Below are 121,896 nucleotides of genomic sequence, written 5' to 3' on the forward strand. Positions count from 1 at the left end.
TTTTCAAAAGGACCTAAGTAACATTTATTTCATGAATTAATTTGAATAGCGCAATCAACAGAAAAACATGAAAGCTTTCGATTGCAGTACTCAAATTAATTAATGAAAAAATGTTACTTAGGTCCTTTTGAAAAGTTAAGCGAGATTTCCTGCTTATACTTTTCATACTGGCAATCTCAAACCTTTCGTGACAGATCGTAGGGTTCTCTAATTCCATGAAATAACCATATCTCCCTTTTTGGTGATTAACTTATAATTAATATTAAAAAAATCATAAGGGTTGTGTACAAGACACGACCGCCCGACGTAAACTACGTAAAGCCGTTTGGTGAAATGAAGAACCTAGCAAGACCCATAATTCATGAATATTACAAAATTGTTCTTTTGATTACTTTTGAGACAACACTGGTGTCGAGCAATATTAAAAACATAAAATTTGTTGGATACGACAATTACATTTTGAAAGTAGCTGATATATTCATGTAATTAAGTCAAAAATTTTTAATTCTCGAGTTTTATATAATATGAGAAGTTTAGTTTTGTTTGTTTAATTTGTTAGGGGTTTCACTTGAAAAAAATCAATTTCATTGTTGTTTTTTCTTATTTTTCGAAAAATATTCTGAATGAGCTTAATTTAATTTGGGTATTTCTATTGCAAATAATAATTTGCATAAAATTAGTTTCGGTTAATATTCTTTTGTATAAAATTTTGGTTCTAAAAAGAACCGATTAACCTTCGATAATGTGCAATTTCAATCCCTAACAGCAAAAATGAAAATTTTAGCTGACTGCTACTGATATCATCCTTGCATTTAAATTTCCTAACTAACCGAAGTTCTGCGTAACTAACCGAAGTTTGTCTCCAATTGACCAATTTTATATTGTTATTTTTCTCAATGGTACGCATTGGAAATCACTGACAGCACATAACCAAATTCAGAATCTTGCCGTTGTCACTGGGACCGCTTCTGGACGCCCTGGTCTGCTCGCCGTGAGGCCGTGACATCCAGAATGAAAATGACGCGAGCACGCGAAACACGGGGCTTTTTATACATAGGGAAAACGAAGTAGTGTATCAAAAGGCCCGTACCTTACTGCAATCTGATGTCCGTGTTGGGGATTTATGAACGGAATTGAATTTTTCACCCGGTTTGGAAAGAAATAACATTTTCAATAGTTTAACGTTGATAATCAATAGTATCAATAGAATTGGCAAATTGCTGGAGAGTTTCTGAATCGATTGATAAGCAAATGTCGAAAATCCATCGAAAGATAAAGACGCTATTAGCGTTTGAAATCTATCCTAATTTCGTGACGGTCTCGAATTTGGAAATTTCGGTTTTGCACCCTGTATCTGAGTATTCCCCTTAGACGTAGTTTACGTCAAAATTTCATCCGCATCATCACTCATAAATCTCAATCAACGAGCCCTCCTGTGCGAACGAAATCGTCTGCGATTTTAAATGAATGCATTACGCTTGAATTTTTAATGCTAAAACGCATCATTCCACTCATTTACCAAATCATCATTTTGCTGTCTCGAACTGGGGGAGCGTGAATGCTGCAACGCGCGCGCGGGGGAGAGCAGTTTTCTTATAACCAATAAAGATGGCTCATTAGTCCCTCCTCTTTGTTGTCCGGTATGACTGCAAATATTGTGTAACCGTCAAACACTCACCAAAGGGGCGTGGCTACAGGTTCAACTTTATTGATTACAAGAAAGCAGCTCTTCCGCGCGCGCGAGCCTTTTCGATCAAGATGTCGCGGAGACCAGACCTTCGGCATCGGCGGAGCTCCTACCAGAAATTTTATTCCCGGCGATGGTGTGGGTTGCGCGGTCGTCGTCGTCAGCATCAACAGCACTCAGATGGAATTTTCTTGCGTGTCTACGATGGCGGCTATGGTGGTGTTTATTTCTGCAACGGTTGCGTCTGAAGTGTCATCAGTGAAAGCAGCTCTTAAGGCATAATTTGAGGCGAGACGAATTTCGATCAAAGTTCATATTAATCGCTTGGTGATGGCTGTTAGTTTCCGTCGGTGGCGAAATCACGACCGTGTGTTAGGAACACTACACAAATTTATTCGCATGAATAGCATGAATACCAGTGAAATTTCCCCTCAAGATTATTATTTTAGTACATAGACTGCTACTTGTTTTAGGTTTAATTTCCATCCATGCGAATACATTTTTGCAGCTTCTCCTTCTGACGCACGCTCTTCGTTCCCACCGATGGCGTAGGTAGCGCTCGTAACAGGATCGTTGCGACAGAGAATCCAACGATGGCAATCTGTTGCAGTGTAGCGGTAAAACCATAGAGCCAGCATCTGCATTTGAGTGAAATACTCTTGTGATATTCTGACTATCGAATGGTTGCTGTTGTGTTGGTGATTAGAAATCCGCATGATCTGAAATCTGTCCTTTTCAGGGCATTAAATTTTTCATTGGAGGAATTTGGTTTGACTGAGAGTAAATTCATGAGATTGTTGCAAAAAGTCGCCAGCAGTAACGCAAAAATTCATAAGATTCAATCCATCATTCGACTTCTGCAGAGTAAGTGATTAAAAATCCATCGAAAGATAAAGACGCTATTAGCGTTTGAAATCTTACATGATTTCGTGACGGTCCCCAATTTGGAAATTTTCATTTTGCACCCTGTATCCGAGGCTTCCCCTTAGACGTAGTTTACGTCAAAATTATTTCATCTTAACCTTCCTCTCAAACATAATGGTGGTCCTGAAAAGAACCGATTCATTTCCACTTGTGGCTTATCAACAGTACGGAGTTGACTGCCAGATTCAAAGATGCTGTTGGGAACACGGATGTAAAGATGTACTGCTGTTGCCACGACCGCCACCACGAACGAAAAATTTCATCCGCATCATCACTCATTATTCTCAATCAACGAGCCCTCCTGTGCGAACGAAATCGTCTGCGATTTTAAATGAATGCATTACGCTTGAATTTTTAATGCTAAAACGCATCATTCCACTCATTTGCCAAATCATCATTTTGCTGTCTCGAACTGGGGGAGCGTGAATGCTGCCACGCGCGCGCGGGGGAAAGCAGTTTTCTTATAACCAATAAAGATGGCTCATTAGTCCCTCCTCTTTGTTGTCCGCAAATATTGTGTAACCGTCAAACACTCACCATAGGGGCGTGGCTACAGGTTCAACTTTATTGATTACAAGAAAGGAGCTCTTCCGCGCGCGCGTGCCTTTTCGTTCGAGATGTCGCGGAGACCAGACCTTCGGCATCAGCGGAGCTCCTACCGGAAATTTTATTCCCGGCGATGGTGTGGGTTGCGCGGTCGTCGTCGTCAGCATCAACAGCACTCAGATGGAATTTTCTTGCGTGTCTACGATGGCGGCTATGGTGGTGTTTATTTCTGCAACGGTTGCGTCTGAAGTGTCATCAGTGAAAGCAGCTCTTAAGGCATAATTTGAGGCGAGACGAATTTCGATCAAAGTTCATATTAATCGCTTGGTGATGGCTGATAGTTTCCGTCGGTGGCGGAATCACGACCGTGCGTTAGGAACGCTACAAAAATTTATTCGCATGGATAGCATCAATACCAGTGAAATTTCCCCTCAAGATTATTATTTTGGTAGATAGACTGCTACTTGTTTCAGGTTTAATTTCCATCCATGCGAATACATTTTTGCAGCTTCTCCTTCTGACGCACGCTCTTCGTTCCCACCGATGGCGTAGGTAGTGCAATCTGTTGCAGTGTAGCGGTAAAACCATAGAGCCAGCATCTGCATTTGAGTGAAATACTCTTGTGATATTCTGACTATCGAATGGTTGCTGTTGTGTTGGTGATTAGAAATCCGCATGATCTGAAATCTGTCCTTTTCAGGGCATTAAATTGTTCATTGGAGGAATTTGGTTTGACTGAGAGTAAATTCATGAGATTGTTACAATAAATCGGCAGCAGTAACGCAACAACTCATAAGATTCAACCCATCATTCGACTTCTGCAGAGTAAGTGATTCAAAATCCATCGAAAGATAAATACGCTATTAAAGTTTGAAATCTATCCTAATTTCGCGACGGTCTCGAATTTGGAAATTTCCGTTTTACACCCTGTATCTGAGTATTCCCCTTAGACGTAGTTTACGTCAAAAAATTATTTCATCTTAACCTTCCTCCCAAACATAATGGTGGTCCTGAAAAGAACCGATTCATTTCCACTTATGTGCCTCATCAACAGCACGGAGTTGACTGCCAGATTCAAAGATGCTGTTAGGAACACGGATGTAAAGATGTACTGCTGTTGCCACGACCGCCACCACCACCTGACGAAAAATTTCATCCGCATCATAACTCATAAATCTCAATCAACGAGTCCTCCCATGCGAACGAAATCATCCGTTCTCCGTGACATGCAGAATGAAAATGACGCGCGCACGCGAAACGCGGGGCTTTTTATACATAGGGAAAACGAAGCAGTGGATCTAAAGGCCCGTACGTTACTGCAATCTGATGTCCGTGTTGGGGATTTATGAACGGGATTGAATTTTTCCCCCGGTTTGGAAAGAAATAACATTTTCAATAGTTTAACGTTGATAATCAATAGTATCAATAAAATTGGCAAATTGCTGGAGAGTTTCCGAATCGATTGATAAGCAAATGTCGAAAATCCATCGAAAGATAAAGACGCTATTACCGTTTGAAATCTTACATGATTTCGTGACGGTCCTAAATTTGGAAATTTTCATTTTGCACCCTGTATCCGAGGCTTCCCCTTAGACGTAGTTTACGTCAAAAAAAACGTTCGGCCATACAGGCAAATCTGTCTTGGTACAGTGATCACCACGTCTTGGTACGGTGTGCCACTATCCAAGCCGTTCCTGGGTGGACGTTAGGCAGAGTAACAGCGATTTCAACAATGGCCCTCTGCTAATCTTCAGTTTCTATTCAATTCACACACTGTTCAAAACATCTCTCGCATTCCTTAGCGATCGCAAGGACATAGTCGGAACAGATGTCGACGAGTTTGAAAATGCTTTGCTCCCAGGGAGGAGTTAGTCTCACATCATTAACTAGGGGAATTGTTCCGATCTCCATCTCACTTATATTTATCTCATCGCGAAATAAAGATATGTAGCACCAATTTCGTAACTTCTTTTTGCCAAGCACGCATTCACTGCTGAAAAAAAAAATCACAAAAATAAGAAACAAATCAAATTGCTTTCCATTGCTTTGTTTTTAATGGGATGAATATCGGAGCCATGAGATGAATTCCAGGATCAGTTCCCCTATTTAATTTAAATTTAAGTGTTGCTCCAATAGTTACACCTTGTACTACCTACGAGTTTGTGCGAATCTCTCCACGGTCTATTTGCACTATTTTTGCAAAACACTCATCATATCCCTAAAAAAAAGTGGAAATGAGATTTCAATTAAGCCCAATTCGATATGAGTGCAATTGCGTGCTCATAGCTAAAAATCATTTAACATCATTATGTTTTCGCCATGCAATCTGCATGAAAATTGTTTCGAAGGCGCGCTTGTTTCACTGCATTGCTCATTACTTACTCACTATTTGCGCTTCGGGGTTGCAGCATAAGTCAAGACCGGACCACGTGTTCCATAAAAATGCCTAAATGAATAATCATTTGAAAGTTTTCGTTGAATATTTGAATGGAACCGGATCGTCAAAAAGATGAACTTCTTGTTTACCATCATCATTATCTTTTTTATAGACATCATTCGTGCATCGTAGAAGAGAAACATTCTTGTGCATATGACTGTATGATACCGATTGTCTTATTCTTGATGATCATAGCAAAGCAAATCATCATTATTATCGCTAGCAGACTAATATTTATTGACGGAGAAAATTTATTGAGTATATCTAAATCATCACATTTTTCTTTTATCTACTTACAGACATTTATAGTTCTTCTTTTTCTAACAATGCTCCTTATTACGAACGTCAGTGCAAGAGCAGTGCGCAGATCATGCGGGAAGTACTTAGCGGATCGAATCTCCGATCTTTGCAAAGTTCGTGGTGGATATTCCCAGCTAGGCTCTGTTGACGGCGGAATGCAGCCCTACCGCCGCAGGAAGCGAGGAATAGTCGACGAGTGCTGCAAACAGAGCTGTACAGACGCTGCTCTTATGCAGTATTGCATGGAACAAGTGGAAGAACCGGAGGAGGTCGTGACGTCCAACGAGGAGAGCAAGCCCACGACTCCGGCAACAACGGAAAAGATCGTCAAACAACCCGTAAGAGTTCTCCAGCGAATAGTTTGGAAACCCAATAATATTTTATTAAATTACTTGCAGCTATTTACGACGAAATTTCCCTTCAATACGCTGCCTATGGAGTTCGGAACGGTGCGACCGGAGTTCTACAGGATAAATGCCAAATACATGGGTAGCAAGCGAAAACAGTACTACCACATCTACTAGAATGTAATGAGACTCGGGCGAATGTGATATTTGTAAATAGTGAACGCTCATAAAGAACTGAATCAAAGGGTGAGATCCTTATAGACTGTGATTTAAATGTTAGAGCATAAATAAAAAAGTTCTAGTCAACTACGATGAAATATAAAATAAGAATGAAAACAACTCGAGCCTGTTCATTGTGTGACAGAACAAATGTATAATAAGAATGTATTCATAGGGGTATTTTCTCGGTGGTATTTGTTCTATTGCATCCTAGTAATAATAGTGAAAAAGGTGGCTATATGAACACGTTGAGGATCGCCACACATAATCCATGCCACATCTTCCCTCCTCTCTAAAACAAAAAAGGAAAAAATAACACTTCCGACATTTTATGTATAATGGGGTTACTCTATCAATATGATCAAAGGGCACCTTGCAGCTAACGATTACTCCCGGAATATTATTTTTCTGCGAGCGTCTCATTTCGTAACTAATTTCGGGGTACCTCCACGCAGAATTGTGATTCATCCTATTCATAATAACTCCATTCTTCATGTGTGCGTCCCACCAACGCAGAAGAAGGAACTTTTGAATGCAGACGTTCCACCACGTGAATCTGTGGTGATTCTGGTCCACAATAACCCCATGCTTATTGTGGTGTCCCACCAAAGCAGAGGGAGGAACCACAATCAATATGAAACTGGTGATGTTTTTGTGGTTCCAGTTTCACATGCTATGAACGATCCTCGGTGCCCAGAAATAATATCATTGCAGTATGTAGTATGTTAGCTATGGATGGCCTTTGGAACAAGATTTAGCACTGCTGGCATAGCAACACTTCGTTGAGTTGTTTTGCAGCAAATACAAACAATCTACGAAAATTGAAGTTGGATAGTTTTTTATGCAAATGATTAGAATACCTATTCATTTTTTTTTATAATTTTGTATTTCAGCTGTATTTGCGGTATATGCATGTACCCCCGTATGGTTACAAATTGAAATGATGTGACCCCGAGGGTTCTTGCGCATAAATGAATGAATGACTCCGAGGGTTCTTGCGCAGTCCCAGAAGAAAACCGGTATGTACATCAAGCTGCCGGTCTGACCAACAGCAGCTTCCGGGATAGACGCAGAAGGCCACTTGTCTCTCTGGTCTCACGGCGTGTGAGCGAGGGGAGTTGATCCTAAACAAATGTATTCTCACTTTTATTACTGGCGGAGCAAGACGCACAATTAAGTGTTATTGATGTCAGAAATCACCGCTGGTAATTCGGCGTCGAATCCCACGAGGATATCGATGGGAAGAAATTGTCAGAAAGCATACACCCAGGTTTTTTTTACACGGTTGTAATTCATTAATTTCTCGGTTACCCCGAACTTTCACAGCTTTTTAAATATCACCTGAATTGTCTTTGATTTTTTGTGAATTTTTTTCGTGGGGTTAGCTCATTGTTTCATTGACGCTGAAGGTCTTAAACGACTAAAACCAAACCGTGTAAAAAAAACCTGGGTGTAATGGAGCCCGGTTGCAGTGGTCGGCTAACGATATGTAGTTTGCTTTGGTCTTCGGCAATCACGGATTCTTCAGAGAGAGTAATGCCCAGAACGAAATGCAACGGAACGGCGACGGTAACGACAGAAAATACGTTGGCATACTGTTAAGTCCTGCGTTACCGTCGCCGTTCCGTTGCATTGGTTAAATAATTGACGAAAAAGCCTGTGCTAATAGTCAAGTGGCAAGACAGCGCTCACTCGGTAGGTAGCGCTGTGAGCCAACGCGCATAAGTAGGGCCGAATTTAGTCTGTAGGGGGTAGTAGATCTTTTCGTGAGTTTTCCCAAACACTTTCTATTACTGGATGGGGGACATTGCGTGTTTTCAGCGCGTTTTATTCAACATGTTTTGCATCTTCTAAAATGGCGGGCTTGGTAGTCATATGGCTACTGCTTCTGCTTCATACGCAGGAGGTCGTGGGTTAAATTTTAGGTCCGTTCCATTCTCCTACTTTGTATCTTTCTCTATATTTCTCATGTTCTAGCAATCGCTAGAACTGGAAATGAACTTCCATAGCGTTTCCATTTCTATACCTTCAACTTGACTATTCTATTAGAAACTGCTAGAATTGGAAATGAACGAAAAAGCTCGTTTCCTACATCCAATAAGAAATTCTATCAGTTGCTTTCTCCTATCTGTCACGTTAGCAGCTCGTTAAACAAGACGAACCTCTTCCTCTCGAATCTAACCCAAACATTCCAACAAATTCCGCATGAACTCGTGGAAAGTGCAGAGGTATATTCGGGTTGCAGTGGGTGAGTCATCATTTCCTCCCCTCCCCTACATTGACTTGCATTCTGACGTGGGAGGTGCTAGTATGAACTAACAAATGAGAACATCAGTACTTGTACATTGAAGATGAGTGCTTGTTCCAAGCAAACATCTGTTGGTTCTCTGTGCAAGAACAGCTGATCTGGTCATAATGGAGTAGCAACTACGGGCAGTCAATCAAGCTCAAGCTACATTTTTTGCATGTTCCAAAATGTTCTACATAATATAAAAATATGTAAAAAAGTTGTTACGGTTTTTTACTTATATTTTATATAAATAGAACTTAACAATAGCGAATAGAGGTAGAGAACATCATACGCATATCAAAATATAATCAATTAACTTTAATTCAGGACTGTCGAGTTGTAAGCGAATGTTAGGTATGTTTAATCAAAAACCTTTTGCTACTAGACAAAGCGTATTTTATCATTACCCCTGTAAAACATCAAGTATTGTTGGGCATCGGAATCCGTACATCTAAAATACAAAATGATCTCCAGCTGAATTGATATCCGTCCACTGTGAACGGATTTGGAATCAAACGATTAAAATCAATATAGCTATTTTTTGACAAAATATTTAAATTGTAGCTGATCGATTAACTAGTCTACAACTATAAATAGTTGAATACGCACTTTGATTAGCGATCCTCACAATTCATTTCCATTGATCTTGCTTTATTCATTGAGATTTGCAGTTTGAATAGAGTCGCTTTGGGAGAATTATAGGGTGGGTGTACCAATCGTCGCCATACATAAGAACAATTATTTTTTGACGTAAACAACGTCTAAGGGGAAGACTCGAATACAGGGTGTAAATTGAAAATTTCCAAATTGAGGACCGTCACGAAATTATGTAAGATTTGTGACATTCATCTTTCAATGGATTTTATAGATTTATATATCAATCGATTCGCAAACACTCCACTAATTTGCCAGTAGTATTGAAACTTTTGATTATCAACGCTAATGGCCCGTTTACATATTCGCTAGTTCTACCAGACAATGCACTATCCGACAATACTAGCGCGATATGAGCACAATGAAAACAGGGACTGTCTTCGCTAATAAGCGTTAGTGCATTGTCCGCTAGAACTAGCGAATATGTAAACGGGCCATAAACTATTGAAAATTTTAGTTCTTTCATGAATCATGCATCCCCTATGCAGCGTGTTCCAATCCTTGGTAATTGCCTACTTTTAGGGTATTATCAATTATTGAAGTGGGGTGTATGGGGTGGTCCAGCTGCTAGACTGTGTAGTCCCTATTCCCTCGCAGAAAGAAAGGGGCTGCTATAACTAAGTAGTAGTGTCGGTGGTATGGTTCCATCTCTTCTATATAGAGCGGAATGATTTGTTCAGTTTACTGTATTTGGTTTTAAGTAGTTTGCGTCGAGCGGTTTTGTATACAACCCCAAGATTTTTTTTTTAAATAAATGAAAGGCATGTGGGTGGATTTTTAATATCAAGCGAATAGTTTTACTTCCTGCTCCTTAGAACAGCTGAGAAAACCACAATAAAATTTGTTATAATCCTTAAAATTGATTAATCCATAATAGGAACGCATGCACCAGTTGTGGCACCATTCTTAATTTTGATTTCTTATTTGGCAAATCCCATTGTTTTCTAATGGAATTGGCCATATGAATTATTGGCAGTGGCTGATTTTCTACCCGCCGCTGTCACATCCAGGCGCCATAGTATATGCGCAAAATAGCCAGCAAGAGTTAACCGCCAGAAATTTGTATGGCGAAAGGCATCTAACGCGGGTTTTCTCAAAATAAGAAACTTTTCATGAAAAACTATTTGGTACCGATTATGTAGGGAGGTGTCCTCTACCATGAATAGCCAAATATTTTTTTGATAAAAGTGCTTAATTTTGAGAAATTGAACCTTAGATGCCTTTCGACATACTGATTTCAGAAAGTTAACTCCTAGTGTGCCCCTTGTTTTGGAGGAGATCAAAGGTGTTATCGTATCATATTGATATGAACTAGGTTTGCGGTGATTTGATTGGCTATTTGGCATGTAAAGCACTAGTGCGACAACTGGTGCTATAGCCACGACCAGTACTGGAAAAGGTCGTCATCGTCATAAAACAGAAAGAAAAGCGCCTTTTTCTGTTTCAGACGACGAAATGAAAGAATCGTGGGTTTTTTGATTAATTTCGTCATGAAAGAATGTTGTGTTTTATTTTGAAAACAAAATTTCTTAGTTATTCTAATAGATATATGCGAAGAAGTGGGGCCCTCTTTAGCCGTGCGGTAAGACGCTCGGCTACAAAGTAAGACCATGCTGAGGGTGGCTGGGTTCGATTCCCGGTGCCGGTCTAGGCAATTTTCGGATTGGAAATTGTCTCGACTTCCCTGGGCATAAAATTATCATCGTGTTAACCTAATGATATACGAATGCAAAAATGGTAATTTGCAAGGGCGTAGCCAGAGGGGGGCAGGGGGGATGGCGTTGCCCCCCCTAAATTGTGGAAAGATTGAACGGGTACTGAAATGAATTCCCTCAAACATAAGCACTTTACGATCCAATCATATACAGAAATAGGTGGTTGAAATTCAAAAGATTCTCAAAACTTATTAGGGCATCCAGGATCTATAATATATGAAAGTTCAAAACAACTCGAAACATTTCGGGCTCAAAAATTCTCCTTGAAATCCTTCTAGAAGCTCCCCTGGGAACTTCTGAATTCCTCCGGAAAATTATCCACAAATTTATCTGAAAATCGTTCGAAAATCCTACTCATGTAATTGTAATTCCTCCTTATCTAGAACATCCCACTAAATTTTAGGAAATTCACGAGGCAGTTCCTTGAAGACTTCTTTTCTTTTCTCCAAGATTTACTTCTAGATATTTCTTCGGCTATTCTCTCTTCAGGAAGAATCCGGCATTTCCTTCAGGCATGCATTCGAGAGCTCCGTCAAGAATAGATACGGAATTTCTTCCCAAAATTCTACCAGAAGTTCTTCAAAAATTGATGACGGAAATCCTGTGATTTAGCTCCATAATTTCACTTGTAAATCTATAAGAAATTCCTGAAATTCTTTTAGCAACTTCTCCGGGCATTCCTCTCAGAACTCTTCCTTTAATTCCTCCGGGATTACTTCCAGGAAATTTTCCGAGAATACCTCCAAACATTCAATAGCGGAATCATCTAGCATTCCAATCAGGAATTCTTTTCTCAATTACACTGGATTCTGTTTTTACACGATTTGGTCCTGGTCCCCTCCAGACCTACTTGTGCCCCCCCCCCCCCAGAAAATATTGAAATTTTTTTTTGATTTATTGTTGCGTTATCACATCTATGACCATTTGTTCAGCAAAGCATCGAAATATTTAAGTTGGACCCCCGGAAACATTTTCTCGATTTTTAAGCTAAAATCAATGCCGCTTCTAATTCAGTTGCTAGCTTAAAATAATAAATTTGTTCTGCATTTGTTTGACTAGTATCCTGGTCGCAGAAACATAGAAACATAATTGTATTAAGATATAAATATTTCTGTTCTATTAAACTACCATCCGCTTCAAAAAAGACTGAAGCAACTACATCAAAATGAGCACATGTACACAAATCCGGTCAATGAAATTTCGAACGACCATTCTTTCGAAAATCTTCGAGTTAATCGCAAGGTATGCCGCAAAACAGTTGATCAAATTCCTATGAAGCTTTTTGCTCTCGCTATATAATTCTGGCACAGAAAGATATAAAATTATAAAACTTAAGAATCTTTGTTACAATGACAGAAAAATCAACAACGCATTCCATTGAAAGTATTAGGACAAAACTTAGGCAACCTTCGCACTCATAACAGAGATTGCATTAAAGAAATATTTTTATAATCCTCAAAAGACCTTGTTCCGTTTAATTTTTTGACGATTTCATAAGGATCATCGGAAAACTCTTTTGTGCCTGCTTTAGTTAGAATTTGTTTTTTAGGATAAAAAAAAATGATTTAGAAACCAGTTCGTATCAGAAAACTTTTCTTTTGCAGCACAATTCAGATCGATTTGGTTGCTTCTCAAGTCTCTTTGATTTTTGCAGAGAAATCTCTCACCCATTCAGAAAACCATAATAAAGCCTCTTCCTAACGTCAGTAACTACAAAAACCCTATGTTATTCTGGAATTTGATTTATGACTCATAATTTTATGACTCATAATTTTATGACTCATGGAATTTATGACTCATAAAAAACACTTTAGGATTCCAAATTTGTGTTCATCGGTACTTAACTATTTCAGCACATAGCATACATTTTGGAATTACATGAATACTTATATTGATTATGACAAAATCTCGTGGAATTTATTCCACATCTAAAGAGTTTCAAAAATTTAAAGTTTCAAAAAATTCGATATCTTTATGCATTAAGTAATCATGGAAAAGCTTGAAAACTTTCAGAAATATACTGATATCGAATTTCATTTATAGATAATTCGGAGAAGATTCCTGAATCTTAGATTACACACTTATCCACATTTAGTAACATGGAGAAGACAAGTTTACACAGACACAGCGCTTTGAAGCAATCACAGCATCATTGGAAATCAATTGTATTATTCGCGATTTTTGTTATGTTAGTTCTAGGACGAATGAGTGATAAACTTAGTCAAACAATTTCTATTGCAATCCATGCGCACAGTGCTTTAAATCGCCATTGAAAATTACATCCCACCAGCTGGTGCCATGGCCCCCCCTAGACCGAGACTCTAGTTACGCCTATGATTTTTTGAAACATGTTGCGAAGAGTTTGGTGGCAAATTGAAGTCAAACGATCAAAAATACGAGCGAAAAAAAAAATCGTGTAAAAACAAAATCCTGTGTACTTCAGAATATCCTTCAAGAAATCCTCTAGAAATATCTTCATGAATTTCTCCTGGAATTCGTCCAAGTATTTCCCCAGAAATTCTTATGGGTATTTTTTCGGGAGTTTCTTCAGGTACTTCTCCAGGAATTTCTTCAGGAATTTCTCCGGGAGATTTTCCGCGGAAGTGTACTAGAATTCCTACCGGACTTCACTCGGATATCTGCCAAGAGTTCTTCCAGAAATTTCTTCGGAACAATCCGCAGGGATATTCTTCAGCAATTTATCTGGGATTACTTTCAGGATTTCATCTGGGAATTTCTGCATTAATTCCTGCTGGTATTTTTCTGGGAATTCCTTCAGGTATTTTTTCGGAAATTCCTTTAGGAACTTCTTTTTTTTTAAACTATCATTTATTTGGAAGGCTCATTTGCCGTTAAGCGTTACGGAGCCGAAATCATGTTTTAAGTACAGTTTTTCATGATTCTTATACACTAATATTAGTTTTGGGGATCCGAAAGACTCGTGGTTTGGTCGAGGTTAGGGAATACAATTATACAATAGGAAAGGAAGGGAATTTAGGGTGCTTAATTAATTACAATGCTGATGTTTACACAGTTGAAATCTTTGGCAATGTTTCAAATCTGTAACGAGACAAACTTTTTTTTGGGAGACAACGATGAGAGGAAGACATACGGGTGGGATTTATTTATTTATTTATTTATTTCGTCAAACATAATGTAGACTACATTAAAAAACTTATAACTATGTTCTATTGTAACTAATGTTCCTAAAATATTTTCTTAGGCTCATACGAGGCATGGCTAAATCAATTGCTTCATAATACTGATTGTAAACAGACATCATTTGATTCATTGGACTAAATTTTGCATAATTTGTTCGATGATGACAGGTGGCAAACAAGTTTCGATTTCTCAATTGCCGAGTAGGAGTGTAAAAATTTAAACAAGACAATAGTTTGGTGGAATCAATGCGGTGCGAAACAATATCATTCACAAATGAGATCATGGCAAATTCACGACGCTTTTTTAATGATTGGATATCTATAAGCATACATCGCGCCTCGTACGACGGAAGTGGGAATGTTGTCCACCCTAATTTGCGTAAGGCATATAAAAGGAATTGCTTTTGAATTGATTCTATTCGATCATCATGTGATTTCATATACGGAGACCATACAATGCTACAATATTCTATAATTGATCTGACATACGCAACGTACAAAGTTTTAATTGTATAAGGATCTTGAAAGTTATAACTAAATCTTTTAATAAAACTGAGCATATTTGTTGCTCTATGGATAATAGTGTTGTAGTGGTCAGTAAAGGTTAGCTTAGCATCTAAGATTACACCCAAATCTCTAACCCTTTCACCATTTCGTACTGGTTGATTTCCTAGAGTTACAGTTATCGATGGTGTGCTCCGTTTTCTACTGAAAGTGATCAAATTACATTTCTTGACATTAAGTTGTAGTAAGCTTTTGTTACACCAGTTATCAAATATGCGTATTTCGTTCAAGTAGATGTCATTGTCAACAGTATTTTTGATTTCCATAAATAGTTTCATATCGTCCGCATAAATAAGGATTTTAAGATGCTTAAGAATGAGTGATATATCGTTTACAAACAATATGAATAGAAGAGGTCCTATATGCGAGCCTTGGGGAACTCCAGATGTTACATTGACTGGAAGCGACTGTTTCCCTTCAAATCGTACTATTTGTTGGCGGTCAGTTAAATACGATTTAATCCATTTAAGGAGTCTCATCTCAATTCCCAATTTCTCAAGCTTGAAGATCATCATAGGAATATCGAGTCTATCAAATGCTTTGCTAAAGTCTGTGTAAAGCGCCTCAACATGACTACCTTTGTCCATAGCATTCAATGAGTAATTTACAAATTCTAAAAGATTGGTTGTAGTCGAACGTCCTTTAAAGAACCCGTGTTGTGCATCTGTAATTATATGTTTTATTTGGTTGAACATCCTTCTATTGATGATTGATTCAAAAAGTTTAGGAATACATGAAATAATGGCCACTCCACGATAATTTCTAATATCAGATTTTTTCCCTGATTTAAAAATTGGTATTAGAAAAGACTTCTTCCATTCTTTTGGAAAGCTACTGGTTTCTAAAGATAACTTGAATAACCAAAATAAAGGTGTCGTAAATTCGCTTGCCAACTTTTTCAAAAACATAGGTGGAATTCCATCTGGTCCGGATCCTTTTGAGACATCTAAATTCTGTAGAGCTGCCAAAATCTCCGTTGCATTAATTTGGTTTACACCAACACTGCTTAAATAGTCAGGAAAATGTGCAAATATTCATAATCACGATCACTTTCGGAAAATTCGGTATATGTCTCTTGAAAAAAGGTTGCAAAAAGAGTACAAATTTCATCAGCATTATCTCCTAATTTTTCATCTAAAGTCATTTTCGATGGAAAATTGCTGGATTTTAGCTTGGTTTTGGCATACTTGAAAAAGTTTTTTGGACATGATTTGATTTCATTTTCGGTTTTAGCATTATACTCCTTAAGAGCCGAAGACATGGCTAAACTAAGTTGATCGCAAATATTCAAATAGTTTTCTAAATTTTCTTGACTTGTGTATTGTTTATAAAGTTTATGAGCCTTTTGCTTTCGGTTTTTCAAATTTTTGATTTGTTTGTTGAACCATATTGGGTTTTTGAGTTATAATTGCGACGTTTCCTCACGAATGGTACTTCATTCCGAACAATGTCTAATAAAATTGCATAAAAGTCTGTAACAGCACATTCAATGTCAGTTTGATTTTGTAAAATTTGTTGCCAATTAGCTCTGTTCAATTTTTGTTTAATGTTGTCAAAATTTGCATTTTTATAATCGAGAATATTTTCGAAATCATAGCCATAAGGATCATGGTTCCGATGCACAAATACAGAGTATTCTATTGCTGTGTGAAATGCTTCATTTTTCCATAACGGCGATAGAGACTCATTTACACAGAAATCATCGAGAGTGTTTGTGAATAAAAAGTCCAAATAGCAATTTTGTCGATTTTTCACATGATTGATTTGATTCAAGCCTAAACATGCAGTTTATTCAAAAATAAATTGTAAAGTCTCATTTTCACCGACAACTGGCAGCAAAATACTTTCATTCTCAGAATCTGGAATGAAGTCTGCATTACGTTGGTTGAAATCGCCGTAAATGTGAACTTTGAATTCAGGAGGAAAATGGGAAATAATTTCATCGGCATTATGGAAGAACTTTTCATACGAGGATTTACAAGCTTGATCTGGAGGAAAGTACACTGTTGCAAAAATGTGAGTTTCACCATCAATATGCGTTTTTACCCACACATGCTCAAATTCATTAAATTTGGTAGAATCAATGAGCTCCGAATTATGTTTTGAGGAAATTGCGATGAGAACACCTCCGCCAGACATTCTTTGCGCTAAGACGAGATCTCGGTCATCTCTAAAAACATTATAATCACTACCAAAAACTTCCTCGCTTTTAACGCTTTCTGACCAACTTGTTTCAGTTCCTAAAATAACCGAGAAAGAGGAACTCAAAATTTGTTTGTGTATTTCGTTCATTTTGATAGCACTTTTCATACGATTGAAGTTCTGACAGTATACAAGTAGTTCTGTTGCCTGTGCGTTTGATGAAGTTTTGGTAGTTCGTCAATACCATTACAATTTTCTACGACTTCCTCCAATGAGTGCGTTAAGTTGATCGGAAGTACTATTTGTTGGTCACATTCTGCATCTCCCGACTGCGTCAATTCCTTTAAAACCCGTCTGTTGGCAGGAGCATGAAGAACCATTGCTTTCCTCTAAGGAGTTCGTCAATTCTGGCAAAAACACTGACAGACACAGGGCCTCGGCGATGGAGATATTGCGTTGGTTGTTCTTGAATGGTTAGCAGCAAAGTATGGATTTAACACCTCTCCTCTCCGAAAAGCGATGGTTGGGCGGTACGGGTGTTGGCTTGATGGTGGTGGCGGTCGCGAAAAGTGTTCCTTAGCCGCCGCGAGCAGCTCTCTATCGCGCGGAAGTATAGGTGTATGGCTGTTTTGTTTGTCACTGCGCCACGGTGGGTAGTATGGTGGTGTTGATCAGTCTTATTGTTACAATAATTCCGTTTATGTTTCTGCTTATCACGCGATCTGTCTGTTTTTTCTGCTTCTGTCGACGAATGCATGCATCAAACTCCGACCAGTCCGTTTCCATATCCACCTCCCTTTCCAGCGCCATAGTGGGTCATAATCGCGCGGTTCCTTGTACTTTGCGTGGAAATTTAATTCGTCACGTGTCTTTTCTGGAATGGGGCGAGGCAGATTCAAATCAGGTTGATTATTTGATTCGAGGGACTGTAGACCATTAGTGTTTTTAGGTTCGGCAGCCAATTCCGTTTCGAGCGATTGCAGTGGGCTCTCGTTGTGGCATCCCATGATGTTGGTTGAAAGCGTTTTCAATTCATCTAGAATGTCAGTCCCCAGCCACGGGTTGGAGCACATGGTTACTGTAGAAGATAAATCCAGGGTGAGGCTACTAATTCGCCTCATTTCTTCGTTTAAAATTTTCATTTCTTTGGAAATGTCAGTTCTCATCGACTCCACTGAATTTGTTATAGTCACTTGTGCCATGGACATATCCAACGATTGATTAATTACAGAATTTCCAATAGAATCGTTGATCTTCTTGGATGTCAGCAATTTTTATTTCGCCCAGGTGAGCTTCGAGTCGATCAATGGCTTCATGAATTATGCCATCGCTTGTATTATTTACCGCTGCGCGATGAATCACTTCAGCGTTCTTACTACTTTGGTCTGCCAATTGCTCCTGTTGTTGCACTAGTGCATTGAATTCAAAGCTACCAGTAACAAGATTTTGGCATGGGGCACAACACGGCAACACATATGAAGATGTATCCGTCACCCTTTTATCTTTCCTCCGTAACGAACTACGCTGGACAGCTACTCCCACGCAGGCGGCATGGAAATTACGAGGACATCCAACACAAGTCCACATTACTGAATCCTCGGACGAATCTAGCGAGCAAATTTCGCAACTCATTATCACTATACGACACCGACGCGCGACAATCAAAACGTATGCAAAAAGTAATAAAAACAAAAAAAAAACAAAAAACGACTTCGGTCGCTAGCAATTAAAAATACGTCCGACCCGATTGACGATCAATATGTATATATGATTAACGACAGATATTGAGATGTACAACAAGAGGAAGACATTCTTAAGGAATTACGACAGCAAAGGGATGGATGGACGACAATTATAATCTAACATCAGCAACTTTCAAAAATTGGTGGACAAGGGACATGTATTCGAGATCAAGATCCGCCAACACTTCCCTAATAGGCTTTGGCTGCTTTCCTCGGACCCGAAGATGTTCAGTTAGCGCGGATCTGGGGCCACGATGCTCCTCGCACGCCCACACGACATGGTCGATATCCTGATAATCTGCGCCGCAAGCACAGAGATTTCCTTCCGAGAGCCCCACTCTGAAAAGATGTGCATTTAAAGTGTAGTGATTGGACATTAGACAACACATGGTTCGAATGAAGTCTCGTCCCATATTCAATTTTTTGAACCATGGACGCTTCGACACCTGCAGGCGAATTGAATACAGCCATCTACCCATCTCCCAATTTGTCCATTTTTGTTGCCAGCTGATCAAGGTTTCCTGACGAACTAATGAGAAAAATTCATCGAAGGTGATTTGCCGATCGTAAATATCACCTTCCATAGCGCCCACCTTAGCCAGAGAGTCCGCTTTCTCATTTCCCGGGATCGAGCAATGAGAAGGGTCCCAAGCCATGGTGAATGTATAAGACCGTTGTGATAAAGCACTCAAAGCTTTCCGTATCCCATTCATGAGATACGCTGAGTGCTTAACCGGTTTCACTGACCGAACAGCCTCCAAGGAACTTAGACTGTCGGTGAAGATGAAAAAGTGGTCAGGAGGTAGGGATGCGATCTGCTCGAGAGAATAGTGTATAGCTGCTAGCTCAGCAGTATACACGGAGCTAGGCTCTTTGAGCTTAAAGTAGGCGCTATGAAAAACGTTAAAAACACCGAAACAGTGGAGTCATCCATTTTTGACCCGTCTGTGAAAATGTTTCTCTCCTCGCTGGCGTGCCCGTATTTGCTTGCAAATAATGGAGGTATGACCTCCGGACGAAGGAAGTCTGGTATTCCATGAACCTCCTGTTTCATGGACAGATCAAAAATTACAGAGGAACTGAAGGAGTCTAAGAAGTTAGCACGATTGGTATCTACCGAAGAAGGGCTTACCTCCAGCGTTATGTACCAGTGGTAAATACTCATGAATCGAGTTTGAGGGTTTTGTTCGAGTAGCTTCTCGAAGTTGTCAATGACCAATGGATTGAGAACCTCACAACAGATGAGGAACCGGAGCGATAATTCCGCGAAACGATCTGTCAGAGGCAGTACTCCCGCAAGTACTTCCAAGCTTATCGTATGAGTCGAATTCATGCAACCCAACGCGATACGGAGACAGCGGTACTTCTCTAAGAATTATTTCAGGACTTCCATGGGGGAATTCCTCCGGAAGTGCTTGTGGGAGGTCCTCCGGGAGTTCTTCCAGAAGTTTTTTCCAAGAAATTCTCCGGTAATACCTCCAGGAACTTCACAGGGAATTCCTGGAGGATATTTGACAGGAATTTCACGGGAAATGGGATTTCGGAAATTCCTTCAGAGATATTTTTTCTCTTCCTCTAGGGTATTCCACCGGATGTTCATCTGAAGTCCACCAGTAGTTCCTTCGGGAATTCAATCAGGCTTACTTCCAGGAATTCATTTAGCATTACTTTGGGCATTTATCTACAAATTCCTCCAGAAGTTCCTCGGAGAATTTCTCTGGGAGTTCTTACGGGAATTCCTCCGGGAGGTTCTTTTAAGAATTCTTCCAGGAGTTCTTACGGAAGTTCCTTTGGGAGTTCATCCTAGAATTCTTACGAGAGTTCCCGTTTCTTCTCGTTCCTCCGGAAATTCTTCCTGTAGTTCTTCAATAAATTCCTCCAGAAATTCCACCGGCAGTTCCTCCGAGAATTCCTCTGATAATTTCTCCGGAAATTCCTGTAGAAAATCCAAGGAGAGTTCCTCCGGAAATTACTCTGGGAGTTCCTCCGGGAGTTCCTTTTCAGAGAAACACCCGGAGAAACTGCCGGTGAAACTTCCGGAGGGATTCTCGTAGAAACTGCTGGTGGACCTCCCGGAGGAATTCCCGAAGGAACTGCCGGAGGAGCTCCCGTAAGACCTCTCGTAAGAACTCCCGGAGGAATTTCAAGAGGAACTCCAAGAAGAATTCCTAGAGGACCTCCCGGATGAGCTACCAGAGAAACTATCGGAAGAACTTCGGGAGGAATTTCCAGCTTAATTTCTGAAGAAAGCCTAAATGATTTCCTAGAAAAAGCCTGAATAGTTTCCTGGAATAGCTTCTGATGGAACTCCAGGAGGAATTTCCGGAGAAACTCCCGGATGAATTGCTGGTGGAATTCCCGGAAGAACTCTCGAAGGAATTTTCTGGAAGAATTTCTGAAGAAACTCCCTGGAGAATTTTCAAAGGAACCCCGGGGAAACTACCAGAAGCATTCTCGGAAACAAGAGAATTCATCTTATAGACAAATCTTGTCTAGCTGAAACCTTTGTTGGGGTTTGTAGCTGGACCATCATCATCATCAGAGGACCTCCCGGAGAATTCCCTGAGGAGCTCGCAGAGAAATTTTCGGAGGAGCTTCTGGTGGAAAATCTATATAAATTCCTGAATAAGCCTAAATAAATTCCAATTCTGCCGAAATTCCCAGGAGAATTTTCAGAGGAACTGTTGATAGAACTACCGGAATAATTCTCGAAGGAAATCCTAGAGAAATTCTTGGTGGAAATGCCGGTGGAACACCTGGAAGAATTCCAGGAGTAATTTTCGGAGAAACTCCTGGAGGATCTCCCAATGGAAATCTTGAAGTTTCCACCGGAATTCTTTCAGGATTTTATTGCGAATTAATCCAGGAATTCCTCCGAAAATTTCATTGTTGATTTCATTTTCGGTATAATTTCTGTATAAATTTCCGGTGGAATTGCTGGAGAAATTCTTTGAAATTTTCACAAGATTTTATTCGAAACAATTCACGGAAAATTTTATGGAATTTACACAAGAAATTCGAAGATTTTTCGTGAAATTCTCAGGAATGCTGGGAATTACCCTTGATTCCAATCTAAGATAAAAATTGCATAAGCATGAGGATTACTACTCCCGGCCACGCCCATCTTTACCGTAACTAGGGATAGGAAAGGAAATGTTGATGTAGAACTTACTTAACGAGAGGCTTGGCGACCCCCTCATAAGTTCTACGGAGCTGGTGGTTGGATAGGGTAAGGTAGGTCATGGAGGTTTGCCTCAAGCTGGCAATTCGACCCACAGACTATGTTGTTTACCTGTTTTTATTTAAACTCTTGCCAACCGGCTGTCGAAAGAGTATGCTAATATCGATTTTATTTACAGTTTATTCTTTAAATAATTTACAGGCGATTTCTTAACCTTAATCTATCAACAACTATCCGTTGAACAAATCTAAATTTACCAAATTTGTACTTTCTGCTCAGTGAGCAAAACGATTCCTCTAGGTTCATCGAATACAAAAATCAACCATGCATTTTAAAGATAATTATACTAAACATTTTACAAAGTTTTATTTGAAGTATTTGACGAAGAAAACGACCTAAAAGGCTCAAAAACCAAATATAGAAAAATGTTTGCCCAAACTCCTCCGTAATTAAAAATTTACGATGCAGCTAGTTGAAATTGAACTCAAAGATGCAATTGCTGCTTTAAAAATGTATGCCGAAGCGCAATAGCTATAGTCGCTCAAAGGGGGGTTGCCTCAAGTGTAACGACCCATACAAACCTTGCGGATAGTTCACACGAATGTGACATAGAGGGGTAGGGGGATTGAAAATAGCCAATTTTTGCGTTAGGTTATTAATGGATCTTCTCTTACAGGAGGAAAATAATATGAAATGTTACTTGTATGAGTCATGTTACTCAGTACAATAAATTTACGATGGACCTACATTAGAGCAGGGCGCAACCGAAAAAAACCATTCAATTCATCTAATCAAGTAAAATCAAGATTCTGGGATCCCGACCATGCGGAACTGGCCGTGTGGAAAACTATGCATTTCTGAAATTTTGCTCTTGGAGGTTAGGGCTGTTCGGGACCCCGAAATGCTTTGAAAAGACATTGATTTGAAAAAAAAATAACCCTACTCTTATATAGGTGTATTTGAAATAACTGCAAAAAACACATTATTAGGTTGATCTCACCAAAATTTGATTCCTTTCCAAAATCAGTCATTTTATGGTCCGACCACCAAGATCCAGGAAACTTATAGTAGTATACACTTCACAGTAGCAGCACATACATTTCTTCTTATCTGAATCTAATCGTCAAAACGCACGACACTTGAACACTATATGGTTTATCGGAATAATCGCAATCATAAACGACAAAATATTTGCAAAACACAAATAAATGAAAAATGTAGGATTCTGAGACAGCCGAATGTTCCGAAACCACGGATGAGCGGAGAAAAAAAAACACGGACGCAGAAAATTTTGAACGTCTTCATTCGCGCGCGGCACACTACGATCTCCTAGTCAGTACGCGAACAAATAGTACCTGAAACTACGAGTTTTCTATGGGTTGTGATTTGTTTTCGATTTTATTTCGATCTGTGATTTGTTTTCGAGAGTAGGCTTTGAAACTAAACCAACAAATTTAGTTTCAAAGCCTACTCTCCTACTCAAAGCCTACTACCAAAAAGCTCACTGTCCCCGAACCCTCTTAGATTTATTGATTTCTCCTGAAGTGGATGGATAGACGTTGACCTCTTCCATGTATTTTTTTTATCGTAGCTTGAAGCAAATGGCTCTCACTGGTATGCAAAATATTATAAACCATTAGCAGAAGGACATAACTTTGCTGCTCTTCGATGAAGATGGAATCACATTTGGGAAAATAATAAAAGTTTGATTCAAATATCTCATTATTTTATTGATTTATTTTTACAATGTTTTACTTATAAATATTTTAAACTAAATTAGATTATCACATTTATTAAATTGTCATACATTACCAGTCTCATTATTCCATAGAATTGTACATTGGCATGTACTAATATATTGTCCAACTATCGACTAATTTTCTAGTCATAGAGCACATGAATACTTCAAGTTGGATGCTTCTTCGACACACCAGTGATTGCTGCCAAAACCTCTTCGTCGTCGATTCTATAAATAAAAAACAAGAATATCTTAGATTTTGAAACAGTGTATTTAAAATATACTTACGGTAGTACATCATCGGCATCTTCTAGAATTTCATCTGATGTGAAAACACTAGAACAAATGGCAACATTTCCATTTGAAGAAACATCGCTCGCCAACTTGTGGAAATCCTCATCAGTGCAAAAACTGGCCTCATTTTGGCAGCTTGCAACCAAAGCAAAACAATCGTCGTCGATGTAGATTTCCTCGTATTGATGAAATAACTCCTCTTCCATTTCCTCTTCGTCGGACTGATCACAAAGCGGAGCATCCCAGTCTATCTCCGATTGTTCGAAAAATGGTTCTAAGGGGTCTTTAGCTGCAATGCGTTGTACGTTGTAGATGTTTTCATGGTCGTTTTCCTTGCTGTCGTCTGTGCTCTCCAAGTAAAAAACAATATTTTCTTCTGTTCTGCTGCTCAATGAACTGAAATAGACATTTTGTAGAATAATTAGAATGTTTATTATTTTTCAATATTCTACGGTTAAGTATTAAATTGCAATGTAATTCCCAATTGATAAGATACTCACGATATATCGTTATTGTCCTCTCCAACATACCAAGAGTTGTTGTGTATTATTTCCTGAAATGAAATAAAAAAAATCATAAGATGTTGATTTCTATCTAATTTTATAAATGTTTTCAATGTGATAGCACAAAGTGGGAAAGAATGGAGATGGAGAAGCATGGTACGTTTAACTGAAAATATGTTGCTTCAGGTTTAGGGAATAAGTAATAATTCCAAAAAGATTGAACAAAGTTTATTGCCTAATATTCGGGTATTGAACACCCCCGGAGTTGAAATTAATTATTATGTTTAAAAACTAGACGAAAAATATATTCGAGACAACCACTTTCTTCCGTGGGGTTTGAAGTCCCGACCCGCAGCTTAGCGGGTACTAATAAGCCCAAATTCTCAACACTAGACACACAGTTCAACACTCGCAATTCATTTTCCGAAAGTCGATGCAACGATATTCAATATAAAGGGTTCCTTCCAATCCATACCAAAACTATAAGATTTCCAGATAATGGATTTCAAGCTTCTGAGTAGCTGGTGACTTTGAACAACGTTATGCCGACTTTGTTTTGAATAGGGAAAATTAATGTATCTTGCTACTAGTTATGCTTCTTCTAGGCTGTGCAAGCTTGAAGCCCGTTTTCTACATATTTTTCCTGAATGTTTTGAATGATTGACATCGTCGATCGTTTCAAATTAGCAGTACTTGGTCTCATTTTTTGAAGTGATAGCGAATTGCGTTGTCTTCGAAGATCATATTTTAGCGTACTGGTCGCGAGATAAGGAGAGATCGAGGAATGAAAGGGAAATCGAAATGGGTAAGGTTAAGTGAGGCATTTTCGTCTTTTCACCATAGTCTCGAAAACCAATAGAAGAGACACTTTTTTGCCAACCTCATCCGAATCAAATGGTAAACTCAGGAGACACGTTCTACTATAGTGGAGTTCTAGGACGATGGATGGAAATACCTACCGTGTCCCTACTAGATGAAAAAAGCTGGTTGCTATGGAAAACCACAACAAATCAAATGTCATCTCTTGTTTTTGATGTGTTATTATTACTAGCCTAGAAATTTTAATATATCGACAAGGAAAAGAATCCTTAAGCAAATTATGACCAGAACATATCGAGATTCTCGATATGTTCTGGTCATAATTTGCTCAGGTCGAGATAAAGAGATATTGAGATATGAAGGATACCTAAATGTAGAAAGCCCAAATATATGTATATTAAAGGGATCAAGAGAATAATCGACAAATGTAGGAAGAGATTTCGAGATATAGTACGTCAAAATGTAGAGAGTCGTTTGTAGTAAAGACGTAAATGTGCTCGACTGAGTATAAGAAGGGATTCAAATGACAAGCATTAAAGAAGGAAATTTTTCCTTTGTTTTAGAATCAAAATTTCAGAATACTAATGTTTTAGAACCTACGCAAAAATCAATTACTAGTCGATTACATTTCTAGTTGATCACATTTCATCAAATCACAGAGTTGTTACTGGTAGTAAAAACAAAAATTTAGCAGATATAGCACACTTTCATACCTTCTCATGAAACAAAAATTGATTAGATTAATTGTTCATGTTTCTAAGAGGAGTAAAATAGACATAGGGGAAACCGCCAAATGTTGAACGGCTAATTTCTTCGCCTATTGTTGAACTCCCATAAGAAATGCACGTGCGTTCAACAATAGGCGAAGAAATTAGCCGTTCAACATTTGGCGAATTACCCTATATGTAAGCAAAGTGTGATTTTTCTAATTGAAATTTAAAAAATCTTGCGCTTGACAGGACTCACAATTCACTTTTTTTTTTTTTACCCTTCTTACATCCTAAGAAGGGTATAAAGATCGCTTGAAAAACCGACTTTTTATCCGAGGCTCGGAGACCGAAGTCGTATATACCAATCAACTCAGCTCGACGAACTGAGCATATGTATGTATGTGTGTGTGTGTGCGTGTGTGCGTGTGTGCGTATGTGTGTGCGTTACAAAAATCTCACATCAAGATCTCAGCCGTCCGTGGACCGATTTGCACGATTTTAACACTAAACGAAAGCTATGACTTTGTCATTGTACGAGTTCAATTTTTTTTGCAATCGGACATTTGGTTCCAGAGATATGTGAGAAATACGAACATGAAGTGTATTTTCAGAAAACTAACAAAATAATGTCACATAAATATCTCAGCCGTCTGTAAACCAATTTGCATGATTTTATCTTTAAACGAAAGCTATGACTTTGCCATTGAACCCATTTGTTTTTGCAATTAGACATTGGGTTCCGGAGATATCTCTGAAATACGAACATAAAGCATTAGACGTATCAACTTCACACATTGGTAAAATATGTCCCAACAAGATCTCAGTCGTCCTTAGACCGATTTGTGCGATTTTATCTTTAAACGAAAGCTATGTTTTTGTCATTGGACCCATTAATTTTTTTCTGCAATCGGAAATTCGGTTTCAGAGATATCTGTGAAATACGAATATGAGACATATTTTCAGACTACTAATGAAAAATTGTCACACCAATATCTCAGCCGTCTATGACCCGATTTGAACTCTTTTGGGCTTAAACAGAAGCTGTAATATTGCCATTTAAGGCGGCAAATCAAATCTGCAGTGTTTTTGTATTTTTTCAAAATTGTTAAATTTCCAGAAATATCCTTTTTACCCTTCTTACATCCTAAGAAGGGTATAAAGATCGCTTGAAAACCGACTTTTATCCGAGGCTCGGAGACCGAAGTCGTATATACCAATCAACTCAGCTCGACGAACTGAGCATATGTATGTATGTGTGTGTGTGTGCGTGTGTGCGTGTGTGCGTATGTGTGTGCGTTACAAAAATCTCACATCAAGATCTCAGCCGTCCGTGGACCGATTTGCACGATTTTAACACTAAACGAAAGCTATGACTTTGTCATTGTACGAGTTCAATTTGCAATCGGACATTTGGTTCCAGAGATATGTGAGAAATACGAACATGAAGTGTATTTTCAGAAAACTAACAAAATAATGTCACATAAATATCTCAGCCGTCTGTAAACCAATTTGCATGATTTTATCTTTAAACGAAAGCTATGACTTTGCCATTGAACCCATTGTATTTTGTTTTTGCAATTAGACATTGGGTTCCGGAGATATCTCTGAAATACGAACATAAAGCATTAGACGTATCAACTTCACACATTGGTAAAATATGTCCCATCTAGATCTCAGTCGTCCTTGGACCGAATTGTGCGATTTTATCTTTAAACGAAAGCTATGTTTTTGTCATTGGACCCATTCATTTTTTTCTGCAATTGGAAATTCGTTTTCAGAGATATCTGTGAAATACGAATATGAGACATATTTTCAGACTACTAATGAAGAATTGTCACACCAATATCTCAGCCGTCTATGACCCGATTTGAACTCTTTTGGGCTTAAACAGAAGCTGTAATATTGCCATTTAAGGCGGCAAATCAAATCTGCAGTCTCTTTGTATTTTTTAAAAATTGTTAAATTTCCAGAAATATCCCTTTTTACCCTTCTTACACCCTAAGAAGGGTATAAAGATCGCTTGAAAAACCGACTTTTTATCCGAGGCCCGGAGACCCAAGTCGTATATACCAATCAACTCAGCTCGACGAACTGAGCACATGTATGTATGTGTGTGTGTGTGCGTGTGTGCGTGTGTGCGTATGTGTGTGCGTTACAAAAATCTCACATCAAGATCTCAGCCGTCCGTGGACCGATTTGCACGATTTTAACACTAAACGAAAGCTATGACTTTGTCATTGTACGAGTTCAATTTTTTTTTGCAATCGGACATTTGGTTCCAGAGATATGTGAGAAATACGAACATGAAGTGCATTTTCAGAAAACTAACATAATAATGTCACATGAATATCTCAGCCGTCTGTAAACCAATTTGCATGATTTTATCTTTAAACGAAAGCTATGACTTTGCCATTGAACCCATTGTATTTTGTTTTTGCAATTAGACATTGGGTTCCGGAGATATCTCTGAAATACGAACATAAAGCATTAGACGTATCAACTTCACACATTGGTAAAATATGTCCCATCAAAATCTCAGTCGTCCTTGGACCGAATTGTGCGATTTTATCTTTAAACGAAAGCTATGTTTTTGTCATTGGACCCATTCATTTTTTTCTGCAATTGGAAATTCGGTTTCAGAGATATCTGTGAAATACGAATATGAGACATATTTTCAGACTACTAATGAAGAATTGTCACACCAATATCTCAGCCGTCTATGACCCGATTTGAACTCTTTTGGGCTTAAACAGAAGCTGTAATATTGCCATTTAAGGCGGCAAATCAAATCTGCAGTCTCTTTGTATTTTTTAAAATTGTTAAATTTCCAGAAATATCCCTTTTTACCCTTCTTACACCCTAAGAAGGGTATAAAGATCGCTTGAAAAACCGACTTTTTATCCGAGGCCCGGAGACCCAAGTCGTATATACCAATCAACTCAGCTCGACGAACTGAGCACATGTATGTATGTGTGTGTGTGTGCGTGTGTGCGTGTGTGCGTATGTGTGCGTTACAAAATCTCACATCAAGATCTCAGCCGTCCGTGGACCGATTTGCACGATTTTAACACTAAACGAAAGCTATGACTTTGTCATTGTACGAGTTCAATTTTTTTTGCAATCGGACATTTGGTTCCAGAGATATGTGAGAAATATGAACATGAAGTGTATTTTCAGAAAACTAACAAAATAATGTCACATAAATATCTCAGCCGTCTGTAAACCAATTTGCATGATTTTATCTTTGAACGAAAGCTATGACTTTGCCATTGAACCCATTGTATTTTGTTTTTGCAATTAGACATTGGGTTCCGGAGATATCTCTGAAATACGAACATAAAGCATTAGACGTATCAACTTCACACATTGGTAAAATATGTCCCATCAAGATCTCAGTCGTCCTTGGACCGATTTGTGCGATTTTATCTTTAAACGAAAGCTATGTTTTTGTCATTGGACCCATTCATTTTTTTCTGCAATTGGAAATTCGGTTTCAGAGATATCTGTGAAATACGAATATGAGACATATTTTCAGACTACTAATGAAGAATTGTCACACCAATATCTCAGCCGTCTATGACCCGATTTGAACTCTTTTGGGCTTAAACAGAAGCTGTAATATTGCCATTTAAGGCGGCAAATCAAATCTGCAGTATTTTTGTATTTTTTAAAAAATTGTTAAATTTCCAGAAATATCCCTTTTTACCCTTCTTACACCCTAAGAAGGGTATAAAGATCGCTTGAAAAACCGACTTTTTATCCGAGGCTCGGAGACCCAAATCGTATATACCAACCAACTCAGCTCGACGAACTGAGCACATGTATGTATGTGTGTGTGTGTGAGTGTGTGTGTGTGTGTGTGCGTGTGTGCGTGTGTGCGTGTGTGCGTATGTGTGTGCGTTACAAAAATCTCACATCAAGATCTCAGCCGTCCGTGGACCGATTTACACGATTTTAACACTAAACGAAAGCTATGACTTTGTCATTGTACGAGTTTATTTTTTTTTGCAATCGAACATTTGGTTCCAGAGATATGTGAGAAATACGAACATGAAGTGTATTTTCAGAAAGATAACAAAATAATGTCACATAAATATCTCAGCCGTCTGTAAACCAATTTGCATGATTTTATCTTTAAACGAAAGCTATGACTTTGCCATTGAACCCATTGTATTTTGATTTTGCAATTAGACATTGGGTTCCGGAGATATCTCTGAAATACGAACATAAAGCATTAGACGTATCAACTTCACACATTGGTAAAATATGTCCCATCAAGATACAAGTCGTCCTTGGACCGATTTGTGCGATTTTATCTTTAAACGAAAGCTATGTTTTTGTCATTGGACCCATTAATTTTTTTCTGCAATCGGAAATTCGGTTTCAGAGATATCTGTGAAATACGAATATGAGACATATTTTCAGACTACTAATGAAGAATTGTCACACCAATATCTCAGCCGTCTATGACCCGATTTGAACTCTTTTGGGCTTAAATAGAAGCTGTAATATTGCCATTTAAGGCGGCAAATCAAATCTGCAGTCTTTTTGTATTTTTTTAAAAATTGTTAAATTTCCAGAAATATCCCTTTTTGCCTTTCTCGTATACAAAGTATACGTAAAGGCTATAGGATCACTCCAAAACCGAACTTTTGATAGAAGGCTCGGAGACCCATAGTATTATATACCAATCGACTCTGCTCGACGAATTGAGGTGATGTCTGTATGTGTGTATGTATGTGTGTGTGTGTTTGTGTGTACAAAAATGTGAGATTCACTTTTTGGTACTTAGCATTATTCGCTCGCAACAAGTTGCAGTCATTGCGGTCATTGCGTTCCAAAGTTATTAAAAAAAACATTGTTTTTCTGCCAAGGGTACCCCCTTGGGAAAAAAATTTCAAAAACGATTTTTTTTTTTTTACAGATTGCAGCAATGGATTCAAATGACCGCAAATGCATATGAATTGATGGAAAAAGTAAAATCTATCCCCCTAATATGCTATTTTGACCTCTCTTATGTGTTTATCTTATTTTTTAATGCGCGAGAAAGGCACCACCAACGCTAGGTGGATTGATTTGGGTTTTTTATTTTGAAATCGTTAAAAGCATGATAATATCAGTTATTTAACATTCAATTGAAGGTCATATGCATAGAAATTGTAATATGCACTGGGCACACACAACCATTCAAAAGTGTAAGAAGGGTTGCGTTCACTGTAGGTGGATTAAGTCGGGTTTTTATTTTGAAATCGATAAAAGCATGATAATATCAGTTATTTTATATTCAATTGAAGGTCATATGCATAGAAATTGTAATATGCACTGGGCACACACAACCATTCAAAAGTGTAAGAAGGGTTGCGTTCACTGTAGGTGGATTAAGTCGGGTTTTTTAATATATGGATCAATTATATAAAATCAATCCGCGAAATGGAAATTATAAAAATATTTTTTTATTCACGTTGGCTTTCTCAGTCTAAATTAATTAAGACAGCTAATTTGGCATTGGACCTATTTAAAAAAAAAAGTCCGATACACGGGATCGCAACGTCGGGCTATGCCAAATTAGATGTCTTAATTAATTTTGACTGAGAAAACCAACGTCAAAACATCTATTCTACCAGTCGCAATATCCTAGAATTTTTTTGTTCATTTTATCAAGATACCAATCTTTGCACGGCCTTGCAGTTGCTACACAAATATTTTTTTTCACAGATCATGGCTGTGCAAATGGTGTTCTGGAATATCGATTGAATCTGTATCACTTACCCACTCGCTGGAAGAATCATCATAGAATCCACCGTCCACCTCAATCCATGAATTGTCATAACACAGATCGTCCGAATCCTGAAAATGTGAAAAAATGGAACCTGATTTACTACAGTTTATTAATCTTACCTAGCAAAAGAATGTATTTTTAAAAGAATTAGTGGATAGAAAAATAGCATGGCGAAATCAAGAATTACGTTATAAGAAATAAATCAGAAAGTCAGAGTTCATTACGGATTATTCTGCTTTTCTTAAAATAATAATAATGAATTACGTCGATCGAGTGCATGAAACAGCTACATTCACGCAGTTTCGCGTAGACAGATCTCGTCTATTTCAGAGGTGAGCCAGCCTAGGGCTGCAAGCCTCTTTAATAAAGAAATAAAAAAAAAAAAGATCTCGTCAACCTGAAGGACCAACAGGTCATTACCCGGCATCGAACTGGACACACGCGGCTCTCACATAATTTCGGTGAGAGCCCTTCCGAACAATCAGTGATGTTTGCCTTGTCCACAAATCTATGGAACACAATTTGTGTCAATGCCCCAAATTTGAGGTTCCCAAAGATGCTTACAGAATATCTACTAGCATTAGGAACGGCATCTCTGATGATGCAGCCAGCATTATGGCCCTCATCTGCTTTCTTAAGGATTAGGGTCTTCTGAGCCTAAGCCCGGAGATAAGGTCCACAGTACAAGGTGCCCGAGCGTTCCTTTAGATTGTTCCAAGATCATAAATAAGCCTGGGTTCTAAGACCCCTTTTCAACTCAAGCTACAAATCCCATCAAGGTCAGCTAAGGGGGTCTCACTCCACAATAACATTGTTATTTGTTCCTGGTCATTTTTCAATAGCCTTACTAAATCGAAAAAAAAACTGTCATCGAAACGTTTATGAAGTTCTCTTGTTGACCCGACTCACAGCGTTCTGATTTTCTCATATCATAATTATAGTCGGTAAAGCCGGCGTTCTGATTAAAATCAATTACCATAATTGCTGTCGGTCAACCCAGCGTTCAGATTAATTTCAGCCAACGGAAATTTTTCCCTTCGAAATTTTCATTGACTAGAGGAAAAAAGGGTTAGATTCACGACATTTGTGGTACAACTTATTCTAAATATCCGCCTATCAAACTCACACCAGTGGTTTACGACCATCAGCTGATATACAGATTTGAACTGATCTACTGGTCCTATAAACTGACTCAGCCTCCACATTACAACTTTACTTCTCTACGTTTCTTTTATTGTCCAACTTTGAGTTCCAAACAAAATTTTAATCTAATTTTGGAGTGTTTTAAGTTCCTTTTTCAATGTAAATGTCAAGACCAATTTTTTTGTAGTTTATCCAGAAATTTCAATTCTTGCCTACGGAAGGTCCAAAGGATGGACCTGAGGGTGGCTTCTCAAGCCCCCTCCCCTACCAAGAGCCACTCCGGCCTTGGTTCAATAGGAAAGGTAACGTAACAAGTGGAACTGAGTAGCTTTAAATGTAGATCAAAACTTGTCTTGGAATGCATTCTTTCATTGCGAAAGGTGTGCCACGAGAACTCCGTAAATTTGTACTGGGTTCCAGGGCACTGTGGCATTGAAGGTAATGAAAGGGCAGACGAGCTTGCAAAACAAGGCTCAAGCACACAGCTCATTGGCCCAGAACCTTTCTACGGTATATCATACTGTACCATAAAATGGAATTGAAAAGGTTTATTTTTTTTGGTATGATTCATAGCGCTTGGTCTGACTCCCAGCCCCAATTTTGACATCACATTACTTTTTCCGTTCAATTCGTGGCTAAAGCGGTGTACATACTCTGCTTGTAAAACGTGGTTTTAAAAAGCAGTCAGTGTCTAAATTATGCTCGTTTTGTTTGTTACCGTATTTTTAAATATTGGAACAATAAACATTCATTGAGCCTTTACTGCGTAGAATAATAACAAGACAAGGAAAAACAAGTATTTGAAGTTAATAAAAATGCTTAATCCTGCAAGTAATTTAGAACTTCTTGAAAAAAACTATGCAATTGACACACCGTTTACACTAAAGTTACCAAAAGATGATATGAATAAATGTGTTACCGAAAATAGATAATTTGGATCAACCGCACCACCGGATTTGGGAGAGAGAAGGGTGTAGAAAGCAATGGAGATGGAAGGAGAGACTGTTGATAGAGCTGATGGAGATTTTGTATAATGGGGCTGGCTTTGGGGAATACGTTCTTGACCACGAAAGAAGCAACATCTAGTTGCCCTTTTAAAAAATAGTGTACATACAAGTGGCATTTAAACGGCACAAAACGTGGTAAAACGTAGCGTCGAAGACCGATCCCAAATGGCTCACCGACACGCCGTAGATATCGGATTGCAGAGAAGCTGACTATCACGATCTGGCTATTCGCAATCGACTTGTCACAACCAATCCGACATTGTAAAATATTCACCACGCGGCTATTTTGGTCGAAAGCAACCTACCGTACAGGTCCAAGTCCTATTTCCGCGTACCTGATTAGACGAACCACTGTCCGAGGACCCATTGATCTACAAGCTTAAGCTGCGCGCATCACTGTCAACATCCCGCTATCGCATGTAAGTCACGATCCGTCTCTATCACTTCTTTCCATCACATCCCGAAGGGCCCCACTGTCATCAGTGCTGCAATGAAACAACATCCCTCTTCAAAAAACACCAATAAAAATCCCATATGTTAAGCTAAATCTCTCTCTTCTGAAAGTAGCATGTCATAAAGAAAGAATCGGTGGATGTGGCCTTGTTCTAAGTAATGATAGATGAAATCGGTAAGTGATAGTGTTGACCATTTTCCCGAGGTCGGTGGCCAACTCTGAGTAATAATATTAACACGTGCTAGCCAATATAGACGTACACACTTAAAATAAATCGCCGAATTCGGTAAAATTTTACCGAAATCTCAACAGCAGAACTGTTCGGTAAATAATTTAACTGATTTTCGGTGATTTTGACAGTTGAGCAATGGAGAAAATTACAAAAAATCTGTAAAATAAATTACCGAACGGTTCAGCTGTTGAGATTTCGGTAAAATTTACCAAATACGGTGAAATGAGGTATGTGTGTACGGACGTCTCCAAAGTTTTCCTTTCATGTTATAATAAATCATATGTAAAAGTGCTAATGTACAGTCAACCATGCAAAGTGATCTTAGCAGGCTAAACAAGATTATATGGTTTCCATAGTTACTACCCAAGTAACCATTTGCGCTATATTACGCCAAAACGCCATTTAGAGTCAATATACGGCTATTTTAGCATTACAGTAGCACTATATGGCCGATTAGATGGAATATACGGCTTATTGGTTACTTGTGTAGTGTGTGCTGTATTTTTGACCTAAACATATTTTTCAAAATTTATTCATATATTTAACAAAACTATGAAACCAGCCGGTTGAACCGAAATACGGAAGCCGTTAAACAAAAGGTAAATATAGGTAAGAAAAATCCAACAGAATTACAAACTATAATTAATTCTATCAATAATTGGATCTACTCCGCCTTTTACGATATCGCAACTACATGAGAAGTTCGCAATATTTAATAAAATTTAAGAGAACCGGGATTTAGCTTGCTTGTTGGAATGCCATACTCCGTTTTGACTGGTTGAATGTTATTTCCATGCATTATGTATGCCAATCATACTTAAGATATCATATAAAACGAAATCAATACATTTAAGTTTCAAGTTCTATAAGCTTGGTCTCATATCCTTTTATATGATGTCAAAAACGTCAAAATTGTTGAAATAACCATCAAAATATTGTTGAATTTTAATAGATCATAGAAAATGTTCATGGTTTAAAAGGTTTACTAAAATTTCAATATCTCAACGCCGTATTTTTTTTATCTGTTTGCACACAAACTTCCCTAATAATAGTAGTTTGTGCAACTAGTCGTAAAAAGATGATTTTTTCAGCATAAGTTGTAAGTACGAGTGCTGAAAAAATCGAGTTGCACACGTTTTTTATTGCAATGATGAAAAATGGGCTTTAATGTGATAAATCTGTACCAAAATTAAACAGTCTAATTTATTCCACATGGCCATTCTTGCCTTTAAATTATGTTGCTGCAGAGAACAATCAGATTCCACGTTACCGTGCTACATTGCATAGTTCGACAGGCCGTGAAGCGATAGATGAATTTGCCTTTGGAAATTATCAAACTATTTTATTTTTTATTTGTTTAGCGACGCAGAGAATACACTATTTGATCACTTACCCAAGCTAATTCAGTGAAACGTAGTCATACAACTACTGTACTGATGTGGGTTTTCCATTATAGCACCCAAATGAGTATTATAATGAATATTATACAAGCCATTTGAGTTGCATAATGTTCATTAAAGCACCCATTTCGTTGATATGGAAAAGTAGGCCGTTTAAGCTTGATCTTATATCTATTATGATCATAATACCTGCTTTACATTTCGTCTTTGAGTGATAAAACGGCCTACTTTTCCATGCCAACGAAATGGGGGATTTTGAACATAATGCAACTCAAATGAGTTGTATAAAATCCATTATAACACTCATATAACTATAATGAAAAATCAACATCAGAACAGTAGTTCCATTACTATCCAGTTTTCGGTAATGGTCAGCTTGCCTGTGGGTTAGTCTCAGAATTGACGTTTGTGGAGGTGATCAATAAATAAGAATCATGAATCCACTTTTTTTTTATCTTTTTGGAACTAGTTGCAACTACTATTTGAATAATGGTTGACAATTCAAAAGAAAAAAAAAGTTTCACGGATACGAGATGATTTTTACGAAAATTTTAAAAAATGTTGCATTTTTATGATACTTAATTGGTCCTACATTAACACGTAAAAGAATAACATCAATATCAATAATGATCATTTCTGTTTTCTTTATAATTTTGCTCACAAAAGTCAGATTGCTTCGCAACAACAACTGACTTTCAGCTTAGGATCTATGATGACGATGCATTAAATATATTCAAATATATTCTGGGCTGCTTCACGAAACGATCCTTAACATAAGTGGCAATTCTCATAGTAATTTTCATATAACCTTCAAACGGCACGTGCACAACCAAATTACATCCAAATCAGCTAAAAATTTGGGAGGACTATTAAAATAGCAAAAACAATCATTTAAGCATAGGGGAGCGAAAAAGTCAAAATTTCAATCACTCTAATGCTCATACGACAGAGGCCGAGGTTTCGGGATCGTTCGTGATGAGATTTAAATGTAATATACCTAAAGCAATGCGATAGCGTTCTTTCTATTCTGGCCGTTGAAGAAGACAATCCAACGTTACAAAAAGTGATTGTGTGCAGTTCGTTAGGCGATTGTTCGGGAATGTGAATACCGAACTGAGAAAAGTATGTCAAAAGAATGTGTTAAAACTATTCCTAGTACTCAAAATTACTTTATTTAGGCTAGATAGACATCGCCAAGAATTACAGTGAACTGAATAGGCTAAACTCCAAAAAGCTATTATAAATTGTGAGTACTGCCAAAGAATGTGCTAATGTATATTATAGTACTGAAATATTTGCGCAGATAAAAATTCATCCCCACCAGTACACGATTCATCGTGGTATTAGACCAGAATAGACTCCACCGTGGAAACAAACTCGGGGTAGAAGGTAATAATCATTTTTTCTCTGATGAATTATAATTCTAATTTTGAATTTATAAACCGATTGAAGCAACCTTCAAACGAAGGTGCCACCCTAGGGTGTTGAAGCCGGACCGTGCATAATGACATTACCCGTGGAAGCTATCGTGCGACATCGTTTTGCCACGAAAGAAAGACTTCAGGTCGGTCGGACGTGCTACTTAATTTTTTTCGCCGAGATCTCAGCATTTTTTGTTTATTTTCCCGAGATGGGCATCGCCGAGTTTCAGCAAACATTATTATCGTCTTTATTAAAGAGGTTTTCAGCCCTTGGCTGGCTCACCTCTATCAGCAAACATTATTTTTGCCGAGATCTCAGTAAAAGTGACGTTTTGGTTGCTGTGAATCAGTAATAAATGAAATTTTCTGCCGAGGTTCAGTTTTGAAATTTGCTGAGCTACAGCAGTGCCCGATTTTGCCGAGCTTGAAAAAGCTAGTGTGTACACACGTCAAAACACACCACAGCGACGACTCGTCACCACCAGAGTGTATGTAATTAAGAGTGGCGACACTGTCAGAATTGGAACAAAATTCATCTGTCATTCCCATACAAAATCGTGTTCCAAACGAGCAGGAGACCTGTCAAATGCGGCACATGTCGCCACTCTTAATTACATACACTCTGGTCACCACGTAGTGTTAAACCTCTCGATACGTTCCGTATCCCGCCACTAGGTCGCGCGTGGCGTGGGCAAACACTGAAGCGTTCGCAGAGCCTCAAATATTCATCTTCATGAAGCAACTTCGGTCCGAATTTTGATAAACATCGCATGAATATTCAAAACATAGAATGACATAGTCAGACGCAGAGTGTAAAATAATCGAAAATTTTTAGTGAAGACAATTTTTCTTCATTTGTCAGTTCACTTCCGACACATTCATAGTCGGCTCTGGACAGTCAATATTCAGTTGAATATTAGTCATTGAATATTTATGCACATTTTACAAATTGATAAATTATCTGAAATCTGAACACGTTTCAAATGAGTAAAGTGATTTATCACACAGGACTGAATCCGATTTTCATCCGCGAGGCACTTTCAGTGATAAACACCAACATAAACAATGCTAATTATGTTTTTTTCTGCATATAGTAAACACATTCAGTGACAGTCGAATGAATGAGTTCGTGGAGTAGTCGTCTGACTATGTCATTCTATGTTTTGAATATTCATGCGATGTTTATCAAAATTCGGACCGAAGTTGCTTCATGAAGATGAATATTTGAGGCTCTGGTCAGACGACTACTCCACGAACTCATTCATCGGTTTCTCAAATGCTGACATTTTTCGATTACGAGAGAAATTAACCGAATGTGTTTCGCATTCGCATTCACGAGAAGACCATAAGTAAAGAGTTGAAGCCTGGGCACTCATTATCACACCACAAGGATCCTCCCTATCCGTGACACTATTTCTAGTGGCTTTGCTAACAGTATTCTGCAAGATTCCAGACGGTGTTAACATAATTTTGTACGCCGACGACGTAATCCTTATAGTCAAGGGCAAGCAACACAGAACAGTGCGTAAAATTCTATGATAAGCAGTCTCCGCTGTACACGATTGGGCCGCCAACGTCGGATTCTCCATTGCACCTTTCAAATCAAAGCTACTTCATGTCTGTGACGTGCAGCACCGAAAACGAGGTCGAGCTATCAGGCTCAATAACAGAGTTAGAAGTTAGAGTTAGAAAAATGAAAATTCTTGGAGTAATATTGGACTCAAAGCTCAATTTTTTTGCAGCATTTTATGGGCGTCAAGAGAAGTTGTAGCAGCAGAATTCGTATTCTATAAATTTTGGGCTCTCGGTTGAAATGAAGCAGCCGAGATACACTTTTGAAAGTAGGATCTGCTTTGGTAATCTCGAAATTATTTTTTTGGCATGGGACTCACCAGCATCAGCATATATAGACAATATGGAACGAATATTATATATGTTATATGAATATGTTGGACTACAATGATGTAGTGCGCCGAGCATCCGGTGCATTTACAACTAGCCCCATATCTTCAATAATGGCCGAGGCTGGATGTCTACCCCTCCGTTTTGCTTCAATTCAGCGACTAGTACAATTAGCTATAAGACTTGTGGAAAAGGATCCCAGAGCAACGGACTTCCCAGTCGTAAGAAGAGTAAATCAACTGCTTCAACAGATATCAGGATTCATACTCCCAGAGGTTCAGGATTCATACTCTCGAGGACACGTGACAGAGATTGGTACACAAAAGCACCACACGTGGACTATGAGTTGCGGAAAAACATACAAGTAGGTACCAACAAAAGAGTTGTACTTCCACATTTCCAAGAACTGGTCACTAACAAGTACGACTCCTACGAACAAATCTATACCGATGGTTCAAAAGATGGAAACTATTGTGGAGCCGGAGTAATCATGGCTGATGAGAATGTGTTCCACTGCCTACCAAGCATGTGCAGCGTATTTTCTGCTGAAGCTTATGCTATTAAAAGCGCCATATCAAATTTAGAAGGAATTCGAAATGCAATCATATTCTCCGATTCTGCAAGCTGTATGGATGCGCCACAAAGTGGTAGATCCAGACATCCATGGATTCAAAGTATCGATGAAAAAATTAAAGGCAGAAACATAATATTCAGCTGGATACCGGGCCACTCCGGTATTATTGGTAACGAACAAGCCGACAGATTAGCAAAAGACAGTAAAAATCAACCTCTACACAATATCCCCATACCAGAGCAAGATATCGTGCGCACAATTAGAAACGACGTATGGAATACGTGGCAAACAGAATGGTATCAAAGTCAAGAACTATTTAGGCGAGTCAAACAATCTTCCGCAAAGTTTCCAGATCGTGCTAAGTAATGCTTCCGAGCAACGGGATCTTACACGATTAAGGATAGGACATACTCGGCTAACCTACTCGTATATCCTAAGCCAAAACAGCCCACCAATATGCAACTGGTGTGGAGTTCAAATAACGATTCATCGCACATATTAGTCGAATGCAGAGGATCCATCCAACAGAGGTCTGGTATCAACGGATCAATGGCTGACATACTACAAAACAGCACAGAAAAGGAATCTACCGTTATAAAAATTGTAACAGCATGTAAATTGTTTAACGAAATTTGAAATTTGTAAAACTAACTTAACACTATGATATGAATGCCAGAGGACTGGTGGTTTTAAACTCAAATGTATTTCAACTTTGACATTGAATAAAATGTAGTAAAGCATCCAGATATAAATTCAAAACAACAAGTTAAATAAACTGGTTTTTAGGATATGATACAAAATCAAAAAGAAGATTTGTCTCAAACCACACTTACCTTATCTTCTATATCTTCTTCATCGGGGAGTTCAATCGCTTTATCACATGAACTGATTTGCGGAATTCCTTGTTCCTGATGGTTGCTTGTTGGGCAACAACGTCTCATAGCTTCTAGCATAATAAAATACTGCCACTGTGCACTCCGAAACAAATTGAAGCATACATAACGGATAAATCGATAGATCAACAGCAACAGATCTATCTGTTTCAAGCACTTGCAAACATGATCACTACCGCCACTATTAACCGTCGATTCAGCTTTGAGGATGGTCACATTCATAATATTCACGATCGTTCTGCTGGAAACCATTGTTGCTCGAGTTTCGCCCATCGTGTGCGATCTATTTTCCTTGCGAAACAGTATTAAAAAAAAACTCTTGAACTGTTGTTATCTGATGGAAGGTCTACTCAACACTGGTCCCTTAAGAGGCTGTGATGTTTCTATAATAGACCCGATGTTTATTGTCCGGGTAATATTCTGTTGCAGATTATTTGGCCACTTTGCTTTAGAGCCATTCGTTTTGCAGGTAATGTAGGCAAATTCTTATTAGGAAGAGGAAGACACTTTTTGAATAATGAACGTTAGGCTCTCTACAATACAAAGCTGTAGATGGAAAACTAATTTATTGCAAAATATTTATCGCAGATTTGGAAGGGTGATTGTATTAGTACGAAAACGAGTCTGTGTTCTTCAGCTTCTCTAATTGAATTGAACCAGATGTATATCTTTTTAGGATTGCAATTGTTTGCGACTTTCCTATGCATAAGAGTATTATCGCTTTAGCCGGTTTAGTTTCTACGCATAATTGTCCCATGTTACCTTTGATGAAAAATTCAAACCCGAGTCGATTTGTCCCGTTGAAAAAAATGAAGTAGTCGTTTGATGATAATGGAGACTGAAAACGTTTGCATGAGTAGTGATCTGTTTTATGTTCTGGAAAAGTGCATTAAATTCCAAAAGTGTTAGATAAATTTTTAGAGCTAATCGATTCTGAAATTAGTGGGGCGCTAGTTGAATTTTTTTTATCATAGGTAACAAGGGACAGTTATGCGTAGAACGTCAGTATTCGAATGCAAACATCGTAAGTTGGCTTAGAAGCCTAGAAGTAAAGAATTGAGAATAGGGGAAATGTCTCTGTGTGGGAAATTTTTAACATTGTTTCATCGAAATACATACACTTCAAAAAGGGTCTTACTTACAGGCCTTTTTTATGCAATTTTAGTCGTGTGGTTTTATCGAGCCTGTGATAAGCGCGGTGTCATCATCATCAATAGACATAGCCCGCTGTCATCATTGAAAAGCAATATGAAAAAAATTAAAATCCTGGCTACGATCTACCGATGGACTAAACAATAGGATGTCAGGGGTCTGGGTTTTATCTTTCGTTTATATGAAAGGCTCATTTGCCATTGGGCGGAACACAGCCGGTAGCTTTTGGTAGTTTTTGAAGGAAACATCAGACAAGAAGAAAACAAACAAAAAATAACTTTGACATTGATCTTTCCCAAATACAGATAAATGAAGCTCATGTTCTCTAAATCAAATCCTAACAAGTTTCAGTCAACTCAGATCAGGCACGATATATCAGGGGTATTACTGTCTCAGATACGGAATCCTTTGTGCATTTAGCGAGTACTATTGCGTGTACATTAGACAATACATGGTTCGAATGAAATCACGTCCCACAATCATTTCTATGGATCACGCTTTCTTCGATGTTTTCGGGAGAGTAGAATTCAGCCGGCTACCCATCTCACCTTTTTTTTCCATCTCTTTACCAACTGAAATAGTCTGTTGACGAATTTGCGATAAATTTACCCCTTAGCAAGGGAGTCCGCATTCTCATTATCCAGAATTGAGTCATGAGAAGGGACCTATGGCACTTTTGTCTGGTGGTTGGGTACCACGAAGCCAAAAACTACCAGTCATTGTTTTTAGCACGGCGGAATTACAGTTTAGAATAGATCGAGAAAGTTGAAATTCAGTGAAGTTTCGTATGCCATAATTTTTAGAAAAAAACGCAGCCGATATGAATCACTATATTGAAGTGTAAGAATGTTCTTCTGTGCAATCAATTACATACTACGTATATGTATTTGTCATTATGTACCGAGGAATTTATTCGAATTCTGGATGAATATCAATCACAATCTTACATTTACATACATTCAAACTACTATCTAGATCTAAATTAAAGTTAAACTCGAGGAACTCGAAGGCGTGATCACAAATTAACCATAACACAAATACCTGGCAAGTTAAGTGTAATGACTTTCACAGGAATCATTCCAATCAGAATGTTCACCTCTCTTTCTCTCTAATTGATGCGTGCGTGTGATGCTTCGGAGGAGCAAGACGAATCACCACTAGTGCAGCGTTTTCTGATGTTCGATAAGCTTCTTGATGTACAGCTCGTGTACGCCCCCGACGGCCGTTGCCAGCAGACCATGCTCGTTCACGTACGAGTCCTTGTCGCTGTAGGAAATGTCCTGATTCTGCTGGGTAGTCATCCTCCCTCCGATCGCAGCGAGTATTGCATTGCCAGCGCAAATGTCCCACTTTTTTATGGCCGTCGAGTGGAGGTACGCCGTTGCATTGTTGTGCAGTACCTGTAGGACTTTATACCCTAGGGATGAGAAAAGAAGATAATCAAATCGGATGTGAAGAATGAGGCACAAAAGGTTCGATAGTCAATACAATGAAACAAATCAAAACGAAGTCGTTTCTAAGTAATGGGGTACATACTTTTGTTGTATTTTTAATCTAGTGTTATAATAAATCTATATGTCGTTCATTGTCAGTTTTAGTCTATGTTATAATAAATTCCAGTATTTTATTGTAAGGATAAAATATTACTGGAGAACTACTGAACTAACCTGCTCCTCCTGCTGGGATTATGTGCGAGTTTTTACCAAACACATCCTTGGCCAGGATATTTACGTTGCCGCTATGTGATCGGGAAACAATAACAACAGGATGCTTGACGTCCTCATCCTGCAGGCAGCAATAGCAAAAAAAACGAGATCGATAAAACAGTTGAGCGCCCGTTTTATAAATATTTGGCATTCCGCCCTAATTACTTCGGATACCTACCCTCTTTATGACGTTTAGTGGTTCCGACACTGTCTTGTCCGCCCAGGCCCAAACGGTTTTCTTCGTGAATGGGTTGTGAATTACTCCAATCGTCGGAACGCCCTTTATTGCCACGCATACCATAGTTGTAACATACATGAACAGGTTCTCTGCGGATCGGAGAAAGGTGACAAAGTTGAGATGAATGCCCTAATGGGAGTTTACCTGGCCAGAAGCGAGAACTATCATGATCGAGCACGAAAGGCAATCGAAAAGTTGCCTGATCGGATCGAATCTTTTAACATATAGAAAAAGTCCACACCATAGTTTTACCGAACAGGCAAAGCAAGGTGAAAATTAAGTAATACATCATGAGTTAGTTGCAGTTGCAGAAATTGCAACTCGAAGACTCGTTGCATGTCATTAATATATACATGCTAAATAAAACGGTTTTATTTGCCACAATCTAACGAAACATAAGCAATATGGTGCACAAGAATCGACAGTTTTACACTGATTAGAATCCGAAGAGTTCAAGAGGCTTTGTATCTAATTTTCAGGCGGATTATCACCGACGTTAACTAATGTTGATTTAACAAATCTTATGGGTGCCTGCAATAGCTTTCAAATCCGATGTGAAAAATTATGCTAATCTTAGGTCAAGGGTAAAACTATAGCAGCTTTTTTAATAATGTATTAATATTAAAGATGCATTATATAAAACATATTTGAAGATGTCCTATATAGAAGATAGCTGAATTTAAGATTTTCATATAGGCTCGGAAGTAATTTTTTCAATACACAAGCTAAACATTGCCCATATAATGCCTTTTTTTCTTAAAATATGGTTCATATTACAGAAGGTAGCAAATGTGGTTCTATACTATTCCCCAGAAAACCGTTCCCCAGAAAACCAAAGCCCAGAATTCCATTCCCCAGAATGTACCATTCCCCAGAAAACCATTCCCCAGAATGTACCGTTCCCCAGAAAACAGAATATATAAATAAACATGATTTCTTGTTTTCTTACAAACATCATCGCAAGACCATAATTAAAATTTGTCTTGATGAGTTGGATGTGCAAGGGCCATTGTAGTAATTATTAGAAACTATAGTTTCAAATAAAATGTGCCTTTTGGCATGATGACCATAAGGGGCCCGCCAGAGTAAGGTGCCTGCCAGAGTATACGCGCCTACGCGACGTCGCGCGAGAATTGCACGCAAAGCAATAACAATCAATAATAAGGAGCTGTCAAATCGTATGGACGCTTCGCTTATGGTCACGTCTATTCTAGCTTCACCCCAAAACAGAAAAAAAAATCTTATTTTGAAGCACGCCTTGATTGAGGAAACAAATAGGGACCCACGCATTTGCCCGAAGTAAGGCAATTAAGTCAATTATTCCTTCTTTTAAAACGCGCATTTTCCTGTATAGGGAGTCTTTAATATGTTTGTGCTGCACGCGTTTGTCCATAATAAGGCACAAGATTATAAAAATGAGTAAATAATTCCTTCTTGAAAGGCACGAATTTTCCCGAAATAATGTTAACGAATGATTCCTTCTTTTAAAATACGCATTTGCTCGGAAAAAGGCAAATAAGTGATATATTCTTTTGACTCACACATTTTCAGACAAATACGCCTTCTTTCAAATCACGTGTTTGCCCGGAGTATAGCAAACAAGTGGATGATGCCTTCTTTTGACATATGAATTTACCCGCACTGATAAAAATCTACTTTTTCATTGAATAAAATTTTAAAAAATGTACAAACACCGCCGTTACACTGTCATAACTGTCCGCATAACTGCTCCATGTACATAGGAATCCCAGGTTACTGTAAGCATTTTCCGAGAATAAGGTGAACCATAACGCTTCTAGAAAAGCACACATTCTCAATGACTGATTTAGGCTAATAACGGGTGTCAACTAAAACATTGGAATGACTTCAATACTTTTCTATTCACAATAATAATGCTTTCACAGAAATATGACTTTATGTGAATGAATCCTTACAATATGCCGCCGAAACAGGAAGTATTGCGGCGCGCATTGTACACTTTATCAAGCGAATCTAGACCATGGGAAAAATACACGGTCGAACATTTTAAGCGTTAAAATGTTTCGAAAACTGTCATACCATTTTTTGGTCAACTAAGCTCCATTGTATGCAAAGGTGATTGTTAGGCCAAAATCACGAAACAATTCAGAATCAGGAGCAGTATTCCGAAAATCGATGTGGCAGAGCCTTCCAGCGGTCATGTCATACCAGCAAGACTATGCTGCGCCGCGCTTCGAACCATGGACCATTAGGGCAGTTCAAATTTCAAAAATGTTTGAAAATTACAACTCCCATATGTCTATTAGTATCATTTTGATAATATAGGAGTCCTGGCAAAATTTCAGGCCATTCGGTGTCCATTTAGGGGTGGCGCGAAGTCAATTTATGTTTATATGGAAACTTGTATGGGAAAAACTCAAAATTTATTCAAGTTTCCCTACAACTGTCAAATCGTGATGAATTCAAATAAACATTCCCAACCTCCCTTTTTGGAATCTATATAAATGAGACCCCCGGATAACACATTAGTTATGAGTGGATTTAGTGGTTCTATTGACAGTGTGAATATGAGATAAATGGCAAAAAAGGTGTAATTAGCCTTAACGTAGCAGTGGAAATATAAATCAAAATTAATGAGTTACCCACTGGTTGAGCTCAAATGAATTCCAAAAATGGAGGTTAGGGATATTTATTTAAATTCATCACGATTTGACAGTTGTAGGGAGACTTGAATGAATTTTAAGTTTTTCCCATACAAATTTCCATATAAACATAAATTGACTTCGCGCCACCCCTAAATGGCTACCGAATTGCCTGAAATTTTGCCTATATTATCAAAATGATGCTAATAGACATATGGGAGTTGGAATTTTCGAACATTTTTGAAATTTGAACTGCCCTAATGGACCATATGCTAATATTCATTAGTGTAAGTTTGAAGACTAAGGGCAACTCTTTGTATAAAATAATATATTATATCAGATTTAACTGTACTTCTTTGTAGTTTTGACGTAGGACTTACGTCTCTCTTTACTATAACGGGTGTCATTCCAAAATATTCAAATCGACCGCGTTACGCTGTGTTGAAAGATTTTAAACGTTAATATAGTTCGTCTCAATGTACGAATTTCTGCGGTAAGACAGATTTCAAGTATGCCTTTCATGTCCATGCTTGATAAGACCCGAAAAACTTGTTTCAATAGGCATGAAACTGTTTTCAATGAAAAACATTGAGATCAAGGGAACCTATAAATATGGGTACCGCATAATTCTTGCATTATTCCATTACCACGTTCTCATTGGTGCAGACACCAGCGAATGAGCAGCCGCTGGGTCTGCCGAGAAGCCATAAAATAGCGCAACGCGATTTTTTCCTTTCATTCTGACCGGGACAAGCGAAGCAACCACATCATCGATTGAACAGCACTCACACCTCTTAGCAGGGAATGAAGTCTGCACCGACCGCTTTTTCGGCTCGACACCATCGAAGCCACCATCATCAGCCGAAACCTAGCCAGTACAGCAGCAGTCCACCCTACAGACCCGACAAAGCAGCAATGCTGAGCAGATACCGGCAGCAGCAGCAGAGTCGAGCCGAGACCGGCCGGCATCGGTGATGAGCCGAGACAGGCTGAAGAAAAGCCACATGATGCAGCATGTATGTCCAAAAACAAACGGTTCTTCAGAGAGCCAATAATAGAGATCAATATCAAAGCTTTCAATACCCTTCGGGATAGAAATTGTACTTGGGTGCCAAATCCAATATTCTAGTGATAAAAATTTATGCGTGATTTTCATAAATAGCGTCAAAACTAACAATGGATAATTTTTCTGATTCAACCGCGAAGTGCACGAAGGACTTCGCTTGACCATGCCTAAAAAACATAAGATGTCCAAATCTCTCACATAATATTTGGATATTTGGATTAAAAAAACACCGATAACAGCTCAAACATTAATAAACTATCAATCGATTTTTCATCAAATGTTGGATTTTTTGGCATTGATCAAGAAATATCTAGATAAACATTGTTTGATACTGACCGCACACAAAGCGAACGTGACTGAATGATCGTCCCATGTTACCAATTCTAAATCTTATCACCCGAAATCCCATGTCCGGGTGTTTCCTTCCATCTACTACTAACAATGTTGTCTCAGAAAAGAACACGTACTTCTCACCTGAACTGCAGTTCTAAGCTCGCTTGCCCGGCTTATTGGCCTGTATCAAGCGAAAAGTCCCGTTAGGAAATAGACGCCAGCAGCGAGCAACAAGCGTAAAAAAGAAGAAGCCCTTCTCGAACGCGTTGATGATGATGACGCTTTGGCTGACAAAGAAGCGGGATACAAGACACTGGCTGATTGGCCCACCAATTGGGAAGCAGAGAAGATTCAAAATAAGGTATAAAAGAAAAGTGCATTCGCTCGCAGAGCATTCAGTCTTTTTTATATCACCACTAGAAATTCGCGGTTATTTGAAAAGATAGTTTTCTTACTTTTTGGACTTAGCCTAAGCAAACAGCCTTTCTCAAGGCTCTAAGAGTTAAAAATAATGTTCTCCTTCAGTCGCTATCGCACGGATTAGGAGGCCCTACATCCCCTGCTGGGCCAACTTGTGGCTTATTTCAGGCAGTCCTTCAGTGGGAAGGTTGCCACTGTCGAGACTAATTATCCGTGACCGGACAGATACTTCCTGAATTGTTTTTGATGATTCTTGTTCGAGGTAGATTTGATTTCTGTGTCGGTTTGATGGGAAGATTTTGCCAAGGAATGGTATGCAACGCCGATTATTTATCCAAAATAGTTGATGTGAGAAATTTGGACATATTATGTATCTTAAAGGCATGGTCAAGTCAAGTCCTACGTCCACTTAGCGGTTATGTCACAGACATTACCCACTGTTCGTTTTTTTTATTGCAAATTGAGGACACACACACTCCTTCTAACGATACGCTGATCTCTAAGATTGGTTGAGAAATATGACAGTTTTGCAGAGTCAAGAATTGACAAAAATCGAGGGGTCCATAACAGTGATTTCGTGTATAACTAACGAGGGGTCCATCTTTCTGAAGAATTCAACACGGATCCTTAATATACTCGCCGAAAGCTTTCGAATAAACACAAATTTAGGCATTTTTAAACAACTCGTGCAAATAGTGGCCCGGTCTAAGCGAGAATTACTCATATTTAGTTTGGTTCAAATGATCACTAAGAGCATGATTAAATTATAAAAAAAAGCAAACAGATCTTTCGTTATGCTTTCTGACCCTAAGGCCTGAAGTCCCATTCTGGAAATTCTTGGATGGCCTTGAATGGAACACACATTCAAGTCATATCCAATTTGGTTCAAATGATCACTAAGAGCATGTTGCATTTCTATGTTGATCTTTCGTTATGCATATTGACCTAAAGGCCTGTACTCCAATTCTTGGAATTCTTGGATGGCCTAGAAATAAACATGCATTAAATTTTTATCCAATTTGGTTCAAATGATCACAAAGAGCATGTTGCATTTCTTAAAGGAGCAAACAGATCTTTCATTACACTTATTGATCACAGTTGGATTCTTGAATGCTTGCATATTTCCATAACAGCAGAAACTACAATGGCATAAAACCTAAATTTTCTGTAGAGATATTGCAAAATAACAGTATGAAAAGTTAGTAACAAAATTGTCTTCTTTTTGGTGACGAAATTTCCTGCGGATGACTAAAACTAGTTTATGAAACATTCTCTAGAATAATAAGCTAATCCGTGAATACTTCTTTGCATGCCTGTTTGACACATTTTGAGCTAATTGCTATTGTTGGTAAACATAAACATATAACTTCATATTTTTTGTGCATCAATAATACGAATACATTGTTAACTTTGAACTGAGGGAGGAAAATATATGTTTTAGTGAAAAGAAATTGAGGTCTTGCGGGTTTTGTTCATGAACCTCTTAACCACAAATACTTCTTTCCGTCACTATAAATCAATCGATCAATCGATTGATGATTTTATAGCACGAAGAATAGAAGTAAAATATTGGTAATTACCGAAACTACTCTAACGCCAATAGCAGCCTACCTGTGTACTCCTGTGTGGCATCAAGAGGATCGATCCAAACTGTAACATCTTCGATCCCCACGATCTCATCCGGTACGTTGGAACTTTCGTGTATTACCGTAGGGTCCAGATCGAACAGCTTCACATCTGGACAGGATTTACCCTCGCCATCCTCCTCGGAGATTATTTTCAGCTTCGGGAAAATCCGATGCAGTCCGCTTGCCATAACGCAATGCGAACGAAAGTCCGCATCCGTCACCGGATCATTTGCCCCTTCTTTGGTTTTGCCCTTGCTTTGCACATTGAAATCGGGGCTCTTTGAAACTTCCACCACCTCCAGACCACCACGTTGGGCGGCTTGTATGGATCCGATCAATAACTTCCGCAGGTTCACTTCGTTTGGGTTTTTGTTCAATGCGTAGTTGGAGTTTCGTGACTTTCCGGTCGATATGTAGTATACCAAGAAAACCAACAATATTGTGATTATGAGAACGCCAAATTTATTAATTCGAATCGAGCCTCCCAGATTCATCTTGGACTTAAGTTATTTGCTGCTTTACTATTTAGTGTTGTATCATTTCATTGAAGACTAATGATATTAGTTGTCCGCCCGATAGATAGAATATTTCACTGATCGCAACTTAAAAGTAAATTACTTCAACGTAGACATTTTTCACAAGGATTGTTTTTATTGATTCTATCTTTCGGCTGACATTCGTACATACAACAGTCAAAACATTAAAAACATATACATATCACCGCCATCACCGCAGGCAACTGACTGTATTGGAATAGATACAGATGCATAAATCCTATTGGAATACCCAATGTATTTGATACGGTGATGCGACAATACATTTTCATTGTCTTTGTCACGTGATGTAATCAACCGTCATGTCATACTGCTCCGTTTGGATGAAATTGGTTAGAAATTTTATAGCCGATCTGATTTTATATCGCTGATTGGTTTAAGAGATCCATCCGAAAATGTTACGTGAACCATATCGAGAGGCATATTATAGAATTATCACGAATACAGTTCGGAGACGAGCCAGCCGCGGGCTGAAAGTCTAGGGTGATATATTGATGTAAATGTAACATGACTACTTGTAAGATGAAATTTTACTTACTTGGTTTTGTTATCCAACCATATTCTTATTTGCGAACGTGTGTTCGTAAGAATCGTTTCCCCACTGAAGGTGAATCCCTTTCTAAAGCCGAATGAGAAGAGTTTCTAATTAACTATTATCTAATTCTTGTTCAAAAGCGAGTATAGTAACGTGAAGGTGCGATATAAAACTCGCTGACGGTTGAAACGTGACATGTTTTGTTGCACTCCTCCTCAGTTGCGATACTGTAGCAAAAACACGCAACATATTCCTTCCGCACCTAGCGTGCCTGCTCAACATATGTTTTTGACGTTCTTCTTTCTATGCTTTTATGCTACCACCCCAACCACACCACATTCGGAAGTGGGTGGCAGTACACTCAATGCCATGTAAGGCCCAGACCTTTCCGAGCATTCATTCAGTTACATTCCACCCACGGGTAACAGCAATTCGGTGATTAATTAAATATCGGCTAAGTGCGAGGAACCGGCCTGTAATACTCATAGAAAAGTTCGAAGTCTGACGAAAATGTGCAACTTAAGCCATTCCATCGAGTCGATCAACGTTACGGACAACGAAAAGTTCACTTATCCAATTATTTTACTGAAGGGTGTGATAGTCAATCGTTGCCAGGCAGGTGAGCTAAAATTGCAAATCGATAATTGCGATTGGCCAGCATCCAAAGATGTAAGATTCGTCAATGACAAACGAGGTCAATTTAAAGTGATATTTCGGCTTAAACAGGGAGAGAACAGAGTTTCTCTTGCGTACTGTCATCATGAAATTGATTTCAACTTATTCTACGAAAAGGCCGGGAACCCCTATTCCATCACACCGCTCTACATAATTTGCAGTGGCCATGATGGGCGGTACCAATCGGACACGCAAGAAAATGACGTCGATAGCGCGTGCCGCAAGATTACCCTGGGGATTGAAATGGTGCAAAGTCTCTATGCGGAGAAGCTCTTGGAAAAGGGTTGGGGTCGAAAAACGTTTACAATCAGTGGGGCCTGTTTACCCTTTCATAGCTCTCTGCCGGTGGAAGACTCGAAACGCATGTCAGACCAACAATTATGGAACTACTTTGCGAAAGAGGTTCTACAGTCGGATTTGCTTCTATCGGAGAAGCAGAAGTTCATAGGTTTTATCAGTAGCACCTACTACGAAGGGATTTCGGATAACGACTTTTCGTACGAGAACATCAAACGAAGAACCACGGGAAATGCTGCTCTCGGTGGAGGGGGATTGGCGCTCTTCGGAACAGGGTGCCTCTACACATGGCCGAGCAGATTAGACGAGATTGTACCTGCTTTTTTGAACACCAAGCAAGTCGACCGCACTTTGATGATGGACGATAGTAATTACCGACACACGTAAGTAATTTATAATTATGAAACTCAAAATTGCATTAAAGAGATAGGACATTTCTTTCAATAATAATAATGCTACAACATTTATACATATTTCAGACGATTTTTATTCAATTTAACGTTCAGTATGCAATAATTTTTAAAAGCAAAAAATTGACACTTTTTGAATGATTAGATTTGAAAGCAATCTAAGGACAATTTATGATGACGGTATCAATCGAAGTGATCACTCCTTTTGCCAAATCTGCTCGATTCGGAAGAAAAATCGGATCCATCTTCTCTGGCAAAAGAAAGGTCGCATGGATCGCGTATAAGAATACCATTCGATGAAGACATCTCATTGACATAAGGTAGCAATTGTTGAACAGCTTTATGTCTCGTAGATACATAATTATATACATGCTACAGTGTTTCTAGACAGTGGCGTTTCCAGAAAATTGGCTACGCCACTGTTCCTAGATTATACTCCAAACTGTCTCAAAGTTTAGGTGGAGAAGTTAATCTAAGAAGTTTACGATATCCCGACCATATTAGTTTTATGAGTGGTAAAAGCTGAAGAATATTTTGCCCAGAGTATCAACAGTACTTGCCCGTAAAGTTGGGTAGATCACTTTTACTGCAGTCTCTGAAGTAAGGTGGGTCCCATAGCGTAGTTGAATACACGTTCGCCTTATAAGCGGACGGTTATGGGTTTGATTCTCAGCCCCTCCATCAAGCCCTAACGGCGACGCTTTGTATTGTACGTCTTACCGACACGGCTGCCCGATTATGACTGACAAGTTAGTGCTGTCCAATGAGAGCTTGAAGTAACTCGAAGTTTCTCCCTGTCCTGCTATTGCCCATTTGTTGACAAAAAAGAACGAACACGACGGGAACAACTTCGAGCTACTCCAAGCTGCTCTTTGGACAGCACTATTGTTTTTCTCGGAGGTATTCCTCTAACGTACCCGCATGAATGGCAACCGAATAATGCAACGAGCAATTATGGATTCACGATATGGGCAAATGGACACAATGGATTCACGATGAGGTGGATCCCGGCAATTATAAACATAACGAATATCTAAAAATAGATTCTGAAGAATACCACAGTAGATCACGACATAGTAGCGGTAAAGAAACACAGAGTACCTACTAAATAAAGCAAGGAATAAAAAAAAGTGCCTGAATTGGATCGAAATGGTTGGTTTTGCTTTGTGCGGGTAAGTAAGTTAATTTGAAAGTGGAGACTTCAGTGCTCGTTTAATCGTGTTTCCTTTCGGACGCAGAACGATCACACGATAATCGGAAAGATTGGTTCTGCTTTGTGTTGTACATTGGAACGGGCTATCGTTTATCAAGCGACTATATGAATTATGCAAGCATTGAACCATAATGCCTCCGGAACTACCTTTCAGTTAGAGGTGTGCGCCGGTCCAAAAATCGTCGGCGTTTGTCAAAATATTGGTCGGTGGCGCCTTTTTTGACATCACGCTGAAGATCTTTTTAACTGGCAGCGGCTGCGTGAATCAGCGTGGTGATTTTTTCCTATTGCGTTCGCTTCTCATTTTTTTCTTTCTGAATTCGGCATGACATTTCCAGAGAATCTTATGAATTTCGCGAACAAAAAACTAATGAAATTTCTCAGGATATTCTCAAAGTTTACCCAAATTATTATTTTTTTCAGGTATTCTAAGGAATACATTGGAATTTCCAAGGGAAGCTCTTTAGAATTCCCATAAAAAATGTTTGGAATTTTCAAATGAAAATGATCGAAATTTCAAAGCTAAATTATTTGGAATTTCCGCGGAAGTTGTTCCAAGTTATAACAGAAAATTGTTCATAATATCCGCAGGAACTTCATTGGTTTCGCCTGAAAATTCTTCGGATTACCCACGGGAAACTCTGTGCAATTTATATGCGATTTTTTTTAGAATTTCTATGGAAAATTCTTCGGAGTTTCCGAGGGATTTTCCTCAAAATGTAGATTTCAATGGATTTTTTTTTCAGAATTTCCAGGGAAAAATCTTCCGAAGTTCCACAGGAGATTGTTAGAAATTTCTATAGAAAAATCTAGTTTCTACGCGATTTTTTTAAATTTCAATGGAAAGTGTTCTATATTTCAATTGAAAAATTTAAGGAGTTTTGAAAGAATTCCTTTGGATTTCTCCGACAACACTACGAAGAGCACCTGAATGGCGATTTGGCAGACAACGGTGAACGCTCTACCACAGATCAGGTGTTCGCCGTACGTCAGGTATTGCAGAAATGCCGCGAATACAACGTGCCCACACATCATCTATTTATCGACTTTAAAGCCGCATATTTTTTATTTATTTATTTATTTATTTCGTCAAGCATTGTAGACTACAAACACATTGTTTCACTTAAACACTATCTGTTTTAATCACTAGACAACTATTATGCTATACTATTCATTGTTTTCCTCACTAGCGTGTTAGACATTGATATGTCGATGACCTCACAATATTTATTATATATGTTCATCATAGAGTTGAGCGGTCCATTTTTAGCATAGGATGTGCGTTGCAGATTTAGTTGAAATAAGTCACGATTTCTCAAGGTACGCGTAGGTGCATAAAAGTTCAAGCCTGACAGAAGGCTTTATGCTTTTATCTGATGTGAGATTAAACCATTAACGAATGTTACACAACCAACTTCTCTTCTTTTCTTAAGTGTTTCGATATTAATTAGTAGGCACCGAGATTCATATGACGGAAGCGGTAGGGTTGACCAACCTAACTTTCTAAGAGCAAAAAGCAAAAACTGTTTTTGCACTGATTCGATTCGATTTGAGTGGACTTCTTGATAGGGTGACCAGACAATGCTACAGTATTCTAATATTGATCTGACGTAGGACACATAGAGTGTTTTTATCGTGTAAGGGTCATTGAAATGATAACTGAAACGTTTAATGAATCCAAGCATGTTATGTGCTTTATGAATAATGACGTTATAATGTTCTACAAAGGTCAATTAGACTCTAATAATAGCCCTAAGTCTCTCACTTTTGTGCATCGTATAATTCGTTCCTGGCCTAGCTTACAGGTAATGTTTTGTAATATCTGCTTTCTAGTAAATGAAATTATGCTACATTTTTTCACGTTTATATCGAGAAGGTTTTTTGAGCTCCAGTTATGAAAATCGTCAATTTCTTGTTGAAATACGGCTAAGTCAGCATCATCACAAATTTCCATGTACAATTTCATGTCATCGGCATAAATAAGGACCTTAAGGCGTTTTAATATGAGTGTTATATCATTAACAAAAGAATGAACAATAATGGACCTAAGTGTGATCCTTGTGGTACACCAGAAGTAACTTTAATTGGCGAAGACAATTTATTATGGAAGCGCACTAACTGTGTTCTATCTCTAAGATATGATTCAATCCATCTAACCAAATATTCCGAAAAACCAAATCGCTGAAGCTTAAAGAGTAATAAAGAGATGTCAACTCTATCGAAAGCCTTACTGAAATCCGTGTACAAAGTTTCAACAGAATTACCTCTATCCATTGCAGCAAGTGAAAATGTACACTTTAATAAAGAATTAAAAAAAAAAAAAAAAAAAAAAAAAAAAAAAGTGAAAATGTCACGAAGTCTAAGAGATTAGTGGCAGTGGATCTGCCTTTAAAGAAACCATGTTGGCGATTTGTGATCAAGTGCTTAACCTGTTCAAAGAGTTTCATGTTCACAATAGATTCAAACAATTTCGGTATATGTACATGATATAATTGCAATGCCCCGATAATTTTGTACGTCTGAGCGTTTGCCTGATTTGAAAATTGGAAGAAGATAAGATTTTTTCCATAAATGTGGGAATACTCCATGAGCTAATGATTTATTATAAAGCTAAAATAATGGTTTTACAAATGAAGTAGCTAATTGTTTTAGTAATAAAGGGGGAATTCCAACGGGTCCAGGACCCTTGGACGCATCTAATGCTTCTAATGCTGTTACAATTTCATGTACAGTAATACCGGATATTGAAATATCATTTGTCTGATCAGGTAAATAATGAAAATAATCACGATCATAAACAGCACCAAGAGGTTTGTAAGTGCTTTGGAAAAAAATCGCGAAATAATTGCAAATTTCCTGGCTATCATGGCTAACCAATTCTTTAAATTTCATGCATGATGGAAAAGTATCCGATTTCTTTTTCTCTTTGACAAAGTTAAAGAAGGTTTTAGGATCCTTTTTTATATTATTTTCTAAAATCCTATTATAATTTTCGTATGCTTCTGATATTTGATCGTCAAGCTCCCTGCATATTTCAATATATTGTTTCAGATTATCAGAAGTTCGATTTTTCCTATATGTTTTATGCATTTTTTGTTTACGATTGATACAATCGATCGGGACCAGCTATGGCAGCTAATGCACGAAAACGGATTTCCGGATAAACTGATACGGTCGATCAAGGCGACAATGGATCGGGTGATGTGCGTAGTTCGAGTATCAGGGGCATTCTCGAGTCCCTTCGAAACGCACAGAGGGTAACGGCAAGGTGATGGTCTTTCGTGTCTGCTATTAAACATCGCTTTGGATGGAGTAATACGAAGGGCAGGGATTGACACGAGTGGTACGATTTTCACGAAGTCCGTCCAGTTATTTGGTTTCGCCGACGACATTGATATCATGGCACGTAACTTTAAGAGGATGGAGGAAGCCTACATCAGACTGAAAAGCGAAGCTAAACGGATTAGACTAGTTAAAAACACGTCAAAGACGAAGTGCATGATAGGAAGAGGCTCAAGAGAGGTCAATGGTAGCCACTCACCACGAGTTTGTATCGGTGGTGATGAAATCGAGGTGGTTTAAGAATTCGTGTACTTGGGCTCACTGGTGACCGCCGATAACGATACCAGTTGAGAAATTCGGAGACGCATCATGGCAGGAAATCGTACCTACTTTGGACTCCGCAAAATGCTCCGATCGACTAGAGTTCGCCGCCGTACCAAACTGACTGTCTACAGAACGCTTATTAGACCGGTAGTTCTCTACGGACACGAGACCTGGACGATGCTCGTGGATAACAACGCGCACTTGGAGTTTTCGAAAGGAAAGTGCTGCGTACCATCTATGGTGGGGTGTAGATGACGGACGGTACGTGGAGGAGGCAAATGAACCACAAACTGACTGTCTACAGATCGCTTATTAGACCGGTAGTTCTCTACGGACACGAGACCTGGACGATGCTCGTGGATAACAACGCGCACTTGGTGTTTTCGAAAGGAAAGTGCTGCCAGTGAGCCCAAGTACACGAATTCTTCAACCACCTCGATTTCATCACCACCGATACAAGCGTACGTGGAGGAGGCGAATGAACCACGAGTTGCATCAGCTGTTGGGAGAACCATCCATCGTTCACCTTGCGAGAATCGGAAGACTGCGGTGGGCCAGTCACGTAGCCAGAATTTCGGACAGTAAACCGGTAAAAATGGTTCTCGACAACGATCCGACGGTATCAAGAAGGCGAGGTGCGCAGCGAGCAAGGTAGATCGATCAGGTGCAGGACGATGTGCGGACCCTCCGAAGACTGCGTGGTTGGAGAAGTGCAGCCATGGACCGAGCTGAATGAAGAATACTTTTATGTATTACACAGCAGCAGCAAGTTATGACTCGGCCTCTCCTTGTCAGATCTCCGTAGCGTGCACGCGGACCCACGGACAGCTGCTGTCATCGCAATTCGGTTCAGCTATTTGGGGCCACACATTTTGGCGATCCTGCCAGGTTATTTTTTGGACACTGACACTGATTTCAAAAGGTAAGTTGTATTCAATTGACTAACGTGTAAATTAAAAAAAAATATGGTTTAAAAACATAACAAGGCAAGGTGGTTTGTATTACTACAAAGCGCGTCGGAAAGTCCGCCAAAAATTGATTGTGGTTTGGATAACCACCAAGCGCGTCGGGACGACCGCTGGAAAACGGATTGTGGTTTGAAAAATCACAAAGCGCGTCTGGAAGACCACTGGAAAATTAGTTGTGGTTTGGAGAATCACAAAGCTCGTTTGGAAGACCGCTGGATTTTTTTTTATGGTTTGTGGTGTGGAAAATCACAAAGCGCGTTTGGAAGACCGCTGAAAATTAGTTGGAATAACACAAGACGCGTCTGGGAGACTGCCGAGGATAGGGTTGACGATCTAGAAAATCCCAAGGTGAGCCCTGAATTTGGTTAAAATAAATTTAGTTTGATATTTATACACTAGGCGGCTTTAGTGTAGAGTGCGTGTTTTCTCTTGTTTCGGACAGCAGAACGATCGCGCGATCTGCCGAAATATTGTGTTCTGCATTGCGCGGCCGGTAATAAAGTTAATCAGTTCAGTGCGTGTTTTTTCTCGGAGTAGCTCGAAGAGTAGTAGTTTTCCTCCGGAGTAGAGGTGTGCGCCGCCGCGCCACGCCGCCGCCGCCGGCAATTTTTGGCACACCGCCGCCGCCGACAATTTTGCATCGGCGCGCCGCCGTTTAAAATTTGCCACGCCGCTGATCTATAATTTTCCACGCCGATTGGAATTTTCAGTGGAAACTCCTAAGATTCATTGGATTTTCCGTATAATTTGATGATAGATCTCTACAACATTACGTTGAAACTTCAGAGAATTTTTCGTGAGGATACCAATTATTTCCATGAAAATTCCATACAATATCTTGTTAAAACTTCGAAGAGCACTCCGTGTAGCAGAATATTAGCTTACCGTGACATCAAATTAAAAACTATTCTACTGTCGATGAGAGCAAATCGAAAACTAAATTTGATATTGGTTTCCGATAACAAAATAAGTACACAGTTTGATGTCATATCATTCAATTTAGTAATCTACAGCAACATGAGATCAAAATATGTAATCAATCATGATGATTTATACATATTTGAAAACAAATTTTGAATCATTTTGTTGTCAAAATCAAAATATTCAACATGCTCTCATTATGTTTTCAGACTTTGATAGGATATGTAGCCTATAGATATTTGGCCGAGAATCTCATTTGGTCGAACAGTTCCTTTGGCTAAAAAAATCGTGAACTTGTCCTTCGGCTGAAATAGTCGTTTGGTAGAAAGGGCAATTTGGTCAAAATGGACATTCGGTCGAAAGTGTCGTTCGGCTGAATTGGTCATTTTCACGACAATAACGGGAGAATCTTTTGAATTTCGCCTCAAAAAATGGATGAACTTCCCCAGAAATTCTTCATCCATTTTTTCATATTCATTTGAAAATTATTTTTAGATTTTCCACGGGAACTACTTTCACGTTTCGAGAACTCTTTGTAGTAACCAAGGGAAATTGTTTGGGATTTACATGAGAATCTCTACAGAGTTTTTACGGGAAGTTGTTCCAAATTTCTATATGAAAATATTCGGAATATTCACGGAAAGTTCCTATTGAGTCTCTGTTGAGTATTCTTTAAAATTCACACAAAAAATTTTGACTAGTGAAAGAAATGCTTTAACGTTGACTTCCCCAATCCTAATTAATCAAGCCGGTTAGATTTTTATCCTTTATGAGATTGATTTTTTTTTCGCAGGGAGAGGTTCATCATTAAACGGCTAGTTTGACATAGCCAACTTTAAAACATCGGAAAAATGCTCGGAGTTTGTTTTTGGTTTCTTCAGAAAATTCTTTCTACTTTCGATTAAAAATTCTTGGTAAGTTTCATTTTATTCCAATAAGACCGAAAGTGACAGACTGGTCTGGCCGAAACCATCGTTGCCCAAAAATGCCATTTAGCAGAAATTGTTTTTTGACAGAATGGGTCATTTGGCCAAAAATGTCATTTGGTCAAACGGGGTCATACGGCCAAATTTCAATGACTGAACCTCGTACTGAACGGGTAATATGGTCAGAAATGGCCACTTGTTTGGCGAAATGGTCTTTTTGACAATTGACCATTTCGACAAAATTTCGTGGCCTCTCTATTTATTTCTAGCCAGGTACCATTTAGCAAAACGGAAACTGTTATCAGATCAAAACTGGCTTGACCGAAAATGTAGTTTGGCCGAAAGCGATGTACAGCCAAAAGGAAAAGTTGAACGGACTTGTAAAAAGTTGTTTACCCTAACAGGTCATTTAGATGAGAATGCCGTTCGGGTGAAAAAGTCGTTTGACCGAATCATTTGACCAAAAATGCCGTTTGGTAAAAAATGGCATTTGGCAGAAAGAGCCATTTGGCCTTTAAATGTCCTTTCTGCAACCTTCTTTGAAAAGTGTCGTTCGGCTGAATTGGTCATTTTGCCAAAGAAGACGTTTATCCGAATTGGTCATTTGACAGAAAATGCTGGTCGGCCAGAAGGGATGTTTTGCAGAAAGAACATTTTCGGGCCAAATTACCATTCCTACCAAACACCATTTTCGGTCAAATGATCTATTTGGTAGAACGATTTTTCGGCCAAATTACCAGTTCGGCTGAATGTCCATTTAGGCTGTATGTCGTTTTCGGTAAAAATACATTTTTGGTCAAACCATTTTTGACATGAAATAATTAATATTGAGCGTCTTAGGGGAAAATGTTACAAGGTTAAAATATTTCAAGTTTCTATTTACTTCCGCTATATTATATAGCGCTATATTATATACTAGTCGACCCGGCAGACGTTGTCCTGCATAGTAGGCGAAAATGCGCGTTCTGAGCTGCCCATGCGAAATTTCCATACGATTCATAATTTTAGTTTTTTGCGATTTACTCAACTTAACTAATAATTTTCGAATGAGGAAATATCATATAAACCCGTCGGAAACTGTAACGAAATTAACTGCTGAAGGAATGAAGAAAATCCATCCAGCCGTTTTTGAGTTATGCGGATACGAACACAGACCATTTCATTTTTATTATATAGAAGATAGAATATAACGGAAGTAAATGGAAACTTGAAATATTTTAACATTTTTGACATGATAAAAGTTTCGGATAAACGTTCAATTCGGCTTAATGGGATTTGGTTAGATGGCTTTTGGCTTAAATGTTAGTATCTTTGAGCTTTGAGCTTGATTGACTGCTCGTAGTTGCTACTCCATTATGACCAGATCAGCTGTTCTTGCACAGGGAACCAACAGATGTTTGCTAGGAACTAGCACACATCTTCAATGTACAAGTAATGGTGATCTCATTTGTTAGGTCATACTGGCGCCTGCCACGTCAGAATGCAAGTCAATGTAGGGAAGGAAGGAAGGAAGGGGAGGAAATGACGCCCACTGCAAGCCGAATATACCTCTACACTTGCCACGAGTTCATGCGGAATTTGTTGGAATTTTTGGGTTAGATTCGAGAGGCAGAGGTCCGTCTTGGTTAACGAGCTGCCAATGTGATAGATAGAAGAAGGCAACTGAATTGGATGTAGGAAACGAGCTCTATAGTTCATTTCCAATTCTGGCAGATTACTGTTAGAATAGTAAAGTTGAAGGTATAGGAATAGTAATCTCTTATATTGTTCGTAATGATTGGTTTTCTAGGCGGCTTATTGGGCCAGCGCAAACCTCCTGTCTCGTCGGAGGGCCGTCGTGTCAGGGCTGTTTAGCGTCCCACCTAACACCAGGACTTTGGCTTGTGCGCTTTGAGCGGCACACGGTCGCTTTGGTGGGGCCTACTTGCGGATACATGCAGCTTTTTATAGAGGTTTAACAGGGCCCACTGTCAAACCCCACCACATCCTAGGCAAGCCCCACAACTCGCAGATGGCCGGATCGTCAAGCCCTTGGACATAGTCCCTGCTGCCCGATAAACTGACACGGTTGATCAAAGCGACGATGGATCGGGTGATGTGCGTAGTTCGAGTTTCAGGGGCATTCTCGAGTCCCTTCGAAACCCGCAGAGGGTTACGGCAAGGTGATGGTCTTTCGTGTTTGCTATTCAACATCGCTTTGGAAGGGGTAATACGAAGAGCAGGGATTTACACGAGTGGTACAATTTTCAATAAGTCCGTCCAGCTATTTGGTTTCGCCGACGACATAGATATTATGGCACGTAACTTTGAGAAGATGGAGGAAGCCTACATCAGACTGAAGAGGGAAGCTAAGCGGATCGGACTAGTCATCAACACGTCGAAGACGAAGTACATGATAGGAAGAGGTTCAAGAGAAGACAATGTGAGCCACCCACCGCGAGTTTGCATCGGTGGTGACGAAATCGAGGTGGTAGAAGAATTTGTGTACTTGGGCTCACTGGTGACTGCCGAAAATGACACCAGCAGAGAAATTCGGAGACGCATAGTGGCTGGAAATCGTACGTACTTTGGACTCCGCAAGACGCTCCGATCGAATAGAGTTCGCCGCCGTACCAAACTGACAATCTACAAAACGCTAATTAGACCGGTAGTCCTCTACGGACACGAGACCTGGACGATGCTCGTGGAGGACCAATGCGCACTTGGAGTTTTCGAAAGGAAAGTGCTGCGTACCATCTATGGTGGGGTGCAGATGGCGGACGGTACGTGGAGGAGGCGAATGAACCACGAATTGCATCAGCTGTTGGGAGAACCATCCATCGTTCACACCGCGAAAATCGGACGACTGCGATGGGCCGGGCACGTAGCCAGAATGTCGGACAGTAACCCGGTGAAAATGGTTCTCGACAACGATCCGACGGGCACAAGAAGGCGAGGTGCGCAGCGGGCAAGGTGGATCGATCAGGTGGAAGATGACTTGCGGACCCTCCGTAGACTGCGTGGTTGGCGACGTGTAGCCATGGACCGAGTCGAATGGAGAAGACTCTTATATACCGCACAGGCCATTTCGGCCTTAGTCTGATTAAATAATAGTAATAGGAATAGTAATGGAAACGGTATGGAAGTCCATTTCCAGTTCTAGCGATTGCTAGACCATGAGAAATATAGAGAAAGATACAAAGTAGGAGAATGGAACGGACCTGGGATTGAACCCACGACCTCCTGCGTATGAGGCAGAAGCAGTAGCCATATGACTACCAAGCCCGCTAAATTTGGCTTAAATGTTAGTAGGTTACGAAATTTCGTTCAACAGTCTTTTCAACGTAAATGTCATTAGGCCAAACGGATGGATATTGTGGACTAAATTACCCATTCAGTTATTGACATTTGGCCGTAAGACCTGTTGGCCTAAATGATATTTTCGGACAAATGACCCATTCTGTCAAACGACCATATCGGCCAATCGGCATTTTTGGGCTGATGACCTATTCGGCAAAACGACCTGTTAGGGAAAACGATTTTTTCGGTCAAATTACCAGTTCGGACATACGACTTTCGGCCAATGGAATTTCCCAAGAATTTCTTACGGACAATACACTAGTCGTTCGATAACTGTAACATGACGCATTCTAGACGTCAAACAATTGTCAGACGTCGTCAAAATAGAAGTGCATCTGATTGTTCACCGCTATGCAGTGATCATCGACTTTGACATAGTTTTGAAGCTCAGCTGTTCGATAACTGCAAAACTGATGTAACTTTCGAAATGCAGTTAAAAGCATTGCAGTTAAATGACTTGCAGTTATCGAACGTCTACTGTACAAAGAATTTCCCGTAGAATTCCAAGAATTTCGAACAATTTTTCGTTGAATCGTTTTGAACAATCCTCCGCGGAAATTCTAAAGAAGTTTCCGTTAAACTTACGGAGAATTTCTCCTGAACATTCCAGAGAATTTTTCTCGAAAACTCCTTAGAGTCTCCCGCGGAAATTCTTAAGAATTGACTGTTTTATCGTTGGCCATGCCAAACAAGCCGTCTTTATTATTCTAGACTGAGAAAGCCAACGGTAAAACACCCATTCAACCAGCTGCACTCTACTACAATTATCAATAATGTTCTGTACAAATTTGGAAGAATACTCAACAGAAACTCAACAAGACCTTTTCATAAATTTCCGAATTTTTTTCCTGTAGAAGTTAAGAACATTTTTTTTGTAAAAAATTTGAAGTTTCTCATGTAAATTGCGACAAATTTTCTGCTGAAATTCCAAACAATTTTATTTGGAAATTCAAAAGAGCTTCTCTTGGTAATTCCAAAGATTTCTCGTAACTTAAAAAAAATCCGAAAATATTTTCCATATTTTGGTTTTTCTCCAGATTTTTCTTTAAATGAGGGAATAAGATAATTAGATTATTGCTGCAATCTATTTGTTTCTTGTTTCTTGCTCTAATAGTTCAATTCCCATGTTTGTCTTTCATTCCAGCTATGGAGGATGTTACGCCACCACCATCGGATCAGTTTGCCACGAGATGGGACACATTTTCGATCTTGGCCACACAAAGGACGGCATCATGGGCGCCGGCTTAGATCACATCAATCGCGTTTTCACGCTAATTACCAACACCGAGGATCTGCCGGAACGCATTGTCGGTCGCCAGGCGCCAGCTAGGAAGCCGCTGAACAGCAAACTAACGCAGATCAAGCGTCCCGGGGATTTTCTACGAAAGTACCAGCAGCAGAAAGAAAGCGATGTAACCTTTTTCGCAGATAATTGTGCAGTTACTTTACAGTTGCATAAGTGGTTCAACAATGGTCTCAGCACAAATGATAACAATTGTGATACTAGACTAAGCTTTAATTTCGTTACAAGACACGTGACCAGTGTTAATTCCACATTGAAACTGATTGAATTGCGTGATAGGGAGGATGGAATGCTGAAGACGTATTGGTCATTCCTAGACAGTGATACTGATTGTTTTCAGGTTCCAGTAGAGATCCATTTGGATGGACTGACCTTGTTTGTGATTGATAACTTTGGTAATATTTTAAAGCAAGATTTATAAGAGCAACCACGAGAGCTAGAGAAAATACAAACCAGTTGTCGGTATCAGAATCTCTTAGAGATTAGTTTTAGAAAAGCCCGACCAAATATAGAATAGATTAAGTCAATATTTACTGTCGGAGGAAATACAAAAGAAAATGATATTATACATATATTTAGAACCCTCTTTAGAGAAAATTAGGCATTTCATTCCAAATTAAATGTGTTCCACTGGATGCTCCGAACTTTTGACCCTAGTCATAATACGAAATTCGTACATTTAGTTCGATTACATCGAATATCGACTTTCTTGCATGGTTAATAAATATGTAAAACTGCAACATTAAAACTGTGATATTTTATTTTAATCCGAAAGTGGAACATTTATTCTTTTTACTCCACCGCCTTATCTATTCTAGTGCGATTGTACATATACCTAATATCTATAATCTATATACTTAAAAATGAATTTCTGTCTGTCTGAACCTCATAGACCTTGAAACTACTGAACCGATCGGCGTAAAAATTTGTATGCAGAGGTTTTTGGGGCCAGGGAAGGTTCTTAAGATGGATCGAGACCCCTTGGGAAGGGAGGCCCTCATACAAATTAAACATAAAACAGAAATTTCTGCATAACTTGAGAACTAATCAGAGAATAAATCAATTTTAGGCGATACGACGTTCATCGGGTCTGCTAGTGATATATAATACAATATAATATAATATAATATAATATAATATAATATAATATAATATAATATAATATAATATAATATAATATAATATAATATAATATAATATAATATTATTATATATAAAATATAAAATAATATAATATAATATAATATAATCTTTGTTCATTCCAGTGGTGTCCTGTGGTGTACAATTATATTTGTTTTGAACTGTTTTTTGTCGGTGTGGTTAACTTTAATTTCAAAATTGTATGATACTCACATTGGTACAACAATACAGACAAACGGAAGATACCCGAGCGAAGTCGGTTAACAAATGTATATCTAACGATGAACCCGTTTCCATGTATCGTAATAATTGAAATCAATTGCTGAGTGTACTTTATTCTGATGAAGAAGATAAGCACGTAGTTCCTCTTTCGTAGTCTTGTTACTGCTGGGTTCAGTTGGCCAGTCTTTCGTATCATGGTACAGAAAATCTGGTCCGTTAAACCATCTGCTGTCGTGGGCCAGATTCGGTTGTTTGTTCCACTTTGTGGCTTCATCGGCGACATTATCCTTGGACGATAACCAGCGCCAGTTAGCAATACTAGTTGTTTCCAGGAGCTCACTTACGCGAAACGCAACGAACTGCGAATAGCGTCTACCCAAGTAACCAAAAGTTCCTTCAAGAGTACGTTTTTAGCTTAAGCAGCTCTGTGAAGCTGAGCGAAAAATGTACTCTTAAAGGACCTTTTGGTTACTTGGTTGTGGTCTGATCGGATCCAGCACAGAACGTCACGTGAATCCGTTCAGTAGATGCCTTCGTTAACTTTATACGATAGTGAACTCGTGATTGTTTCAGCCAACCTGGATCAAATTACTGCTGCTGTAGTCGAGGAATAGAGATAAACCGCAGGGGAACGACACTTGCCTCGGCTACAAAGATTGCACATTCTACCTTTGCATCTCTGACGAAACGTAGGTAGATAACAGCTGAGTATCCAAACTGGCTAGCGTCAACAAAAGTGTGTAGTTGAACGATAGTATTTTCCCCTAAGTTAATAGCAATCCGATAACAACGTGGTATGTTCACGTGCTGCACCATCGGAAGAACGCGTAGCCACATTTCCCATTTGTCATTAAGCGCATCCGGAATTTCGTCATCCCAATCGATGTTGGATCGCCAGACCTCTAGGAGAAGTATTTTCAAAAGAATGAGAAGATTTGAAATTAGTCCCTAAGGATCGAATATCGCCATAAAAGTACGAAGCATTTTCCGTTTTGTGGGTTTGCGATTTCCAGCGAGTAGCTCGCCATCGTGCTTTGAGGACAGTTTATAGGTAAATGTGTCGCTCGTCGTACACCACTCACTACATACCCAATATTTTCTCTGTTGCCACTTTCGATGTCAAGTTTAAGTTCTTGTCACGCTCTCTGTCTACGCCAAGAGCTTCGATGACGGTTGACGAGTTTGATAGCCAGTTCCGCATTTCATAGCCTGCTTGAGCATGCACATGCCGGACATCCAATGCCAATTTGATTGCCTCCTCTTCTGTTTCCGTGCTGGCTAACATATCATCCACGTAGTGCTTCCGCGTGATCGCCTCAGTTGCTTCAGGAAATTCCCCTTCGTATTCTTTTGCGTTCAAGTTCTTCGCGAACTGATCACAGCTAGGTGAACAGGACGCTCCAAAAGTTATGACCTGCATAACGAATATGCTGGGATCCTGCTCATTAGGATGTGCTTGCCACAAAACCGTTGGCAGTTTTGATCTTCTTTGTCTATGAGCGTTTGGTGGAACATCTCCTTGATGTCTCCGCAGATGGCCACCTCATTTTCCCTGAACTGGTAAAGAACGGAATTTAAGGAAATTAGTTGGTCCGGACCCTTGAGAAGCAGTGTGTTGAGCGATACGCCACGAGATGTAGCAGCTGCTTCTCAGACGATTCTTAATTGTCCGGGTTTGTTCGGGTTGAACTGAACTCTAGGCACCTTAAGGCGCTGAAGTGCTACGGGCTTACTGTTTGGAAGGCGAAATTCATCGAATTTCCAAAGTAGACGTGTTACGAAACGTCCCCTCTTGTTTCGATACATTGTTTGTAGAATTGATAGGGCTCGTTGGTCTACTGTTGATATTGTGAGATGATTTGGCTTTGCAATTCCCAAACTATCTAATGAAAAGTATTCTTGCATATCCCGGTGTAGACGTTCGTTACTGCCTTCACTACAGTCACATACACTCCAGCTGTAATGTCCGGTAAACTCGTTCCCATCTGAGCCTCCATGAATGATCCATCCAAGACGAGTTTTCGTGGCAAGCGGTTCGTACATTCCTCCTTCTTTTCCTTTTTGTGGATGCCCAAGGTTGGCATTATTTACACCGATAAGGAGACGTGGCTGAATATCTTTGTATGATTCTGCATCCATACAAAGCGATTGATGGAAAAGACCGAGGTTTGGAATGGTATGTACTTCTCGTAGAGGGTACTTTTTCGAGTTTTCTCCTGTTCCGGAAATATTGACGAGCACCACTTTTGAATTGTTCTCGTAGCGCTGCTTGTTCTCAGTCCATCTCAAGCATATTGGTGCAGGTTTACCTTCCAAGTTTAAATCTGCTGCGATTCCAGCGTCCATCAGAGTCCACGAGAACCCATCGTCCAAAAAAGCGTAAGTTTTGACGACCTTGTCACGACCATATAGCATAACTGGTACGACGCGAAACAGCGTCCTTGTAACAGAGCTGTGGTGAGCGTTGCAATCACGTTCATTGGAAGGATTTGGATGCGAGAGTTCCATGTTTGGTTTACAATCATTGGTTTACAATAAAACACTGTAACCACGAGTTGACCTTTTCGTTAGACAGCTCCTCTTCGTCCGGAATATCAGATGACGATGACGTTTCATTAGCGATCTCTTGTAGCAGTTCGTACCGCTTCCTGGTATATGCCCTTTGCTAGCTTCTTCAATCTCCTGCAACTTTCTTTCCTCCTCTAGCAATTGTAGCTCCAACTGCTTCTGCTTCTTTTTAGTGGATAATCTGGAACTCGTAGCCTTCGAGGCTTGACTTCTGGCTTCTGCTTGAATGTGATGTTCATTGTTCCGCGGATCGACCGGAGGCATAGCCGAAGATAATTGGATTTGTTCCCTAGCGGTAACTAATGATTGAATTTGCATCGGTTGTCCCTGGAGGCTGTTCGGGGGCAGCGCGAGCGGGACTGATTAATACTCGATAATCGACGAACCATGAGCCGGTGTGGTTACCTGCGACATAAGCGCTGGTTGACTTACCACCGAGGGTAGCGACGAGATGGAATATGACGGTAACGCGTGAGCTAGATTTGATAGTGATGAGAATGTATTCTGAGGTGCGTAGTTTGTTGTGACGCACGAAAATGATGGAACGAATGGAAGTCTAGGCATTATACGGGGGTATCCGATTGTGGACGGTATTGACGAAGCAGCAGTGATCGGGGATATTTGTGACCACGACATGTTCACGTATTCGAGGGGCACCGTACTTACAGGAGCAGTAGAGGGCCAGCAGCATCGTATCCGACCATGGGTTGTTTTGCAGTTGGTTTAGCAGTTACGGCACGTCCAAGCAGCACAACTTGTTTCACTAATGAACATTTCACTGTATTGCAACTATTCGGAAAGTAACAATCTTTGCGTATGTGTCATCAGATATAACTCTCTTGCAATCTAAAAAGCGCAAGGGTGGAGCCTACGGAAACATCCTTCGATTGCAGTAATATTGCAATAATGTTGTAAAATACTTCAGCGGAAAAAATAAAATAAAAATATAAAACTGGATTTGATATATGGATTTTGTGATTGATAGTCCTTCACTTTACCACAGCACCATTCAACACTTTGAAGGAACTGCATGTTGACTCACCATAAAAACCATACCAAACCACCATTTCATTATTCCGGGTAAACGACTACTTTTAAAGAAAAGATGTAATAAATGTCTTATTCCGGGCAAATAAAACATTCAAAGAAGGGATCACATTCACCATTGCCTTAATCCAAGTAAACGCCTACTTTTAAAGAAGGCATCACGCTTACCATTGCCTTATTCAGGGCAACCGCCTACTTTCAAAGACAGGATAACATCCACCATTGCCTTAACCCAAGCGAACGCATTCCGATTGATTTATTTAATTATTACGCATTGCAAGAAAAATTTGGAATCCTGGAAAATTCAAAGCGCCTCCAATGAATATTTTCCGGGCTAATGATCAAAGACAGTTAATGCAAAGTTTTCGACATTTTATTTATATTTATATTTATGACATTTCTATATTTAGGGTAAGACGGTATAATATGCCCCCCCTAAGGCAACTTCTTGATAACTTTTTACTTTTCAACGCAATTTATGCAAACTTTGTGTTATTTGGTGGTCCAGGAAGACGCAAATGCATTGCCCGTGAGTAGTCATATAAAAATATTACAGATAACACGTAATAAAGCTTTTTTGAAAAGTCGTAAGAAAATGAATTTCAACAAGTGCCTGGGCAATACGCCCCAGCTTAACCAATGACTTTTCATAGCCCTTCAATCATATTTTATCAATCCCATAATAAAAAGGATACAAATCCTTATGCGCTTGACATTGAAAAACCAACATAGGTCTACTTAAGCAGGTGTGAATTACATTTCAATATTTTCCATACAAATTGGAAGCAACTGCTGCAAGCTCGCTGCGCTTGTGTTCAGTTAGTAAGGGCATATCGCCCTGCCCACACTGGGGCGTTTTGGCCAGTGATACATGTTTCCGAAAATCGTTACATTTTTGAAGATGGAAGCAGTTTTATATCGAATTAACCACATAGAAAAGATATTTTGTTGCCCAACTGAGTATTCCAGTGCAAGTTTTGCGGACAGTATGCTAGAGTCGCTCCAGAATGTTGAGCAAACAAACATGAAAAGTTACATCAAAACTGTAGCTTTTTGTATTTTGCTATTATTTTCATTGCGTAATACAAAAATACTTCCACATTCACATAGTATGATGGGTTTACAAATACTTATAGGTAGCAACTGATTAGGACCCTTAGTTAGTTATAGTTTTCTAGAAATCAAAGGGGGGCGTTTTGGCCAGGTGGGGCGCATTATACCGTCTTACCCTAATTCAATCTGAAGAGAAATAAGGACAACAAGGCTATGCCTAAGAGTATCTGCCTAAGGGACACACGACACCTTCCATCCACTCCTGCGGCAAAACTTCCTCCTCCCAAATCTTGGTAATTACTCAGTGCAGCGCTCTAGCCAGTGCCTCACCACCGTGTTTAAATAGCTCTCCTGGTAGTTGGTCAACCCCAGGGGCTTTGTTGTTCTTCAGCCGGCCAATCTCCTCCATGTAATATACTGCTAATAGCAGCAGGACGTACCTGAGCGATCGTTTGCCGCTCGAAGCACACTGACCCAAAAAATCGTGGAGTCTTAACAGACCCGTCACGACGGCCTCCCGGCGAGACAAGAAGTATACTCAGACTAAATAATCCACCGATAACACCATTATCAACAAAATGAGTGTTTCAGGACGTGAAACTGCATGACATTCTTCTCAATTTGATAGATATTTCTTCGATTAATTGACTTTAGTACTGAGCCACTACATATTAGGAACCAGTCCTACATTTCGGGCTTATTCTCATTGAAGTAAACTCATTAGGTAATCATTGCTTTTCATTGGACAAACCATGAATCCAATGGAGGGATAACAATTATCATTGTTTTATACTCGGCGAATGCATGATTTCTATGAAAGAATTATATCGTTATAAAATTATTATCAACCTGGGTTATAATTACTAATTTAGTTTTTTTTTTCAGCAGCACCAAATCAAGCATATGTCCGTGGCATATGTGGCATATGTCCGTTATGCCAAACAGTGGCATATGTCCGTTATGCCAAATTACTTTCACTTTTGACGTTGTTCACAATTATGCCAAATGTCCGTTATGTCAAATGGCGTTATACTAGAAAGACAGGAACACCGTCTTCGACCAGAGGTCGTACACGGAAGAAATAAACTACCCAATAGTGAGTTCAACTCACCCAGCCTCGAACATCCGTACGGGAAGCCAAAATTGAGTAAATGGGGTCGAAGTAGTTTGCCCTTACTCCCATGTTAAAAAAGTACCCAACGGAAAGTTTATTTACCCAACTGGAGGTTTAATTCACTCAATTTTGAGTTCAGGCAATAAAATCAGAAGAATAGATAGAAAAGAAGTACTCCTGATGATAATTAGAAAAAAACTATGAATAGCGGAGTAATATTCTCAAATACATGAAATTCTTCACAAAAAGGAACAACAAAGTGTTACGACGTCGAAATATCGATATAATAAATATTTCCTTCAGATGAAAAAAAACCTCATGGCAAATCAATTTATGTACAAAACATTGAATACTTAACAAACTACAGCATCACATTTGTCCCATAGGGATTAGACTAGATTTTCACTGACAAGAAATGCTACGTTTACTTTTGCAATACATCACTAATCCAGCTGGTGTATTCACTTACTCTCGTATAAATTCCCGGAAAGCCAGGCCTTGCGCAGCCTATTCCGGTGGAAACAATACCTATAAGCACGTCGTCCCGGGTCACCAACGGACCTCCAGAATCTGCCCAGCACGAATCGACTCCACCGGACCTCTTACCTGCGCATAGCTGCGTTCTGGCAATGGCTCGCGGTCGATTACCATCTCGATAGAATCCCTCGCAGTCTTCATTACGAAATACATCCACAATGGCACGTTGTAGCGTATCAGGCTTATCACCGTCCCGCTGACTTTCCTGGTTCCAACCCCAGCCAGACACGATAGCAGATTTGCCTTCCACGAATGCCGAAGCATCGTGTTTGCTAGCAATGCATATAGGACGGATATGCTGATCAAAGTACATAAATTTTGAAGCCTCCATCAGGGCGATATCGTTGTATGGCTGACTACATGAGTACTCCGGATGGAAGATTATGGCTTGAATACTTACTTCATACGAGCTACCTATATTGTTATCTATTTGATTTCTTTGAAATTCGGAAAGCTTATACAAACCTACTATTGCTTTTATCTGACTGGGGCGAACTGGCTTGTTTAGACCGCTATGGAAATAGTGAAAGTAATTACTAATAAAACATGTATCGGACACAAATGACGTTATTTTAGAAAGAAAAAAAAATCAATTATATTTGGGCTACGATTGGTTCAAGCTATAAAAATTTCTATATGTACGACAATATATTACTCAAAAACTCGTGTTACAAAACCTAACCAACATTTAAATGTGAAAGGCAGCATATGTATAGGCAAGTTGGTGTCATAAAAGTGAAATGAACATTTTTTCAAGCGATTTTCATAGTATCCTAATTCTATGTCTCAGAGGGTCGAATGGTAACACATGTTTAGAAAATAAGTGTTATAAATAAATTATAATAAATAAATAAATAAATTATAAATAAAATTGCATCCTGGATGTTGTTGTTCTTCCCAGCTGCAGCTCAATTAAGGAGAGACAATCCGTGGTGTCTGTTCGCCATGGAGCAACGGCTTAAACATCGACAGTTTACTTCTAGAGTTTAGATATAGGGCACTGCACGGACTGCTTTGTCTCTTTGTCGCTGCAAAGAAATTATAAAACAAGAAGGCCAGTAAACGTTAAAATTTATAAGGAACGAAAAAGATAGAGATGTTTCCGTGCAGTGCCCTATAGAATGATTTTAGTCAAATTGCTAAATCATAGTCGCCAGGGTAATGAATACAGTGATAAAAAAATACAACATGAGACCTGTATAGGAATATAGATCGTTTTTATCCTCGCAAACTGGCACAACCTTATTTCAGTATGAAACAGCAACAAGTTCGGTTCGGCGAGTTACCACGGAGGCCACCGAGGCAACCTCATATCCGGTGGCGAAGAAGAGGAGAAAAGGAAGAAACAAAGGAAAATTGTTGGAATGTGCCACATTGACGCTATTCAGACTAACCACGTGAATCGCAGAAAACCTTTACTCAAGCTCGTTTGGTGGACAATATTTACGAAGAAAGAAGGGACAAGTCAGAAGAAGACTCCCTCGGGAATTGATCCGTCGTTCATTACAAGCCACCGTCATTGAGGGCGCCGTAACTGTAACTAAGGCATTGTTTGATTGCCATGTGGATGCCGCTCGTTAACTGCTGTTCCGAAGAGGCTAGCCCCGAAACGTCCACGGTTGTGGTTGTGGTTGTCGCAATCGGAAGCCCCCGCTCATCGCCCATCCGCCGAACCGTCGATTACTGAGAAAGTCCCGTCCGGCGCGTCAGACCGTACATCCGACGAAATTCCGCAGAATATATCCTTAAGAATGTTGCTCGCTTTGGAAGGCGGCCACCATTTTCTTAGAACTGCTGGGTGCGCTCGGAATCTACAGTCTGCGAAAGAAGCAAGCGCCACAAGTCCATTTCGCCTCCGGTCGGTCAACGTATACAAGAACAAGTGTGCACGATAGCATTGGATTTTCTCCGTACTTTATTAATTTTGGGAGGAATATGATTAGCCACGGCCAGGAGTACGACAGTCTACGTCACCTTACACACGAGAATGATCGAGATGACCATGAAACCAAACTGGAAACACAACGGTTATACGAAATTGTACGCGAAAACTTACACAAGGCTTATGAAAAATATTCCAAACCGTATAATTTGCGCGCAAATCTTCGACATCACTTCCAGGAAGGAGATATAGTTTACAAAAAGAATATCCATCTTTCCGATAAATCAAAAAACTTTGTTGGTAAATTCGGAAACAAGTTCTCAAAAGCACAAGTCGTTCAAAAAATCGGAACTAACACTTATATTCTAAATGATATGCAGGGTCGTAGGATTCCTGGAACTTTTCACGGTTCCTTTTTGAAAAAAGCATAATTTCTAACTTCAGCTATGACTGCATTCTCACCGAGGAATGCATACACAATTGGAACTACAAACCAAATCAAAAACACATAGTGGTGCATCGGCTTCGTCACGGCTTGAGAAGTCCATTGGTTACCTCAGTCGTTGACTCAGTCAGCCTACAGTTCATTGACCCTCACGCAGTAATGCAGTGTCATTGCAATGAACACTCTGATAGTAGCAAAATTGCTACAGCTATGAACGTGCCCCTCAGGCACCAACCTTTGATGTGCACCATCTAATCACGTCAGCACCATGTCGATCTAGTGGACCGCAATAACAGCCTAGCACATAATAGACACCATCATTGTTCCAAGTTCTGGAACAGTCTTCATATTAAAATATTTGTCTGGTCGGCCAAGTCACTTTGTTCACATTTAGTATCATCTCATATCACTAATTAGCACCAAATCCATATACACTCAAAGTTCATCGATTTTATACCTACCAAAAACAAGCCATAGCAGTTCTTTTTCCCAATCAAATAATTTTTTGATCTGCCACATGCTCTTAAAGCACCCGTATAGCTCCATTCCTTTTTGATCTGTTGAATTGTCGCTACCTACATCAGTGACAGGTTGCTTGACAGTGCGATGTTACTTTCGTGGAGTTTAGAGTGACGATTAACCGTGACAAAGGTTAGAATTAATAGATAGGACTTTTTAAATTCGGATGAGCAAGAAAAGTATCAAGGAACGAAATGTTTTGTTAATTCTCCAAATGCATTTGAATAATTCTCAGAGCTGTCTGAGGTAACTGAGTTTAGAATAAAAGAAATAGGTTTTCCAAATATTTTTGGAGTTATTTGGTAATTTTGGTTGGTAGTTGTAAGAATATTTTCCAAAGTTTCTTTGGAGTAAAATCGGAACCAATTGTTAGTTAGTAAATTTAATGGAAGTTAGCAAAACATCGGAATGAGAAAAGTAATTACAGTTGGCAGTAAATTAAAAGCATAGATCTTGTTTGCAGATATGAGACACAGAACAAAATTGTTCAAGAACAAAATAATAGATAAAACAAAACTAAACTTTTTATATTGATATTGTAGTAGAAAAAAAAAGAGATTAAATTCAAATTTAAAAACAAATTACCTAGTAAAGACATACAATAAAAATTTTGAAATTAAAATTTCAAAATTTTTATTTCGTTTGGAATAGGCGAGAATGTAACGCCAGATTGTAATACCTTCCAATTTGTGGATGAATTCACTAAACTTCTCCTCGACTATTAATTCGATCTCCATTTTGAATATCGATATGAAATAGCTATAAAAGCTCAGCATGGACACAGACCAATTTCGCCCTTCTTTGATAACAGGGATATTTCTGAGTGTACGCGGTTAAATTATAATTTGAATTTTGGCTCCGCTCTCTCAATCTCTTGAATCCGATACGAAAGAGTGAGCTCCCTGGTTTTAATATGATAATATGTACACACGTGCATATTGCAGTGTGGTAGGATTAAATAGTTAAACCGAGAAGGGATTCTTTGTTCTATTATCTAACGCGCAATTGTAGTTTAAACAATAACTAGAGGCAGCTTGGCCATCGCGATTTCTCATTTGAATAGTGATTCTTTGCCAGTGCGGATGTGCTACTAAACGCCAGTTTAAACGTAGAGACGCCAACCGACGCCATAGTGCGAAAGATTCGTTAAAAGTTTAAATAGTTGAAAAGTGTGATTAGTGCCTAGAGAAATAAGCTAATCTTGAATTGGTAAGAACCAATAACCCAAAAGTAAAATTCTCCCTATAAGTAAGAACTGTTTAATTAGTTTATTAACAGTAGTTAGCTTCGAGGCATCACATGTGCAACTATTAGTACTCTTGAATGAGTTAGAACCCGAAGCAAGGTAAGCCGCTCTACATCGCTTCAAAATAGGATCGTTTCTAATAAAACCGAACTGCGTTGTAGAAATCCCCTACAACGTAGGGTGCTTGCGTAGGATTGGGCCACCCGTCAAATTACCACCCACGTGCTCTGCCGACTTGATGCGTATGCACTTGCGCCGAGGACACTCGTGAGCACGTTTTCGTCCCGTACGATTCATCTCGTTTCTCAACCACACGAAATCCGCCTACTGAAGCGCAACATCATCGAATCACGCCTAACCGATCCGACAAGAGCGACGGTTGGAAGGATCGCTCGATAACACGCAGTCGTTGCGTCGAATTTGTTTCCGAGGCGTATGGTGAGACGAAGAATGGACTTTTCGCGCGGTGCTGGTTTTGAACGTCAAGCTTGGTAAGGTGTGTCCAACCTGGTTCGAAGCGTAGAAAACGGAGAGAGCGAACGTGAGAGTCAGATGAATTAGATCCTTGTCGGGGCCCCGATCAACGCGTCGTTGGACCTTCAGCGCCGGCAAGTACTCATAAGACACATAGTTAGGTTGAGAGAAGGTCAGGGTAGCTAGGAGAGAATTTGTGCACACTGAAATTGGACCAATAAAGTTAATTATCTCCATTCGTGCATTGGTCCCAAGTAGATACCCATATGAGCTTATTCTGCATTGGTTAACATCTCAATTGAAATGAATTCGATACTTATTTTTATTCTCTTTCTCATTTAGCCAATTTGACTTTATGATTCACATAGACTGAAGAGTTCTCTCGGTTTGCACGGTGGGTCTGAACAGGTAAGTTTATTCTCCGTTCGGGTGCAAGATTTGGCGTAGTGTTTGAGCCATTGAAAGACTCGCCCTAGAAGAGGGTCTCATAGCCGGGATCCCAAAAGAGCATCAGCAGTCTTCCTTATTTGAGGAAGTGGCGCATAAGCTGCTGTTTGTACTGAGCTCTAGATAATACGTTACAAAGTATAAACAAAACTTTGCCAAATATAGCAAACAACTGGTCTAGAAGTAGGTGGTTCAACATTATAAAGTTAAACAATCATAAAATTGTTCTGTTTAGAGAGAGAGCAGAATGTCGCATTAGAGTTATTGTAGGTAACATACAACATTCTTCATTAGAGTATGCAACATTATTGGACACGAGAGAAAATTTGTAAACAATAGCAAGTAGATATAAATAGCATTCTAATAGATAAAGGGAAAGCCGTTGGAGTTACCAAGTAAAAAGTGAATTGTTCGTGTGTTTTATTTCCAAAAGTGATGAATATTTTCAGAACCTAACCGCTCGGTTCAGTGCACTGCAACGAGTGCGCCAAATCAACACTGCCAACAAGAACCAACATAAATCACTTGCGATTTGCGAAGTTCCTTGAGGTTAACAAGTGCTTCAAGAAGCGGCTCAAGTATAATTATTGGTTTTCTTGATTACGTCTTTTCATTCAAAAACCCAGATTAATCCACCTAGCAGTGATAATGCCTTTCTCGATACAATCGTTCCACTACGCCTTAGTGTGATACATACCAACAATATTTTACTATAAACGATCTCAGCCATCTCTGAACCGAGTTAAGCGAATTCATCTTTAATACCTTTTTACCACAGCAATGTAAACATCTGAAACTTGACTATTCTTATTTCGAGGAAAACTAAAGGTTCCTGAACGCTGACCTACTTTGTACAACGTTCCTGAAGGGCTCAAAAAATTCATACTCGGATTTGGCAATATATAGCATTATCTCAGGCCTCGATCTCGATCTCGATACAAAGCCAATAGCAACCCATGGTGTTCATACAGGCCCATAAAAGCCATGCTAATGATTTACGATTGAGATATTTCCAAATCGTATTTTCTAAGTGTTCTAACTCCCTTGGCACTGGCATGGTAGATCACTTTGACGTAGTGTGTTACTGTGTAATTCAACCAACCAGAGCTCTAGCTTAATCCATTATTGTTCGAGCTTAGGCAATAAGTTGTGGTAATTAAGGATTCGTCAACAGTAGTTTCAGAAATAAAACATAATTAATGTTACCTTGTAGATGGCTGAAAGACTCGAATTTCTAACTACGTTTGAGGCTTAACTGTATGGAGCGGAAACAACTTAGCAATTAGTTGAAAAAACCTAGGCTGAACTGACCGCTGATAAAAATTTAGTTCGGGGTTTAAATACAGACTAACACTTCATGAACTGGTGAAATGTAGTGAGACGAAAACATAGATGTTATTGATCCTTGACAAATTCTTTAGCTTAGAATGGTTTTGTAGATAGAGCTAAATCCCGGGTTTGGAGCTTTACTGGTGCTATTCTGGAAGCAAGACAAGGATGTGGGTAGGGCTCCAATGCATGGTTAAATAAAAGTATTACTGATCTGTTTTCTCAAGAGAGGATTAATTTCCTATTGATAATGAGCGAGCCTTCAATGAGATTACTCCCTCTGAAGGGTCTAAAAAACGGGACCCTGTCATTATGCGCTTTAGAAAACAAAACAAGAACTTTCTCGAAACCGATATTTGCATGGCCTATAGAAAAAGTGCTGTTTTTTATCCCTAACAGCACCCCTCCATATCGTTTTGCCAGATCAAGCCGGATTATGTTGAAATCAGGAAAATGAAGGTTCACAACTGGAGTTAGCCATGTTTCACATAAAACAAGAACATCGCATTGTAAATTGTAATTAAAAATTTAAAAATATTTAGTTTTGGAAGAATCCATCGACAGTTTCGCCGTAGAACAGAAATCATCCACGAAGTTACCCACGAAGAATACGAATGACTCAAGGAGGGGCATTTTTGAAGCCAGATTGTTCTTTACTGAGTCGGAGGCATAAAAAAGGTTTAGAATGAGCTCCGCGATGCCAATAGCGTGAACATTGGAAAGTAGTTTCTTTTTTTCTCTGTGCTTTCTTTCAGGCTAAGAAATCAAAAAAACTTGGAACATCTGGGATTTTAGATGTTTTCGCAAGTCGAGAAAACTTTCGTTCATACTAATGTGAAACCCCCAGTAGTGGTGCGAATTCTCAGTCTCAGTGAATAACATTTATAGGATATTGGATATAGGATATTGCCTGTTTACACTCACTTCCTAGCAATGAAAGCTGAAAATGGTTAGCAGCAATAATCAAGGATAAACAAGGCCGCACACTCAGCCCACAGTCCAATCAGTACACTCGCTGGTGCGTGAATGTGAGGGCCATATGTAAATACATGGTGGATACTATCACTTGAAAGATAAAAGATAGGAAATTTGTGCCGAATGATTATGAGCTTCAGCCCGCTGTTGACAAACCGAGTTTGCTAACCTATCCCTGTTTTGTCTATTTGACTGAGAGGCAATGACGGGAAATATCATTTCGATGTCATGGGACTAATTTGTTTATAACTTTTTTCAGAAGTTATTTACAATAATTGTGTTTGCTCTAAATCTGAAGTCAGCGGCATGAGAGCCGAATTAGTGTCAAATGACATTAACGTCATGGCATTCCGTGACATTTTTTTATTTCGTTCGCATGCCTCACATTTTATATTTAGGCCAATGATCTGTTTGAAAAAGTTCTATGATTCTTTAAGCATTACATGTTAAAGAAAATTCGAATTGTAAATTACTTTTAAAAACAATTATAAGCAAATTAGTAATCACAATCCCATGACATATTTAAAGCTAAGCAAGAAGTAATCACATGACATGTATTTAGTTGTTAAAGCAAGTGGCCCCTGGGAGCTGGTTCCTGGCTCAGCCTGGCCCCAGCCCGAGTGAGCCTGGGCTCCAGCCTGGCTCAGCTCCGGGCCCGCCCCAGTGGAGCCCTGGCCCCAGCCCGGGGCTGGAGCTGGCCCAGCCTGCTCCCAGCTGGAGCTCCTGGGTAGCCCGCCCCAGCCTGGCTCCAGCCTGGGGTGTGCCCAGCCCCAGCCCCAGCCCCCAGCCTCAGCCCCAGCCAGCCTGGCCCAGCCCCAGCCTCCACCAGTGCAGCCTGGCTCAGCCCGCCAGCCTGCCCCAGCCTCCGCCTGCCCAGCCTGGTCTGCCCAGCCCGCCTCAGGTGGGCTCAGCCTGGCTCAGGTCACAGCCTCGCGCCTCCAGCCTCAGTGCCTGGGCTCAGCCTCAACAGCCCGGCAGCCCACTGGCCCCCAGTGAACCCAGGCTCAGCCTGGTGAGCAGTCAGCTCAGCCCGCTCAGCCCTGGGAGCCTGCCTGCTCAAAGCCTGGGTCAGCCTGCCCAGCCTGGCTCAGCCCGCTCAGCCCGGCTCAGCCTGCGCTGCTCAGCCCCAGGTCACAGCCCCGCCCCGTCAGTGCCAGCCCCAGCCTCCTGAACAGGAACAGCCCGGCCCGAACAGCCTGCTCAGCCTGGGCCCCCAGCCCTGGCCCCAGTCGTGCCCTGGAACAGCCTGCCCCGCCCAGCCCCGCCCCACAGCCTGCCCCAGCCTGGAACAGCCTGGGTGGGGTGCCCAGCCCCAGCCCACAGCCTGCCCCAGCCCGTCTCAGCCTGGGCTCCAGCCCGCCTGAGCCTGGGCTCACCAGCCCTGCTCAGCTCGGCCCAGGCTCCAGCCTGCCCAGCCTGCCCAGCCCGCCCAGCTGGCTCAGCTCCGCCTGCGCCCAGGCTCCAGCCTGCCCCAGCCTGGAGCGCCTGCCCAGTGGGGGTGCTCCAGCAGGTGGCTCCGCCCTGCCTCAGCCCCTGGCCTCAGCCCGCCCAGCCTGGCCCAGCCCGTCTGCCTGGCCAGCCTGGCTCAGCCCGCCTCAGCCTGCCTGTGGGCTCAGGTGCCTCCCAGCCCGCCCAGCCTCCTGCCTGGCTCAGCCTGGCTCAGCCTCAGCTCAGCCTGCCTGGCCCGCCCCTGGGAGCCCCAGCCTGCCCCAGCCCGCCTGGGAACAGTCCTGCAGCCTGGGCTCAGCCCCTCAGCCCCAGCCCCAGCCTGCCCAGCCTGCCTGGTGCCTGGCTCAGCTGCCCAGCCTGGCTCAGCCCTGCCTGCAGCCTGAACCCAGCCTGGGCACCAGCCTGCCCCTGCTTGGTGCAGCCTGCTCAGCCTGCCCTGGGAGTGCTGCTCAGCCCCAGCTGCCAGCTAAAGCTTCCGTTTAAGCTGCTGGCCTGCTCACCAGCCTGGGCCAGCTGGCTCAAAGCCTGCCTGCCTGCTCAGCCTGCCTCAGCCTGCTCAGCTCACCAGCTTCGCTGTCAAAGCCTGCCAGCCTGCTTTCAGCCTGCTCAGCTAAGCTAAGCTCAGTTGCTTCTGCTCAAAGCCTGCTAAAGCTAAGCTCAGCTGCTTTCAAAGCTAAAGCTAAGCTAAAGCTAAGCTTGTTAAGCTAGCTTAAAGCTGGTTAAAGTTAAGCCAGCTGCTAAAGCTGCTGTAAAGCTATTAAAGCTAGCTAAAGCTAAGCTAAAGCTAAGCTAATGCTAAGCTTAAGCTTGTTTCAACTTCAGTGTCAGGGCTACCTTGATCATCCAGAGGAGGAGACGAGAAAGAAAAAAACGTAGCTTCGTCGAGACCGTTCCTGGTGAATTCGCCATTGTATGCACGTCGGGCAGACTTCGAGAGCATGCGGTGGACCTTCGTTGCAATACTGGACCTGGTCATGTCAATGGTCGTGATAGAAGAAAATCGTTCTTTTAGATCTTTGCTCGATCGTTTACCTTTCGGTCGAAAGAAAATAACATATGGCCCATTAGTGTTGGGAGAGTAGACCTTGAGACAAGGGGTTGTAAGGAGAGATGGTGATGGTGTTGCTGATTTTCATTCTACTCATGAAAACAAAAGTTCCTCCGTAGAATATTATTCAACAACGTCTTTACGCTTGCTGATCTTGCCACATCAAAAGAAAAAGCACCCCTTCGCCTTCTTCTTATTTAGGTCAAGGTCAAGCAAAATTATTTGACAGTAACTAAGTAAACGACCGTTTCCTCCTAAGTTTCAGCTTAGTTTTGGCTTAGCTTTAGCTTAGCTTTGGCTTAGCTTTAGCTTAACTTTGGCTTAGCTTTAGCTTTAGCTTAGCTTTAGCTTAGCTTTAGCTTAGCTTTAGCTTAGCTTTAGCTTAGCTTTAGCTTAGCTTTAGCTTAGCTTTAGCTTAGCTTTAGCTTAGCTTTAGCTTAGCTTTAGCTTAGCTTTAGCTTAGCTTTAGCTTAGCTTTTAGCTTAGCTTAGCTAGCTTTTATTAGCTTTATTTAGCTTTAGCTTAGCTGAGCTTAGCTTTTAGCAAGCTTTAGCTTAGCTTTAGCTTAGCTTTAGCTTAGCTTTTAGCTTAGCTTTAGCTTAGCTTTAGCTTAGCTTTAGCTTAGCTTTAGCTTAGCTTTAGCTTAGCTTTAGCTTAGCTTTAGCTTAGCTTTAGCTTAGCTTTAGCTTAGCTTTAGCTTAGCTTTAGCTTAGCTTTAGCTTAGCTTTAGCTTAGCGATAATGGTCCCTTTCACACATGTTATAAAACAATGTTTCGGCCTTTCGGTCCATGGCTGCACGTCGCCAACCACGCAGTGTGCGGAGGGTTCGCAAATCGTTCGTCCTCCATCTGATCGATCCATGGCTACGTGCTCGGCCCACCACAGGCTCTCGATTTTCGCGGTGTGAACGATGGATGGTTCTCCCAACAGCAACACCCCACCATACATGGTAAGCAGCACATTCCTTTCGAAAACCTCCACGAGCATCGTCCAGGTCTCGTGTCCTTAGAGAACTACTGGTCTAATAAGTGTTTTGTAGAGAGTCAGTTTGCTATGGCGGCGAACTCTATACGATCGGAGAGTTTTGCGGAGTCCAAAGTACGTACGATTTCCTGCCATGATGCGTCTTCTCTGCAGGTATCGTTATCGGAGGTCAACAGTGAGCCCAAGTACACGAATTCTTCAACCACCTCGATTTCGTTACCACCAATACAAACTCGTGGTGGGTGGCTTACGTTATCCTCTCTTGAGCCTCTTTTTATCATATACTTCGTCTTCGACGTGTTGGTGACTAGTCCAATCTGTTTAGCTTCGCTTTTCAGTATGATATAGGCTTCATCCATCCTTTCAAAGTTACGTGCCATAATATCAATGTCGTCGGCGAAATCAAATAACTGGAGGAACTTCGTGAAAGTCGTACCACTCATGTCAATCCCTGCCCTTCGTATTACTCCCTCCAAAGCGATGATGAATAGCAGACACGAAAGACCATCACCTTGCCGTGACTCTCTGCGCATTTCGAAGGGACTCGAGAATTCCCCTGAAACTCAAACTATGCACGTCACCCGATCCATCATCGCCTTGATCAACCGTATCAGTTTATCCGGAAATCCGTTTTCGTGCATTAGCTGCCTCAGCTGGTCCCGATCGATTGTATAATATTCGGCTTTGAAGTCGATAAATAGATGATCCCGAACAGGAGAAATTGGCTCAATAATACTTAATTCTGTTATTGATACCATCCTCTGTTATGAACTAGCCCTGCATAAGAGGTAAAATACCAAAGGAATAATACCAAAAAACTAATATGTACAATACTTAAGCCATAACAAACTCAGTTATTAAATTGAATTTCAATACCAAATTCATAACCAATTATTATTCGTTTGGTATTGAAATACTTAAGCATGGTATGTCCCAAGTATTCTGCATATAAGGCTTTGGTATTTTACCTTTTATGCAAAGCTAAATCATACCAATTTCTGTTATGGAGGTCGTCGCTCCTGCTCGGGACGTGTGAGCACGTTGTATTTGCGGCATTTCTGCAATACCTGACGTACGGCGAACACCTGATCTGTGGTAGAGTGTTCACCCATAAATTCCGCCTGGTACTGCCTTACGAATTGCCATACGATTGCGCGGTAGTTGCTACAATCCAGCTTATCGCCCTTTTTGTAGATGGGACACACGAGACCTTCCTTCCACTCCTGCGGCAGAACCTAATCCTCCCAAACCTTGGTAATTACCCAGTGCAGCGTGTTTGAACAGCTCAGCTGGTAGTTGGTCAAGTCCAGGAGCTTTGTTGTTTTTCAGCCGGCCGATCTCCTCCTTGATTTCCTGGAGATTCGGAGACGGAAGTCACATGTCCTGCGCGCGTGCTCTTAGGTTCTTTTCCGTACCGTCACCGTTGTCTGCCACATCGCCATTCAGGTGCTCTTCGTAGTGCTGCCGCCACCTTTGGATCACCTCACGCTCGTTTGTAAGAAGGTTCCCGTTTATGTCCTAACACATATCGGGGTGTGGCACGTGGCCTCTACGAGAACGGTTTAACTTCTCATAGAACTTTCGTGCGATATTAGCGCGGTGCAATTCCTCCGAAAAATCGAGTTTTGTCTGTTCCGTGCCCGTTTGTATCGTGCCTCTTTCGCCCTCATGCAGGGCTGGCAATAGTCATCGTCATAGTACGAAATGCCACAGTAGCGACGAATTGCAGTGTCTTCATTGCTACTCTACACATCGTCAATGACGCGCACGAAGTTAGCTTTCCTCGTGTAACCAAATCGTCATGACGACATCGAAGAACAAAGACTTCATACCGTTATTCTTCAAGCGGCAGCTGCCATGCGAAGATTTTTACTAATCCTTTTTAATAATTAATTTGAAGCAACGTATGAAAGCGTTATGAATGTTATCGATACATGTATGTTACCAAAGTTCCTACTATTTGTTTATTTGAGACGCTATTATGTTTTTAACCAGTCCGTCTATAATGACGGGTAATCAATTGTGTGAAGAAGTGACGACGAAAATCGTCATAACTTTTGATTGCGCGACTATCGTCGTGGTGCGCATGCGGCGCGAAGAAAACGAATAGGTGTTGCGTCGTGCAATGTTATGATGAAGACTAATTTTTTTTCGCTTTCTTCATACGACGAGAATGACTATTGTCAGCCCTGCCCTCATGCGGTGTTGCAGCAATCTCGCCCATGCTGCATGCTTCTCCTCAACTAACTGCTCACATACGCCGTCATATACCAGTCGTTTCTCTGATCCGGGGCACCGTGCCTAGGGGAGCGTTTGCGGTGATTCCAATGGGGATCGAATATCTCTCCAGCCATCTTCGAGAGAAGCTGCGCTTAGCTGCTCTTCCGTTAGGAATGGCATTTCCAGCTCCTGCGCGTAGTCTTGGGATAGTCTACCGTCTTGTAGCCGCACAATGTTTAGCCGCGGCGGACGACTCCGACGCTTGTTTTACACCGTCGAGAGTTTTGAGCGCCCAGTCAACACAAAATCGCATATGCTAGCGAATAAGTGTACATGGTGGAGGCGATATAGGCGCATTCCTCCATTTGACTGCGTGGAAAATGTGCGTATATGGCCTCCACTTTGTACACTTATTCGCTATGATATACGATCTTGTGTTTGCTGGGCGTAGACATACTGCAACGAGGTAGTGGTCGGATTCAATATTCGCACTGCGGTAAGTGCGTACGTTCGTGATGTCGGAGAAGAATTTACCGTCGATTAGAACGTGGTCGATTTGATTTTCCGTTTCTTGATTAGGTGATTTCCATGAGGTCTTGTGGATATTCTTGCGGGGGAAGAAAGTGGCTAAATTTTTCAATTGGAAACAATGGGATAGGATTTCCTGTCGAATGCTATTTGTGGAGAGGAAATCGGTTAAGAGTAAGTGCCAAATAAAATAGCCGAGTTTTTCTTACGCGCATACATACATACATACACAAGCACACACAGACATCAGATCAATTTGTTGTGTTGAGAATTTCAGAATTTCTAATAATTGAATATCATGTAAACGAAATACCATTCCATAATAAAATACAAATAATATATTATATTGAAAAACTAGCCGAAGAGTGGGTTTCCTATTCATATGGGACAAATATGCGATTCACGGCAGTATAGGTCCCCAGGCCGCCAACAAAAAGTTCAGTTTGGGAGTGATCCTATAGCTTTCATGTACACTTAAGATAAGAGAAAGACAAAAATAAAATATCAGCTTAAACAGGAACAGATTAAACTTTTGTATAAATATAACGTCATTTAGTCCGATATTCTTATAAAATACTTACTTGCATCCACAGTGTCCAGCGGTGAGGAACCACTTCTCATTAATTACGGATGCACCGCAAAAGTGAGCTCCTCGCTTCATGAGGCTAGCGATGTAGGTAATTTGACCACGGGCGGTATCTTGACCACCAACAATACGTTGTTGTCTGCTGTTGCTAGTGCAAGAAACGGACGACACTAAAAAAAGGTGAAAAATGTAGGAAATAGCGGGTAAGTAATGATTGCTAAAAAGTATAATCAACTATTTGAAGGATGTACATTCTTTCTGCAGAAAATTTCGAATACACTAGAGTCGCATTTTACGCGGTTTGTTTTTGCCAATTTCTCCAATATTTGAATTCAATGAAATCCATTCTGTGAATTAGGAGAATTTATTTTCAAGTTCGTTTATTTGGTAATCTCAGGCGTGTATAACACTTTACGGAGCCACGGTTCTTTGTGGTATGTACAATCGATACAATTTGAAGAATCTGTGTATTAGGGTGGTTCAAAAAATCGATTTTGCTCCACAACGCTCATCTGATTTTGTATCATACTCTGAGTGTCCTGCGAAAATTTGAGCTCATTTGGATTAAAATTGATTTAGCACAAGCCGTTTCAAGTTTGCATGCAAATTAGTATGGGGAAATTTATTTTTCCATTATACTGATTATGGCGCTTCCTCATTAATCGCAGGTTAAAAGAAAACCTACATAGCTAGAAGGAATACTCAAGAGCTTTCACTCAGCGAAAACCGCGTCTTAATCGTTCTAATAATTAGTAATCGAATCTATACCGTAGTTTTCTGAAGCTAATTGCGTAATTCTTAAACAGGCAACATTGTTGCTCGTGGAGCGAAAGATAGCACACACAAATTCAGGCTACTATGTTGCACTGCGCGTTTCAGTGATGCCCCCAAAGAAGTTTAACGATCATTACTAAAGATTCGCAACCTGTATTAAAATCGATTACTAATTCTTGGGGCGATCAATCTAGACGTGGTTTTCGCTGAGTAAAAGCTCTTAAACATTTAATTTAGCTATGTAGGTTTTCTTTTCGCATGCGCATAATGAAGAAGTGCCATATTCATTATAATGAAAAAATAAATTTCCTCATACTAATTTCCATGTGAACTTGAAACGGCTTGTGCTAAATCAGTTTTAATCCAAATGAGCTCAAATTTTCGGAGGACACTCAGAACATAATACACAATCAAATGAGCGCAGTGGAGCAAAATCGATTTTTTGAACCACCCTACTGTGTATGCCACGATTACGTAAGTCATAAGAAGTGTAAGATTTGTTTTGAGATTATGCTTATTTTACTGTCGTAAATTAGATAGAAAACTAATTATTCTGCTTTAAAAATAGAAAATTAATTATTCTGCTTTCACAACTATCAACTGCAAAGTTTTTAGTCCAAATAACCATTTTTACATGCCAAGTGAAGACATTCCATTAAAAAAAATTCTAAATAATTTTATAATTAGCAGTAAAATATAAACTTGGATTTACTAAGTTCTCTTAAAGTGTTTTTATTTAGTTAACGACAGGGATATTTGCCCATAACCTTAATTTATGATTCTCTATTAATTTCTAAAGAAACAAGCCCGATGTGACATTGTGAATAAAATTGACTTAATAATGCACATTGTCATATAAGATTTGTCTCCAATTGATATGCACAATCTTTTCGTTTAGGGAAGATTTCGGTTCTAATTCACTTGGTAGCACACACTGCTGACGTAAAATTTGACACCGCACCGGACTCAAGACTGAGGCCACCCAGTAAACCACATATTGTATAACAAACAGCAAATAAAGTCGCATTTGCGTCCATAAAAAAAATCTAAATCGTACTGCATATCAAACTTTGTCAGATTATTGTCGAAAAATGTTGTATTGAATGTATCGTATATGATAATTTTTACCATAGTGAAAATCAATCGTAATTGTGTGAATAAAATCACGTAATGACTTATATTTCTTGCAATATTCTATATCAGTGCGAATAAATGTCTGTGTTATGTTAAATCGTAATACAATCGAAGCTACTTTAGTCCAATTTAGCAGTTGTAAGATTATAAATTGTGTAGTTTATGTTGGACAAAAATCCAATTGCCTTCAAGATGTGCAGTATGGTGGGATGGTAGAGTATCCGCCTGCAGATCCAAAGATAGCATGTTCGAGGCTTGGAGCTGGTAAGATTTTGTTTTATTTTTAATATTTTAATGTTTATTTGTTGCTCGCATGATGTCAGGAAAAATCGTGAAATAAAACTCGTATGAACCTAAGGACTGTTCATTAAAGTAAGTGGACACCTGTTTATGAATGGTTTGAGGCAGTGGCGTAGCCAGAAAATTGGTCTGGGGGGGGTTTTCTGAACATTTTTTTTTCGAAAAAAAAAAATTTCTTCTAAAAATTTTGTCTCTGGGGGGGGTTTTATACCCAAAACCACCCCCCTGGCTACGCCACTGGTTTGAGGTTAAAACTTAACGAAAAATTGGTAATTTTCGCTCTGTGTGTAAAGAAATTGCTTACTTTTGCAGCACACCTGAACAATTTAGAAAAACCTTAGAAATTCCGAACGATAGGTCGGATCAGTTTATCAACTCGCAGATTAATTCTACCAAATTGGTACAGTGCATTTTGATGGACGACGAGATATACGTCAAATTGGACACCAGTACACTTCCAGGGCCACATTTTTTCAACGCTGAACAGAGGACAGATGTGCCTGATGACGTATGATATATCCGAACACAAAAAAAATGGGAAAATGTTTTGGTATGGCAAGCAATTTGCTAATGTGACTCCGTATTTCACAAACAACGGTGAAAATTGAAGAAAATAATGTATCAAAAAACGACTTCAAACCATCTACCGAAAGCATACGGATCCTCTATTGTTTTGGCCGGATCTGGCATCGGCTCACTACGTTTCTGCTGCGTTGGAGATGCTGAAGAAGGAAAAAGTCGATCTTGTCGAAAAATGCCTGAATCCACCAAACTGCCCTGAACTGCGTCGTATCGAAAAATACAGGGCAATAATTACGCGGCATCTTAAGGTAGATGGGAGAGAAGCAAGCTCTGTTGACTGCTTCAAGAAAATTTGGTCTGCCGCACAATGAAAAGTTACGGAAGAAGTTGTGCAGAATCTAATGGGAACTGTCAAGAGAAAAGTCCGAGCATTATTTAGAAAAGAGAAGTAAATATTCAAAATCATGTGGATTCGTTCATATGCTTGTTGATTGTTATTTATATAAAGCAACCTTATGAATTTGTTCCAAGATAAACATGTTCCTTTGAAAACCCGGTGTCCACTTTCTTTAATGAACAGTCCTTATATCGCCTCCACTTTGGTACGTATATAGCCAATCTGTGCATTATATTTCTAGACCAACATTTGAAAAGGGCGTAACAGCCAAAATTTGATCTCTCCAGTATTTTGTCTATGTATATAGTTATGTATGTAGATAAAGAATTCGAAGGAATAAATAATGGCTGTTACGCCCTTTTCAAATGTTGGTCTAGATTTAATCCTATATATTGGTTCTTAGGGGCCATCCAGAAACCAGAAACCATGTGGTTATATTTTCGAAGATTTTCAACCTCCCTCTCTCCATGTGGTTCATTGTGGTCATTTGGCAGACCACCCCTCCCCCCTATGACCAATGGTTTTTTTTTCAAGTACAAAAAAATAAAAAAAACGTTATACAACTTAAAACATATGGTTAACACGCTGAATTTTTAAGGCGGAGAAAAACAGGAATTTCAACTGATTCAAAATCAATTTAAACGCATCATGGAAATTTTAATTTGAATTCGAATATCTTGATGATGTAATCTTTTTGTAATGTGTATCAGGATATCTAGAACTCGAACACCCCTTCGATGCATCAGGATACAAAAAATGTGAACTCGCGAATATAAGAATTTCTAGAAAAATTTTTTGGTTTATATATTTTCCGAAATATCCCTATAGATTCCTAAGAGTATTTGGGACCTTCCGTAGCTCTGAAAGTACTGGAAATTCTTACAATATATTATCCTAACCCTAAGTAAAGCATCTGAATTGGAAGCTGACAACAAAAAGTTTGTCAGAGTGCAGTTCAGGAATCACAAAGTTGATATGTAATCTTAGAGATGCAAAAAAACCTCCTGCTGTTGTTTTTGTTGAGTAGCATTCCTGTAGAAATTCCAGTTTTGTTTTCAGAATCATCAAATTAGTTTACCTTCCAATATTAATAGGTTTTTCTAAGGGCATACAAGCTTTATTCAAAATGTCAAGACTCTCTTCATTATGCCATGATTCTATTATTCTAATCAGAGCCGTAACACAATGTCCTTTATTTTTCTTTGCCTGAATTATACATTTTATACTTAAAATGGTAATTTTCATTTTAAATCTTCAGTTTTCAATATCTTCCTTTTGGTACTCTTGAATTTTTGTTATATTTTGGTTTTTAACCCTTTCATGACGACTTTTTTTACATGGATTTCATGTGTCCTAGGCCAAACTGTTATAAAGTACATATCCTCAAATGTTTCAGAAATTATTCAAGAAACAAAATGTCCTGAACTGAGAATATGTCCAAAAATATCTATGTGATCATAAGACATGAAATTATCAAGTTTTGAATAAACGTAAACTATTTCAGAATCTCCAAAACGTCCTGGAGTTTAGAACATATGATATCGATCAATCAAGTCCTGAACAATGTATCCGTGCATCGCTAAGCATCCAAGCGGATCCATTGAGCCGATGCGATTTCATTTATTACTTTCACAAGCTACAATAGACCTTCCATGAGTCGATGTTCTAAGATTCAATATTGACTAAAATAATAATTCAGCCTAAAAAAATTGGGAATTTTCAATCAAGAAATCATGGTATGAGGAATAAATAAATATAAAATTTCTACAAATAATGCTAAATTTCCATAAACAATTAAGAATTTTCCACAAAACAAAAATAAATTAACACTTTTAAACCATAAATATTTATTTTGTGGAAAATTTTGAATTGTTTATTGCTAATATTGATTTATTCATAGAGATTTTGTACTTTTCCGTAGAACATTTTTTTTCTTAATGGATAATTTTTATTTTATAATTGTAATTTTTGCTTTTTTAAGTGCTATTTTTTTTTGCTTTTGCAAGTGCTAATTTATTATGACCCGTAACGCTGGGTAGACACCTTTACGTGGTGTGTTACGGGGTAAGATCTACCACTACTCATCTACTCATTATCCAACTCCATGGTACTTATGAGGGTGTCGCTAAGTCGGTGGCCTCTCGTTAAGTAAGTACCACATCAACACTTCCTTCCTCTCCCTAGTTACGGTGAAGATGGGCGTGGCCAGGAGTAGTAATCCTCATGCTTTTGTTATTTTTGTTTAAGACTGGAATCAAGGACCACTTCCCTTCTTGATTTCTGATAGCATTCTAGATAAGGATCTCAAAAGTAAAACATGAGTATCACTAGTGTCCAATCTACGAATTACACCCTAACAATGCTAATGCAAGTGCTAATTTATTATTGTTTTGTGGAAAACTTCAATTGTTTATGGAAATTTTGCATTATTTGTGGAAATTCTATATTTATTAAATTGCTTATACCCTGATTTGTTTATTGGCAATTTCTAAATTTTTATGGAAAAAAATATTTTGCTGGCTTCTATATCGACTGGTGGAAGCAAATGATGCAATACAAACAATTTTCCAAGGAACTGTCCCAGTAGGTCCATTGAGTTGATATGACTTCAAACATTATTCATACAAGCTACAACAGACCTTTTAGGTTATATAAAACGTCCTGGGAGTCGTAATGTTTGAACTACTTGATCATTCAAGTACGTGAGCCCAGTGCTTAAAAAAGTTTGCGTACAAACCTCATTGTCATTGTGCATCTTGATGTTGACTCAAGATCATTTGTTTGGGCATTTTGTTAACGTGGATCTCATGTTAATGGAAATTAGGTGCATATGCTTATTGCGCCATTTCAACTTCATTTCCATGCTCTTAGGATCGAAATCTTCCTTCCCAAGGTTTCGGATATGAGTTTTCAGGGTATAGTCAAACTTGTGCTCCAATATTTTGCCGTAAAACAAACATCCTGATGAATAATTTTGCTGAAGAAAATGCTGGCCTATAGCTTTCTTTTGTTATTTTACAGACAATCTGAAACGCTGGGCATATATGACCCATCCGCCCTGAAAGGGTTGAAATTTGTTTTGGAATTCAATTTTAATCGTTATTATAACACTATTTTTTAACCTAGATTGCTTTAGGAATTTGAGTGTTCATTCTGGAACACTGCATTTTTTTTATATCGCAGGAATATCCAGTCCATAGTTCTGAGACCCTTTTATGATTTTAAAAAGCATTATTATTATTTAGAATTTTATGTTAATTTTTAAAATGCAAGTTTCTCTATGTCATAACCTTTTTCATACGCACTACCAGAATTTTGTGCATTCAAGAACATTTAGGTGCATTATTAAATTTTACTATCATCGGCAATATCATAAAAAACTAGGCTCCTTAAGCCTAAATGATTGCCCTTATTTATTGCTCGGATTAGTTCTTCTGAATTTTCAAGAATAATTACTCTGGAGTTGCAAAGGAAACTTTTCGGAACATTCACCAGAAATTCTTCGGAGTCTCCACGGAAAAATCTTTAGAAATTCCCACGACAATTTCGGAAGTTCTGCGGAAGTGTTCCAAAATATGTTCGGTAGAAATTTTGAAGAACTAGCGGTAGAAGGATCCGAAATGCATATTTACGAGGAAAATTCCAATAAATATCAAATTCCGAAGAATTTCCAGAATAAATTAGAAAGAATTTCTAGCTGATTTTTCTACAGAATCTCTAAATTTTTATTTTAATATTCTAAGGATTTTTTTGTGTATCTTCAAAGCATATTCTTCTAAATCTCCAAAAGAAATTCTTAGAAATTTTAAGTGTTTCATGTGACATTGCCGTTGAATATCTCTTAGAAATTCAGAAGAATTTTTCTTGTAAATTTAGAAGTATTCTTCCCATTCTATGGCCTCTCATTTCAACTGGAACTTGGCCTGCCTTTTAACTTAGTATGTTTTATAACCATTTCCTCAGTTATAAACTGAAAGCTTTTCTATGCCAGCCTTTGCATGAGTATCTTGTGTGGCAAATACAATGGATACACTATACCTAGGGGGTCGAGACAGGAACGAGAATCGAACTCGCCATCTCCGGATTGGTCAATGGTCATCCTTCGCCTTTGATCGCAAGGGTAACTGGAGGCTGAAAATTTAGAAGTGTTCTCCTTGAAATTTTCGGAAAATTTCTCGTGAATATTCAGAAGAATTTGTTAATGAAATTTATTAGAATGTCAAATAAAAATAAGTAAATGTGAACAATATGTTCCACCGAAAATTGTTTGCATTCTCCACGGAACTGCTTTGAATTTTCAGAAAGAATTCCCATGGACATTTTTTCGGAGTTTTCAGGATTTTTTTTACTGGAAATTTATTTGTTGTTTATTAACAATTCGTAGCAAAATTAACTTTCCAAGCAAAATTTTCAGAGGTTCTGTATAATTGCCGCGATAATAGTTTAAACATTTGAGTAAAAATCAATCGGAATTCCAGCACGTTATCAGGATTATATGAAGTAATGTCAAAGTTTTTGCAGTTTTTGTGCTTCCTGAATATCCACAAGAAATTCTTTTGAAGTTATTTCTAAAGTTTTTTTTGTTTATTGTTAAAACATGATTGTGCTGATGCAAAAGGGTTGGCGGCGTGATGCCAAAAACCATCTGCGAAGGTGGCGCGGTGTGGCGCATTTTTTAAATGTTTTTTTTTTTCATTTTTACATTCCAAAATATGTTGTGGAAATTAAGACAGTATCGCAATTCATATTGACAGTGAATAGGTGGGATTTTGAGTTCATTGAATTTTTTTATATAGAAAATTCATAATTTGATCGGTAGAATGCTACAACATTACACGCTGTAGTCAATTAAATTATTTTGCCAAATTATACTTGACCAACCTTCAATTGGTCATAATGTATGCATCTTATTGTAGTGCATGTTTTGTTTCATCACCAACATCGGTTTGACACTTGTAGTACAGGTACTTTTGCTGCCAGGTCAAAGTAACCTACATGTTAGTCACGCGAACAGTAACGACATTAGCAATCTTATACTTTTGAATCAACTGGATCTCCAGTTAGCCTTGCGAGGAAAGGTGTGGGATTGCTAATCCGGAGATGCCGAGTTCGATTCTCGGTCCAGTCTAGAATGTTTTTGGGTGGAAAACATTCTCTCATGCCATACAAGATACATATTCATGCATTAGCAGGAAATTAGAAAAGCTTTCAATTATTAACTGAGGAAATGCTAATAGAATACTAAGGTAAAAAATGGGCCAGTTCAAGTTGGAATTCTAGTTCTAAATTCATTTGTCTATTTATTGGTTAAATCATCTGTCAACAAGGTCTTTATGAATGTCCTAATAACATTAAATGAATACTTATATAATCTAATTAAAAATGCGCATTGCAATGTAGAGCCATTGAAAAATCACAGGTGAAAACATTAATCTGAAAAAGCTTAGTAATTTTCTTGAATTAACTTAACGAGGATTTGTTTAGAATTTAGACTAACATAGCATTTCAGTAGACACTAACTTCATGATTCATGGGTCCGATAAAGCTTGCTAACTCCTAGTAATTCGTCAATCGAATCAAATATGTTTTATACCAACGAGTTTTTTTGGTACAGAGATTGAAATTACTTTTTTGTCTTTGAGAGGTTTTTAGCCCTAGGCTGGTTCATCTCTATTGGAATTACATGCTGCTGTTGCTATCTACACATTTAAAATAAATCGCAGATTGCGGTCAAATTTCATCGAAATCTCGACAACAAAACTGTTCGGTAGATAATTTTATAGATTTTCGATTATTTGGACAGTTCAACAATGCAGAAAATCACAGGAAAACTGTGAAATAATTATCGAATAGTTCTGCTGTTGAGATTTCGGTGAAATTCACAGACTTTCATTTTCATGTTAAAATAAGAATTATAATCGGGCCCTCCTTAGCCTAGCGGTAAGACACGCAGCTACAAGGCAAGACCATGCTGAGAGTGACTGAGTTCGACTCCCGGTGCCGGTCTAGGTAATTTTCGGATTAGAAATTGTCTCGATTTCCCTGGGCATATAAGTATCATCGGGTTAGCCTCATGATATACGAATGTAGAAATAGTAACTTGGCTTAGAAACCTCGCAATTAATAACTGTGGAACTGCGGCAATGTCAAACTGGGGGATGTAACGCCAATAAGAAGAGGAAGAAGAATAATCGTTTATCAAGAATATCGGAAACCGCACGTTCATATTTTTCTGCATTTCATACCAAATCATAAACCACGTAACGTTGAAATTACGTGGTACAAGTTGGAACAGGCATTTCTTGAATGCATAATTTGTTTAGAAACTGCATATATCCATTTGGCACAAAACAACAAAAAACTGGTTTTTAACAAATTGGCAGTTTCTCATACAAACGGTTCAAATATACTTATCCTACCTTTAAGTTGTCTTCAAGAATTCAAACAATTAATGAATAGCTCAAATTAAACATGGAAATAAATACCAACCGTTTACAATAGCGATAAACATGTTTATACTCATCCATCACGATCCAACTTTGACATAAAAGAGAACAGGAATAATGCTTTTTGTTTTTTCAATAATGTTCTAGCGCCATATGACATTTGGGTCTTTGCGTCCGTGTAAGAGAAAGAAAAAAATGAAATTGGTCTCTTCATTTGGCGATGACTTTGTTGCCTGTGCATAGTTGAATGGCCCTACAACCCGCATGATGCGTTGGGTGTCTGCAAAACAGCTAGACAGTCATTTGCATATTCACAACTTGGTACAACTCACCGTGTAGTAAAACGGTAAATCTTATGCAAATCGTGGGAAAATATTTGGTACATATTTATACAGACATTAAAATGTAAATGAGATGCATGACTATTTTTAGACTAGTTACAAGCCCGACCCAGGTTAATGCATTGTGCTAATCAGTGCCGGATTTAGCCAGAGGGCTCAAAATGCACATTTGCCTTCGGAATTTTTTTGCCTGAAATCATCACACAGCAGAACAGTTGACAGATAACGTCGGGTACCGTTAGATGCCATTAGATCGACATTTGTTGACCTCGACTGTGTAAATCTCTGTTGGAGTATTCTAGGTTAGCGGCACTAAAAAAAATGCAATGTTACTTAGTAACTAAGTTCAGTTCATCTTATCCAATTGTAAATTGAAATCACTTTAAAATGTAGCTGAAGTGATCTCATTAGGATTTCAGACTAACTAACTAACTAACTGTAACTGTTCAAGGAGTGAAACCATTTGACAAACATAAGCAGATGAAAAACCATGCAGTGTGTAAACTGATGTTTAAATCTCCATGTTAAGGATCGTGTGTTTAAACTGCTCGTGTTCAAACTGGGTGCTATTTTAGTTCGGTTAGTGCCGATCTAGTAAACTAAATGAGCATTCCTACGGATATTATGAACCAGCAAACTAGATGAAACTATATAAGATGGATAAAAAAGGGTAAAAGAATTATGAGAATCGTTCAGTAAACGCCCGAGAACAATGGTTGTTTGAACATGCAGTTCTCATTATTTCCTGATCACGGTAGTCCACATGTTAACAAAAAATCATGCACTTCTCAACATGAAATAGGTTCAGTTAATCCTTGCTGCCATACAAACGCTAGTATACTGGTACAATTAGTCAATTAACAGTTGCGATGAGACAAAAAGTTTAGTCACAAGAAGACGATGCACCAATGCACAAATGGTCGGGGTTCAGTCAAAGCACACTAAGCGCCAACGAAAAATTACGAATTTTTCTGTTAAAACTTTCGTTTATCAGATTTAATTGATCGCAAACCGTATTGGATCTCCCTCAACCCCATAACTGAGGATATCCTACTGCAAATGTATGCTTAAATTGATATGAAACAATTTCCGTTTTTCTTGAACGAACAAAATATCACAAGTCAGTCGAAAAGCCTTTGGTGCGATTTGGCTGATCCCCGACCAAATGTACCACGCGTCTCCATATGCTCTTGAGTTCACGATATGGTGCATTTTTCATATATCCCTCCCCGGGGACACAAACATACGAGGTTGTCAAAATTACTTAGTGTTTCAACTTCTATGAACATAAAACATTTGAAATCGAGGAAAATTCACAAGCGACGAACCTTTTCTATTTTGAATAATCTCGGAATTGCTCCAATGAATTGAATCAACACTATCAAGAACACATTAAATGGTCTGTTTAATTCGTTTATGTTTTCAATTTACAGCACGACAGGTTAGGTAGGATGCATTTTTCTCTCTCTCCACGATTTCAAATGAGTTTAAATCAATCACAATTACAGCATTGACCAATACCGCCATCCCAAACACATCAACGTTTATCTTCTTCCCTCTGGTGGAATGAACATGAGCATGATTGAGCGCTCGATATTTCCGGATCAGAACCAGCAGATGACACTCAGGCTCAGTAAACATTTTTTTTAATATCTTTATTAAAGTGATTTTTAAGTTGGACAAAGTTCATCACCCTTTTAGGGTTCAGTAAACATCCTCAGTGTGTGAATACTGGTGATCCAATATATTCTGTACCATTCAATACTGGTTCCGACCGCATACGAATGCAAATAGGGTAGAAGTTTGATGAAATGAAGCTCGATTGAATGAAAGCCAAGAAGTTGTCTGTACTTTCGCGAGTTATCATTGGGAGTTTGAAATATATATTGGAGTCTGGAGCCATATGGCCCTCTGCTAATTTTCAGTTTCTATTCATTTCTCACTTGCCGCTCGCTTGCGGTGTCAATCGAATCTGTATCTTCATTAATTTTATCTACTCGCTTTGAGTAGTATAATTATCACCGAAAAAATCCAATAAAGTAATTTCGATAAAGTCACGTGGTGATCAAAAACGATCCTAATTAGAAACATTTGTAGTTTTTATCGACTTCGTATAATTCCTAATTAATTGGCAATCCTACGCCTTTGCTCGCAAAACTACTGGAGACCCTGTGCGGCTATAAGACGATAGACTAGTGCAAGACTACGCGCAACGGCTGGAAGAGGCAAATCAGACGGAAGAGTAGCTAGGCGCAGCTTATCTTGAGGATGGCCGGAGAGATATTAGATTCGCTATAGGTAGCACCGCAACCACTACACTTGGTTGGTGCCCCCGGATTAGAGAAACGAATGTGGCGAATGTGAGCAGGCGAAGATTGCAGTATGCGCGAGATTGCTGCAACACTGTACGAGGGCAAACGGGGCACGATACAAACTGGTGCGAAACAGACAAAACTTCGTTTTCGGAGGTAAAACCACCGCCCAACAAACAGTTTTGGCTGAATAAGCTAGTTTTTAGCCGAAGAAGACTATTTTTGGTCATATAAGCGCTTCATCCACCTCCAATGTTTGTTGGGCGGCAGAAAGATAGAAAACGTAAAGAGATAGAGCAACCAGAGTGTAAAATAATCGAAATTTTTTGGTGAAGTCTACTTTTGTCACTTGTCAACTCACTTCCATACACATTTATAGTCGGCTCTGGACTCTGGACTGTCAATATTCGGTTGAATATTAGTCATTGAATATTTATGCACATTCTACAAATTGATAAATTGTCTGAAATCTGAACACGTTTTAAATGAATAAAGTAATGTATCACATAAAACTTAATCCGATTTTCATACGCGAGGCACTTTCAACGGTAAACATCAATATAAACAATGCTAGGATAATTCGCTAAATGTTGAACGGCTAATTTCTTCACCTATTATTGAACGCACGTGCATTTCTTATGGGATTTCAACAATAGGCGACAAAATTAGCCGTTAAACATTTGGCGGTTTCCCCTAATTATGTTTTTTTTCTGCACATAGTAAGCACACTAAGTGATTTTCTAATGAATGAGTTTGTGGAGTAGTCGTCTGACTATATCATTCTATGTTTTGAATAATCATGCGATGTTTGTCAAAATTCGGACCGAAGTTGCTTCATGAAGATGAATATTTTAAGCTCTGAGAGCAACTGTACCGCGCTAATAACACACGATGATTCTATGAGAAGTTGAACCGTTGTTGAACTGACATGTGTAAGCACATAAACGGGAAGCATCATGGGGTGATCCAAAAGTGCCGGCAGCACTACGAAGAGCCCCTTAATGGCAATGTGGCATAAACGAGGGGAGGGGGTATGTTGAGGAACCTGGGAGGACCAGAGCAAGACAGTCTCCAGGAAATCCAGGATTTTTGGCTAGAGCGCTCCACTGGGTAATTCCCAAGATTTGGTAGGAAGAGGTTCTGCCACAGGAGTGGATGGAAGGATGAAGGCCTACCCATCTACAAAAATTACGATAAGCTGAATTGTAGCAACTACTGTGCTACTACACAACTACATTGCTGAACGCTTCTACAAGGTACTCTCCCAAAGTTTATGCCGTTAACTAACACTAATTGTTTTATGGGGGAACGATTCACCACGGACCAGGTGTTCGCCATTCGCCAAGTACTGCAAAAATGCCGCGAATACAACGAGCCCACACATCATCTATTCATCGACTTCAAAGCCGCATATGATATAATCGATCGGAACCAGCTATGGCAGCTAATGCACGAACACGAAATTCCGGATAAACTGACACGTTTAATCAAAGCGACGATGGGTCGGGTGATGTGCGTAGTTCGAGTTTCAAGGGCATTCTCAAGTCCCTTCGAAACCCGCAGAGGGTTACGGCAAGGTGATAGTCTTTCGTGTCTGCTATTCAACATCGCGTTGGAAGGGGTAATACGCAGAACAGGGATTAACACGAGTGGTACAATTTTAAATAAGTCCGTCCATCTATTTGGCTTCACCGACGACATAGATATTATTGCACGTAACTTTGAGAAGATGGAGGAAGCCTACATCAGACTGAAGAGGGAAGCTAAGCGGATCGGACTAGTCATCAACACGTCGAAGACAAAGTACATGATAGGAAGAGATTCAAGAGAAGACAATGTGAGCCACCCACCGCGAGTTTGCATCGGTGGTGACGAAATCGAGGTGGTAGAAGAATTTGTGTACTTGGGCTCACTGGTGACTGCCGAAAATGATACCAGCAGAAAAATTCGGAGACGCATGGTGGCTGGAAATCGTATGTATTTTGGACTCCGCAAATCGAATAGAGTTCGCCGCCGTACCAAACTGACAATCTACAAAACGCTCATTAGACCGGTAGTCCTCTACGGACACGAGACCTGGACGATGCTCGTGGAGGACCACCGCGCACATGGAGTTTTCGAAAGGAAAGTGCTGCGTACCATCTATGGTAGGGTGCAGATGCCGGACGGTACGTGGAGGAGGCGAATGAGCCACGAGTTGCATTAGCTGCTGGGAGAACCATCCATCGTTCACACCGCGAAAATCGGACGACTGCGGTGGGCTGGGCACGTAGCCAGAATGTCGGACAGTAACCCGGTGAAAATGGTTCTGGACAACGAACCAACGGGCACAAGAAGGTGAGGTGCGCAGCGTGCAAGGTGGATAGATCAGGTGGAAGACGACTTGCGGACCCACCGTAGACTGCGTGGTTGGCGACGTGTAGCCATGGACCGAGCCGAATGGAGAAGACTCTTATATACCGCACAGGCCACTTCCGCCTAAGTCTGAATAAATAAATAAATAACACTGAATTTCCGCAAAGTAGGCAATTAAAATGGATGTAGCTAAGTCTCCCATCCATATATTATATCAAAACGCTGATAGGGTAAGACGGTATAATATGCCCCCCCTAAGGCAACTCCTTGATAACTTTTTACTTTTCAACGCAATTTATGCAAACTTTGTGTTATTTGGTAGTCCAGGAAGTCGCAAATGCATTGCCCGTGAGTAGTCATATAAAAATATTACAGATAACACGTAATAAAGCTTTTTTGAAAAGTCGCGAAAAAATGGATTTCAACAAGTGCCTGGGCAATACGCCCCACCTTAGCCAAAGACGTTCCATAGCCCTCCATTAGTATTTTATCAATCCCATAATAAAAAGGTTGCAAATCCTTATGCACTTGACATTAAAAAACCAACATAGGTCCATTTAAGCGGGTTGGAATTACATTTCAATAATTTACATACAATTTGGAAGCAACTGCTGCAGGCTCGCTGCGCTTGTGTCCAGTTGGTAAGGGCATATCGTCCTGCCTACACTGGGGCGTTTTGGCCAGTGAAACATGTTTTCGAAAATCGTTACATTTTTGAAGATGGAATCCATTTTATATCATATTAACCACTGAGAAAAGTTATTTTGTTGCCCAACTGAGTGTTCCAGTGCAAGTTTTGTGGACAGTATGCCAGAGTCGCTCCAGAATGTTGAGCTAACAAACATAAAAAGTTACATCAAAACTGTAACTTTTTGTATTTTGCTATTATTTTCATTGTATAATACAAAAATACTTCCACATTTACATAGTATGATGGGTTTACAAATACTTATAGGTACCAACTGATTTTGACCCTTAATTAGTTATAGTTTTCTAGAAATCAAAGGGGGGCGTTTTGGCCAGGTGGGGCGCATTATACCGTCTTACCCTACAGTTACTTACTCGATGAAATTCAAAGTCCGATGAATCTAGCAAACTACGTTCCCTTCGTAAGTAGATATCTTCCTTACTCTATATTCTTAAGGACGAAATAATTGACCAATGCATTTTCACCTCGCTAACTCGATGTCGTCAGAAACAGTTGCATTCACAATATAGTTGAGTGCAGTCTTCAAAAAATCTCACTCTGAGAGCTGGTGGGATTCAAAAAATGAGATCGAAACTAATCTTACTCCCGCAATTGATCCCAATCCTGGCAAACATTGCTTTTCTATATATCACAAGGGATGATTGAATCCTGTGGGAAATCTAGTCTTCCGAGTGATTTGAACGTTACTGTTGTTCTACCTATCCGCATCCACGTGCTCCCAAATATTTAAGGTATTAGCCCTGGTCTGATACTTACTGTGTTATAACTTATTTTGTGCTGTACAATGTTTAGACCAAATTCTACGGTTAATGGTTTAAGCCTTATACAGAACAATCACTAATCTCCAACCAGTCAAAAACTAGCCATCAAGCGAGTGCGGTTCTCAAAACAGTAATGTCGTGGAACAGTTTGGCTACATCTCCCTGCACCAAAAAACAGCTGGAAACATCAACAACAAGACCCTATTTTTCCAAAATACTCTAAAATTGTCTATCTGAAAACTGTCCCATTGCTATTCCTCATGATTTTCATAATATCAAATAAATTAAATTTAATAAAAAATCTTAATATATGAGAAAGCCAAAACATTTGTTCTATTTCATATATTCTGTGTTCTTTAATAATCAGATTGCCAGTCCTTTGCTGGTTCACTTGAGCGTTTTCTATTATTGAGACAAATGAAATACTTTCTAGACTTTGTGATACTTCAAGTCGGTTTGGCTTTAACTTAGGTAACTTTAACTGAATAAAACGACATTTTTGTTATACACCTTATGTAAATCTGCTTTTACTGCCATAAAAGGAAAAGCTGGTTTAGCTATTGGTTGAATCCTTCGTGGGATTCGTTTAAATGGTGATACCTTTTTAAATGTTGGAAATTAAATTGGCGAATTTATATGGACCTATAACCAAATTCAACGCAGCCTATTTTTAATTATTATTGGAATGTTGGTTCGAACAAGCGAATGCAACCGAATGTTGTTGATCAGGCGTTATCAAATTTTATCCAGTGATTAAAGGTTGAGAAGCACTTAGATTGACAGGTACACGAACGCAGAGATTGAATCCCTATGATTAAATCCCAGAATAAATCTTGCATGCTGAGATTTAGAAAAATTGAGATTTGTAAAAATCCCAAAAATAAGGATGAAATCAATGCATGCTGTTTTAAATCTGAGAGTAGAATGATGCTCTTGAAACACTGGTTGAGTGGGAGATAGAAGTGGGAAATAAGAGTAAGAAATAAGAAGTAAGAAGTGAAAAATGAGAAGTGTAAAGTGAAGTGAAGCGCGAAGAGATAAGTGAGGAATGAGGAGTAAGAAGTGAGAAATGAGAAGTGAAAAATAAATAAAGAGGAGTGACAAAATTCCAAGTGAAAAGTGATAAGTGAGAAATGACAAGTGAAAAGTGCGAAGTACGAAGTGAGAAGATAGTAGTGGGAAGTCAGAAATGAGAAGTTAGAAGTGATACATTCGAAGTGCCAGGTAGTAGTGAGAACTGAATAGTTAGAAGTTAGAAGTGAAAAGTGATAAGTGAGAAATGAAAAGTCAGAAGTGAGATATAAGTTATAAGTGAGAGAAGAGAAGTGAAAAATGAGAAATGAGAAGTTAGATGTCTTGTGTCTTTCCACTCACTTCTCACTTCCCGATTATCGTTACTCTTTTCTCACTCCTTGCTTCTGTTTATATCACTACTCACATTCTACTGCACACATCTCAGTATTCAATACTTACTTCCATTTTCAGTACTAACTTCTCACTACTTAGTAGTGATTTCGAACATCTCATTCATTACTTCTCAGTTCTCGCTGTTCACTATTCACTTCGATCATCTCACTTCTCACTTCACTTAATATAGAAACAAATTTTAACTACTCAGCCAAACGGTATTCGGCAAAATATAAATGTGTTCCCTATCTCGATACCTCCCTAACTCAGTGGTCCCGTCAATATCGAGTAAGGGAGAGTTAGCCAGTAGCTCCAAACTAACAGCTTTGTGAATGCTGGCAACGTTTTTCAACCTCGTGAATTTTGGATATCTGATCCAACGGATAATTCCGCTATGACTACTAAGTCAGCATGGTAAAAAATGTTTGACGCCGGCGCACCGATTTATGGACACAAATTTTGTTTTCGTCTGCATGATTCGAAACAGCAAAACGTCTATTAACTTCAAGGGAAACGTCAGCGCTACATGTCACATTGTCACAAGCGTTCCAAGGTAAACAATTTCTTCAAGCACTACCTCAGCACCAACAGCACTATGTTTAACTCTATCTCTACCTGCAATAATGTACTTTGTCTTGGCTCTTCAGTAGAACAAAAGCCCGAAACATCTCCGGTGTTCATAGACCGATCTGCGATTTTGGAAAAGGACAGAATACTAGGTAAGTAACCGATTCCAATAGTGCCGGTTTTGTCGAAATCAGATTATTCTACGCAAAGTTATGGTGATTCGAATTTAGACAAAATTTTACCTAACTCATCCTTTTTGTCTAACCCCTGAAGTGGCGTTTCGTCCTAATGTGCACTGCGTTCACTACATAAGTAATTATTTTTGATATTATTCAATGAAAAACTATATTTAATTTATTCCTGGATATAATATAAATCAATATCTCACTGCTGTGATTCTAATTTACCTTTAGATTTTATTCTAAAAATGTGTATTTCCATCTAAATAGATCGATGCTGGGTAATATGTGCCTCCCAGAAATGATGATTGCATCAAAAAGCGCGAAAGAACATAACTTTGATCAAGTTTCTATTCATGTGGAGGCTGGCAGATGTTTATAGGTTTCGACGCATTTCATACAGATTTACCCTACATTAGTCTACTTGCGTTCCTATGCAACCCGTTTTGTATAAAGGCCCGACTGGAAAGGTTCTTGACTCGTGCGCCTATATTGATCATGTTACCGCCACCTACCGCTATTTGGCTATCGAATTATTGGAAACTTTCAACATTCTCCGTGTTCTCATCCAACGTTCACAACATGAAGCTGCCGATGAGGAGGTGTCTTACTCTGCATATCAGAGAGACGCACAGTGTTTTCGTTATTTTTAAGGCGCTAATATATATTTTTTTAAATTTGACTTGTAACTTGAATTCTCGGTGCCTTGTTAAAAATAATGATCTTGAGCGACTCCCGAACAAATTTATTATGCGGAAAAAAATTTATATTTTTTTCGGGCAGCTACGGTATGGTGTGGCATTGTATACTAAACTGCACTGCTAATAAATTCATAATAGCCCCATGTGCCCCTACATGCATGGGACTGTTATAAACTTATGGGCAGTATATTTCTTTCCGGTGGAGAACTGCGCCAAAACTGAAAACGGTTGTTGTTCAATGTTTGGATGGAGACACATGGTAGTCCATTTAAACCAGATTAAAGTACCGTCAAGGGGGGCGTGGGGAGTCGGGGGATGATGACAATGCCTAATGGGGTGAGATCGGGTCATTGTTTTCACGAACAGTTTGTAGATGGGATAACAAAATTGTTCATCGCCTCGATCGCCTCGATGATGATGATGGATTTTATATTGTTGACGTAATTTTAAATTGAATCTTTTTTGTGTAGTCTACAAAAGTTTGAGCCTCGCGCGCGCAATACAGATATAAGTTGTTTATAATTTATTCCAATCATTGACATTTTTGAGCTGTTTGCGTGATGGATGAAAGTGAATTTTGAATGACTAGTAATGAGTGGAACTAGATGATTGGCCTTGGCTACCTGGTAGATTGTCTTTGTACGCGATAGAAGACGAACTTTTGATATCGACGGAGAGGTATCACAAGTTTAGGCGTTTTGTTGTCGAAATTCAAAATAAATGCTGAAAGATACTTCCGAGATGTAGAACGCGGTTTTGTTGATAAGACGTAAAGCGGTTCCTGGCAAAGCTTTTGAAATCTGTGCGAGAGGTATCACAAGTTTTGCATTTCTGTAGACCTCGAGGTATCACTACCGGTGTTTGCTAAGTGATGAATCAAAACTGCAGTTCATTTTTTTTAAATTTAGTTTTTTGCTGTATAGCGATGGACAGTATTAGAATTTATATCTGTAAAATAATCGGATCGTTTTTTTTGTTATTGGCAAATCTGATTAAATTGATCTTAATTAATTATCTAAAAGATAACTCGTCTAGCTCAAACCTTTGTAGGGGTATGTGGCGGGAAGATCATCATCATCATCATCATCATCATCATCATCATCATCATCATCATCAAAAAGGTGTTTTATATTCTGTTCTTATCCTACATTTCGGTTCGGTCCACGTGAACTAGAGACATTTTGGTTTCTTCGAGTGGATGTTATAAATGCCTTTTTTCTTCTGCTTGTCATTTAATGTGACGTGTGTTCAGGGATTGAATCCTGAAGAGAAAGAGCAAGTCTCTCACTTATCATCTCTGTATACATATACGATATGTAGCATACCGCGAGAAACTTTTTTCGCAAGCTGTCATGATAGAGAACTGATTCGGGATGTTACACCCCATGATAAATTTCTTTAAGAAAGCTCAAAATGTGGGGAGCACTGGCTCTGATGATGCATTTCAACTTGTTCTACACAGCCATGCAGTAACCAACACGAAAGGAGCGAAAACAAAGTGAGAATCACCATTTTTCTGCGGGGGCTGCCTATCCGATTCTGTTTTTTCGCCCTTGTATACAAGTTTGATAAATTTGTTATCATGGCTTGTTATGATTCGGAACAGTTTTTGTCTTTCTTTTATCGTTATCTATTCAGAACGATTTCTGCAAACCCTGCGTGTGTTTCCCAAGGTGGGATGCAAAATGGTGGGTTGACATCAAGGAAGGAGCGCCCAACAGTGCTCTGGTCCCTACAAGTCCCTATCTCACGCTTCCACGGGTCGTCCGATGACAAAAGACCGCCAGCTAAGGGTTGTGTACTTAGCTGGTAGTGCAGCCTGGGCACTGTTGTCCTTCTGACATCAGCTAGAGTGAGAAGGTACGCCTCGAGCGTCTGTTCACCAGGAGGTGCGGCTCAAACAGCGTCTGCCTAGTACCCAGCGGCTGATTAACGAAATGCTGTATCGCGTCAGCTATATCTAAGGTGGCAGCCCCATCATCGCGATGTAGGTATCGCGACCCCGGTAAGGTAGCTTACTGAAGCCTCTCAAATACCACGGAAAATGGAGATAGAAAAAAAAAGAACGTTATTTTTGGCAACCGACCCGGCAACGAAATAAGGACTATGATTGGAAACTCGGTACCTGGAATATCAGGACCCTAAATGAACCTGGACGAGTGAGCCTTCTGGCTCGTGAACTGCAGAAGGTTTGAGTGAACGTGGCTGTTATTCAAGAAGTCCGATGGCCTAGATCCGGAGGTAGCTTACTGAAGCCTCTCAAATACCACGGAAAATGGAGATAGAAAAAAAAGAACGTTATTTTTGGCAACCGACCCGGCAACGAAATAAGGACTATGATTGGAAACTCGGTACCTGGAATATCAGGACCCTAAATGAACCTGGACGAGTGAGCCTTCTGGCTCGTGAACTGCAGAAGGTTTGAGTGAACGTGGCTGTTATTCAAGAAGTCCGATGGCCTAGATCCGGAGGTAGCTTACTGAAGCCTCTCAAATACCACGGAAAATGGAGATAGAAAAAAAAGAACTTTATTTTTGGCAACCGACCCGGCAACGAAATAAGGACTATGATTGGAAACTCGGTACCTGGAATATCAGGACCCTAAATGAACCTGGACGAGTGAGCCTTCTGGCTCGTGAACTGCAGAAGGTTTGAGTGAACGTGGCTGTTATTCAAGAAGTCCGATGGCCTAGATCCGGAGAACGTGAATTCCGAGCCGTGGACCCCACGACCAACACTGCATTCAAGTATAACATCACAGCGGCGGTGAAATGCAGAGCATGGAGTTGATTTCGTAGTGATGGGCAAGCAGATGAAGCGAGTGATGCGGTGGAAACCCATTAGCGAACGAATCTGTGTGTTGAGGATACGGGGCAAATTCTTCAATTACAGCCTAATCAACGTTTACGCACCGACAAACGATAAATCCGACGACGTGAAGAACACGTTTTATGAATGTCTTGATAAAGCCTATTATCGGAGACGCTAACGCTCAGGTCGGTAGAGAGGACTTTTTCCGTCCCATAATCGGTAGGGAGAGCCATCACTCCGCTACCAATGACAACGGCCTACGGGTAGTAAATTTTGTTGCTGCCAGAGGGATGGCCATCAGTAGCACCTACTTTGCACGAAAGAACATCCGAAAGCACACCTGGAAACACCCAAATGGTGAAACTTGCAACCAGATAGACCATGTTCTGGTGGATGGTCGCCATTTCTCGGATGTTATCGATGTGCGGACATTCAGAGGTCCGAACATTGACTCTGATCACTACCTCGTTGTCAGTAAAATTCGATCACAGTTGTCAACTGTATCGAACGAAAGATCACAGCGAACGATGCGTTACAATATCCAGCGATTGTCGGCGGAAGGAGTATCGGCTGAGTACCGCCAGAAGCTCGACGAACGGATAAGTGCAATCAACGTTAGCGACAACATCAACGATCTATGGGAGTCGATCCATGGAGCGGTGAGCACAACAGCGCGAAAAGTGGTAGGCACTGCACAGAGGCGACCCAGGACGGGTTGGTTCGATGTGGAGTGTCAGAGAGTGACAGACGAGAAGAACGTTGCCAGAAGCCGGATGTTGGTGTTGGGTACCCGATCGAATAGAGATCGGTACAAGGAAGCAAGAGCAGCCGAAAAACGAACCCACCGCAGGAAGAAAAAAGAGTACGAAGAACAAGTTATTAGTGAGGCGCAGGAAAAAATGGAGCAGAACGATTTGCGGAGGTTTTATGAGTCTGTCAATGGCGTGCGGAGAAAGACAGCGCCATCTCCCGTCATGTGCAACGACCAACAAGGGAATTTGCTGACAGATAAAACTAAAGTGCCAGCCAGGTGGAAGCAACATTTCGAGACTTTGTTGAATGGAGGAAGTGACGGTGCATCGGTGAACAGAATAAATATTAGCGACGATGGACAAGCTGTGGAGTCACCTACACTTGATGAGGTTAAAAAGGCTGTTAAAGAGCTGAAAAACAATACCCGACTAGAAGGTCATATCAAAATTATATCAACCTATGTTATTATGTTATACTAAATTTTTATAACAAAATTTGATAGAAACATGGTGCAGGATGTTGTTAAAATATCAAAATTTCTATCAAAAACTACACTACTGGAAACAAAAAACTATCAAATTTTGTTACAACTGTATCATAAAAATAACATATTTTGATAGAAATTTATAACAGAATCAGATACAAAATATATTGTTTCTGTTCAGTTGGAATTTTTACAGGTCGTGATAGGTCTCCAGATTGTGATCAACAATCAGAAATTCTTGTTTTTGTTCGAACAAGAATATTTTTCAAGAAGATGAAACTAACAACATTACAACTAAGGCAACCTTCTCAAATTATACCAGCGTTGTGATATCTATGGCTGGGAGACTTTGCTACATCTATTTTAATTGCCTACACACTTAATTTATTACGGCGAGGACGGCATTTTCTTTTGCCGAGAATCCAACAGCTGAGATCTCGTCGAAAATTTCGGTAAAATTTATCACCGGTAAAAAAATAATAGTTGACAACTGTCAAATTTTAACGACCAGATCGGCATAAGATTGCCGAGATATTTTAAAATGATTTTACCGAAATTTGTTAAAATGCTTTCTATTTTTTTCCGAATCGAATCGTAAAAAATAATAAAAATAATACAAAATTTGCGTTGGGCAATCCGGTGTTAAGTATTTCTTCAAATCATATTATGATATAATCCTGTTACAACATTTGAAAGATAATGGCTATTGAGAACAAAATTGTATCAAAATAAGTTATAAATATCACAATATGTTAAAATTGTGTTCAGTTTCTGTTATGCTCTTCTAGTCGGGTAAGGCTGCGGGGAAGAACCAGCTCCCGGCTGAACTTTTCAAACATGGCAGTGAGCAGCTTTATGAAGTTCTGCACCATATTATGTCGAAAATATGAGAAGACGACTTTCTCTTCAAGAAAGGGCACAGACTGGAGTGCGTCAATTACCGAGGAATAACCCTCCTTAATTCGGCGTACAAAATTATGTCCCGTATTCTGTTCAACAGATTGAGACCGCTTGAAGAGTCCTTCGTCCGCGAATACCAAGCAGGTTTTCGTAAGGGCCGATCAACGACGGATCAAGTGTTTACCCTGAGACAAATCCTTGATAAATTCCGGAAGTACAACTTGCAGACACATCATCTGTTTATTGATTTCAAGGCGGCGTACGATTCAGTGAAACGGAATGAATTATGGCAAATTATGCTTGAACATGGTTTTCCGGCGAAACTGATACGGCTGATTCGTATAACGTTGGACGGATCGAAATCAAGTGTAAGGGTTGCGGATGAAATATCGACATCATTTGTTACCTTAGATGGATTAAAGCAGGGTGATGCACTCTCGAATCTACTGTTCAATATAGCGCTCGAGGGAGCGATTAGGAGAGCTGGTGTGCAAATAAGCGGTACCATTATCACAAAATCACATATGCTCCTGGGATTTGCGAACGATATCGATATTATCGGAATTGATCGCCATTCCGTGGAAGAGGCTTTTGTGCCTTTTAAGAGGGAGACAGCGAGGATTGGACGCACGATCAATACCAGTAAAACGAAGTACATGGTCGCTGGCAATCAACGTGGGTTCATTAGTGGTGGTGGTAGCGAAATGGTGCTGGATGGTGAAAAATTTGAAGTTTTAGTAGAATTTGTGTATCTTGGAACATTAGTGACGTGCGATAATGATGTTACCCGCGAGGTGAAAAGGCGTATTGCAGCTGCAAATAGGGCTCATTTCGGACTTCGTAACCAGCTTAAGTCCCGTAGTCCGCAAACGAAAACAAAACTCGCGCTGTATACTACTCTGATTCTTCCGGTGGCTTTATACGGCCATGAGACATGGACGTTAAAGGAGGCCGGAGAGCTCTCGGAGTGTTTGAGCGTAAGGTGCTGCGGACAATACTCGGCGGTAAACAGGAGAACGGTATCTGGCGGCGTCGCATGAATCACGAATTGTACCAGGTGAATAAAGGGCTGGATATTATTAAGCTTAGACAACACGGCAGACTACGATGGGCTGGTCACGTTGTTCGTATGCCGGAAGAACGTCAAGCGAAGATAATATTTAATAGAGAACCCGGAAGAGGCCGCAGGCTTCGTGGAAGGCCGCGTACACGATGGCTTTTTGCAGTTGAAGAGGACCTGAGGGCGCTCAATGTTCAGGGCGACTGGAAGCGATTGGCCCAGGATCGAGTCCAGTGGAGAAGGATACTCCATTCGGCGTAGGTTCATCGAAGAGCTGTAGCCCATCAAGTAAGTAAGTGTTTCCCAAGGGCCCCGTACAGCTGTCATTGGCGAACAAAGTTCGTGTACTCTGCATCGAAGCTTCCCAAGCAGCACAAATCAGACAAAAATAGTTGCATCAACTTGATTGTGACTAAATCCGGTCACATGTGAGTTGCAGTAACCCACGTGAAACAAGTGTGCTGCTAGGGTTAGAACCGGTATTAGAACATATTTATAGTCGGTTAATTACTACAAATGGGTCATTACCAAGATTTGGGAGGAAGAAGTTTTACCGCAGGAGTAGTGGATGGAAGGTGTCGTGTGTCCCATCTACAAAAAGGGCGATAAGCTGGATTGTAGCAACTACCGCGCAATCACATTGCTGAACGCTACCTGCAAGGTACTCTCCCCGTCGACTAACACCAATTAAAGAATATGCAAAAACTTAAACGATTGAAGTTATTCAAGTCAGGCGATTTAGTGGGCCACTTGAGTATTTCACAAAATTTTCAATATGGGCCAGTGATGAATATGAATGGAGACTGGATGAAACCTGTGGAGAACTATGACATTCCTTACAACATATATGAACCATCACGTATGGTTTGGGATGTCGGAGGTCCCACTGTTCGAGACGGTTCCATAAAATTCTACACAGATGGCTCAAAAATAGGAACAAAACGGGTGCAGGAATCTTCGGCCCTGGGATAGCGATCTCAGTGGCAATGGGAAACTATCCAACGGTGTTCCAAGCGGAGATTTTTGCTATAATGAAATGTGCTAATATCTGTGTGGAAAGGAAATATAGATATGCAAATATTTGTATTTTCACAGATAGTCAAGCGGCACTCAAAGCGTTGAGTAGCTTTAAATGTACGTCAAAACTTGTCTGGGACTGCATTCTTTCATTGCGAAAGGTGTGCCAAGAGAACTCCGTAAATCTGTACTGGGTTCCAGGGCACTGTGGCATTGGAGGTAATGAAAAGGCAGACGAGCTTGCGAAACGAGGTTCAAATACACAGTTTATTGGCCCAGAACCTTTCTGCGGTATATCATACTGTACCATAAAAATGGAATTAAAATCCTGGGAAGCACAAAGGTTGATGACCAATTGGTTGGTTGCCGAAAAGTGTGCTCAATCAAAGAGATTTATAATTCCCAATGTTAAAGTAACGGAAAAGTTCTTAGAGCTCAGCAAGAGAGCTCTTTGCACCTTCACTGGCCTAATAACCGGACACTGCCCGAGCAGATATCACTTGAAAAATATTGGCCAGATTCAGAATGATATCTGTCGTTTCTGTAACATGGAACGTGAAACCTCGGAACATCTGCTTTGCAGTTGTGATGCATTGTACAAGGGTAGATCTAAATTTCTAAATAGTGGCTTTATGCAACCAGGAGATATTTGGACTGCAAATCCTGGAAAGGTAGTGGGTTTTATTAACTCAATTATACCGGACTGGGAAAATACGCGTCTTAGGTTGTTTACTTGACAAATGGTGATCAACCTAGAAGATGCGAATAGTTAATAGTAATCAGGGGTATACCACAAAAGTTCAACTCAATGGACGCAGTGGTTCTACGCCCCAACAAAAAAAAAAAAACACCAATTGCAAAAGAGTTTGTGGGGCAGTACCAGACGGAATTTATGAGTGAACACTCTACCACGGTGTTCGGCGTACGTCAGGTATAGCAGAAATGTCGTGAATACATCGCGCCCACACATCATCTGTTAATCGACTTCAAAGCCGCATATGATACAATCGAGACCAATGAGAAAACAGAACTGTGCAATAAAAATCCTATTCGACTAAATGCTGATGTCATATTAGAAATTTGGAGACAGTACTCGTCGATAGCAAATCCTTCCGCACGCGATGGCATATGAGCAAGTCAAACCACCTTCCTTTTGCCAGTGGAGATATATCAGCTTCCACACTGATATTCTTCCCTCCCCCTTCATACGGGAGCTTGGCAGAAGGAAGGTCGTGTGATATGTGCCATCACAAATATTGCCCTCCGCTCGCTTTCAAATCGACTTCTATAAAAACATTCTTCATGCCTGCCGTATCCTAACGGAACTATCAATTCTATACTTTCGCCTCTAATGCTATCATGAACATGTACGTCCAAGTTTGGAAGATGATATTAGCATTTCCATATCATTGTAAACTCTGTATGTTTGTATTGGGTTCTTGGGCACTGTAGTATTGAAGGGAATGAAAAAGCAGACCATCTCGCAAAGCAGGGTTCCAATTCGCAGCTTGTAGGCCCTGAACCATTTTGTGGTGTATCAAACAGTGCAATAAAAATGGAACTTAAGAGCTGGGAATCACAAAGGATAATAACCAATTGGATGATAGCCACAAAGTGCTAAAAAAAGATTTATTATTTCAAATCCAATTGCCACTAAAAAGCTCTTAGAGCTGAAGAAGCGAACTCTTTGTACATATACTGGTCTAGTGACTGGGCACTGTCCGTGCAGATATCATTTGAAAAACATTGGACAAGTTCAGAATGATATCTGTCGCTTTTGTCAAGCGGCCCGTGGCAAGGCGATGCATGGTATGAGGGGTGAATGAAATGGCAGGCCGCTAATGGATCCTGTGGGGTACTTGGGTACCCCCATAGTAAAACGTGCACCACGTTACTGCGGAGCCCTGGCGTGGCGGACCTATTTTCTCGAGCAACTTGTGGCATCCAATGGCGACACAAAAACAACAACAAAAAATCAAGTGATGTGGAGGAGAGGCGTCTGACGATAAGGTGGATCATTTCGTCAGAAGAAGTGGCCTTGGCAGGCCTTGGCCGATAGCAAACAGCCTAGCAGGACAGAGGAATCGCCAATCGATACTAAGATGGTTGGGGCTACCCTGACCAAGATCACCATGGAAGTGATAAATAGCCACAAGGCACTATGGGGGATCCCCATACAAGCGAGCGGTCAAAAATAAAATTGGACTTTTAAAGTGATTTTCCACTTAGTTTTAGCTGTGTATGGTCGAAATAGCATGAATATACAATTTCCAACCCCCCCCCCTTTGGGGATCGTCTATGAATTACGTAATTATTTTTTTCATAGGTTCGATTAACGTGACAAAGCAAACCTATTTGGGAAGTTGAAATTTCGTGCGTTTTCTTAAGGAGAAGGAAGGGGGCTGTACAAAAACTAAGTTCAGCAATTTATGGACATCATAAAGCATTAAATGTTAATCAAATAATCAGAATTGAAAATAACTTTTGAAAAAGGGTATTAGCAAATTAGAAATCGCAATCCCATGACATTTTTACGTGTACAAGTTATTCAAAAAATGAGATTAATATATTCTCAAAAAATGTGGACATTCATTGTGGAATGTAAGAATGCTCCATTCTTCCGAAAAGCAAAATTCTTTTAATTTAAATAACAACACTATTTGAATTACTTTTGATTTGTTTTCATGATTTCTACAAGTTATATACAGCATCATTCTTTTTCTGTGTCAAGGTTTAAGTCTTCAATGATATTTTCTTCAATTCCATCAACGATGGAAGATGAGATAAATTCATCTAAAGTATTAGAAGATAAAGAACTTTTGAAAATCTTCAAATATTACAAAATTACGCATGGCATAAGAATAACTAAGTGAAAATTTTTTTCCAACGTCTCCTCGTTATCCAAATCGAGCTTAAAATGGATCTGATTCATGTAAGGCACGAAGGAAAATGTCAACATTTGCCTCTCTTGATCATTTTCTTGCATTATGAGTTCTAAATTTCTTCAACTGTTTATATTGACTTTCCGCTGGTTGTTCAGCCAGTGAACCTCAAAGTGTAGATGAGTGAATAAATATTTCCCTACCATTAGCCAGACATTCATGAACACTAGCAGGAATTTCATACGCTCCGTTCTAACTAAGATATTGTTCGTCTTTACTTTTGCAATAAACATGTCGGGAATTATTGATTCCAGGAGATTTATAAATATTTACATATTATGAAATCTCATATTTAGTTCTCCATCAGTAGCTAATGAATAGCTCAGAAAATTAGGTTTAGAGAATGACTCAAACCACTCAAGCCCCAAACGCATTTCAGCGGAATGGCGACGGAAACGGTAAAATTTGACAGGAAATATATGAGCGAACTGTTAAATCCTTCCGTTACCGTTGTGCTGCATTGCATTGGGGGTTTTATTCATTTACTCCTTTGAAAAGTTAATTAAATGAGCTCAAATGGTTATAAATAAAGTCGAAGTTATTACCAATAAATGTATTTTGACCATACCCTTTGAGCGCATAGTTCAGTCTGACCCATTTTCAATAGGAAACGATGGGACTAGATTTCCCGTCGAATGAAACTTGTTGCGAGAAAATCGGACACAAATAAGTGTCTAAATGGCGATTGCGTTCTTTTGCGCACATACATACAGACGCGCATGCACACACATACAGACATCACCTCAATTCTTCGCGCTGAGTTAGTTGATATATACCACTAGGGGTCTCCGGGCCTTCTATCAAACATTCGTTTTTGGAATGAGCATTAACCTTGGAGTACGAGAGAGGCAAAACACGGTAAAAACAAATGAAAAAAATCAGAGTGACTTAACTCTGTTAATTGCAAATACTGGCAAGAAATTCTTTTCGGGACATTTTAGTCGAAGCTTTGTCCTTGATGTGTATCATAAAAGAACCTGGGATTCCTGAGGAAAAAAAAGTTCTTCACTATCAAAGTTGAAAATAGCGTCGTTTTTGAAAAAATATTGCTTCCGCATTTTTTTCAATTTTTTTCACAGTGTAACCATTAGTTTTGCACACCATTTAAAAGCTTATACAATAACTTTTGTAATTATGAATTAACATTGAAGAAAAAACATTTAAAAAATATTTCAATAAATAGTTGAAAATAAAATATTTTTTCAGAAAATTTGCTAACTTTTTTACCCATTTCTGACTTTGCCACCTTATATCTTTGGAACTAGTGCACCTAGAGACTTCAAATTCAGAATTTCTCTTAATTAGAGTATTGACAATGGAGAGAAAATATTTTAAAATAATTCGGAAGACATGACATTTTCGATTAATGACCGCCCGAAATCCTATAGTGCAAGGAGGGCGGAGGCCAGAAAATTGAGGTGATTACGGATATAGCGGACGTAATAATGTCCTTTCTAGAATATCATGTATGAAGTACAGTAAGGATCATAAGAAGTCCGAATCGAAGATTCAGTAAGGAGAGAAGAAAAGTAGCTGGCAGGAAGTCAGACTGCGGAACTCCGCAGACGCATGGCTGTCACTGAAGCATGGCTTAGTAAGGTCGGTATGGCAGCCAACCTGAAGGGAGCTATTGCCAATCCTGTGTTGCATAGGCGGAAGGCTACTGGGTTCTACCGGGGAATGTTGAGCTGGTTGACGATCCTAAGGAACGACGGAAACCAGTACCTACCTCTATGAGGACAGCCGAATTTAGAGAGAAGGCCACAAAAAAGGAGAAAGCGCAGATGGCTTAGAAGAGGACAAGAGAACACCATCCAATGGTCACGGCAGGAAGACAGAGGGTAGCTATCTGTATGACGCCAAGAAGGTACTGGATAAGACCAAGCTGAAGGTGGATTCCCGAGCAGCACGCATGTTGCATAAAAGTGTCTGTGACCCATGTGCAATCGAATTTAGTCACATTTGAGTTGCTGCAACCAATTCGGGCTGGAATGTGCTGCTAGGGTTGGTCAGTATGCTCGATGAGCGCAAACCAATAACCTTAGGCTTGTTTCAACTGCATAATTCATATGACTGCAAAGGTCCTGATCGGATTTGCCGGAGGATGGGGCTAAAGGTCACAAGGCTTACACCTGCCAGGCAGAACCGAGGTGTTTGATCTGTGGTCCGGGCGCAGACAACAGACGGTCTCGGTCATACAGGTAGCTCAACTAAATCGGAAACGCAAGCGTTGCTACAACAGTCGGTACACGAGAATAATACTGATTTTGTCTTGCAGTCCGACCTGTACCGCATCTCAGCTAAACATGGCATCTGGGTTGCGGATAAGTTCGGAAGAGTGATCATAGGAGCTAATATCATCTCCTGACGATGTGGACTTCGTTTTAGCAAAGATAAATGGAGTTTACTTTTGTAGCTGTTACCATACTCCAAGATAGAGAATATAACAGTACACTAGGGTATTAGATAACGTTGGCGCGAAGCTAATTGGTTTAAAGACAGTGGCAGGTGACTTCAGCGGGTATGCGGTGGACTGGACCTCCCGGTTCATTAACGCTAGAGGTCCTTCATTAACGCTCATATCCTGCTAGTGTCTCTAGCGATACTAAGCGTAGTTCTGCTGAACTAACGACAAGTGTCAATGTTCAGAGGACAGAACGGTAAGTTATGCATCGATGTGACTTTCTGCAGCGCGGGATGAAAAGTGGACCCTGAATGAAGGGTTCACGATGGGTATTCTTCTAGTGACCACCATGAAATACGTACCCAATAAAGAAATCAGGATATAAGAAATAAATAAATATAAAATTTTCCTGAATAATGCAATATGTCCATAAACAATTAAGAATTTTCCAAAAAACAATAACAAATTAGCACTTTTGAATGCAAAAATTGCACTTTTAAATTAGGAATTTTTTATAAAGTAATCAAAATGATCTGTTGAAAAAACACAAAATTAACACACAAACACGAATTAATATTAGCAATAAACAATCAGAAGATTTTTCATAAAAACAAATTTCTCCTTCAAAAAATAAAAAACTTTCCACAAAATAATCAATAAAGAGCAATAAAAAAAATCAGAAAATTTCCATACAAAAATACAAAACAGCAATAGAATTGATTGGATTTTCCATGAACAATAAACGCTGTTAAAGAAGGGGTCAGCTATGAAAAATGCTCTGTTTTATTGCTTTTTTATAATTCATCATGGAAATTTTCATATTTTTTATTGCTCTTTATTGATTTTTCGTGAAAAGTTTTTAAATTTTTGTGGAAAAAATATTTATTTTGTTGAAAAATCTTGTGATTGTTTATTGCTAATATTAATTTATTTATGGAAATTTTGTGTTTTTTCAAAAGATCATTTTGATTGCTTTATGGAAAACTCTTCTTTCATAAAATTTTTGCTTCCATAAGTGCTAATTAATGTTGGTTTTGTGGAGAACCCTTTATTGCTTATACCCGGGTTTCTTTATTGATTGATATTTATTTTTCTTGCTGTGATATCAGATTTTGTTATTCTAATGTTATTCATGAAAAACAGACAATACCATTCCAAGATAAATTTTTGTTATAATAGTAAAATTTGTTATTTATATGTTATTGTAAGAAAGAAGGGGGAAACAAATGAAGAACACCTTTTGCAATCATAAAAAAGTTTGTTATTCATTTACCATTTGCATTTTCAACAGATCAATAATAACTGATTTTGATATTTCCTTTTCTGGGAATATTTTACGTTGCACAAAGACGACTAGGTAAACTACGTCTAACGAGAAGACTCGGATACAGGGTGTAAAATGAAAATTTCTAAATTGGGGACCGTCACGAAATCATGTAAGATTTGTAACATTAATAGTCCTTTTATCTTTCAATGGATTTTAAAGATTTATATATCAATCGTTTCGCAAACTTTACCAATTTGCCAGTAGTATTAAAAAGTTTGAGTATCAACGCAAAACTATTGAAAATTTTAGTTCTATCAGGCATCATGCATCCCCTATACAGCGCGTTCCAATTTTTGGTAATTGCCTACTTTTAGGGTTAGGGTTGGTTAAAGCACCAGTCTAGCGAACTGAGGGTCGTGGGTTCGAGTCCCATCGAAGGGAAAGTGGTTACATCCAATACATTTTTCAAATCATTATCTTCCACATAATGTACATATTACCATATGAGTTTTAACAAAATTTAAAAAAAAAATCGGGATTTGCTAAAAATTCCTCCAGAAATTCCTTTAAAACTTTCTGCGAATCTTTCAGAACTTTCTGCAGGAAATTACTTAGGATAATCCTTAGTTTTTCAGCAACTCTTTCAGAAATTTCTTTGGAAATTCCTCTGGAATTTTCTTCGGAATTTCCAGAATTTCTTTGAACATTTATGAGTAAATTCCTTTAGAATGTTTTTCGGTAATACCAGCGAAAAATCCTTCTGAGAATATGTTTGATTTTTTAGGATTTTCTATGGAAAATAGTTTGGAAATATCATTTGAATTGATTTTTTTTGTGAAATCCCTTTAGGAAATCTTTGCCCAATTTGAATCCACTAAAGAAAGCGGATACTTAAATAATAAATAAATATTCATGCAAACGGTGCAACGAAAAGCAAGCCTTGTGTTTCCTGTGCCTTTTAGCCTCTTATTTCCTGTGCTTTATATAGAAATAAAATGAAGAATTCAATTCTTCGGGTCATTCTTCTTAGTAACGAACAAGTTTGTAGGAATTGTTCACAAGAAAAGCTGTTTCACATTGCCAGCTGAGCCTTATATAAAAAAATCGCCCATAAAGTACATGATAGTACAACATTTAAGTAGTGTAAAATAAGGATGATATTACTCATGCTTCGATATAACGTACAATTCGATTTAATGTAAAACTTTGAAATCGCTATGTACGTTATATCGAAGTTTACCTGTATTGCAGAAGAATGTAGTATTCGAATGATAATAGGGCACTGCACGGACTGCTTTGTCCCTTTCTCACTGCAAAGAAATAAGAAAACAACAAGGCCAGTAAACGTCAAAATTTATGAGGAACGAAACCGAAAGAGATGTTTCCGTGCAGTGCCCTATAGGTAATGCTATAAAATGACTTAAGAATATGTGACATATTCAGGGAGCCGTGGCACTATGGGGAATTCTCATACAAATGGGCGGCCAAAATTTTTTTTTCAATGAAAACTGTTTCTATGCAACATATATTATGTGAAGGAATGCTTAAGAACCTTTTTTAACCCTTTAAGGGGCATCGTTAACCTTTAAAAAATGTCAAGCAAGAAAAAAAAATCAAGCTCAAAATTGCAAACAATCATATTTCTTGTGATAATGTTGTTCATTTTCTAATCATTACGCGGTATAGAATAAAAACCACAATTTTCAAGAAAACTTTGATTGCATCATTCTCGTAAAAGCGCAAATCACTCACTGAAAGGTGGTACTAGGGTTATATTTCAATCCCCCATTTACATATGAGGGGACATTTGGGACCATTTAATAGCGAAGAATTTTGATAATTAAAGTTTTTCTTTTACAACTTTTGAATATTAATCTTTGCGTGCAAAACAAACCAAACTTTCGAAAAGCTAAGGTTTTAAGCTTTGAAAATGGTATATAAAATTTTATATTTGGAGAAAAAATTACTTCATAACATACTAATCAAAGTAAGGAATGATTTTTTATTTTCATCAGCTTTTTTCACTTTGCCAGCCCACATCTTTTGACTGAATAAACACAGCGCTTCAATATTTTCCGATTATCTGATCTAGGGTGTATACTTTCATATGATATATAAATTAGACAAATTGCAGATAGCAAATTTTTTGATTAATGGCCATTGGCCACCCTTTTCCCCATAGTGGCGTGAGCCACTTGGCTAATCGTAAAGCAAAAAAGAAACAATTTGAAGTTTTCGTTAAATTGAATTAAGTCATCAATTGAAAGTTTCGGTCATCTAGACAGAAATATTTGGCTGTAAAAATAATTCAAAAATAGTTCAAGTCTGTTCAGGTTGCAACTACTGCCATCAAAAGGTATAGATTTTAATACAATTGTAAATTAATGTAACCAGATATATTATGTAACTCAATATAAATATAACAACTTCTTACAATTGATCTGGGTGTTTGCAGGCGTTTGAAGATACACAATAACCGCAACGGACCACACTACGCTGTTTTGTGGAAAACGCATTTCCGAAAATTATTATCTTATAAAGAATGAAAGTACTAAATCCGCACACGCCCGGTAGAAGTTGATCGATCAACCGCCAAAAACGTCTCACCCGTTGGCTATTACAAGTGCGAGAATACCCGATTAGAAGTGACTCGTAAGGCGGAAAACCTGTCGTTATTATATAGCCGCCTGAAGGTCATCCTGTACAAAAAGAATACATGTACGAAAGCTCTCTTGGAGAATTCCTTAGTTACCGATACGATACGTCTTCTACGCTTTCGAGCTTCCTGGCAGCGTACGATCGGAAGCTTGGGAAAACAAGATGCTTCAGTCCTACCTCCTTCCTCGAAAA

The 121,896-nt window shown here is 39.4% G+C and overlaps 5 protein-coding genes and 1 long non-coding RNA gene across 6 annotated transcripts in view; 3 read left to right on the plus strand and 3 right to left on the minus strand.

The window, feature by feature from the left end:
* LOC134207677 (bombyxin B-2 homolog) overlaps positions 1-6,580 on the plus strand; it is a 13,196-nt gene extending 6,616 nt beyond the window's left edge. Inside the window, exons 2-3 of the mRNA XM_062683473.1 lie at positions 5,894-6,232; positions 6,293-6,580. Coding sequence (XP_062539457.1) covers positions 5,894-6,232; positions 6,293-6,418 — 465 coding nt within the window. The 3' untranslated portion in view covers positions 6,419-6,580. The remainder of the gene's footprint in view (positions 1-5,893; positions 6,233-6,292) is intronic.
* A 17,033-nt stretch (positions 6,581-23,613) lies between these two features.
* Positions 23,614-41,408, minus strand: LOC134205333 (uncharacterized). Its single transcript, XM_062680499.1, has 5 exons — positions 40,719-41,408; positions 31,743-31,820; positions 24,442-24,494; positions 23,936-24,337; positions 23,614-23,875 (listed from the first exon to the last, which is right to left on the minus strand). Exons 1-5 carry the CDS (start codon positions 41,049-41,051, stop codon positions 23,815-23,817), a joined length of 927 nt encoding a protein of 308 aa, XP_062536483.1. The 5' UTR covers positions 41,052-41,408; the 3' UTR covers positions 23,614-23,814.
* A 1,406-nt stretch (positions 41,409-42,814) lies between these two features.
* LOC134205335 (putative inositol monophosphatase 3) lies at positions 42,815-51,211 on the minus strand. The gene is made up of 5 exons (XM_062680502.1): positions 51,035-51,211; positions 49,926-50,974; positions 43,815-43,963; positions 43,598-43,715; positions 42,815-43,347 (listed from the first exon to the last, which is right to left on the minus strand). The coding sequence occupies exons 2-5, from the start codon at positions 50,434-50,436 to the stop codon at positions 43,088-43,090; spliced, it is 1,038 nt and encodes a 345-aa protein (XP_062536486.1). The 5' UTR covers positions 50,437-50,974; positions 51,035-51,211; the 3' UTR covers positions 42,815-43,087.
* A 125-nt stretch (positions 51,212-51,336) lies between these two features.
* On the plus strand, positions 51,337-65,432 carry LOC134205334 (uncharacterized). The gene is made up of 2 exons (XM_062680501.1): positions 51,337-52,386; positions 64,531-65,432. The coding sequence occupies exons 1-2, from the start codon at positions 51,542-51,544 to the stop codon at positions 65,108-65,110; spliced, it is 1,425 nt and encodes a 474-aa protein (XP_062536485.1). The 5' UTR covers positions 51,337-51,541; the 3' UTR covers positions 65,111-65,432.
* Positions 65,433-72,147: 6,715 nt separating this feature from the next.
* LOC134205340 (trypsin-1) lies at positions 72,148-121,670 on the minus strand. Its single transcript, XM_062680509.1, has 3 exons — positions 121,481-121,670; positions 86,499-86,673; positions 72,148-72,882 (listed from the first exon to the last, which is right to left on the minus strand). Exons 1-3 carry the CDS (start codon positions 121,560-121,562, stop codon positions 72,258-72,260), a joined length of 882 nt encoding a protein of 293 aa, XP_062536493.1. The 5' UTR covers positions 121,563-121,670; the 3' UTR covers positions 72,148-72,257.
* LOC134207684 (uncharacterized) lies at positions 76,307-77,021 on the plus strand. Its single transcript, XR_009978406.1, has 3 exons — positions 76,307-76,425; positions 76,484-76,561; positions 76,624-77,021. It is a non-coding gene; the product is annotated as an uncharacterized LOC134207684 (long non-coding RNA).
* Positions 121,671-121,896: the final 226 nt, after the last annotated feature.

This window comes from Armigeres subalbatus, chromosome 1 (assembly GCF_024139115.2).
Source record: "Armigeres subalbatus isolate Guangzhou_Male chromosome 1, GZ_Asu_2, whole genome shotgun sequence".
Lineage (NCBI taxonomy): Eukaryota > Metazoa > Arthropoda > Insecta > Diptera > Culicidae > Armigeres > Armigeres subalbatus.

Bases quoted from the DNA above. Each gene is read 5' to 3' on its own strand.
- LOC134205334 (XM_062680501.1), top strand. From the start codon at position 51,542: ATGTGCAACTTAAGCCATTCCATCGAGTCGATCAACGTTACGGACAAC. The intron at 52,387-64,530 runs GTAAGTAATTTA...CTTTCATTCCAG, and splicing joins GATAGTAATTACCGACACAC to CTATGGAGGATGTTACGCCA.
- LOC134205340 (XM_062680509.1), bottom strand. From the start codon at position 121,562: ATGCGTTTTCCACAAAACAGCGTAGTGTGGTCCGTTGCGGTTATTGTG. The intron at 86,674-121,480 runs GTAAGAAGTTGT...ACCTTTTTTTAG, and splicing joins TGCAAACACCCAGATCAATT to TGTCGTCCGTTTCTTGCACT. The intron at 72,883-86,498 runs GTAAGTATTTTA...CTATTTCCATAG, and splicing joins GCTGGACACTGTGGATGCAA to CGGTCTAAACAAGCCAGTTC.
- LOC134205335 (XM_062680502.1), bottom strand. From the start codon at position 50,436: ATGAATCTGGGAGGCTCGATTCGAATTAATAAATTTGGCGTTCTCATA. The intron at 43,716-43,814 runs GTAGGTATCCGA...TGCTGCCTGCAG, and splicing joins CACTAAACGTCATAAAGAGG to GATGAGGACGTCAAGCATCC. The intron at 43,348-43,597 runs GTTAGTTCAGTA...TCTCATCCCTAG, and splicing joins AATCCCAGCAGGAGGAGCAG to GGTATAAAGTCCTACAGGTA.
- LOC134205333 (XM_062680499.1), bottom strand. From the start codon at position 41,051: ATGGGCGAAACTCGAGCAACAATGGTTTCCAGCAGAACGATCGTGAAT. The intron at 31,821-40,718 runs GTAAGTGTGGTT...TCACATTTTCAG, and splicing joins AAGAAGATATAGAAGATAAG to GATTCGGACGATCTGTGTTA. The intron at 24,495-31,742 runs GTAAGTGATACA...ATTTCATTTCAG, and splicing joins ATGATTCTTCCAGCGAGTGG to GAAATAATACACAACAACTC.